A 144,179-nucleotide genomic window follows, 5' to 3' on the forward strand; every position below is an offset into this window, starting at 1 on the left:
AAGCCAAAAAGTAGGATTGCTACACTGGACTTCAAGAGAGCAAACTTTGATCTCTTCTGGGACCCAACAGGAGCTATCCCATGGGCTAGGCTGTTAGAAGGCATCCCTCCCCTCCTTCTTCCCTGGCCTTGGTGCCTGTACAGTTTCTTACCTCTTCTTGCTCCCTTCTCTGATGACAAAAAGTGGCTGCTTGCATTTTTTTTTCTCCTAAATGTGATTCCCAGAGGTTCTGTGACCATCAACGACTGGCTCGGCCTTGGTCAGCAACAACTCTAGCCTTGAGACAGCTGCTGGCCAAGAAGGCAAATGACATCCTGGCTTGTATCAAAAATAGTGTGGCCAGTAGGTCTAGGGGGGTGATTGTGCCCCTGTGCTCGGCATTGGTGAGGCCACACCTTGAGTGCTGTGTCCAGTTCTGGGCTCCTCACCATAAGAAGGACATTGAGGTCCTCGAGCGAGTCCAGAGAAGGGCAACCAGGGTGGTGAAGGGACTGGAGGGCAAATCCTATGAGGAGCAGCTGAGGGAGCTGGGGGTGTTTAACCTGGAGAAGAGGAGGCTGAGGGGAGACCTTATCACCACCTGAAGGGAGGCTGCAGAGAGGTGGGCGATGGTCTCTTCAGCCAGGTGCCAGGAGATAGGACAAGGGGAAATGGCACAAAGCTGCACCAGGGCAGGGTCAGATTAGGTGTTAGAAAAAAATGTTTTACTGAAAAGGTTGTCAGGCCCTGGAACAGGCTGCCCAGGGAGGTGGTTGAGTCACCATCCCTGGATGTGTTCAAAAAAAGGGTAGATGAGGTACTTAGGGATATGGTTTAGCTAAGGATGGGATTGGTTAGACTTGATGGTCTTCAAAGGTCTTTTCCAACCTTGTGATTCTGGGATTCTGTTTACTCTCTGGGGCCTGCAGAGAGCTTCTGGCTGCTTCTTGCATAAACCATCCCTACAGCCCCACCTTCTCCACCCGAACCCAGATACGCAAAACTATGACAGGTTTCATTCACTTCTGATCTGGTTCAGACTCTTTAAAGTCAGAATCTCGATCCATCACCTGGTAATCCTAAATCCAGAAACTAACTTGTTTGAATACAAAAATGTATTACAATTCAAATTAAAAGGATAATAGGAGCAAAAGCAGTACTTTTGTTCTCCAGCTCAATACTGGCAAAAGTTAAAATGGGAAGGCGTAACTGAAACAACCACAGAAAGCAGTCCTCAAATAAATCAGATCAGATACAGGACCAGTTGGATGTCAAACATTCCTGCAGGATGTATTTTTTTTCTAAAATATTCTTTAATACATTCTTGCTCCAGTTCTTAAATTAGGTTCTGGTAAGAAATGTTTCCTAAGGCTTACCCCAAAGCTGCCTTGACAAAGTTTAAACATTTTTGTTCCCTCCATGCTGAGTACAGAACAGTTCATTCCCTTCTTTGCAGTGTGACTGCCACTGGCTTTGAGTGTTAATATTATACGAAATACATATATTTTTAGGAATCTTACTACTTTATTTCAGCAATTTTACAAACAATATCCATTACATTAAGTTTTTCATTTTAGTAAAAGGATATCAGATTAACGGTGGAATTTAACAAATTCTGGTACTATACAGCATTATTTATCATTCACTAATATTTCTAAGTTTTGTCAGTGAAAAGAAATTACAAAAGAAGCAGCTGAAAGTACACTCTGGTACGAAACAAGGTCTCCTAACCCTGGATTACTAAACCCATTATGTCAGTGTTGTTAGGTCTACAAATTGTCTGACAAATGGAGTCCTTCAATCCCAAGGAGCAAGGATTTCTAAATAATGTGAAAGATTTCAAGAGATATGGACACAGATCTGCCCAACAATCCTTTTAATCCTCTTCAAAATTATTTGAGTATCTGCAATAGAAGGAAAAGTTTTTTAAAGGGATTACAGGCTGTGGAGTATGTCCATCTGGTTTGTGTTGATATGGCATAATGAAACATGACATTCCCACATACCCTTGTGTGGCCACCGGCCTGGGAGGGGCAGTTTAAGATGTATATAGTTGTTGTGTCTTGTGGGGGTCGCCTGGTGGGCACTCCAGCGTGTCAGTTTAAACCGGTGGACGGTGAAGCTAAGCCAAAACATCCACCAGATGGGGGAAGAGAGCATGCGTAGAAAGAAGATGTGCCTATCCCTGGAAGCCATGTAAGCCAGGGACTGGAACTGTACAGTGTGCGTCTTGGTGGAGCGGAGACTCCCGGCGCTGCCTGTGCACCCCAGCGGTGTTTGCTTGCCTTTACTCGTTTAATAAATTGTCCATTTTGATTATAATTCTGTTTGGGACCGAGTCATTTATCACACAGGCTTTCACTTCCAAGTGAACTCAAAGGAGATTTATACATGTCCTTCCATAAAGGTAAATTTTCTTCTCATGTTCCATCTTCATGAGGTAAACTGAAAGGCACAAAAGTGAAACATCTTCTGTCCAACAGAACTCCTCTGTCGTGGTGTCTTCATCTCTTTTTCCATTATTACACAACATCATTCCTAACAGAAGTTAATGTGTAGTCTCTGCTTTCAGTATTCAAAGCAAGAGTTGTGCCGACTGAAACTAAGCTAAAAACCCTTTGTTCTGCATAATCAAACCAATGCCTTAGAAAAAAATCACGGGTGATTTGTACCTGTGCAATTATGCTGAAATTGGTATTCCTGCTGAGGATCTTTGTTACTGAAAGGAATTTCAGACGGTTAACTACACCAGTACAAAAATACTTAATTCATTTCGCCTGCAAATGACCTGTGTCAACATGCCCTAACATTCAGTCAAGAGAAAAATACTACTGCTGTATTATGCTAATGGCTCCTTTCAACAGTTATAAGGTGTGAGACTGACTTAAACTTTAGTATTTAACACATCGGGCAGCAAACAAACAATGCCCCTGAAAACAATGATCCCTACTCATGCATGTGCGTCAGCACTTGTGCTTTGCGTGACCCTGGTATTTTTTTTTCCCCGAACAGAAGAGTTTTCAGACAGATGCATTATGTGGTCAGGGAACATACCCACATTTCTGGTTAGCATTATGGAAGCAGAAGATGAAAACTACAGTCTTTTCGCTGCAGAGGCCCAACAGGAGGGAAGACAGAATACCTGGGAGAACACGGGAAAGGGCGGGAAGCGGGGGGAGGCGGGGAGCAGAACCTGTGGAAGAAAGCGATGTTGCTCTCACCCTATCTGGCAACATTCGCACCAGGGTTACCTTGTATCACAGGGTAGCTACACCCAAGAAATACCACTGGACTCCGGGAAAGCAGAAAATTCAGTATTTACACACTGAAAAAGCCTGGTGCCTGAGGTAACATTCACTTCCTAGGCCCTGAGTACCCCTAAAAAGCCCTGGCGAGATGCTTATGTTGGACCGTGCTTTCGCTAGGCCGCTTTGCAGTTTCAGCGTGCCTGTGAGCTGAAACCCTGCCCACAGACCCCGCACAGCGCTGCACACGGCTGCGCCCGCGTTCGCCTTCCGTGTGCGTTCTGAGTAACCAGCAGGGGAAGCGCCTCAAACGCCACGGCCTTTCAAGGGCAGGGGAGCGCCCACCCACAAAACCTGCCGGGCCGCAGCCTGCGCAGCGCGGAACCGGCCCCCGGGCAGGGCGCCGGCTTGAGCCTGGAGCTGTGCGCAGGCGGCAGGGGGGCTCCCTCCCGCCGCCCGCCGCCCGCCGCCCGCCGCCCGCCGCCCGCCGCCCGCCACCAGCACTGCCCTACCCGCCCGCGGCCGCCAGCAGGCGCGCGGGGGCAGCCCGCGAGACCGGCAGCTCACCGCCCCACAGCAGCCTCAAGCTCGCTCCGCCCTCCCTCCCCCACCCCGCCCCCTCCCGCCCCCTCCCGCCCCCTCGTACAGCCTAGAAACTGCTAGAACCACCCGGTCCGGGCCACCACCAGCCCAATCCCCGCCCCGCTACGCCTTACGCCCGCCCCTCGCCAGCGTGACGTAACCAGCCCAGCCCAGCCCCGCCCCGCCCCTCCGCGCTTCCCAACCGTCACCACCCCCACCCCCTTGCGTAAGAGCCCCCTGCGGCTTTCGGGGATTGGCGAGTGGGCGAGCGTCCGAGTCACGCGGCGGCTGGGCGGGCGCGGCACGCTATTGGCTGCCCGTGGCGGCGGCCAGTAACGCTTCAGCTCTGAGATTTAAACCCAGCGGCGCGCAGCAGCCCAACCTGTGGCCGAGGAGAGCGGGTGACTGTTTCCTCTGCCGCCGCGCGTTGCCATGGCCTACAAGCAGATCTACTATTCCAACAAGTACTCTGACGAGCAGTACGAGTACCGGTACGAGGCTACAGGCGGGCCGGCCGGCTGGCGGGAGCTGCCGACCCTCGCGGAGGGGGTGGGGGGCGGCTTGGGCGGGCGCCTCTCCCGGGGCTTAGCGCGGCTCCGCCGCTGGCGGCAGTGAGCGTGGCTCCGGCTTCCGCGGGGTCGGAAGGTTTTAAAGGCGGGGGGAGGGCTGTGCCCTGCCCTGCCTCGCCTCTTTGCGGTGCGTTCCGCCAGCTGGGGGGCGAGCGATCGGGTTGCTGCTCGGGGCTGGCGCTTCCGAGGCGCTCGTTCGGCCAGCGCGCAACGCAGGCCCCGGCCAGCAGCGAAACGGCCGCGCCAGAGCCGCGCTCGGCCCCGCTGGCGCCGCCCGGCTGGTGGCCGCCGCGGGGCGCGAAAGGGCGCCCGGCCCCGCCCGCCCACTGGGTGGCGCTCGCGCGGGGCGGTGCCGCCCCAGGGACGGGGAGGGCGCTGGGGAGCCGGGGAGGGCGCTGGGGAGCCGGGCGTTCGTCCTGCTGCCCGCTTCAAAGCACTGCAGTGAATCAGGCTTTTTCTTTCCTCTGTGTGGAGATCCAAGTGTTCCTCTTACCAGCTGCCTTACGATCTCAAAACCAAGGTGAAATGCTTTGTGTTCTACTGATGGATAAAGAAACTTGCAGCTGTGGAGAGCAGGCTGTATGTGTCCCCCTCAGCTGACTGATTTGGGCTCTTCACTGATGTCAGTGTTCTGTCTCCCTAAATCGGCACGGTAGTCTCTAGGGAAAATGTATTCTGGGTTGCAAAATGCAGAAAACAAGCAAAAGTGATGTTAACAATCATCCCAAAAGTCCAAAGTCCTTGTTTTTAAAATGGCTGCTATGACAGCCGACTGCAAGGAACATAAGTAACACGATTAGGCAGAATTAGTCTTTTCTAGCAAGTAGGTTGACCATTTCCATATACAGTCGCATCTCAGATGGTAATGTGTGGTAGACAAAGTCAGTATAAGACTGGGCTATAGGACAAGAGTTTCATAATCAAACTAGTGGTATCAGTCAGCATGCTAGGCTTGTCTGGAATGCTAGTGCTCATAACTGAACTTCTTGGTGTATTTTGGTGTAGATGTAAATATTGACCTATGTAGTGTGTTTAATTATTGAACCTCCACAGACATGTGATGCTGCCAAAAGAACTTTCAAAACAAGTGCCAAAGTCTCACCTGATGACTGAAGAGGAGTGGAGACGACTAGGTGTTCAGCAGAGCCTCGGCTGGGTTCACTATATGATCCATGAGCCAGGTAAGCACACTAGGAAACAATTGCAGATTCACAGAATTTTAGGGGTTGGAAGGAACCTCAGGAAATTATTGCATCCAACCGCCCTCCCCTGCCAGAGCAGGTTCCCCAGGACATCTCACACAGGTAGATGACCAGACGGGTCTTGAATATCTCCAGAGAAGGAGACTCCACAACCCCCCTGGGCAGCCTGTCCCAGGGCTCTGTCACCCTCACTGGGAAAAAGTTCTTCTGCATGTTGGTGCGGAACTTCCTGTGCTCCAACTTGAGGCCATTGCCCCTTGTCCTGTCTCCACAGACCACTGAAAAGAGTCTGGCTATTTCCCCCTGTCCCACACTTAACATTTATAAAAATTAATAAGATTCCCTCTCAGTCTTCTTTTCTCAAGGCTGAACAGCCCCAGTTCATTCAGCCTTTCATCATAGGAGTGATGCTCCAGGCCCTTCATCATCTTTGTACCCATTTGCTGGACTCTCTCCAGGAGATCCCTGTATTTTTGTATACCAGGGAGCCCAGAACTGGACACAATACTCCAGGTGGGGCCTGAACAGGGTAGAGGGGGACCAAAAGAGTCTAAAATAGCAACCATCTGGTGCTCAGCTGGAGTATGCAGTGCATAATTGCTCCTACTATGGAATCTAGCAGAACGTTTAGACTCCTTATCTCCTTGCTGTTTTAGCCATCTGGCAACAAAGGCAACATAACAGCCTTTATTTTGAGTTTTCATATCTTACTCCCAGAATTGCAGAATGTAAGGTATGCCCTGTTCCTACCTCTGCCCACAGACAGACTTCTTGTGAGCTCTTGAATTATGTTAGTGTCTCAGTGACTGAACCAAATTTAAGGTAGCAGCGTATCTTCAAATCATAAAGGTGACATGCCTACTTAGGTACAAAGCTTGTTAGTCTTAAGTTACAGGAGCTTTTGAGATTCTCAGGCTCAAGAAATAACCTAAGGTAGAAAGACAGAATCAATACTAACTAAAAATAGGTTTTCCTCCCCAGTGCTTCCTTCCTGTTTGTGATGCTACCAATGTTTGGTATAAAACTTTCAAAAGCACTTTTCTGACTTGTAAGGTTGCCGCAGAGTTGGTCTATAAGTACTACACACTTGTAGGGGCCACATTTGTGAACTTGACATCTTAACTGGTTTATTATTTGATGGCAAGCTTCAACTATTGTTCAAGCCTTCCTAAAGAGAAGGCATCCCTGTAGTGACGACTTAGGAGACACTGATACTATTCAATTTTATTTCCACAGAACCACATATTCTTCTCTTCAGAAGGCCTCTTGGAAGGGGTGAACAGAAATGAACCACTGTCTACAAATCTGTCTCCTGGGTCTTCTGGAACTATGTATATGAGTGTATTTATGTTGGTAGTATTCAGTGAATACTTCTAATGTGTACAAAACATACATCCATATCTGTGCATGAGCTGTATTATTCACAGCAACAAAGCTCAGTCAAAATTCCAAGTAGGCTGCTACGGTGTTCAAGGAGTGAAGTTAACTGTTTCTCTGTTAATGTTAAGTGCCTATCTGATTGTTTTGTTCCACGGATTTTGGGTTTTTGGAAATTGATTGATCATTTGTTACTTACATTTAATTACTCTGTAGTCTGTTTTTCTCCTGCAGTGAAGCATGTTTGAATCCAGTGGCTCACCTCTTCATAGCAAGCACAAATAAGCATTTCATGTTGATGAAACCAAGAGTTTGGAGTTCCAATTCACCTGGCAGTCTTCACTGTCTTAACATGCTAAGTGTACGTACTGCAGGAAAGAAAATGAACTTAGCAAATGTATTTTATTTCTCTGTTAGAATTACTTTGCTGTACGGGCCAAAGCTCATTATGTTGATTTGAACTGGGAACAGCAGGCAACCTGAGAAGAAAACTGGCAGTAATGGGTAATACTTAAACTATCTTTTGACATGACACTCTGTAGTTGATCCAGGTTATAATGGGATTAATTAGTTTGTAATAACTAGTTGTCATACTTCTCATGAGGGTCTGGTGATAGAATGCAAGAGAATGGCTTAAAGCTGCATCAGGGCAAGTATAAATTGGGTATTAGTAAAAAGCAATTCACTGAGTGTAGTCTGTTGATGAGTGGAATGTATGTCACCCAAGGAATGTCCAGGGTTTGGCTAGGACAGAGAGAGAGGTTGTGGAACCTCCTCCTCTGGACATACTCAAAACCCGTGGGGACACAAGCCTGTGCACATGGATCATGGCCCAGGCCTCTCAGTGGCCAAGTATTTGGGCAATGCTCTTAGATACACAGTTTAATTGCTACATTGTGTCAAGTCAGGAGTTGGACTTCATCTCCTGAGTCTGGGTGTAAATTTAGGGTGCTGAGTATTTCAATTTTTTTTATGCTGCAAACCTCTAAAGTCTGGATTTTTAGCCTGCACTTCCTTTCTTGCACCCCGTTTTTTTCTGTGATGCTTACTCTGCCTTTGGTGTCTGTCAGGATGGCCAGTGGAACTCCAGTTAGTCTGTTTTTGGGAAGGGCTTTGCTTTGTGCGCCAGCAAACCTGAGCTACTGGATGGGCTGTATTGGAATAGTAATAAATTGCATCGAAACGGTCACTGTGGTTTCTGGGGGCCATATGCTGATCGCCACGCAACCGGATGGTTTTTCAAAGGGGCTCTGGTATGTTTGGGGTCTGTGTAGTGCCAGTGATTGTGCCTCGTGCACAACAGCACAAGAACATCTGCGTGTAGCGCACCAGCTGAACTACGCGGTCTCCGCGTGTAACGTCATCACTGCGGCGATGGGCAGAGGTGCGCAACCTGCCTCATCCCCTGAGGAAAGCGACCCTCGGCTTTCCTCTGCCCCTGCTGCAGCTCTCCCCCTCTGGGGCAGCCTGAGGGGTCAGCCGCAGGCTCTGGGTGCTCGAGTGCCAAGGCCTCGCGTTCTCACTCCTCGGGGTGGGTGCCGCCAGGGGGCAGCCGCCAGGGGCGCGGCTGCCCGGCTGTGGTTTGGCTGCGCTTTCTCCCCGGGCCTTGGCACCGGCGCCTGGGCGGCTGCAGCGCCGTGTCCCTGAGAAGACCTTCCGCCCCGCGCCGGGGGGCGGCCCGGCCCAGACCCCGCCGGGGCTGCTCTTCGCCGCCGCTTCCCCCCGCCCACCTCCCCCAGCTGCGCCGCTTTCCCGCGCGCGGTGACGCCGTTCTTGTGCGCCCTACGTCACCGGACGGGCCGCGGGGGCGGGGCCGGGATAGACGCGCTTCCGCTCAGCCCCCGCGGTGGCGTCATCGCGGCGCGCCGTGCGCCGAGCCCGAGGCGGCGGAGAAGCGGGCTGAGAGGGGGCTCGCGGCTCGTCAGCGCCATGTCCGCGGAGGGGCGGCCGGGCCGGGGCCGAAGCGGCGAGGTAAGGGCAGCGGCGGCTCTGCGCAGGACCCCGCTCCCTCCCCAGCGCTTCCCGGCCTGCTGCGCAGCGGGGGCGGGGAGCCGTCTGCCTCGCCCGGCGCGGGAGCCGCGGGCGGCCTGCCGCGGCCCGCAGCGACCCCCGGGCCCGTGCCCAGCGGCCTTTCTCTGGCGCGGCAGCCGGGCTGGCGGAGGCCGGTGTCTGGCCGCGGAGGGGCGGCTGCGTGCGGCCCCGCCGGGCCAAGCCTGAATCCCAGCCGCTGTGCGGGTGGGTGCGCAAGGGCTGGCCGGCAACAGCGGCGTGGCGTTCCGCGGGGTCTGACTTCCTGGTCAGGCTCGGGGGGTCCTTAAAGTTCGTGATTAGCCCGAAATCACGCTTTCTTCCCGTGATGCGGCGATCTCAGTAATTAGCCAATAATGCTTTGCTTTAACTACCTCCCACGCTCCCGTTTTTCATGCCTGTCGGTGTACTTCACTGCACATCCCACGTTTTATTTGTCATTTGTTTGTTACAGTGGATGTTCACTCTGTGTTTGCTTGCTAACGTTAGAAAGTGAAGAGACTGGAGTGACGGGTGATTTACTTTGAGCTGTCAGAACTCCTTAAATATTTGTGATACAAGTGACTGCTGAGCTACTAGAGAAGCAGAGACCAGTTTATATCCTCCAGTACTGAAATTACCGTTCAAAATGTTTTTAAGTCTGTTACTCTGTTACTCAGCTATTGAAACTCTGTTTGGCAGGTGAAAAAAATCCCAGGTTTTGTGTAGTGTGGCAGTTACCCTAAAGTACACCGTTAACTGTAGGGATGAGTTGTGATGCAGTTAGGGTACGTAAAGCTGCGTAACACTGAGGTGTCAAATCCTTGAGTCTCAGGTGAATGCCCTTCCATATGCACCTGCTGAGTTCTAAGTTGAAGGTAATTCAAGGCAAATGGAAAATTTGAGTGGATTTGTGTCAGAAATAAGGAGGATATGTGACAAAGCATTAGTTTCAGAGAGAATACCTTGAGATACAGATGTACACAAGGCCACTATTGTTGCCTGCTTCCCAGAATTTGGTTTTGCAGTAGAGCCAGTATATGTTACGAAGTTTGGCTGCTTTGTTCCAAGCTGAAGTAGGAGTTCCTGTATTAGCATTATTGCATCTTGTGTTTAAGCAAGGCTCTGTCGTTTCTGTAACTGACCTTTGTGAGTGTTTCATCATAAACATGGGGTTAAAGGAAGTAACTTCACAGGGCAGTCACACTTCTCTCAAAATTCCTTGGGTATGTTTCTCGTTCTTCCTCCATTTCCTTTCGGTGAGCTTTATTGGTCTGCATGTGTTGTTAGAAGAGAGCAAACTAACACTTTCTGATGACAGTTAAGCTCACAAGGATGAGTGTTTTTCACTTATTAATATCCAAATGCACGTAGCCAAAAAACATTTTGTTTCTCAGGGCATCAAGTTGTCAGCAGAGGTCAAACCATTTGTTCCAAAGCATGCGGCGGTAGCTGTGGCATGGTCAGAGCCCTCAGAAGCAGGTGTCTTTCCTAGGTACTTAACTACATGCTACCCATTTGTTCAGGAACCACCTTTGGATAAGTATGTATATTTTCTGAATGTTATTTCTTGGGGGATTTTAACCTTCCAGTTTTGGACACTTAAAACTCATACAAAATCAAAAGCTCTGATGCATTAACATTCTGAATGTGGAAACACTTGTACATTGTCTTCATGACAGGGATTTTTGCATACATCTAGTACCCTCTCTTGCTGTCAAGGGCTTGTATTGTTACAGAGCATTAAGGAGGATTTCCTGGTCTGTAATGATTGATCTGGCTCATTTGTGCTTTGGAAGGGGCTAAATCAAGCTATTGGGTTAGAGTGGTTGTTCTGTGACAAGGCTGGGGTCAACACATAAAGGATGAGGAAGATCCTCCAAGAAGACTTCTCGCGCTATAAAGTTGAAATAATGTACGGGGCTCCTGGGTGCCATCCACAGCCTGTGCATCCACAGAAAGGTGGTTTTAGTGAGAGTGCAACAGGCTTCTAAAAGTTGTGTTTCTAATGAGATCTGAAAAGGAAAAAAGGCGTTTATGACAGACTTACAAGAGTATTGTCAACCCCAGAGCAAGCTAGAAAAATGCTACTGTAGTAGAATAGGAAACAGTCGAGTCTTGTAAGAATCTTCTGGTGCTACATAGTTCTCTAGTTGCTTCTCAGAACTCCAGGCATTGGAATAATTCGGCAGTTACTGCAACGTTATCAGTGTGCCCTAACAATCTTAGAGCCATATCCAGTACATTCATTGTAGGCCTTCATTTTATTGTAGAGGGAATCTCAGTATTTTCAACCCATTTTGATTTGTAATAGAATTTTAATGTTGTGCTGAGTATGGCCTGATCTGTGCAATGAAAAAAACCCCACAGCATTAGCATCAAATGCATTAGCGTTAAGAAAAACCCAACCAGACAAACAGCAGCAGTATTACAGTTAATGTTTTGCCTTGTTGGGCCTGAGCCATAGTTAGGTTTTCTTTTTTATTCTCAGTGTGTCAGCTGTTCCTGGGAGAGTTGTTTTGACTACAGTCTATCAGAACTGTGACTGGCACTAGTTAAAATGTGTTGTCTGAACTCTCTTGTTCTGATGAGGTTATCTACTCAAGATTCAGAGGCTGGACACTTCATGGTGACCAGCTTGAAAAACTAAACGCAGCTTTGTTAAGCTGAGAAATTTCTTTTCTCCTTAATCGAATTTGGATCTTGGCATTTGGCTTCTGTACAGAGTGTAGGAGGAGAATGGAAGGGAACTTCAAGCATACGTTTGAAGGAGAAAGGGATGCTGTAGAAATGTTGCACTTTCATAAACTGTGACGGTTAAATGCAGATCAGTTAATGATTATGGTAGTATTCTGTGTTGTATTTTGTCATCTTTTACCATAGGATGCTATGCTGTAGTCCTACTTTGTTATTATGGCATTTTAAGACAGGCTTTACTCTTTAATGTTTGCATTTCTGCAGTCAAGTATGTAGTGCATGTCACATAGTTACACTCTGCTTTTTGTTTCACAAGAAAAAGCCTATCAAAACTAAGTACAAAGAATCTTAAACAGAGGACTTAGAACTGCAAAGCAGTATGGCTTTCAAACTTGGAAATAAATAACATCTGTGTTTTAAAATATTTGCTAATCTGCATGTTTTCTCAAAGCAATTTTTTTTTTTAAACAGTCTATAGCAGTGAATAAATGCTTAATGGAAATAACACAGAATAGTTTTCTTTTGAAACACAGCTTTCTTGTTAAACAAATTCTTCTTCCAAGGAAATACTTGTTTATTTGGCAACAAGTATCTGTTTAAGATATGCCCTGTGATAACTCCTGTTTCTTTCTCAATGTCCATCACATAGTGTTCTGGGAGATCCTGGCTTCTATGAATTCTCCAGCAGCTCTTACTCACCTGATGTCATTTCAAATGTCTATCCAGTAGCTGGCTCACAGTATCATTCTAACAACTCCACACATAATAATGGTTCAGGATTAGTCAGCAAATCTGCTGAGCGAACATATCCAATCAGACAAGAAAGTAAGAATCTTTCAAAGGTGAGAAAACACATGCTTTTAAAAAACTTAAATTCTTAACTTCTGATTCTAATATCAATCTTTCTAAATGTTTGGTTCCCTTTTTAAAGTGGTTCAGTTCTTGCAGTGATAGCGTATGGCATATAAAGAGGATGGTAGTGATGTGTACAATGTTAGATTTAAAAAAAAAAAAATTAAAAATAATTCTCCGGTTCAATACATTTTTTTTTTCAAAACATTTTTTTGAACGTGAGAGGAATTCCTTTTCCTCAAAAAGCAGCATCGCAGGAAAAAAAAAGTCTACAAAATTTATTTCTGAGCTTTCTATTCCTCTGTTCAGTATTTGGGCTTGGTGGAAAGGAGGAAGGGCTTATTTTGAGCCCAGTGGCAGCTTCCATGAACCTGAGGTAAGAGACCTGGTGACTGTAATCAGCTATGTGGCTAATACATGATGAGACCTTATCTGGTGTTGGAAGTATTTCTGAGACCTGCTACAGGTAAACACTAGGGAGTAGGAACTTGTGTTAACGAGGAGAGGGAAGAAGGTTCATATTAGAAGTGTTCTCTTTCAATCAAAACTAAAACATGCTTGGCAAATATCTTCTGTAAATTTTTTTTTGTGTCTGTTTGGGGATAAATTACCTGAAACTTGGGTAGTATTTTCAATCAAAAAAATAACACACTCCTCCAAATACAATATTCAGGAAAAAAATCACGTGTGTCATTAATCCACTCCCTCTGTGGTTAGGCATTGTGTCTCTTGGATTTGTAAGGCTGCTGTTGTTTCCAACATGGTCAGGTAATCTGTTCTCCTGTCACATCCTTCTGATGGACCTTACTCCCTAGGCAGAGACCTGGTAACTTCACTGTGGTCAAGCCTGTGTAGAGGAAGTTGTAAGATTAGGCCCTAGCATGCATTACATGAGATACAAAGGCTAGAGATCTAAAATTTGGCGTTTTCTTGCTGAGAGAAAAATTAAGCTACCTGAGAAGATCATTAGCTCAGCATTAGCACAGTGGATGTAATGTGAGGAAACTTGGTTTCCTAATGGTGGTTTGTGATCTTTGTAGGGGCTGAACTGTGTCCTGTTTAGCAGTCTTTGTTATTGTTCCCTTTTTTCTTCTTCTTTTTTTTTTTTTTCCTTTTTGATGAGCTTGGAAAAAAAAGATTGTTCTTTGCAGCTTTGTATTAATTTGTTCACATCTTCAAAAGCTTCAACAGTGTAGCTTTGGAGGTCAGGAAATGCCTTGTCCTCTCAGCCGAGTAAATAACGTTGCTGCCAGATGTACTTTGAATTTAGTCTAGTATCCTGTGGTTAGGAGTTAAGCTGACTGTTTAGGCTGATACAGTATCCTATGCATAGGTGCAAGCGCAGTGCTTGTTCTTTGCTTGTCACACTGATTCTTGAACCCAGCTCTCCCAAACTACATTTCTGTCAAGAATCACAAGGCTTTCTGGACTTTTCTGGACAGGCGAATGTTTCCTTCACAGGGAACATCCAGGTGTATCTTTTTGAAGTATTTTCTGCCTCTACCGAGTGGTTTGGATGTTGTGATGTTAGTCTTACCCAGTTTTGCCAGTAACATATATTAGCCTGAAGGTTGGAAAGCTTTTAGGATTTTGGCTCTGTTTTAGAAGAAACTCGGTTTTGGACACTGGATGATTTCAGACCAAACAATTTTAAACTATTGGAAGTGCTCAGGTAAATGAGATCTTAAAAGCACATTTGTCTAGATACATAAGGAATAATCCCTCTTGCTTGGCCTATAATATGTGCTAAAAATGGCATGGTTAACAAGGTTGATGAAATTAAATAACAACTCTGTTTCTGGTTTTATGGGTTATTTATGGTAATGGTATACTAACTGTTCACGTTGTATTAACTTGATGGTCAAGTTTAAGATGCAGAGGTAGTTAACTGTAACTCAAGGCAAAACTACTGACTTCTAAAAGTTCCAGTAAAATCAGCTGAGTAATGCATCACAAATCCTTGCAGCAGAGGAAGTCAAAAGAGGGTGAGGAAAAAATCAACAAGAAAAGGCATGATGGAGATGACTCTTCTGTCAGAATTGTGAACAGGACTTCATTCCAGACATCCATGTGCAGCAGGGATTCCATGAAGCCAGGTACAAACATGTTGTTTGGTTAGGAATGCATGGAATAGATGTGAAGTGGTTGGCTGTGCTATAGCCTCCTGTTTGTTACCACGTTTCTAAATCTAAAATAATTAAGGAACAGGATTTCTTTCCTCTGTGGCTTTATGAAAAGGGATGGTGAATTAGGTCTTTGTGCTGACTGAACAAATTCATGTAAACTAATAAGAAAAACACCTTAAGTGAGCACCTAAATTTACAGGTGCTTGTTGAGTCAATGTTGTGGATACACTTTGGTTAGAATTGCTACATTGTTGGCTTTTTTTGATCCAAGCTGTGTGTAGCTACAGCTCTTGTGACAATTACTGCCCTCAGTAAGCATGTTGTGCAACATACCTAGAAGTGATCACAAGCAGATTTGTTGACTTAGACGTGCTTTATTCAGACAGGTTCAGTAGAACTACAAGCAAGAAGTCAAACCCATCTCCACAGCCAGAGTCTGCTCCTGGACCTGCGTTGGAAGCTGCCGTTCGGGATTTCCACCAGGCGCAGAGCCTGGGGAGCAGCGGGGGGCTGGACGTGCGGCGCAGAAGGGGGCCCATGCGGTCAGCGGAGAGTCACGCCCGGTGCCTCAGTCAACTGCAGAGGTCTCGTTTGTTGAACACAGAGGTCAGCTGGTGCTTTCAGGTTGTAGAGCTCATAAAAATAAAACTGAAATTCAGACATTTCTGAATCAAATACTCTCATTCAGTGTGGCAATTTAAGACCTGTTTAGGAACCTTGGAAGCAAGGAGTTTCAGACCTAAAGGTTTTACAGTTCCTTCTTCTTTTTTTTGTGGTGTCAGTGCTTGCTGCCTCTTACCCTTCCTCACAGTTCTGTCCTTGTCTGTGCTACCAGTAGGTAGACAACAGCCTAAGAGCTGTTAGTGTTTAGATTGGTACTGCTGTGGTCTAGACTACTAGCTTGGCCTATACAGAGCATGTATGATCTTAGCTTCTTGTTTTCCCTCTTGCCTGGAAATAATAGGTAGGGAGTCACTTACCCTGTAGTTTTAAAAGATTTTTTTTTTAAAAAAAAAAAAAAGTCTGGATTATTGGATATAATTGCCATGTGCTAAAGGATCGAAACAAGAAACTGAATTCTAGAAGAAGGAAGAAATACTAAGACGTAAGCATTTAACTATATTCTTGATTTCCTTTGTTCCGTATTTGTTAGTGAATACAGTACTGCCACATTCAGCAGTATGTCACATTTTTGACAGTGTTTAAAGATAAATAATTTTAAACAGCATATTTCCAGAACCTCTGAGTGAAAAACTGCCTGTGATGGAGGAAAAAACAAAAAAAACCCCACCCCTTTGTGCTGCAACTTGACTTTCCTTTTTCATTTCTAGTGTGAGCCTGATGATGAACTTTGTTTTTAATGTTCTTGGAACATTAAAACAACTTCTTGTTTGTACTTTGAACCATTGAACCATGCTTGGATGCTTTTGTAAAACGTAAGATGGCATCATCTTGCTTGTACAGCAGTGGAGAAGCATCTGCTTATATTTTCTAATACTGTAGGGTCAAAATGATAGTTCTACTACTTAAAGCTACAAAATTCCCTATACATTTGTCTGTGCAAGGGTTCAGGACTTTTTATTTTTATGGGGTTTTATGCTTAGGTCTGTTTAAGTCAGTGATTTTAGTCCTACTTTTTTGATACTTGACTGTGTATTTTACAGGAAGATACTTCTATAGAAAGCAGAGCTTCATCAAGAACTTTAAATGAAGGAGTAACCAGCTTAATTCCCTCTTCATTTGATGGTAGAGGTAAGTACTCCAGACACAAATTCTTTCCCTCCATTTTAAGTACTTGCATCTTATATGTGGATATGTAAAGTAAAAAAGGAATGGAAAGCTCATGGCAAAAGAAAAACATAAATCTGCATTGCTTTCAAATGAGACGACCACTTGCAGCTGATTTCTTGCTTATAATTTCATCAGTAGATCAAAACTAGGACTGTTCCTTCTTTGTTGTTTCACTGGTGCTCCAGGTTGCTGTAGCTGTCTTCCAATTTATTTAAAAGGAGACAAGGTAATCCATATTCATTATTGGCAGTCTAAGTCATTTCAAGAATGAGAAGTGTATATTTTGTCAACAGATTTATTTTAAATAGCTGGTAGTCTAGAATCTGGTATGTACCTAAAAATTATCACGTTGCATATGTTATTTCTGCCAAGCCTCTTAAACAAAGGAGGAGAGCTGTGGAGAACTGTGGTGCACAAATATTACCTTTTTTGTTTTGTTTACTATTGCCATAAACTGTCAAGTAGCTAGTTTCATGTATTGAAATTTAACTGAAATGCTTAAATCCCGAATTTTGTGAAAAAGGGTTCTGCTCAGCAGGACTCTGTCTTGGAGGTCTCACATGCATTATGCCTGAATTGTCTAAGTGCCTCCCACTGTATTTCTGTGCATATACAGACAGACACTAGTCTGGGTGCTTCAATCCTTATCTCTGCACTGACTTTAGTAAGGATTCAGAAAGGACAAGTTAACCTGCTGAAGTGCATTGAAGGGCCCTCTAAAGATAAAATTATTCCACAAACTTTTGAAGTCACTTGAAAATGTCTTTTCCTGATCACCCCTCTCCCCCAGCATAAAGTAGCAGTCTGTGGCACCTTGGCCTTGGCTGGCAGCCAGTCTCCCACCCAGCTGCTCTCTCCTTCCTCGGTAGGACAAAATAAGATAAAGAAGCTTGTGGGTGAAGATAAGGACGGAGAGATTGTTTACCAGTTGCCCTTCATGAGCAAAGCAGATTCGCAACTCCTGCACAGTGTTTTTTTACTGTTTCTTAAATATTTTAATCACATCGGTGCCACCAGTGTCACTGATGTGTCTGGTAGTGGGTTTGTTTTGGAACTGTCTGCATCTGGCAGTGTCCCTGTTCTCAGCCTTGCAGCCTCCCCTGCTACCAAACCCTTGCCATGTAAACCCATTATGCCTCTTAATTATTCAAAGGCTCTGCAGAGACGGGATCAGGAAAGCCAAGGCACAGATGGAACTGAACTTGGTGAGGGATGTTACAAACAACAAGAAGGGATTTTACAGGTACATTGGCAGAAGAGACAGGCCAAAAAGAGCGTACCCCCCTTGGTAAATGAGAAAGGAGAATTGGCTGCAACTGATGAGGAGAAGGCTGAGGTACTGAATGAGTTCTTTGCCTCGGTCTTCTCTGGCAGCCAGGATTCTCATAATTCTCAGGTCCTAGAACCTTGCATCCCTGGACCTCTAGGTGGGAACTGGGGGAGTAAATTCCCCCCACTGTAAGGGCAGAGCAAGTCTGAGACCACCTCATGAGACTGAATGTCTACAAGTCTCTGGGGCTGGATGACATGCATCCCAGGGTCCTGAAGGAGCTGCTGATGTGGCTGCCGAGCCGCTCTCCATCATATTTGAAAAGTCATGGCTGTCAGGAGAGATCCCTGGGGATTGGAAAAAGGGTCATGTCACTCCCATTTATAAGAAAGGGAGCAAGGAAGACCCAGGGAATTACAGGCTGTTGAGCCTCACCTCTGTGCCTGGGAAGATCATGGAACAGATCCTCCTGGATGATATGTTGGAGCACATGAGGGATGCGCAGGTGATCCGGGACAGCCAGCACGGCTTCACCAAGGGAAGGTCGTGCCTCACCAATCTGGTGACCTTCTATGCTGGAGTGACAGCATCGGTAGATAAAGGGAAGGCGACCAATGTCATCTACCTGGACTTGTGCAAGGCCTTTGATACAGTCCCCCACCACATCCTTATCTCTAAATTGGAGAGATGTGGATTTGATGGGTGGAACATCCAGTGGATGAGAAACTGGTTAACAGAACGTAGCCAAAGGATGGTGGTCAGTGGGTCTATGTCCAGGTGGAGGCCGGTGACAAGCGGTGTCCCCCAGGGGTCTGTCTTGGGACCGGTGCTCTTTAACGTCTTTATCAATGACATCAATGATGGAATTGAGTGCACCCTCAGCAAGTCTGTGGATGACACCAAGCTGAGTGGTGTGGTTGACACAACAGAAGGAAAGGAAGCCATCCAGAGGGATCTTGACAGGCTGGAAAGGTGGGCCCAGGTGAACCTAATGAGGTTCAACACTGCCAAGTGTAAGGTGTTGCACTTGGGCTGGAAGAATCCCAGACACAGATACAGACTGGAAGAAGAGCTCCTTGAGAGTAGCTCTGCTGAAAAGGACTTGGGGATTCTGGCAGATGAGAAACTTAACCTGAGCCAGCAGTGTGCTCTTGCAGCTCGCAAGGCCAATGGTACCCTGGGCTCCGTCAGCAGAGGGGTGGCCAGCAGGGACAAGGAGGTGATTGTCCCTCTCTACTCTGCCCTCGTGAGTCCCCATCTGGAGTCCTGTGTCCAGGTCTGGGGCCTCCAATACAAGAAAGATGTGGAACTGTTGGAGAGGGTTCAGAGGAGGGCCACAAGAATGATTAGAGGGCTGGAGCACCTCCCCTACAAAGAGAGGCTGGGGGAGCTGGGCTTGTTCAGCCTGGAGAAGAGAAGGCTGCAGGGGGACCTCATTGCAGCCTTCCAGTACCTGAAGGGAACATACAAACAGGAGGGGAATCAACTTTTTAAAAGGGTAGATAATGGCAGGACAAGGGGGAATGGATTAAAACTAAAGGAAGGAATTTTTAGATTAGATATTAGAGGGAAGTTTTTTACACAGAGAGTGGTGAGGTGCTGGAACAGGCTGTCCAGAGGGGTGGTGGATGCCCCATCCCTGGAAGTGTTCAAGGCCAGGTTGGATGGAGCCCTGGGCAACCTTGTGTAGAACCTTGTGGGAAACTTCTAGAAACTATAAAATAGTGATGGGGCCCTGTATGTGAAAGCTTGTATTACTGAGATAATTATTAAGAGATTTATATATAAATGAAGTTCATTATCTTAAAGAAATACAGCTTAGAAAGTGAGCATGGAGTTAGTTGTATGTAGTTAATATACACAATACAGATTTCCAATTCTAACTTAATTGGGCTAGATGTTTGTATCTAGTGCTGGACAATATATGTAGTAGTTAAAATTCGAGAAAGCTTTTTGAGGAATTGAAATGTATGTGCATCTTATTTCAGTGCTTTCTCAGGAGGAGCATGGCACTCTGCTTTATTTCCTAGTCAATGGTTAATTTGCTGTTGGTCCTTCTTCTTTTGAATATTTGAGAAATATTTTGGAGACATCTTTGTGTATCACTTTTTCTTCCCCAATGGCATTTCTTGAAACACCTGCAGATGGCTCTGCTCAACCACCTATGTCTTGGGCCATGGTACTGGCACAGCCCCCAAAGAAAAATGTGTCATCACCAGCATCTGAAGGTCTTTCCAGAGGCAAAGGGAAACAGGATAATGAAGAAAAGGTATTTGAGAACTGTCTGCTTTAAACTAATTTCTGTCACTGTGTGGTTGTGTCTCTTAATGTGACACGTTGGCTTTTTCTTCCTAGGCTCCAAACAGCATCCACTTCTATTGTAGTTGCCTTTTCTTTACTAGATTTTTTTCTTATTTTATAGTAAAAAGAATAACGAGATGGTGCTGCTCCAGCAACACAAACTTTGAATACATTACTTTTAGGTTGTACCTCTTTCAGATTCTTGACCTTCAGAATGAGACTTGGACCTTATTAGTCTTACATTTTTTGCTGAAATCTGAGGAGTCCTGATATGTTCTTATAAACGTACAGTGTGCTCCAAATGAAAGGTTTTGCAGTGGTTCTGGATTTCTAAGAGATCTTAAATTTTCATTGTCCATTTAATGCCCTAGCCTGGATTGATGTAAGATACCCTTTAGTTACAAGTGTGGTCACTTGCATTTACTTTGGTGATAGATCAGCTTCTGTTGGTCATACCTCATGATTTATTTTTTCAGCAGTCAGAAACAAAAAATGATGCTAATGAAACTGAGCCTGAGGAAGCATCAGAAAGGAAGAAAAAGAAGAAGAAAAAGAAGAAGAAAACAAAGTCAGCCACTGATACAGAGAAACCTCAGAATGAATCTACTACAATACAGGAGCCACCAAGGATTGAGGTACAGTGAAAAGGTTGTTGTTGTTCTTCTAAAGTGTTCTGAGTGTATTGAAATATCAGATATTAACAGGGCTTTGTACAAATTTGAGTTCAGATCCTGTCTGTAGAGGATACTGGTTCAGGTCCATTTCAGTTGACGTGTTTGCCAGAAGTTACTTATAGGGAACAGCTGTGGCTTTTGACTTACCATGTATTAAGCAAGCACAGGGGAGTGCAGAAGAGACATAGGAGGAAATTTGGAAGGATGCATCTCTGATTCTGGATGTTAGTAGGTATAATAAAAGTTAAGTTTCCTAAATGAGAAGTATTTTGTATTAGCTTGCAGAAAGCGGAGTGCACCGGGGATGAGGAAAACAGTGGGTGCCACAGTGCGACACAGTTTTAAACAATGTGGTACGTGCATTACAGTTCTATCTATGTCACATCTGGAAGCAATTTCTGTGTAACACACTTATATTTGCTTATATTCCTGATTGGGATTCCAGGCTTTTTCAAATTCACATAGCCTGAAAGCATGAAGAAGCCTTCCTGGCTGGCTTCTGTTCTCATTTTAACATGGAGCAGAAATGTGGCTACACATTCTTTTCATTGTGTGGCTCACTGTCCCAGAACAGCACAAATTACTGTTTCTGGATCTTTTTGTTAGAGAATTGTGGGTAGAATCAAAGATCTGCAGGTTCTTTCCCTCAGGAGAACATTCCTATTCCTACAATATACTACCATACAGTGTCTGACCTGTGAGTGACTTCTCATCTGAGCAGAAAGAGAATGGCAGGACTAATGGAAAATAGTAGGAAGGTAATCAAAGACAGAAATGGAAAAAAACCCAGCATGAAATCATGGAACAAGACCTACACATTTCAGTGAAATTGGTGATGTGGTTGCAGCACCTGATGTGGCTGTAGGTGAAAGGTTTCAGACCCTCCTGGTTTGCTGGGAATGCTTGTTTGCTCATCAGTTTCACAAGCAGTTGGAGTGCATGTGTGGTGCTTTTGAAAGAGATGAGTGTGAAAGGATCACACATGGAACTTCTGGGCATCCAGGAGATTTAAGAAGGCTCTTTTGTGTGCAGCAGCTCACTGGAGCAGTATATGGATTGCTTATTAGTTCTATAAAAGTCATTCATTTACAGACATTGTTAATGAGCATAAATGGATCCATTCAGGGGGAAGTAATCATGTTTTTTCATGCACAGCTATAGGCCACGACCTAGGTATTTTCCCTCAGGAGAAAACAATGGAAGGTATTGCTATTGATAATCAGGCCACTGCTGGCAGTACCAGTCAAACATGCAAACAGTGCTGGGAATTATTAGGAAAATAGAAAATAAAATGGATTATGAGAATACATAAATCCAGGATGTATCCAATATAAGTACAGTGTGGGTTTTGTTTCCTTGTGTTTCTTCCATGCCTTAAAATAATATACATGCTTGAACTAAGAAAGATAGAGAAAAGGCTCCAAAGTAATCAAAAGTATGAAGCAATTTCTGTGAGAGAAATACTGAATAACTTGGGACTTACAGGTTAAGCGGGAATCAGAAATAAGAAAATAAAAAGGAAATTATTTGATCTTTCTCATAATATTGTTTGATTTCCAGTGTTTCTTACAGGTGACGAGTTATGGGCAAATATAAGGAGGTATAAAAATCACTCTGCTATATTTTATGTACTTATTCAGCTACTGGATATTGCAAATACCACGAATTTATTTGAATTCAAGAGGTGATTGGACAGTCTGAAATAAAATTTGTTTTAGTGTTGGCTATTTAAATGTAGAGGTGCTACTACCTTTGATTCGACCTGTCCCTGAATGGGAAGAGTGTGTTTCCTGGAACATTTCATCCCTTTCATGAAGTCCTATTTTGGCATACTTCCAATCTCTTAAAAATAGTTAATTGAGTGAGGTTTGTCTGTCCTTATGCTAGAACGTCCTAGTTTGGGCTGTTAAAGTCTTTCAGGCTGCAGAAGTGTCAGTGTGTCCAGCACTATTGTGCCACAGCTAAAAAGGCCTCTTGAAGTGGGAGGAGAAGCAGGTCAATGAAAACCAAGCTGATGGATCAGGACCATTATGACTGAGATAGTGGATAGAAGGTGAGCAGAGCAAGCATCAGCCTGTCTCTGCTTAATTTGGAATCTGGATAATGTATCCTCTGCTATTAAAATTTACTCTTCTGTGTAAGACTACATAATCACTTGAGTGATTTATCTGTTTATTTCCATACTGTAGCCAAGAGTTACTACCCTTTTTTGTGCCCTTTTTGTTCGTCACCATTGACATCTTTAAGGCAGAATTGCACAGCTGGAGACTGTACTGGAAGGAGAAGGAAGTTGTTCTCAAGGCTGTTAAATGATCTGAAAAACACTCCTTTAGGAACGATTTACCTCTAATTATTTGTATCAGCTGACAGCAATAACAAGTTGCTGTTGGAAACATTTCTCCTGTAAGCTCTTTCAGCCCTGAATTAACTGCTGCAGAGATGACTTAACCAGATTGTATAGTTGAGGATGCTGCCCTTTGCTTATGAATTTTTGTACAATGGGACAAATTGTGGTAAATGTTTGCTAAGCAGGGAGAAAATTGTTTGAATGTAGGAAAGTCAGTTTGGAGAATGTGGACTTCATAGTTCTTTATCTTCTAATACATTTGTTTAGGATGCTGAGGAGTTTCCAGATCTGGCAGCTGCTTCTGATAGGCAAAACAGACTAGGATCTCAGAAATCATCACTTGCTCCTGCTGTCAGAAAGAAGTCCGAAGTAAGTAATCTTAAGATACTATGTGAATGTTAAGAAAATAAGCAGGAAAAGACTGCAAGGTTTAAATTAGACTAAAGGTGAAATTCTTTGACTGTTTGGGCTTGGGTAGATACTCTGTGCATTGTGAAGAGCTGCTCAATGAATTCAGTAGGTTTGTGTCTTTCCAAAGGAGAGACCTTTCTGAACTGCTGCCTGGGCTACTAATTCTGATATATAGACACTTCTGTTGTGGACACTCACAGTTAGTTGAAATGAACTGTGTTTATGTAGGGTTTTTTTTTTTCCATACAGGTAGTGTTCTAGTTTAACTTTGCATTTAATAAAAATAATATTAAGAGTCTTTCAATTTCTGCCTTTGCTGTTTGTTCATATAATCAAAGTTCAAGGGCATCTGAGCAGTGCCCTGGTTTGTTGTCAAAGGTAAGAATTTGAGACCAATATCAATTATATATCCAAGCTTTGTGGGAAAAAACCAAAACACAAAAACCCTTGTTTGCTTTGAGGCAGTAAATTGCATTGACAGGAGGGAGCATTGATCAGCAGAAAGCACTGTAATTGCTCAAAGCAGATTTGTTATAAAGTGCTGTAGAGACACGCCCTGTAAATGAGACAAACCTGGTAGCTTTGTAATTCAGGGTGGGATATAACCTCTCGGAGCTTACGTAAGCTGTAGAGACGTGAGCATTAAGCCAGTCGTACTCCTGTCTAATACATATTTGAAGATGAAGCTGTCTTGCTTTTTTTTTTTATTCCAAATCTGCAAAAAATTAGAAAATTATGAGTCTGATTAAGCAGCCAACAGTTTATCATACAGAAGGCCACAGTAATGTCTCCCTGGAGCCTTCTGTTCTCCAGCCTAAACAACCCCAGCTCTTTCAGCCTGGCTTCACAGGAGAGGAGCTCCAGTGCTCTGATCATTTTTTTGTGGGCCTTCTCTGAACCTGCTGTGACAGGTCCATGTGTTGTGCTAGAGACCCCAGAGTTGGACACTGGACTCCAGGTTGGGGGAGGACACAAGAGTGGGGTAGAGGGGCAGAATCCCCTCCCTCAGTCTGACAGCCATGCTTCTTTCAATGCGGCCCAGGGTATGATGGGCTTTTTGGGCTGCAGTCACACGTTGCCAGCTCATGTCCAGTTTTTCATTCACCAGCACCCCAAGTCCTCTGAAGGGCTGCTCTCAATCCATTCATCCCCAAGACTGTATTGATATTGGGGGTTGCCCCAACCAGGTCCTGATGCTTGCATATGGCCTCGTTGGACTACATGAGTTTCACACTGACCCACTCCTTGAGCCTGTTGAGGTCCCTCTGGGTGTCAACACCAGTGTTTTCAACACTTCAACTATAGTACTCAGCTTGACGTCATTCAGAAACTTGTTGAGGGTGTACTCAATCCTACTATCTGTGTTCTATTTGAATTTCATATCTTCACTGAACCCTTTTCCATGTTCCCTTAAATATTTTATCATCCTCTTTGTCACCTTTTGTCTCTTATGTTTCAAAGATCCAACTCCCTGAAGAGCCTTGGGATGGTCGGTCTCCCACACTGGATGGAACTCCTAAGCTGGTGGATGGACTGTCAGGGAAGCAGGCTTCATATTCTGTAATAGAAAGAAAGAAAATGCAGGTAATTAATTCATGTTTGAAAAGAAGTTTGCAACTCAGACTCACAAAGGAGATTAACATATTCAAATCTGAGTGTTAAGTCCAAGCTCACCTGTGATTTTTATTCATACATTGTCATTCATACTTTGAGATAAGTGGCAAGATCCTCTTGATGAGAAGCACCCAGTGATGGTAATTGCTGGCTCTCAGTTTGTGATACAGTGTTTAGGGAGAAACAGTAATTTTTCACTTATTACTAGTTTCTAATATCAGGAACTTTTCTTTCACCTGTCTTACCTGATCATGGCATAAATCCGGTCAAGGTTGCTTGTCTTAAGGAGTTGGAGACCTCTCAAAAGTGGTCTGATGGATTATGACAAGTAGCCAGGGAGGTAAAATACAGAGCAACAGTGAGGCACAGCATAACTGTGATGCAAGATGAGATCCTAGGTTCAGAAGGAGGTCACATTCCTTAACGCTGTTGTAACAGAAGCTGTAAGGAATTGATCCTCCAGGGTAAGACTTCTAAAAGTACAAAATTCATGAGTCATTTCCATAGTGTATTTTGTCGTATTTTGCCCTTTCATGGTCTCTGCTAGACCAGTCAATTATGCATAATCTTTTTTCTGTACTTTTATCAAAGCTTGCAATTCTGGTAAGCCTTCTTTTTTGTTCAAAGATAGGTGTCAGTCTGACCAAAGTGGGAGCCTGGCATACAAAGCACCTCCTTTATTAAAGACTTTATATTTTATGCTTTATTCCAGTAGTTATTTGAGCTGTTTCTGACTTTTTTTATTTTTCACATTGAAGTTAATATGTATTTAAAAGATCATAGAATCATAGAATGCTTTGGGTTGGAAGGGGCCTCAAAGACCATCTAGTTCCAATCCCCTGCCACAGGCAGGGACACCCTCAGTAGAGCAGGTTGCCCAAAGCCTCATCCAACCTTTCCTTAATAACTTCCAGAGTTGGGGCTTCCACAGCCTCTCTGGGTAACCTGTGCCAGGGCCTCACCACCCTCACAGGGAAGAATTTCTTCCTGACATCTAACCTAAACCTACCCTCTCTCACCTTAAAGCCATTGTCCCGTCTCCTATTGTTACCTCCCTGATGAACACTCCCTCTCCCACTTTCCTGTAGGACCCCTTCAAGTATTGGTATAAGATCAAAATATTTTCATTAAGTCAAGTTAAAAATAAAAAGTATTGTGAATGAAGGCATTGAGAGTGTATTACACACCGTAGAGTTTATATTTGAAATGGAGACCATTGCTAATTGGTACTGAACTTGTTCAGGAAACAGCCAGGAGCAGTGGTAAGAAGAGTCAGATTCCTGTGCAGTTGGATTTGGGCGGTATGCTGGCAGTCTTGGAGCAGAAGCAGCAAACTGAGAAGTCGAAACAGTCTTCTAAACCGGTGGTGTTTTCAGGTATCAGTTAATATGGAATTTCCTTCCTTTCAACTTGAGTTCTTTTTAAGCACTCGGCAGTTAAATGCAGCTGTAACGATCTCTGAACGTGCAGGTAGGAGTACAGTTCACAAAATACAAGAGAAAATGAAGAAAAAACAAAAAAGCATTGCAGTCTGAATTGTTTGGAGGAAAAAACCTTCAGGACAATGCCTTGTGAAAGAATACCTTGCATAAATATGAGAGGTGATTGAAATTTCACGTTGTTGAAGATACTGATGTTTGTGGAGGTTTTTACTCTGCCTTAAATACGGATGTTATTGTTGTGATCTCAGCCTGCGGGAAGGGGCTACACAACAGTGATGGCTTTCCTAAGTTCCTCCAAGGCTAGAGATCTAGAGCCTTCTGTTTAGACACTGGGGTTATATGACAGTCAGCCCAAGTTGTGCCATGCCTGATAATTGTGAAGTGCCTGCTAACAAAGTGCTAAGTTTTGGTGATGGAGAGAATCTGTCAGACCTTGTGGATGTGTAACCAGGAAGCAGAAACGAACAGCTCTGTGTCTTTTTCATTGTAGGTCAAATTTTAGTCTTGGCTATGGTAATGCGCTGTATTTTGCAGAAAGAAGCATGATGGTTGCCAGAATTTAATGATGATAACATTTCTGTCCTTGATTCAGGAAAGAATTTAAAACCAAATAACATTTCAGAAAGATCCAGTCACAACAGAATTCGTCCCACAATGTTTAACATGATAGCTGAGCTTTTAAAGAAAAAGCTCAAAATACCAAGCATTGATGAGCTTCCTTCACTTACTGAGAGCATTTGTAACATGCTGCTTTAAATTGGTATTTCTTTTAATTTGAGCCAGTCAGCCTCAGTGCTGCAGAGGTGATAATAGCCAGTCTTGTTTCTGTAAAACTACACAGTGTGTGGAACGGCAGGGAAGGGGTGGAGCACGAAATCTCCTCAGGACACAGTACCTGTTTTCTAATATTAATTTGCCTGTGACTGAATGTGCTGCAGGAGAGAAGTTGTGATGTTCATATCTTGGAAGTATAAGGCAGGTATTACTCAGCTTTATAATACTTTTTAATGTTCGATGCACCCAATAAATTTGCATGTAACCAAAATGTAACATTAGTTTGGGAAGTAGCATTGTGCTGACCTCTGTAAACAGAGAGAAGCACAAATGAACAAGGGCAAGGTAGAGTTATTTTATTCCATGACTGCTTCATCTGCTAAATAACAGTTGGATGGAACAGCACAGTAAAGCAGTAATTATCCCCTGCTCTAGATGAACCTGCTTTACCAGGGGGTTGGACTAGATGATCTCCAGAGCTCCTTTTCAGCCACTCCCACTCTGTGATTTGAATTTAAATTACATTTTGGAAATGCACAAGTTGTGCTCTATGACACATACTGTTAAAGTCATCAAGTTCAGGAACATGGGATCTCTGAATTTGAGGTGAAGAGGTGATACACACAGGAAAGGAAAGAGGTGATACACACAGGAAAGGAAAACTGCAGCTGTCTACAGGATGTGTATTTGCGTATTGCTTCGAATCCAGTTTCAGTTCTTGAGGTGCCTATGCTGACATGCACAACATTGTTGGCAGTGTTCTCAGTTTGGCTTTGTTACACAGAGCCTAAAGAGAAGAACTGTGGTGTAGCAGCTTTGTGAAATAAACTCTTTATGCTATTACTACTGTATGTGGTGTTGGAGGATCAGCATATAAATGGTTTGGAAGGAGAAAATGAAGATGGCTTAAGACAAGCTGCCAGAAGTTCTGGGGTTTTTTTAGAGGAGAAATGTTGCATGAGGCACAAAGGTATCAAGCTTATTCCAGTGACACTTATGTCATCTTCTTCATTGACTTGCTAATGTAACCTGGTTTATATTGGAGATAAAAGAGGTTTGACAGGGTACAGCAATTCCTACCAATAGCAGCTGAAAAGGGAATGTAGTTCTTAGGGTGTGAAATCATGGTTTGGAAGGACCCAACTTCAGTGTCTTAGCCAGTCAATTAGAGCTTCTGTGCACTAAAACCTCTGAAAAATGCAAGTAAATGTGACATCTCCAGAGAGCTGTGCTGGTTAAGCTAAAGAGATTTAGCTGTAGCTTTGCATTACTCATTATCCATCTGCAAATGAGCTTTATCAAACATCACTAAAGTGTAACTAATGGTAGGAGTAAGTGCTCCAGATTATTTACAGCAGTTAAATCTCAGATCTGTAATACTGCAGCTCAGTATGTATCTTAGTGTGGTACAGAATCTCTGAGGGAGGAAATGCCATTACCATGAAACGGTGGAGACTCCTGAGGGTTTACCAGGCGGGCATGGCATGGTGTTGAAGGTAGCTTGGCGTGCGGTATTTTTTCCTAGATCCTGCTTTGGAGAGTTCAGGAGTGAGCTTGTGATTCTAGTTGTATAATAAAAGTAGAGGACACGAGTCTTCTGGGAGGAGTATCTTTATTAAATAACATTGTTTAATGACACAGGACTAGCAACACAAAACAAATTTAGTATGTGTATACTAGTGCTAATCTGGTCATTAAACTCGCCGTGGAATCTAGTTTAGGCGTGTTTTATAGTTGTCTGATGCAGACTTTTTTTTTATCTCAGTTGGTGGTGCCATACCATTGCTTTCTAAAGAACCTGCAGCAGCCACAAAAAGTCACCGGTTAAACCAAGGAAAGATGCCTCATAACCCTTTGGATTCCAGCGCTCCTTTGGTAAAGAAAGGGAAACAGAGAGAAGTCCCTAAGGCAAAGAGACCAACACCTCTTAAAAAGGTGCTTCTATGTTTACCTGAAATACTAAAATATAGGCTACTGTTCAGTATTATACTGTGAGTCTGTTAAACCCTCTGGATTGAAGATCTGCATCTCAGTGTCCACTCATCTAAATTCAATTTTAGCTTTCCTTGGTTTAAGAAAGAGGGAGGGGTGGGGGAAGAAGAGGGGATTCTTGCTAAAGAGCATATGCATGTTTCCCCAAAATACATTTTCTTAATGTATTGGGGAAACAATCATAAATCACTTGATAGCTGAAGAAGTGCCACTACAAAAGTGTCCACTTACCATTGGTGACAGGGGACATCCAAAGAAATCTTACTTGGTTTGGATAAGATTTTTTTTGCAGGACTAGGGAGAATGGATAAAACAAAAGTAGTATTTAATATTTCTGTGCTTTTCCCAGCCAGAACTTCAGCTGGTTCTGCAGTAGCTTGTGTTAGATGCACCTGGTGACTTCTCCAGTAGCCTGCCTCTCTGCCTTTTCTTATTCCTTCCTGTTGTGTCTTCTGTACAGACAATTTTGAGCTACTACTCCATCGCTAGGTCACTGTTTGGTCTAGAACAATTCTTATGGGGCTAGTGAAGGTTGTTTAGTGGTCATTCTGTGCTGCTTAACTGAATTTGAGAACTGTACAATATAAACAACGTGTAACAAACTCTGTGTGGTGATTCTGATTGCTGTGTCTTCTGGCTATTCTATCTTCATGTAACCTATTTTCCAAAGAAGGTTTGAGAAGACAAAGTTTGAGTTGTCTGTAAAATTAAGATCTGTGTTCTGAGTATGGTAGGAAGCTTATTTTTGCTCTTTGTTCATTTTTGACAAATGCAAATGGAGATACTTATCTTGCAATTAGATTCTGTGGTGTCATTGATTACAAATTTTGGGTAGATTAGCCGAGCTAGTGGTCAGATATACGGTAACTGCTTCTTAGCAGCTATGAAAGCAGAAAGGAGGGTGAGTTTCAGGAGACTGGTTATTGCTTTCACCTCTGGCAGCATGTTTGATCCAGCGTGTGTCAGACCTTCCTTCTGTGTACCATATGGCTTAGCTTCCCACGGTAACTTACCCTCTCTTTCTTCAGCTAACGAGTTCAGAGACTTGAGATGTATTAGACTGAGTCAAGATTTGTGACAGGGGAGTACGGGGAGGAAGAATCACACACACATGTGTATATAAATATATGTGTCTGTGTGGCTGAGTCTGTGTCTGGATTGCTACAAATTGACAGTCTGAAGAAGAAAAGTAGAGGCTTTTTCACCCGCTTTGCTTCTCTCTGTCGCTTGAACTTCAGTTCTGTCCTTGTAGTTGATCCCTAGTAATTATTTTCTCCACCCAGAAGCTGGTAATCAAGGAAAAACTCCTTCTTTAGTTAGATTGAGGTCATACCTTTCCTTATTTTTATGTGCAAATTTAAAAAAAAAATCTTACAAACTTTGAGTGATGATGCCAGATTTCTTTATGAATGATTTGTATGCAAACACTGGGTGAGAGAAACTGCTGTGTTATTTGTGTGACACTGATTTGGATTTTTTACATATATATATACATTTATTGTCTTTTTTTTTAGATTATTCTGAAAGAAAGAGAACAACGAAAACAGCAACGTCTCCTAGAACAGACAGCAGGAGCAAAAGATGAAGATAATATTTGTCAGTCTGCAGAAAATACTACTGAAGATGAAATACTTCAACAAGATAGTCAAGCAGGTATCTTTCAAGAGAAGGCTACCATGCATCATGTAGATGGAGATTAGAGATTAAGCATGCATACTACTTTCAAAAATGTGTATTAAATACTGTCAAATGAAAATGGTAGCTTCAGAATTTTCTGGGATTTAGCTTGGGCTTAAGTGTGCCAGAGCTGATGAATGGTTAGATTGTTCTGGTGTTCAGCTGGAAAGAGTGAATCTTCACTGGAAGCTCGGAGGGGATGCAGCCAGGGCAGGAGACCCAAACTAGCCCAATGGGGTATTCCATACCATATGTCATTGTGGTAGATATATAACTGGGGTGAGCTGGCTGGGCCAGTGAGAGGAGGTTCACTGCTTGGGGGCAGGTTGGGCATGGAGTTCTGGGCACTCCACTATGTATAACCTGCTTTGTATATTCTGGTGGTGGTGGTGTTTTCCTCCCTCTTTGCTATCCTATTTAAACTGTTCTTCTCCCAGCCTACAAGTTGCACCTTTTTCTTCCAATTCTCTTCCCCATCCCACCAGCAGAGATCTATATATCCTCGTGGCTTTTTGGTCTGTTTTTTTATCAAAATATCTTTGTTTACATGATAGCTGTTCCTGTAACACAACTTGCTGAAGGGGTTCTGGAGGACACAGGGATCAAGGAGTCCACAGAAGGTTCTGTGATACCAAAGCAGCTAACCTCCAGCCTTCCAAAAATTCATAGCAGGAAGTTTAGAGAGTAAGTATTGATTGTGTTGATGTCTGTTTTACCATGGTACCACAATTACAGCAAATCTTTTAAGCTTAGACTGAAGGTTCTGAAGTTTTCCTTTATTTAAGCTCACACACAAAGTAATTCTATCCAGAGACATAGTCTGTATATTGTTGTAATTCTCACTTCAAAAGACATATTCCTTGAAGGAAAAAACAAGATCAGGTATTCAGTAGTAGTCGTTAGTTAAAGTCTAAGTACTTTATTTTAAATAAATGGTGTACCGGCTTAGTATTTAAGAAAGTCTAGTACACCATAGTTATTTTTTTGTGTATTCTTTGGATTTCTAGTGCCACACCAAGGAACAAAAATGTAAAAAGTGTGTATAGCCAGATGATACTTTCATCTTGTGGCTGGGCAAAGACATAAAAGTGAGATTTATGGGTGGTTATGTGCAAACACTTATAGTTTTGTTTATAAAGATAGGTACACATTTCCTTATAAAAGAAGAAATAGCCATTACTGCATGTGAGGAGGTCAGAGATACAGTCATCACAGTTTAAAATAGCTAATTCAGTTAAACAGGGTTTAAACTTCCATTTTTTCCTTCCATAAAAGCACCACTGGCTTTTGTGCAATTCATGAACTAGTTTAATATTGATACAACCATTCTTTATCTTCCTGATGCCATGTGTTGGCTTTCACTTAACTTCTGATAGCATTAAAAATTACTTAACTTGTGTCTGTGCAATGCAGTTTTACTGAAAGCACCGTTTGGGTTGCATATGTACAGTCCATCTTGTTCTAGGATGCAAAATTCAGCAAAGCTCAAAAATATTCTGTTGTCTACTAAAACACTGAAAATCTGGTCTAGACTTGCCTTTGAGACTTAGAGAAATCAGCGGGAAATAGTAAATAAAAACTTTTATAACTTAACTTCAGCATAATTGTATCTCTAAGATCCAGCGTAGATCTTGTGATCTCGTATTATTTTGTGAATCTGCCACTTGGCATATTTCTGTTGGCTGTGCAGTTGAGATATCTTTAGGTTTTCTTTTTGAGATCTTTCTTTACTGGATGACTCTTTGTGTAAAGATGTGCAAAAAATGAGCTTGGAACCCTGATACTTCCCAGGGAATACTGGAAGGATGACGTACATCCGTTTTTATCCTTCCTTTACAAACACCACAAGACAATCTGATAAGTGAAATAGGATGACAGATTCTAACAACTGTGATCCTGGGGAGGAGGAATTTGATCCAGATTTTTGAATTTGCTTTAAATACCCTTTTATGTATAGGACTAAATTAAAATTTTATACTTTGAACTTTAATTTGTATTGGTCAAAATAAATGCCCTCAGAAAAATGTCTCACTAGAAAAACATGGATATATAGTTATTGGTATAAAATTTATGTATGTTTATTGTGCATGTATATATCTATTTTTAGTATAGTTTGATATGGGAGCCAGAAACCACAAATAACAAAATTTCTCTGAGTTCTCAGCCACTGAAAAAATCTGAAGTAAATTTTTGTTTTCATGTATAAAACGAGTGTGATTGGAGTGGACAAAAAAAGACAAAGACATAGAATGGAAGGCAAACTAGACTTTATGTATTTTACGTATTTATGTATTAATATTTGTCATTTTAGTGTTTCTAAAATGTATTTGTTTTTTTTCTTCCAGATACTGCAGCCAGGTACTTAGTAAGGAAGTTGACAGCTGTGTGACAGACCTCCTAAAGGAACTGGTTCGTTTCCAGGATCGCTTGTATCAGAAAGACCCAGTGAAGGCCAAGATAAAGCGCAGGCTTGTTATGGGTCTTAGAGAAGTTTTGAAACATCTGAAGCTGAAAAAACTTAAGTGTGTCATCATCTCTCCTAACTGTGAAAAGATTCAGTCAAAGGGTAAATAATATATGTCTTCTTAAATGCTTTTTTTAAACAAAAGATGTGTAAAAAACCCAGACTTGCTATACTGGCAGCAGTACTATTATTAAAGGAGTAACCTTTGCAATCCAGTCATATAAAGGTGCCTGCCTTCCTTCAGACTGTGTGCTCCTGTGCAGCTGAACTGTGAGATGAGCCAAGGCTCTCCAGGGCAAGGGAAGTTTCCTGAGAGCAGGGTCAGTTCAGTTACTGATTTGCAGTGCAGCTGTGCAAAAGACTGCGCTGCTGCAGCTGAGAACAGGCAGAGGTTGCTGATGCCAGCTGCACCTGTTACCACAAGAAGTCCTGCTCTGTCAGTCCTTTTTAGGACACAGATTGACAGTTACTTCTCAGTGAGTTTGTGTAAGGTTTTTTGTAATTACCATTGTTGTTTGAGTTGTTTCTTAGCAGCTGGCTCTTGTTTCAGTACTCGATCCTACACTGTAACAAACCTCAGAACAGTGGCAGCCTGAGGACAACAATAACTAAGAATTAAGCTGGGGGGGTGGGGGTGGGGAGGAAGTAAAATTCTCATTTAAAATTGAGATCTCACACTGTTATTGAGATCCATGTATTTTTTTTGTATAAACTCTTGTCATTTCAAAATGCACCCATAATTTCAAGGGTATTTTTTGTTGTCTTTACCAGTACAGTTGCAGTCAGCCTTGAATAGTGTCATTCTTGATTCTGTTGTCTGCTGCAGGTGGGCTGGATGATACTCTGCACAACATTATCGACTGCGCCTGTGAACAGAACATCCCCTTTGTTTTTGCCCTGAACCGCAAGGCCCTGGGGCACTGTGTGAACAAAGCAGTGCCTGTGAGTGTGGTGGGAATTTTCAGCTATGATGGGGCTCAGGTGAGCTGAAATATTTAACATTACTCTTTACCTGTGAGTGGGGGAAAAAAATATTCTGACTTCAAGGTTTTGCTTGTTTCTTTTGCTTCTGCACACTTGGACTCTTTAATCCTGGGTCAGTGGCTTACAGATAGAACTAATTTTAGAAGCATAGACACTCAGCACTGTTCAGAAAAGCAGTTTGGCCATCTCTTTCTGACATCCTCTCCATCTAGATCTCTTACCAAAAATATTTTCCTGAGACAACTGGTGTGTTTATCATTGCTTCTGTATCATTTCTTTTTCATGTCTTTATACATACTTAACTACTGGGCTTTTACATATAAACACAGATGTTCTGAATAAGGAATACTCATTACAGCTTTTCGTGGAGATGTTAAAACTTAACTGTATGATTTAAGCTTTACTGATGTTTTGTATTTCCATAGGACCATTTTCATAGAATGGTACAACTGACAACAGAGGCCAGGAAGGCCTACAAAGATCTGGTAGCAGCTTTAGAGGAAGAAGCTGGAGGAGGAGGAAGAGAAATCCAACCTGGCATCTTAACCACTGAAGATGGAAAGAACAGCTTATCAGAAACTGGTAAAACATCTTCCAAGGACTCTGATGAGGATGTACCAAATTACAGTGAGTATTTACTGACTTGGCTTTGTTCAGTTTTCATTCAGAGTGCTCTTCAGTTCTACCATTTTCACTGAAACACATGACACCTGACCCCGTAGTGGTTAGTAACTGGGGAAACCCTGCTTTTCTGTGATTTCTCTCTGCCCCTCTGATTTTAAAAACTTGAGGTCAGCTCTTGCTGAAAAAGCCCTCTCTTAGGTCCACTGATGGCAGGCAGTATTCCTCGCTTTCTCCAAGGAGTTTTAACAGAGCTCCTTATTTCTGTTTGTTAAAAAATACTTGTAAGTTGCTGGGAATCAGCATGACTTCTCATTTTAACTTTTTCCTCAAGTATTAGAGAATAACCTGTTTGTTGTGTTTGTGTTCTGTTCTTTCTTTATTCTAATATTCTCTAGTTAAAATCTGGAGGAGAAAACTTGAAGAAGAGTATAACCCATATGCACTGGAACTGGAAAAGAGTGCAGCTGCTGACATGGTGATAGTGAATTCAGAAGAACGTCAGTAAATGCAGATCCACTTCTGTCGGGCTCTTAATTCTTCAATTATTTTTTTTAGACCCCTAGGAAGAGGGTAGCAAAGTAAAATAACGGAAGGCATATCCTAGGTCAGCTAAGTACAAAACACATTGGAGCACATGAGGCACTGGTTAATGCTTTTATGTTCCCTGTATTTGGTTGATTAGTGACAAGAGCATATTGTCTTAAACTCAGACCTCTTGAACTGGCTGGGCATTCTTTAATGGTCTGATGGACTAGCACTGATTTGTTAGTATTCCAAGAGAACTTTGCTAGGAAGATAATTTTCTTGGGGAAGAGATTCTAAAAGCCAGGAGGTTGTTCTTCTGGCATCACACAACATGTGTAGAGGAAAGAGCTGAGAAGTCTGAAATTCCCTGAGAATGCTCTGGTTAGAAATTTTATGAAGTTACGTGTACAATGATGATGCTTCTTCTGCTACTCGTTTATCATAGATCCTGCATTGAAGTTTGGGGATACTGAAGGACAGCAAATGTGCCAGCTTGCTATCCTCTTTGTAACTTCTCCATGCTGACTTGTTGATGCAGTTTGGGGTTGTGTTGGTGTATATATAGAATCACAGAATCATAGGGGTTGGAAGGGACCACAAGAGATCATTGGGTCCAACCCCCCTGCCAAAGCAGCTCCCTAGGACATATCACTCAGATAGGTGTCCAGATGGATCTTGAGTATCTCCAGAGAAGGAGACTCCACCACCTCCCTGGGCAGCCTGTCCCAGGGCTCTGTCACCCTCACTGGGAAAAAAGTTCTTCTGCATGTTGGTGCGGAACTTCCTGTGCTCCAACTTGCAGCCATTGCCCCTTGTCCTGTCCCCACAGAGTACTGAAAAGGGGCTGGCTGATTCCCCCTGCATCCCATCCTTAAGATATTTATAAACATTATTAAGGTCCCCCCTCAGTCGTCTTTTCTCAAGGCTGAACAGTCCCAGCTCGCTCAGCCTTTCCACATAGGGGAGAAGCTCCAGACCCTTAATCATCTTTGTAGCCCTTCTCTGGACTCTCTCCAGGAGATCCCTGTCTGTTTTCTAGCAGGGAGCCCAGAACTGGACACAATACCCCAGGTGGGGCCTGACCAGTGCAGAGTAGAGGGGGAGGATCACCTCCTTCGATCTGCTGGCCACACTCCTCCTGATGCACCCCAGGATCCCATTGGCTCTCTTAGCCACCAGGGCACACTGCTGGCTCATGGCCAACCTGTCATCAATCAGGACCCCCAGGTCCTTCTCCACTGAGCTCTTCTCTAGCAGGTGATCCCCCAGCCTGTACTGATACAAGCAGTTATTCCTTCCCAGGTGCAAGACCAATGGGCTGAAGTTTAACATGGCCAAGTGTAGAGTGCTGCACAAGGGACATAACAACCCCCTGCAGCACTACAGGCTTGGGGGAGACTGGATGGAGAGCTGTCAGGCAGAGAAGGACCTGGGGGTGTTGGTTGACTGCAGACTGAATATGATCCAGCAGTGTGCCTGGGCAGCCAGGAAGGCCAATGGCATCCTGGCTTGTATCAAAAATAGTGTGGCCAGTAGGTCTAGGGAGGTGATTGTGCCCCTGGACTCAGCGTTGGTGAGGCCACACCTCGAGTACTGTGTCCAGTTCTGGGCTTCTCACCATAAAAAGGACATTGAGGTCCTTGAACGAGTCCACAGAAGGGCAACCAAGCTGGTGAAGGGGCTGGAGGGCAAATCCTATGAGGAACAGCTGAAGGAGCTGGGGATGTTTAGCCTGGAGAAGAGGAGGCTGAGGGGAGACCTTATCACCACTTACAACTACCTGAAAGGAGGTTGTAGAGAAGTGGGCGATGGTCTCTTCACCAGAGTAACAGGAGACAGGACAAGGGGAAATGGCACAAAGCTGTGCCAGGGTCAGATTGGATATTAGAAAAAAATTTTTTACAGAAGGAGTTGTCAGTGCCTGGAACAGGCTGCCCAGGGTGGGGGTTGAGTCACCTTCCCTGGACGTGTTCAAAAAAAGGGTAGATGAGGTACTTAGGGATATGGTTTAGCATAGGATGGGGTTGGTTAGACTTGATGATCTTCAAAGGTCTCTTCCAACTTTGTGATTCTGTAATTTGGGGATGTCTGATGATTAAAAAACTTAACATGAGCCAGCACTGTGCACTTGTAGCCCAAAAGGCAAGCTCTGTCATAGGTTACATCAAAAGTAGTGTGGCAAACAGGTCAAGGGAGGTGATTCTGCCACTCTGCTCTGCTCTCATGAGAAGCCAACCTGGAGCACTGCATCCAGCTCCAGGACCCCAAGATAAGAAAGGACATTGAGCTGTTGGAGCAGCTCTAGACAGGGAACACAAAGATGACCAGGGGCAGGAGCACTTCCCCTACATGGACAGATTGAAAGAGTTGGGGTTGTTCTGCCTAAAGGAGAAGGCTTCAGGGGGACATTTTAGCTGCCTTCCAGTACCTAAAGGGGGCCTGTAGAAAAGCTGGGGAGGGGCTGTTTGCAAGGATGGAGGATGAGGGGTGATGGCTATAAACTGGAAGAGGGTAAATTTTGACTAGACATGAGGAAGAGATTTTTTACTGTGATGGCAGTGAGGCAGTAGAATAGGTTTCCCAGGGAAGCTGTGGCAGTGTTCAAGGCTAGGTTGGATGGAGCTTTGGGCAGCCTGGTTTAGGGAAGGATGTCCATGCCCATGGCAGGGGGATAACTACATCATCTTTAAGGTCCCTTCCAACTCAAACCAGTCAGTTGTTCCATGAATCTACCATTATTTACAAGCTGCAGATGTAAGAGGAGAAGCCTAAAGACAGTAATTGGGGAATGCACATGCAACTTGTCAGCTGTTCTGGAAGGTGATATAGATGCCATGTGCTGCTGCCAGCATTACAAGTGTTTCTGTGAGTGTTACACCACACTGAACATCTGTAGTGCAATACTTTGGAACAGAGCTGCCTTGTGAAGTTAGAAATTATAAAAAAAACTTTAAATAATTTTGCAATTCAAACAATTTTGTAGAATGTAAATTGTATAACATCTGTTACAATACATTGATTCTATAAAGTATGGTTGTGACTTAAGTAAAAACTTCTTGTGGGCTCTTTCTACTTGAAATGTCAGGTCTGAGCAGAAATTTTGGTAAGGGAAGCCAGTCGGTCACTCGTGATGATGATGATGACTCTGTTATTTTCTTACCTTAAATGGAAATGGAAGGTGAAAGATCCCAGTGATGAAAGATGGTTTTTGGCCAGCAGATGTCTTTGATCCAGAGGTGAGTTGTGGTTTATTTGTACTTGTGCCACTTTGATACACATCTGCAGCTCAATCTGCTGAATGCAGTCACTGCATAGAATAGGACCATGTGGGGAGGATCACATTAAGACCTTTGGGGGTTTGGGGGGGCTATATTTTCTTTGTCTTACTGTGAAAGAGTGTGATAAGTTACTTTGGAAGCATTGTAGGTTGTTGAAAATCCCAAGTAATTTGCTGGTCATAGAATGTAGAAAAAAAACTTCACTGTAAGGGGCTCAGTAATTTTGTTACACAAGTGTTTTTTCACAAAATTGAGCTAAACAGAAGATTGGCAATATTTTCTTACCGCTTGTAGAACTTTTCTGCAAAGACAAGGTAGAGTTCAGCTATGCTAATTTAAAAGTGACTTCAAGCTTAGAAAGCCTTGGCTTCCTGAATTCGGCACCACAGAACTGAAGTCTGCTCCAAATCCTTTGAACAAATAGAGGAGGGACAGCTGAAGAAGAGTGTTTTGATAGCTGTGCTTTGACATAGTTTACAGCTAAGGGAAAAACAATGGGGAAGAACCCCTGAACCTTGGCAGCAGAACCCTGCAACTGCATTAATTTGGGATTGCCAGTTTAAAAAAACATAAGTGGTTTGTGTATAAGAGTTTTCACCCTGTTTGTGTAACCACAAGGTGGCTGGATATTGGGAGAAGAAAAAAAAACAAGAAAGTTCATTCAGGTAAGTCTTAGAGTGAGGAGAATGCTTCTCACACTGAGGAAAACAACCTTCTCCCCTAACTGATAAGGTTTAAACACCTTACCGGTAAGTATGAAGCTTTGTGCTGCTGCTCAGAGCCACCGTCCCCAGGGGCTTAAGCCACAGTGATTCTTAGGTGACACCTTACTTGCTTTCAGATTGTTGAAAACAGCTGAGAAGACAAGACAGGAAAACTGAATTATGCCTCAGTCTTTTGTTTATTAGATACAGAGGGACAAAACTCTGAAAGACAGTACAGTAAAGCAGTTTCAGCCAGGGTTAAGTAGCTCCTCGCATCTTCAGTCTGCAGTTTTTCACCAGGAATAATTTTGGAATCAGTTCATCATATAATTTTTTTTTAAGCTGCCACAGTTCTCTTAAGTATAGAAGAATAATTTGCAAAAGAGTCGGCTTCAACTGGGGTGCTTTGTAATCTGTCTATTTTGAGCATTAGTCAGAAATCCTTTATTTGGTACAGAAACTTTATTACCAAAGGAAATGTGTTTGAACAAATGAACTTGCTGACACCTGAAAGGAATGCTCTTCAAAACACTGAGAACAGAGCATAAGGGTAAACACATGAAGAGAAAATAAATTGGTGAGTTGAAGTGCCTTTAAACAAAGGTGATGATTCACAGCTTACTAACAATCTCTACATCACATGCCAAGATCCTAAAGCCAAAATTAACTGGTCTGCTTAATGAACTCAAAACAGAAGCCATACATCCTATTCTATTATTTGAGCAGCCCAAGTCTTGGTGTGACTGCTTGTCTTCTTCATTAACTTGAAATAACTGGCATCAGAAAAGCAGAGATGGGGTTCTAGCATGGGATGGGGTGATGTCGCTCGTAACTTGGTTATTCTTCAGTGCAGTAAGGCTCTTCCACCTCAAGCTTCAAGTGGTTTTCCTGAACATGATTTTTAACACCAGTATTTGAAAATCGCTCTCTGAAGGCTGTGCTACTCAGAGTACTAGGTACTCTAACTTGCATGTTTTTCTCCTTGTAGTCTGTCCATTCCTTTGTCTGTTAGAGGCTGTTTCTCTTGTTGCAACTCTCCTGGAGAAGAAGTTCAGAATGATGCATTAGCATTGCCTTAAAAATTGCTGGGCCTTAAAGGTTGCCTGTACTAACTAACTGTTCCACATAAAGCAAGCTTATGTTGTATCCAAAAGGTATCAGAAGATGGCACTATTTTTTTTAAAGCTTTGGTGGGCAGCAGCATTAAGTCCAGTAGTCTCTGCGATCCAATTAGTTGACAGATATGATGAAACTGGTCTACTGTATTAATTATAAACAGACTTAAATTCTGGGCAGGATGAGAACTACCGAGTGGTTAGCACCAGGTTAGTGGGCTGAAGGAGAAGCTGACATAGCCACAGTGCATGTCACAGGTTGAGGAGATTTTACTGCTGAGAGATCAAGAATGACAAGATATACAGGAGCGTTAATCACTTTGTTATATAAATACATTTGGTTGCAGAAGCATCATAGGCTGTTTATAAAATCAGGACTGTAGTGCATCATGCAAAAAGAGAGATAATTCTTACCCATGTTTTCCTCCAGCTTTGCATCATCTTGTCATGTTCACTGATGGCACTTCTCCAAGTATCAAATTCTTTGGTCCATCCATCCTGACCAGGACTATCTGAGAATTGTACATGGGATGAGTAAGAAACGGTGTAATGATGAAGTAAGGTGGTATCTGTTCAGGTGCAGTACTTACTGCAGAAGATTGAGCTAGAAGGAACAAAAGCCACCATCTCATCCTTCATTTTGCTGTACTGTACCTCCTCTCTATGCTGCCTGGAAGTAAGTTCTATGTTTCTTGCCCTCTGCATCAAACTTTATAGCCTGCAGCATAAACAGCCAGTGCCTTTATCTGTCATTCAAACCCAATCCTGGAGCACAGGAATGCTCCATTCAGCTCATACCAAGCCTGGGGAATAGAATGATATGATACAGCTGACTATGCCCAGGTTATTATTTCCCTACTTTTTGCTAAAGTTATGTAGCTGTTAGTTGTTCATTCTTCTGAGAACACGAGACAGGCTCACTACACCCCATCCTGGTAAAATTCTAGTAATTCTGCCTGCCAGTTCTTGCACAGTATAACACTGGTGATGACATGCCCAGATGTAATATTTTCTGTTTATCCTTTAGCCACTAGCAAGAGTATATAAAATGCTTTTGGACCACAGTGGAAGCCTCCCTCTGTTTTAGTTGCAGTTACAGTAGTTTCACTGAAATGCTCTTCAGTCTGCTTCCAAGACTGAAGAGTAGCTGGAGTGATGGCAAGGCAGCTTGTGTAACTCCTACTGCTTTTCTCTGCCACTGAAGAAAGAAGGGTTGAGGTGTTCTCAGCAAATTCATCTTTGTTACTATTAACAAGCTAATGAATTTTTCCTTCACCCTGCCAAGAAAATCCATATTATATGATGATCATTGCTCCTGCTGTCCTTTTAAAGACTATTCAGACCTGCAGACCTGAGTAAGTTTTGGAAAGCTAGCTGCACACGATGCTCAGGCTGCATCCAAGGATTCTGCACAGCTGCTGAAGTCATCTAACTGACCTCCTGTACAGTTAGTGTCCAGATGAAGAGGTAAGAGCTGATTTCCACTTCCAGATCATAACAACTGATTTGCAGCTTTTTCCTTCATGGGAAGAGGTGGAAGAAGGCATTTTTATGGCTTCAAAACCTTCTGATAAACAGCTGAAGCAGGTACTAATACAGGAAGCAAGAGTTGCCATCCTCAGAAACACATGTGCTCATCAGGGTTAGGCCAATCACGGCATACATTCAACACCAGCCTACCTTTCTCTTCCACAGTGATGAGGACTCCTGATGTTGTGTTCCCAAGTTTTGAGATCAGTGAACATTTATATTCTGTATTTTCTGATACTGAATCTTTCACCCAACTCAGGATGTGCAGTCTGCCATCAAACAGCATATGAGATTGCTCTGTGATGCATGCCTTCATCTTCTGACCATTCTTCTTCCAGACAAAATGGGAGTCAACTGGACCTGTAAAAATGTCAGTCAGCTTATTTTGTTAGGAAATAACAAGATCAGTCTTTTGAAATCAGAAGCCTAAGACCTTAAGATGAGGTTCAAAAGCATAAATGACTGATTATAATGTTTCTTCAGTTTCTTTAGCTGAAGTTCTGGGTACCAAAAACCTGAGATAAAGGAGCTACCACTGCTCATTTAAGTTCAAGCCAAAGTTGTAAATGAGCTCATACATGGCAGGGAATTCTGACGGGATTCTCACAAGGGGGAACTCACCTGCAAACAGGGTGGAGCAGAGGAACATCAGCACTATCTGCCTGTTACCTACTGCTGACCTGCTAAGCTTCTGGCACAGAGCTGAAGCCATCTGAGACATGACTTGCAAAGTTTGAACTACAGGCTGGGAGGAGAGAAGGTTCAAGAACTCAGTTGTGTTAAAGATGCTGGAACTAATAATGGGAGAAGCAGAGTAGGAAAAAGCACAGAACCATTAGTCACGGCAGGCAATTAGGCAAGACAGGACTTGGAAGAAGCTGGATCAACAACAAAGCACAATCTCATCTTGCTGCTGCTATTATTAACCTGTGAGGACAGAACGTGAATCAGTCAGAGACTGCCAGTAGCCCAGAGGACAGAACAGCTGTTCCCAGAAAATTAGCAAGGTTGGCTGAAGTGTTCTTGGCAGTGTCAGAGCCTTCCCGTTTAACATACAGACATCGGGCCAACCTAACAACTTTGCAGTAATCCTGATGTTGGAAGTGTTTCTCCCTCAGGGCCTAGAATCCAGACTAGTCTCAGTGAGAGAAGGCACAGAGAGAAGCTGGGGGTAAAAAGAGAAGTGCTGCTTTTGCAAGGATGTCTTGTAGAGAATAGGTAACCTGCTCCAGCAGTCAGCTTCTAACCGTGAGCATTTCAGATTCTAGGTCAGTGTCCAGAAAACTAATCAGGTGTTTAGAAATCATGCAGGCAGACAAAAAATAATGTGGCCTCTACATCTGTCTACTTCCTCAGTGTTAAATTGTGTTATTCTTAACTCATTTGGAAATAATACATACTACGAATAGGGAGATATAAATTAGTAGTAAGTGTAAGGGTCAACGAGAGTAAACATGATTTACTTTAAACCTGGGGGGTTTCTCTCTAGGGGAGAGATTGTGCTACTTCCCTCAAGCCCCGAACTCCCCCAGCCTCTGTGCAGTCAGCAGCACTGGAAATCCCCACGCTGGCACACTCAGCCCCACTCACACCAGTGAACTGCAAAATCTAGGTTCAAGCATTAGTCAGGGTTTTTCCTCATCTTGGTGTTTCACGGCAGGTTATCCTGATTTCCAGGCACCGTGCTGTTACTTTACCGGCTGTGATTTCCTTCTCAGGGTTGAGCAATAGAGAGAAAAAAGACCAAACACCGTGAACCAGTTCCACCCACAAAACTCTGACCTGTGTTTGCTAAATGCAAATTTTCTACAATTCTAGAGCAGTAAAAACGTAGAACTTGAAGGAAATTAATGAGAACACGTGCTCTGCATTTGCTGCATTAACACAAAGTGCATTTCTAGTGCAGACTTTAGCATATGAATTTCTAACACAGTTGATCTACTTACTTTGCAGTCCGTTTTAAGAATGCTTGAAGGATTTAAAAACATCTCATTAAAACACAGCTTTCAAGTTGGAAACTAACGAGGACATCAGTCTAGATGCATAGCAGCGGTGTTTTAAGCGGCACCTGAAGATGCCCTTTGAAAACACTGCTTCAGTCTCGGCAAATGCATTGTCAATAATCAACTTCACCACTGTAACGCTGCCAGCCAGGGCAAGGTTACGAGTTACCCAACAACAAGCAGCAGCAAGCCTGGCCCTGCCACCCGAGCTGCCCTTTTCTCTGCTGAAGCCCTTCATTTCCTGCTTGCTTACACGGTTTTTGTTTTCCATACCTCTGCTTTCAGCCCCGCCCTGAGTGAGATGGCAGCAACCCCCCGGTGCTGCCCAGGTCTCTGCTGCTGCCAAAACGGGGTACCTGACCTGCGTTGTGTCACAGGCAGGTTTGCACAAGCCGTGTACTCAACAGCCAGGTGACCTTGCCACAGGATTTTTCCACCAGGGAAAACTGCACCAGCCACAGCATTAAAAACAAACCCACCGCGGCTGCTCGTAAACCCCTGCCCCCCATCCCCGGGTTACTGGTGTGTATGTGCTGGGTTTGAATCCATCCTGAGGTGAAGGACGGCCGCAGGCTCAGAGCAGCGTCTGCCCCTGGGCTCTGCGGAACTCCCACCACGGCCGCAGGCTCAGAGCAGCGTCTGCCCCTGGGCTCTGCGGAACTCCCACCACGTTAAGCGCTGGCCACATGCGCATCGAATCCCAACAGACACGCGGCTTTCAAGAGAGCCAGGAGCCGCCGGTTTGCAAAGGAGTACGGATTAAGCCGAGCTCGCCAGCGGAAGGCTGGGGTGGGGGAGCGAGAGGGGAGCATGGGCCAACCTATCTCCTCTTGCCCAAAGGAAGCGATGCGGAAGCCACGCAGTGAAGCTCTTTAACAGCGAAGCCCCATTGCCGCTGGGGTAGCACGCTGTTTCCTCCTGATTTTCAACGTGGTTCTTGAAGGGTGACATTAAGACAAGGCTTCCCTATGAATTATTCAGAGCAACGCTTCCAGATAGCGGGGAGGTGAGTTGGGTAAAACAAAGGACGGGCCATCAGCACCTCTTAAAAGCTTTCCTAATTCTCTGAAAGTTGAGAGTAAATTGAAATCCGCTGAAGATAACTGACAGGTATCCCACAGAGAAATAGCAGCACGGTTAACAAAGGCCTCTTCACAAATTCAGGCAGAGCTGCTTACCAGTTGCTGTGCTCAATGATGGGAATTTCGGGGTTGAGAAAAAAGCAACCAACCCAGTATTCCCCAATAAACACCAAAACCTCTTCAAAAACTCACAGCAGGCAGCAGATTAACAAAACCAAGCCAAACAAACCCAAAAAGCCAAGCCTGCTCCCTCCCATCCCCACCTCAAAAACCCATGGCATCTGGATTTAGTAAATCCTTGCTCTCCAGCTTCTAGTTTGGCTTGTTCTGAATGCTGCTGAACTAAACAACCCAGATTTCAGAAAACCAAGATAGACCACGCAAGGAAGCTCTCATCCACGGCAGGGATTTAGTTTTAAGAAGACACTATAATCTGGGTGCAGAAAGGTTATTTTAAATTAGAGGTAACGGCACAGGGAAGGTTAGACAGTCCTTCATATGGAAAACAGCTGCCAGCACTGCCCGGGGTGCAGCTGAAAGCTGGACCAAAGGCCGGCCGGAGCTGCAGGAGCCTCAGCCACCGGCTGAAAGCTGGACTGAGGGCCAGCCGGAGCTGCAGGAGCCTCAGCCACTGGCTGAAAGCTGGACTGAGGGCCAGCCGGAGCTGCAGGAGCCTCAGCCACTGGCTGAAAGCTGGACTGAGGGCTGGCAGGAGCTGCAGGAGCCTCAGCCACCGGCTGAAAGCTGGACCAAAGGCCGGCAGGAGCTGCAGGAGCCTCAGCCACCGGCTGAAAGCTGGACCGAGGGCTGGCAGGAGCTGCAGGAGCCTCAGCCACCGGCTGAAAGCTGGACCAAAGGCCGGCAGGAGCTGCAGGAGCCTCAGCCACCGGCTGAAAGCTGGACCGAAGGCCGGCAGGAGCTGCAGGAGCTGCAGGAGCCTCAGCACTGCTGCTAACAAGCTAGGAAAACAACAAATAGCAAAGCGAAGCAATTGGGAGGATGACAGATGAGGGTAAGAGGTGAGGGAATAGAGACTCTAAACTGAGTCAAGCATCTCTGCAGTTTTCTGGGGAAAAAATGAGTTGTAGCTTTGGTGGTTCTTTGCAGTGGGTTTTGTGGTTTGTTTTTTTTTTTTTTAAAGTAGGGGCAATACATCCTAGAAAACAAACTGGAAATAGCCGGAGTGCAATTACAAACCCCAAACACCTGAAAAGCCAAGGAAAAGAAGTGCCAACGCACAGTATGACTCCAAACAGCAGGTAATTCATGTGGAGGAACCTTCAGAAACCTGGTGCCTTCGTTAAGTGAGCAGCCCGCTGGTGCAGCCGTGATAGGGCAGGAGAAGAGCCGCAAGCGCTGCCCCTGAGCCAGGTGAGAGCTGAAGGCAGCAGCCGGCCATGGCCGCGGCAGGCGGCGATGACGCGCCGCGCGCGCGGAGGGGCGCGGGGCAGGGCCCCCGCCCCCTCAGGGCGGCATTGGGGAGGAAATGGCTGACCCGCCAACGAGAGGAAAGTGCCGTTGCCCCCCAGCGCCGACAGCGTTTGTCCAGGCGTGACCCGAGCGGGTCCAAAACAAAATCCCTGCCACTGGAAGGCAGGTAACCGCCTCTGAAGAGCAACCGAGTGGGACACCGGCAAACCAGAACTGCCCAGCGCCAGTCCGCTGGCTTACGTCTGGCCCTCCCGCCAGCCAACGAGGCTGCTGTGTCTTCAAATCCTAAGTGCTGGAGAACTTACTTTAGGGAGCAACCTGCTCTCCAGAAATCACTCCTGCTCTCCAGCGAGCACAAGCTACTGCTTCTGCTCCATTTGTTTGTCAGGAAGATGGTGCACAAAAGGTGGCTGGAGGAGCTGGAAATGAGAGTTTCATCCCCACTGAGGGGACAAGGCACAGGACACGCTGAAGCAGCTCTGGTAAGCAGTTGCTGCTGAAATAGGAAACAGCGAGCACTGTTCCAAGCCGGTACCCTGTTAATCAGCCACCATGCTAAGGGATTAATTATTACAAGACTACAGGTTGTAGTTCTCATGGGGAAGACAAGAAAAAAGAGCGTACAGATAGGCAGCTTGTCAAACCAGCCTGGTGGGGGAAATGAGATGTTCTGAAGAAAAGAGCATGGCTATGCTCCTGAGACTCCAAAGCCCAAACCCATCACTTCCCACTACACAGGACTGGGAAATGGGGCTGCTCAATCACAGCCGGGGTTTAGGAGCTACTACCAGTGTCCTGCTCCAAGCTGAGACATCACTGGATCAAGAGTTGCACATCAGCAAGGAGAAACACAGCATAAATATGTTGAATTGCAAAGGAAGAAAAGAAAGGCTAAGCTAGGTCACGTAAAGCCTTGCAAGCAAGCGGTACACAGAAGCCAATGTACGGCAAAGTGAATCTCTCTCCTGAGAGAAGACAAAAGTAGTGTGCCATAAGTAACTTAGACCTGGATCTCAAAGAACCCAACATGAGGCAAACTTCTCCTTTTACCTGTAGCTGGTCACAGTATAAAAGCTGCCGTGCATCCTGCAGTACCTCTTTCCTGCACTCTTGCAGTCCCTCCCTGTCACGTGTGTATTAAATTGAGGTGGTGAACACTGCCTGTTCTGTGACCAGATGGGTTTGTCTCCACAAACACCCGCTTCCAGAAGCGAGCAAAACTAACAACCCAGCAGCAAAGCTGCTGCTTCAGAGGTCCTCCTGCTGCAGGTGCCACTGCTTTCCTTGGTCTCAAGATGCTCTCACAAACTATTTCCTTGAAAGGATGGTTTCTTCAAACTGTGATGGTCTTGAGTTACACAAGCTGCTGACAGAGGATGCAGCTCATCAAATTTAGCATTTAATGACCGTACCAGAACTTACTGGAACACAAAGGATACACTACAACATGTGTTGTAACAGTAATAATTACATGCAGGCTAGAACTACTCTTTATTTAAACTCTTGGTTCTAACTCCTCATTCCTTTCCCTGGTTTTATTGCTCAATAAATTCTCTCCTAGCTGAATCCAGAAAAAAATGATGTGCCTTTCCCTTCAATTATGTTTACACTGATCTTATTCTAGACTCACAAGGAGGTCCCCCCTTAAAAAAGGGGGGGGAAAGTACTCTTCCTGCACACCTTTTCACATGTTTCTTAGCTTGACAATAGCCTTTACATACAAGTTTTTTTCAAAACCAATGCCAGAATTTAAAGAACATAGCACCTGCATCATAGTCCTTACACAAATTATTTCCAACTGCCTTACAGAATTTACTGTGGATGAGGCCATCAAAGCCAGGGCAACCCCAACACTTACAGAGGTGTTCAAGTCACAAGTCTTGCTTGAACAAGTAAATCTCCACGTAAATCTCGTAACACATGGCATTTTAAAATAAATAAATAGATAAATGAATAACCCCCCTCCAACAAAAACACCCCACAAAATCAAACCCCAAAGTTTACAAAATTTTAAAGTAGTCATGCTGGGGATTGCATCGTCCTGGAGATGCAGCACACTTCCTTTTCAGGCTACCAGGGGAACCATCTTCAGGTTCCAAAACACTTGACTATGCCTCTGTCCTGAGGATCATGTACTGAGAAACACAAGGGCAGGAAGAGATGTTCTGGGAACTGTTTTATACAACAGTTGGCAACAATAAAAGAGGCTAGAAGACTGCAGCTGGTTACAAAATACAAATGTAGACCCCTGGAAAACTGTGATTTGGTGTTTGTGTGACAGCAGCAGCCAAAGCAAGCTCAATTTTTAAGATACTGACAGGCCATCGTTTCAATGCTGCGATGTGAAGTGCTCGGCAGACAGGTCATCACCTGGCTCACAGAACTTTCTTTCCTACGAAGGCTCCTGCTTGGGGTGCGGCGACCTCCACACCACATCCAGCTCCTAATGCACTGGGCACCAACCAACCACCCAGAGCAGCACAGCTGCAGTGGTGCAACTTCTTCACAAGACCTCACACAGGAACACCTTGGGAAGCCACTTCCGGACAGAAACCCGTCTCACTTCTGTGCACAACTCCATCTTGGACAAATCGGGGCAAATTGGGCAGAACCTCGGGGTGCAGGGACTTCTGGCCCCTATTGCCACCACCAGTGTTAACAGAAGTGCCTGGTGACAGCCAGCCCTCAGACACACAGACAGAAGTGGGAAAGGTCTGTGCCGGACTCGCCCTGCCAAGTGCTTTGTGCAAAGAGGAGTTTTTACTCAGCCTGCAGCTTCACTCAGAGAAGCACAGCACGTTGTTGCATCTTGCCCACCTCCCCTTCTGACCCCCTTCCAGCACAAATTCAGGGCTCACCAGAGGGAGAAAACTGTTGTCAATCACTCCTGATCCTGAGCCTTGTGAGGTAGGGATCTCTTCCCATGCAGATATGGGACGGTTTCCTGCATTCCCTTGAAAAACCCATACCCAGAGGGAGCGGGCGTTGTACGTGGGTGATACCAGGCACCCATCTCTGTACTCCCATGGGATGACAGCTCTGTTAAAGCACGCTGCAGAGTCAATGGAGCTTTTATGTTCAGAGTCCCAGGGTAAGACTGAGAAGCTGAATGTTACAGGAACACTCCAGCTTCAGCCGAACCAAGGGAGGAGGTAAGGCTTCGGACACCAAGAGAGTCTTAATCTGCAGGCCACAGCATCTGCACTGTTTCAGATTATAAATTCATTTAAAGTGTGGCTCAGCAGGCTCAGGATACTCAGCACACCACTCATCTGTGATGTTACTACTACTCTATACCTGGGGGGGTAGGAGTCAGTAAAGCATCTTTTAAGCAGAACCAAAACTGCTAGAAAAAGCCTGCTTCCACTACACCAGAATTCCAACTCGCACACCCAAGAAACTCTAAGGCAGGCGCATCCATCACCAACTCGCTGCCTCTCCCCTGCACCAGATGGTGCAGTGTTTTGCTCAGTTTATCTCAGAAAGTCTGTAATGGGAGAAAAATGCTCTGATAGAGAAAGTATACTGGAAACCTAATGTTTGCTAGTGCTCATCGAGCAGACAGGTCTTTGGAGAAATGTGAAGAAGTGAGACTTTTCAGGGGAGCAGAGAGAAACTGAGAGGCAACTCGTGAAGGGAGGTGTGCTCCTGCCTTTTTTGGGACAAGCAGGAGTACTGCATCCTTGGAAAATTCATTCCAGACAAAAAAAACCCCCACCAAAACAACCCCCCAAACCCACCACACAACAACAAAACAAACAAACCCAACCAACCAAAAAACCCCAGTATGACACAAGTGTCTGTTTGTGCTGCATCCACTTTAAGGTTGTTGAAATGAGCCCGCTGCAATGCTGTATAGTAGTTATCCTTAGGCCAGCTTTCAGGTTAAAACACGTGGGATGAGTAAGAGATGAGTAAGAGAACTCACCAACTCCTGCTGAGTTTCCAGGCAGCCTGAAGCACATTTACAATTAAAAAAAGGAAGAGATTCAGTAATTCTCATAAAAATAACATTATAAATTTAATCAAGAATAAGCTTCAGGTTTCTGAGTGGATCATGTGGCATCCTACATCTTTGCATCACACATTTCCCAATACCACACCCCGTGTTCAGACTTGACATTTAAACTCTCTGCCGGTCTCATGTTACCCTCTCTGCTCCTCGTGAGCACTTTTTACCCCACAATCATACCTGAGGGCAACACTGGTATGATGTAACGATTTATCAACAGGCACTGAGGGAATGTGAACAAATCCAGGCAGAACTTCACATGCAGGTCCCAGAACAGCGCAGAAGTTCTACATCAGCCTGGTACGGGGATCTGGTTTGTGGGAGGGTTTTAACTCAGGGTAAGGAAGCTGCAGTGCTCTAAAGAGAAGGGCCTGATGCGTCAGCCAAACCTATTGTTTTGCAAAGGGAGTACCCTGCTCCCCCAACACCAAGTCTAGTCCATCACCATTTGGGAGAGAAGCCGGGAATGCTCCCACACCTGTCTCATCTTGCCCCTGCCTGTGCCACCACCGCACCGCTGGGGTGTCTGAGTCTCGGGACGGACTCCTCCTCCACCACCCGTCCTTACGTCCATCCCCAGCAGTGAGTGCCACAGGCTGACACTAGGTCACTCCTTGATCCTCCTTCCTCAGATTCGCTGCCTAGGCCGTTACATGAGTGACTTTTAAGCAAGCAGCACGCCAGTGTGCTAAAAGAGATGTTGCCAGATTACTGTTTTTTTAAGGAAATTTGGAAATCAATTCCAGATCTGCAGCACGGCCACTGGAACTGTTTACATCCCTGGTGCTATTTGTGCTGTTCTCTTTTGGTTTTTTTTCCCCCATATTTCTGAATTGTCTATAGCAGCAGTGAGCAAGTGATGACTGAAAGCACACAGGTCCCACTGCTGGGGTTCTTCTTTGCCATGGAAATACAAGTCATGAGTTTGTTAGTATCTACCCTAATAAAAACTTACACACTTTGATCTGACTGTCTGTAACACTAACACACACCAACCCACAGATTGATGCAAAGCAGAACTACTTCTTTAAACGTAAGTCTGTATCCACCTTCTTTCAAAGCATAAAGTTCTCTTTTAAGACCTGTTTAGATCCACTAAACCTCACTTTGCTTAAACAGGCAGCTACTGTCCAAACAGAAGCTGAAAGGCAAACACTGAATTTCTTCTATGGAAAACAGCTTTGTCCTTCTGTACACCTCAAATAATGTACTTTCCATAAAATGGAAATCGCTATTATGTTAAGTACTTTGCCATTTTAAGACTTGAAAGAGGAAGGTCTGACCGGACCCAGAAAGGCACCAACAGGTTTCTGAGCAGCCCCCACACTGACAGTGACAGCGTTCAGCAGCTCAGCACGGCGCGGCACCGCCGGGGCCGCCCTCAGCCCTGAAGGCAGACGGCTCCTTACACGCTGCGGCAGCGCCGGAGCCTGTGGTGTGCGGCGCTGCGCCGGATGCCTGGCGACAGCACCTTCACAGCACAGCCTGAAAACGCTGCTGGATGGGGTTATTCCCCACCCCCACCCCCCCCAACATCAAAAAAAAGTCCAACACAAACAGCCCGTGGCAACACACCCAAACCTTCAGTGCAGGAAACGCTGGTTTATACAGGGTCCATCCAACTTACCTGTGGCTTGGCAGAAGAGGCGAAAGGGTCCACGGGCACTGACATGCTGTGCCTGGTCACTTAGGAAAGGTGGCAACAACATGACCTTTACAGGGTCTGTGCTAGACCAAACATCAGGCTGGGTACTGGTGGGTGAAGGAGGTGAATCACTTCCCACACAGGACAAAAAGGAGGTACCAGTAGGAGGGAAAGGTATAGGAGATGAGGCTGTGTGACAGAAGAGGACAGAAAAGAAAAAAAAAAATAAGAGGGTACTAAGGAAAAAAGTTGCAAGAAGTACATCACACACTGAAGAAATAATGCAAAGAGACAAATGAATTTTAAAAGGGTAATAAGAGGAAGGGTCTGTAGGTCCCTAGAGGAGAGGTCTTTCCTCCTTCACCCATGTTTCTTTCTCCACCCTCCCCCCCCACCCCCACCGCCCTGGGTATTTACAACCCACTCAGAGCTGAGAAGAGAATCTGCTTCAAATCAATTACAACGGTTTTCACTTTCCCCCCCTTAAAGGAAACCACAAGGAACATTAGTACTTGCAACATGGAAAGCAGTTTCATTGTGTCAAGTTTCATAAAGGCCAAGATATAATACAATTTATTTTAATATTTATTCTGTTATATGTACATAATCAAAAATAGAAAAATAAAACCAAACTGAATCTTACAAAATATAAACTGTTTACACTAAGATGGTCTAAGTTATGTTCGCATGAAGGTTCAACATAGAAAAGCAGCCCAGGCACACTGCTATTTACTGTTAAAGTGTACTCTACTTCTACCAATATTTACAGAAAGATGCAGTGAGAGGAACAATTCTTCAGGACTGTACCGCACAGAATGCTTTTACAGACAAACAGTGCTGCTGTGAACCAGGCTGAGAACAAATGCACACTGTCACGCTTGCAGGCATGATTCACACCAACAGTTCAAACGACTGATTGTTTGAGCAGCTCCAGTTTCAGTCTCCAGTTGCATAGGAGATTGGAAGGTGTCATCCAGAAAGGGTGACGCTGCAAAAAGAAGCTGAGTTATTTCTGAATCTGAAGGGGAGGGAAAAAAAAAAAAAAGTCGGCAACGTTTCCTCCTCAGGCTGTATCACAAGTCCTTCCAGCAAGTCACTAGATGAATTGTTGTAGTTGATTCTTCTTGATTCCTGTGTTTGCTTCCACAGTGCAAAAACTTCTCTCATGTCACTGACAGCTGCTTGCCTGTACTGTTTCATTTTTAAAAAAAGAAGTATCTAGGGTTTTTTTTATAGAAAATAAAATGTGATTGTGTCCAGCTTGCTGGTTGGGGGTGGGGAGGTGGGTGAGGGGTGTTGTCAAGAGGAAAAAAAAAACACAAAAAACAAAAGGGAAAAAAGCATCCTTACATCTATTACTTACTTCATCCCCCTTTCTTACTCCATATTTTTTTACTGATACTGTCGTACCTAATTTCTAGAAAGCAGCAAAGAAAAAAGCCTTTAAACAAGATTATCCCTGAGTCTTACACAAATCAGGCCAATGTTATCCCCATGAGACCTTAAAAACTAAGATACTTTAAAGCAGTCAAAAAAATTAACCAACTAGAGAGGCCTAATGTGCCAAAACACAAAGCATAAAACTAAAAATAATCACTAAAAGCAAAGAAAAAAAAATGTCCCAATCTGGACAAAAATCTATAATTTACCAATCTGATAAACTAAACTTAATTTCCAATTTGGAATTAAAATGAAACTAGGTCTTTTTTTTTTTTTAATGGCAGCTAAAAATATGTGTAGACTGAAGAACTTTTTAAAGCCAGCTGAATTAGAAAGTTACTTTTATGCTATGGAAGAACAGGGCTGAAGAACAAGCAAGTAACTGTTCACCAGAGTGAAGCACTTGGCGGGGTCAAAATCGGGAAAGAACAAATGGTGATCTGAAACTGGCCTTTAAATGAAAGATAAAAGACAGTACAACACAAGATCTTATGGTCTGTGGACAAGGACACCGCTTCTCTAATCTGGCAAGATCTGAACACAAATGGGCTTGCTGTACAGCTGAAGCACGTCAACCCCGCCACGGCCCAGCTCTGCGCGCCCAAACAGCCAGCCGCAGGACCACCGCTCACTTCCGCCACCCGGACGGGACGGCCAGGCTCCTCAGTCCCCCTCCGCATCCGAGTCAGCATACTTGAGCTCACACTTGACATCGAAGGGCTTGCCCTTGGCCTCTCTGGATGCCTGTGAATCCCCAGGCTGCAGCTGGCCGTTCCCACAGTCAGGCTCGGTCTCGTAGCCGGTGTCGTGCGCCGGTTTGGGCTGCTCGCCGCTCTGGTGGCTGACGCTGCCCTGCTCCACCAGCGTCTCCTTCACGCTTTGCTCGCAGTCAGAGAAGTCTGACTTGGTCTTCTTCTTCCCCAGCAGCATGACAGAGCGGAATTTCAAGCACTGCCCTGGCAAGTACCCCTTGTAACAGTTGTAGGAGAGCAGGCACAAGAACAGAATAAAGAAGAAGAGGAAGAGGAACATCAACAGGAAGTTATCATTTGACTTGAGGAACATAGTCTTTTCCGGGACTGCATCGGGAATGGAATTGAAGAGCTCTGTGTTGGAGGCTGCACTTGCTAGGACAGAGCCAATGGGCTTTGTTACTATCCTTGCTGTCGTTACTGGTACCATCTGAGTGGTCGAGGTGTGAGCAGCAGACCCCTCGGTTGATAGAGGTGACACTTTTGGCACATCACTGTTACCTTCTGTTGGCGCAGCTGCCACAGTGGGGCCCACCGTGGTGTGCTGAATCTTTTTCAGTTCCAGAACATGCTTAGCCAGCACTTGAGAAAATTTCTTATTCTTCACTTTTTCTTCGGATAAACACTGGTAAACACCACTGTCCCCTTCTGATAAATTGAAGATGAGCAGTGCCTTTTCCAGCAGACGATACTTGGGGCTCTCCACTCTGAGCACATCATCTTTGAACTTCCAAACTACCTGTGCCAAATTGGACTTTTGAGAACACTTGAGTTCTGCTGTGCTCCCATGCTTGAATGTATGCTGTAGGGAATTCTCTCTTACTTTATCTGGAACATCAAAATAAACGTGCAGAGTATCAGCAACGATCCCCATGCGCTCTAATCCGTACAGTTTCACAAGACTCTGCACTATAGTCTTAACGGAAACGTAAAGATTATGGCATTCAGGCTACCTCAACAAGACCAAGATGACAGCATGCAAGCAGCTCAGTGAAACACTCAGCCTCAGCTGCGTGCCAGACATCAAGACAGACTAAGAGATAGGACACCTCAAACTTTAAGACAGACTCCACTTCTAGATAAAGATGAGACCTCGCTGATCCGCAGCAGAGCGTGCATCTGAGATGAACCATTGTTTGAGACAAGGTGCTGAACTTGGTATCACTTTATATGCAACTAGTGCATTTTAGGAAAATCAGCAACTACAAAATATCAAGAAGAAACTACAAAATATCAAGAAGAGACAACGTGCTGTTACTCAAACTCTCCTCTGAAAAAAAATACCAGCACTTGTGGCACACGCACAATGTAACACCATAAATTAACAAAAAACTAACGAGCAAAACCATCTCATGGTGGTCCGTGCTTTGCTTGGGTAGAAATAAAAATGAAGCAAATTAAACTCCCAAGAGCTTAGTTTACTGCTGTACAAATCTCCTGTAACACACACTGCTCCCCCTTAGGCTGATCTGGTGGCAGCAGCACACGCTGTAAAGGAGGGGCCTGTGGTTACTTGCCTTAGAGTGCCACAGAAGGCACTTCAGCTGCTCTCCATCCCACTCCAAGCCCCCCCTCCCCTCTCGCCGTAAAACCCGCTGTTTTCGGGATCATTTCATCTGATCCAGGAGCAATAATCAAGGCTCACAGCAGAACGTCAAGCGCTGTACCACAGAGACAGGCGCCTCTGGACTAGCAGTACTTAAGGCAAACGCTGCTTTCACTCCCCAATCGCTGTGGAGGTGCCCCTGTTCATTTCAGAGGTTTGTGCACTGCACACTGAAACGTACACAGACATTTTGAGACAACATGCAGGCTATACAGACATTCTAATATTCAAAAGCAGAATCTCATACCTATTAAATATAAACAAATGTCCAGATAATCACAAAAGACAAGCCAAACTAAAACACAACTTGTTCACTACTCCACCTACACATGTGAAATAACTCTTCAAGGATTAACTCACCAGAACAAGACGATGCATCTCCACCTATGTTCTGAATCCAATTCCTGTGAAAGGAAGTCCAAAGCATTACAACTTCAAATCTTGTTTCCCACAGCCCACCCATCGTCCCCTATCCAGCAAGATTCATCTTAACTAAAAAGCACCAGCAGACACAGATGGCATAGGAAAAGTTGGTGTTTGAAAACATTCAGTTAAAAAAGTACAGGTTATGGGTAAGGGGCAGATGGATGCCACACTGACTACAAGGTAACTGAAGGCCACTTTTACCTTTCAATTGCACTTTCTTTAAAAATATCAATGCAGGAAGCTTCAAGGGGTTTCCAAGCACAGTAAGGATCCCTTGCCAGAACACAGTCAACACAAGTGGTGTACTTGTCACAGAACGCCACTGGAGACTGAACCACACCAGAATTTGAACCAGCGTAGAGGTATCTTCTGCCCTAAAAAAACACAACAGAAAACAAACACGGCCAATCATTGTCTCAAAGCAGAACAACCCAATTCATTAAAAAGTTTTTAAAATATTAGAAGTAAACACTTGCATACATACAGCCTGGTCAGTAAAACATGGAGCATAGGCATTATTGGTTAGCTTTTGTTTCTAGAAAGGAAAGGAAACTTGCTGTGAAAATGTTCAGCAAGCTGGAAGTACAGACAGAGGAACAAAAACCTGAGACAGGTAACAGTTTCTAAGGATGGAAAGCAACCCTGTCGAGTCATGGCTTTATCCAGGAACACAAAGGTGCTGCCAGTCCCTGCCTGAGGCAAGGCAAGCCTGTCCTGATGACAAGGCTGCAGCAGGCACACACAGGGCTCTCTGTAGGTAGGACCTGCTCCTCTCAGCCCCAAGCAGCACCCCTGCCTTCAGCTCCTCTGTCAGTCAGGTGTCCGCAGCCACATCAGGCTGTACACCAGTAGGATGCAGCTGCCTTCTGGCTGTTCAAGAGGGAACACTGGACAGTATTCAGAGCAAGCAGCAACTGCATGACCTCCAGGAAAAGGGAGATGTAAACAGGATGGCTGTTTGACCCACTGCTGCTGGGGATCCCCAAAAAACCTCACTGAGCACAGCAGAAAGAGGCCATGCTCGCCACGAACATCCTTCCCACAAGGGGCAGGCAGCTGCCTTACTGCACTCACTTGTTCCACAGCTCAGGGAAAACGAGGGCTAAAGGTGCAGTGGGAATTTACACACCCATTATGCAAAGCCTCGGGGCAGGGGCCTGCACTGCAACCCAAAAGCACCGGTGACCAACCCTCTAGTCCTTTCAAGAGTCCGTGCATAGAAAGCCAAACCACACAACCCACCTTGGCAGTGGGCTGGCTTCATCCTGAGCAGAATACTGAGCAGATTTATCAGCACCCCACCGCAGTTGTCATGGCAAATGAGCTGGATCCAAGCACAGAGTTGCTTTTCACGTACTGCAGCCATACAGATCTCAGCACAGTGAAATCCACTCCAGGGTTGTGTTTGCACTGAGACTGCTTGACTCCAGCAGGATGAATATGCTCACAAAATGATGGGCAAATATCCAAGAAAGATTTCTACTGAAGAAATAGCCCTCAAAAACGTCACTTTTTGATGAAGACTTTTTGTCTTGGCAGCAGAAACAGCCTCTAGAAAATAACTAACAGGGCACCTTAAGGCTCTTTCATCAAGTACATGAGGAGGTTTTCCCATAAAAGCTTGGAACAGGTTAGTCTCTTTAATGCAGTCATCATGAGGAAGTCTGTCTTAAAACTAAACTAAGGAACAATCGATTCTGAATAGCAGTAGTCTCTAGAGAAAGCTCTTGATGAAGCAGCAGCACAAACCAGTTTGGATCTGTCTTATGTATCAAGCATGTAGACAGCTTTCAAAGAAACCCTTGACACTGGAAGATGAAAGACAAAACTAGATTAAAAAGAATCTGTTGGCACTGCTGAAGATGGACTTTGAAGGAGAATCAAACTTCTGAGACATACATTCAAAGGCAGTCTTTCATCCTGAAATTTAACTTAGGTTGATGGTAGACTATGCTGGAGAACCCACAGAAGGAAGTCTGCAGTGGTAGAGAAACAAGACTTCCTAGGAAAAGCTTCCTGCTCTGCCAGAAAGCCCCCCCCAGGCGCTGGGTGCTGCTCCTCTCTCTAGCACATCCAGGCCGAGAGCGTAACACTGCGCAGGGACTGCAGTGTCTCTGCACAGGACGTTCCTGAGCTCAGAGAACAGGGGGAAAGCAGAGAGAACCATTTCACAAACATCCAGACAGCTTTCTGCCAAGTGGGAGTGAAGAGGATCTATTGATTGTAGGCTCATCTGAGACTGCCCACCACCCTCCAGACAAGGTGAAGGACAGGAAAGTGCCTGTAGACTACTGCAGTAATGTGTTCAGAAAGAACTCTGACTCAAGAAAGGTCCACCCACCATCAGGGTAATAACTATTACCCTCTTGCAGTTACCTAATCCATTGCTACAAGAGACCACTATACGTACCACACTATGAATTCTGTGAGGGATATGACCTCGGTAGCAACTGATTGTGCTTGCCACTGTGATGGCCAAGGAAGTACAAACTTGTGCTTTCACACTGGGGAACAGAAGCAATCCCTGCTTCAGTGGTACCACAACTATACTGCTTTCATGACACTGGCACCTGACCCAACCCACAACTTCTCACCACTGGAAAGGACTGCTGTTTTTATAGGAATGGACCAGACAGCACTGCTTCAGTTTTCACTGTTCATTTTAGAAGCCGAAAGTTGTTATAGCAACACAAAAATTTTACCTTGCAGAAGACAGCTGTTACTCCCCACAGTACCATAACAGAAGCAGTGCTTTGTTCCAATCCTAAACTCTGAGAGAAGCTTCTTTGTGAAAGGGTAGTGTGTTCCTTACATAGTCCCTATGCCATGTCTCACACTACCCCCTTTTGGGATATTCCTGAGGAACGGAGAGCATGGCCCTGGATTCAAACCAAATAAATTCCACACCATCGTTTCTACACTAGCCTTGACTACCAAGTGCATATTGAAATGGTGACATCACGTGTCTTTGGTATCAGGATGTAATGCCTATCCCTTCCTTTTCACTCCCCAGAAGTGAGGGAGCCCTAATTAAGCCAGTAATTACTATTAAGGCAGTAGGAGGTATGAATGACCCCATGATGTACCTGTAATTAGGAGAACGGGGATTAGCATCTGTATTAGAAGAGTTATATATCGTTATCTTCTGTCACAGGGCAAATGCTGAAACCTCCTATGAAAGGAAGGCACTTTGGGCTTTCTTTGCAGATAGAGCCGAAGCAGCCAGTGAACGTTTTCATGTATGCACACATGTAGCACATGTGCACACACACGTATATGTGCACACACACGTATATGTGCACACACACACACATGTAGTATATGCACATACATGTAGTATATGCACATACATGTAGTATATGCACATATACGTATACATGCATATGTATACTTACACATACATATGTGTAAGTTGTGGGTGTGATGCACTGTACAAAAATCTACTAATATCTTTACTAAAATCTATGAGCACACATAGTTTTTAATCCCCAGCTCTGATTTATGAGAAGTATTGTGTGTCCTCAAGACGTCTTTCTATTATAAGCAGGAAAGGACAAATAGGTGTACCAGATAAGCCTGAAAGAATTATGGCATAATGGTCTCTTCCACTGACTTGATCATATTCTGTTGACATCTAAAGTATTGTTAAATACCACACAAAATAAAAGCTGTTTCTAAGATATCTTGGCAGTATTCCCAAATCCCTGGTTGCAGAGCATTCAGCAATCACTAGGTAGCTACTGAATGACAGTATTACTACCAGACACTTCAAAGGAGTGATTTTCCTGAAGAAACCCTGAATTTCACCAGTTGAGGGATCTGAGGCTACAAGCCTCTACTTAGGGTAGTAATTTCACAGACACGGATCTGCAGGTTGGCATAACTAGGGACAGAAGCCTAGAACGTGCACAGAAGTGCACACAGGCATTATCCTCCCACTGGCACAAAACCATACCAGGATTAAACCCAGAGACTGATTAATAGCACAGAACAACCACCATGCTTGGTGGGCCTGCAGCAAGGCTTTTGTTCCCCAGCTGGAACTGCAGCTGGTGCCCTAGGGGACAGATGGAACATGACCAGAGGTCCTCACCCTCAGCTGCACCAGTGTGACTGCTATCAGGATACATCTTGCCTGTGAGGTTTGGGACAGCAAAAAACAATGTTACACAATGATGAGTGTCTCTGCTAGACCTAAGAAGAGACAGTCCTGTCTATTGTGTCAGATACACCGCTCCTCTGCAGCAGCTTTTCCTAGGGTTAGTCCCAGGATTTTCCCTAGTGGATTTACAATGGCCACACGGGGTCAGGATTTTTACACTGGTACCTTAAAACAAGTCAACAGCTTTTGGGATTCGGAATCCAAGTGCAGGAAGACCTGCACACCCCTGATGCCTCCTGACACACCTTCCCCATACCCACGTACCTCCAGCAGCTTGCCACCTGCCAGCCCCGCTGAAATGCAGCGGGCAATCCGCAGCCCTCAGCTCTGAGCACAGCCATGGGCTTCTTCCCACACAACAGGGGTAGGAGTTGTCACCAAAAGGTTTTGTGGAAGAGAGCAAAGTGGGATGAATGCTGCAGTGCTTATGTTATGGCACTTACTTTTTTGGATGAAAGCAAAAGAGTTTGGACTGGCTCAAAGTTTGGGAAAAGCTGTGTTTCTTCAATAATGTGCATTCCATTTTCATAGCTGATAGCTTTGTGCAGGGCTCCTCGGTCTGAAATAACAGAGCAAGGTATGTAAGTACGAGCCTTAAAATGGAAAGGCAGTAAAAAAAAGTTACACAATTGCTATAATCCACTTGCTGTTTGTCTTAAAACTTCACACACCTCCGTGCCAAGGACAGACATTAAACCTGACGTTATAAGGAGCTCTGTGCAAGAAATAACTTTTTGGGACAAAGAATGATGACTTAAGGATTACCTTGTGTGTGGTTTTGCACTTCTACAACACTTATTCAAAGCACATCAGGTCACACTTACTCACCATGGCTGTTTACTTTTTAATGCAAACACCAGCTAGTGTAAAAGCAGTGTAACACACCAAGCACACTTCAGCCTAACAAATCAGTGCATCTTTCTGGAAAAAAGTGTTTTGCAGAACTCACCTGTACTAATAAACATGACATCATATATGCTGCCATTCAGTGCTTGGACTCTGTCCACCACAATCTGGGTATACTTCACATCTCGTTTTACCAGTCGAGGTCTGTCTCCCATTGGAGTCACAGAGTCATCCATTAGAGGATGATCTTTAACAAACTGCAATGTTTTGTCTGGTAAATTCAGAGAACTCAGGTAGTTTGATGCTCTGGCTTCATTGTTTATACACTAGTGAGGGGTAGGGGCAGGGAACAAACCAAGTAAAAGAAAAAAAAAAGAAAAAGAAAAAGAGAGAGACAACCAAATTATATCATTTACTTGTGCAAACTTAAGACAACTAACAGCAGGATATGCATTTTCTTGTCTGCATTATTTCAGCAAGTAAGCACACCTTTACATGAAACTCATTCTACCAAGGAAGGTCCTCTAGTCTCACAGCACTTGGACCTCTGTGATGTACTAATCCCTCAGCTCCAGACTCAATACCTTTTAGGAAAATAGTCTTTCTGAAATCTCATGCTTCTTAACTACTTTTAACAGCCACCTTGTCCAGCAGAAGCCGCAAGATGACTGCAGGGAACATAAGAAAGTAATAGAAGTGTGAAAGAGACCCAGCAGTATGAAGATGTTAGCTTACAGGGCAATGTTTAGTTGCAGAGCACTGGATAAACCTGCTGAACCTACTGAAACAGCGCAACAGTTGCTATACTTCGGTCCATGAGAGCTAAAAAGTACTTGATGTTGTTGCCTAGTGTATATTGGCACCTATCTCACTATTAGAAAATTAGTAACAGAACAGTGAAAACACAAAAGCAGCAAGTAATTACTACATATGTTTTAAAACCCACTTTGATTCCCAGACACTTAGTTCAGAACAAATCACTGGAGTGCTTTTGTGTAGAGTCTTTACAACAAGAAGTATTTTGATGATTAGAGCGAACTAAAATTACCCTTTATCAGGTTCTCTCATATTTTCCAGTTACTTTACACCTGAGCATTAAAAAAAAAGAGCAGCCATCAGACACAAGGTCACAGAAACTTACCGCACCAGGCCGAGGATTGGGAATTTCCCCATTGTATCGTACCCACTTCGTGTGAGACTGTTCCACTGTAGCACTCTGCATGTATTTTCCCTTGGAGAAAACCTCTTCTACAGTGGACAGATTGTATGCACACACTGCTGACAGCCCCACATTATTCCTGAAAGTTTGGGAAAGTAAAAGAAAAAAAAATTAAAAAAAAAAATCAGAGGAGTAATTGTCACTTCCTGTAGTAACCAACTGAGATTAAAAATATTGGTGCAGGAAAAGCCTGCACCACACTTACAGTTGTGGAGTGAAGACCCCATATATCACTGGTTCCTTCAAAGTTGGAGATTTGAGAATAAAAACATCATTGATAATATTGAAAATTAAATTCTTATCGGGGATGGTACAAATCAATCTGGCCTTGAGAAAGGAAGTCCATTTTTTCTGCAAAGTTCTTAATCCTCCTTGGTCCCTCTTTAGGTATTTAAAAAAAAAGAAAAAGAAAGAAAAAAAAGTTAGGAGAATTAATACCATTTTTGCATTCAACACTGCTATACAGCACAAAATTACTGAGCCATATTATTTTCTAACACATCATCTATAGTAGCATCAATAGAAGTTAATGAGTTCACAAACAGAAAAGCAAGGAAGCCACAGGACAAAATTAGTAGATTCAATAAAATAATGCAGAACGGATTCTATCAATACACAGAGGTAAGAGGAGATAAAATTTATTTTAAAAAACCCAGCATACTTCAGCAACACTTGAAAAATTGAGACAAGGAATGTACCCTTAGGAAAACAACTGCATATCAAAACACATGAAGTGACTATGGAAGTACCATGCTGCCCCTTAAGGGTAAGTAACATTGCATTTGCTTTATGTTATCTGAAGAACTACTTAAACTCTAATATTGCAATATGCACATAAACTTGCCTGACATGAGTAATTCCACTAGCAGAAATGCAGGAATATCTTAATCCTGCAAGCAGTTGCCACGTTTATTAAGGATTTGCAGAACCAAGGCATGAAGAAAGAAAGACACATTGACTAGAAATGCTTGAAAATATTTGATACCCAAGCTGTACACCTCTTCAAAAAAGCATGCTTTAAACATTATTAGTATTTCCCATTCATTACCCAACGCTGTTACGCAAAGTATTAAAAGAAATCTGCAAAATTTATGAAAACATTTAAATTTAAATGCTTACAGATTTGCAGCCTGGCACTGACTCCTATTTCAGCAAATAGCAGCAATAAAGCTCTCCTATTCCATGACACTCCCTTTTTTTTAAAGTGTGCACAAGCTGTCAGTGGGCAGAGGGCCATAATAATAAGCCCCATGTAAATCTGCCTCCAGCTGCTTGTTTAATAGAAATCTCAAGGGCACAAACTTGTTATTGATGTTTTTACTTCTGTGTTTAAATATAAAACAGTAAGTCAAAATGCAACATTTCTGCCTCGTCAAAATGAAACAGGTAGATAAATTTCCTGTTGGAGGCAAAATACTAAGGAAATTGATACATTCCACCACAAAGGTTTCTGTTAAATTAACGTTTTCTCTAGAAAAAAACCCATCTTTCATCAGCAAGACTTTTAACCAGCACTCACAGGTACGTACTTGAACCAGCCGAACACACGGAGGTTTAAACACAACAAGCGTGACAGAATTAGGCTGCTGGTGACCGTTTTCCTTGGGGCTCTGACAGCTCTAACAGCTTCAAGGAAGCCCCATCTGCTACAGCACAGCAAAGAGCTACTCTGCTGTGGACAAAGCTAGAGTTTTGTTTGTATTCTGCTACGTGGAAGTGGCTTGACAAGCATCCTATCCGCTGAGCTCCAGCACCAGTTTTTTCCCAGGGCGCTGTACTTCAACTCAGATGTTTAAAAAAGCTGTTTAAAAAAGACACTTTTCCTGTTTCTGGGTTTTATGGTGGTTTTTTTTTTTTTTTTGGGGGGGGGGGGGGGGTGTGTTGCTGTTGTGGGGTTTTGTGGTTGCTGTCGTTTCTTGCTCCACTCCCTCTCCCCCCAGGGTGGGCAGAACCCTCAGATGTACAGCAGTTCACCACTGTGCAAAATTAAATTAAGTATTTGTTCCCAAAGTAACAATATGAACATATCCGTTCTGAAGAAGCTGATTCAGTTTCTGAATCAGCTGAGCTCTGATTGAAATTGCTGATTCATCAAGATGCGCTGTTTGACCATTTCCATTAAATTGGCAGTAAGTCCACACAATTAAATGCTTTTTTAACACATACACACACAAAATTCTAGTTGAATTCATAAAAGTGAATTGAACTGTGTCCCCACCTTGCACACTCTAGCTATTCTTGGAATCATCAGTTTTCCAACAAATTCATACTCCACAGACACCTCAGTGAAAAAGAAGTATATCTTGTCATCTTCTCCATCTGTGATGTTTTGATCTGCTCTTATCACATCAGCAAAAACAAAATTGGGCTCTACATACACAAAGAGAAGAAATTTTTATTAGATACGAGATGACTAATTTGATCCCCTCAAAGACATTCTAGGAGTCCTCTTTTGCCCCAATCTCCTACTACGTTTAATGGCCCTCCAGTCACTGACCTGCCTGCAGTTTGCTGTTGATAATATGAATAGCATTTCTAAAAAAATTAAATTAAAAAAAAACCATAAAAAACCAAACTGCAAACTCTCTGTGAAAGCACTAAGATACCTGAGAAATCTTTGTGGTATCATAACGGTATCATTACCTCAGCATTCCTCAGTCCACACTCAAATGCGGTTTTCTAATGGGCCTGGAGAAGAACCCTCCCTTGACATGGATGACAAAACTCATTATCCTGTACTTTTTGGACATAATACACCTTTCACAATACACTAAATATCATGAGTTTGTTCCTTTTTGGCAGAAAGCCAGTAATCTCTAAGCATTCACAAAACTTAAGTGAATTCTGAAATTCTGGAACTGAAATCATCAGGGACCATGATCAGCTCAATCTGAAAACTCATTATAAAACCAAACCCATTCTCTGCCTTTCTGTATCATAACTATGCTGCATTATTACAAGGGTGAACAAGTAGATACAAAATAAACTTTAGTCTTTTCATGTCAGCTTGAAGCCTGTATATCCTGAAGTTGTTTTCATTGTTGGTGCTGGTAAAACTCCTGAAGCTTCAAAACAGAATCTCAAGACGGCATGTATGAGCTCACATGTTGAGCTGGCACATACTGACAAAATCCATCCTCTCTGAGATACTACAGAATTGCCCCTTCACCCAGGTAAGACACCTAAACTCTCTGCCTGCAAATGCATGACACTGCAGAAGGAAAAACAATGTGGTTGATCCAGTTCTCATGCCCACTTACCATTAAGCCAAGGTATTGCATACTCTGTTCTCAGAGGGCTCTGATGAGAGTGCCGTGAAATGATAGGTTCACTTCCCAAGAAATTGTAAGAAGTCCCAGAATAAAGCTCCTCATCTTTAACACAAAAAGAAGTGTTCCTGACTTTCTTACGCATTGGATACCAAAAAGGGTACATAAATATTTCAGGAGATTAGACAAGTTTAAACTTCCCACAAGAAAAGATAAACACGGATTTCCTTTGAATTGTCCCAGATGTATCTTCTATATTTACATTTCTGCTGACCATTCTCAAGGCTAACACTCCACACTTGGGCTTATTATTGCTCTAGCAGAAGCAGCCAGTGGAAGTCAGCTGTGGTTTTGCAGTCCTTTAACACGTAATGTGTAAACCTAAAGCTCATGTACAAACATTTAAATTTACATAAGAATCACTTTTTTTCTATACCACCATTATTCAAACTCAACTGCTAATAATTTAGCCAACAATGCAAAAGAGGGTGTTATTTTCTTTCTCGTTTCCTGTTTCCTTGATCATCTATTTTATGATCTTCAGAAACCAGGGTACAGCCATGAACTCCTCTGGTTTCACCGAATCAAGATTCAGAGGTGTCTAACCAGGTAGTAACATACTCGCTGTACAGAGTTCGCTTCCCAATTCCATCTCATGGATATGTCTTCAGGACAGCTAAAAAGTTCTACTTTATTGAAATGACAGCAATTGATACTACAGGGGCAGTCAGAATACATTTAGACTACCTAGAATGAAAATATAGTTAAGAAATCTGTATGCCAGAAGTTGCTTCAAAAGGAAGCTACAGTTTTAAGTTCTCCTTTTAAGAAGCATGCTGAGGTTGGCTACGTAAGTAATTCAATGTCTATATAGATACAGAACAAAGATGTAGAAATAGGGACACAATCTACCATTTTGACACTGAGAGACTGCACAACTGTCATGCTGCAGAAAAGAACAAACATTTTAATACCTAAGTCTGGACTTACCAACCATAACAGATGTGTAGCTTTGAGCAGGATCAAATGGACATCTGCCCTTACCATCTTCGTTTTTACTTCCAAGTTCAAATGAAATTATATTCTGCAAAAAAATAAGTTGGAAACCACAAAACAACTGTTAGCACTTTTTTTTTTTTTTAAAGCCACCTGACTCACACAAATTACTGAAAAATTACCACTAAGTAAAGGACTATATCATCCACTTCCAGCATTCAAAGGTATTTTTGGTAAGACTACAAAAAGGCATATGTGTTTTCAGAAAAATCTTATCAGGTCCAACAGACCAAGAGGAACTGTGATCCTATGACTTATGAAAGCAGGAGCACGAAAGAACAGAAGACAAAAAGTTAAATCCAGACAGACCTCAAGAAAGAACACCCAAAAAAAACTGACAGCAGAAAAGGCAGTGAAGTTAATTGATATACAGTAAGAGCTGGTATTACTGAATTAGTCTGCACAAAAATGGAGAGCTTTAAAAATTAAGAAGGCTTTCTTAAATGGGTTTAGGAATTTTTGAGATTGTTAAATTTGTGAGATGGGGCATAATCAAACTAAATTTTAAAAAGCAACCGAGTATTTTTGACTACTGCTTTATAAAAATCTCTTAAAAATGAGGGAACGGGGATCAAGAATGTAACAGAATTGTGGGTATAGCACTGGCAAAGTGATCAGTTGCATAACGGAAGCTGAGGGCAATGACTTCTGGAAAGGTTACAGAGGTGATGGCTTGCAGACTTGCAGACAGCTGAGACAAAACAAACAATTACAAGATTTCCAATTTCAGAATTGTTAAGAGCCACAGTGAGGAGAATGATGCAAGAGTCACAGTGAGACCAGGGAGTTTTGAGTTGGTGCCAAGGCTTCACTGCGAAGCATTCAGCACTATGAAGCCGTGACACTGCCAGGAGCAGAGATGAGGCAAGCAGAGACAGGAATCTTACTAATTTCAGGGAGATTCGGTAATGAAGTCACAAAGAATGTAATTTCAGTTTTAGAAGTTGTTTTTATGCGCTTTGAGTTTGCATGGCGAGAGGGAGGGGGTGGGGGGCTGCAGGTCTGGCTTCTAGAAGCTTACTCTGGGTCCAGCAGAACCGCTACCAGCTGGCTCCAAGACTGGCCTGCCACTGCCCAACGCCAAGCACAAAACCAGCAGAAGTTTTTGCCACCAGAGAAGGGCCTGAGAAGATGTAAGAAACTGTGCAAGCATCAAGGTCAGGGAAGAAGGAGAGGTCAGGGGCAGGGGGGGGTGGTGAGGTGCTCTGATGCCGGAGAGATTCCCCTGCAGCCCGTGGAGAAAGGCATGGTGGAACAGGTTGTCCCCCTGCAGCCCATAGAAGATGATGGGGAGCAGAGATCCCACCCACAGCCCGTGGAGGACTCCACAGTGGAGCAGGTGGCAGCACCTCAAGAGGACTGTTACCCAGTGGGAAGCCCTTGTTGGATCAAGCTCCTGGCAGGACCTAAAGCCCATGGACAGAGGAGCCCACACCCAAGCAGGTTTGCTTGCAGCACTGGTGACTCTACGGGACACCACGTTGGAGCAGTCTGGTCCTGAACATCTGCATCCTGAGGAGGAATCTGCACTGGGGCAGCGTGTGATGAACTGAAGCCCCCGTGGGAAAGGGCTCACACTGGAGTTCATGGAAGACTGTCCTCTGTTAGAGGGACCCCCACACTGGAGCACGGGAAGACTGTGAGGATTCCTCCCCCTGAAGAGGAAGGAGCAGCCAAGACAACTCATGATGAACTGACTAAAACCCCTATTCCTGTCTCTGTGCTGCTCAGGGCGAGGAGGCAGAGAAATCTGGAATAAAGTTGAGCTGGGAAGAATGGAAGGGTGAGGGGGAAGTGTTTTAGGATTTGGGGTTTATTTATCCTACTGTTTCATTGGGTAATACATTAGATTTTTTTTCTGCCATGTTGAGTCTGTTTTGCCCACGATATTAATTGCTAAATGATCTTTCCCTGTCTCTGTTTTAACCTGTCAGCTTCTCATTATATATTATTTAACCTGTCCAGCTCAGGAGGGGAGTGGCAGAGTGGCTCTGGTGGGCATCTGGCCTCCGGCTAGGGTCGAGCCATCACATTATGCAAACACACAGCACAAAAAGAATTAAGAAATCTCAGAGAAAGTACATCCACAGTTAAACAAGATGCATCAGTAATTCAGTAAGCATGTGGAAGAATGAATGGTATGGTTTATTTCTGTGGCCTATCCGTGGGACAGTGCAATAAATGCTCCAGACTTTACAACTGAAATGGCTGCAGTCTGAGAACGGAGATCAACTCGTTGTTTAAACACAGTGTAAGTCACCCGAGGTATGGGCCATGCCCATTCTTACCAAGTAATCGCAGGTTGGCTGAAATGCGTTAGTTCCACACACGTAGAGGAAAGTATCATTCAGCTGCTGCAGGACACGGACATAATTACGACACTCTGTCTGCAACAAAGGAGAAGAAAAGGAGCGGTCTGGTAAGCAAGGGTTTCCAGGTTTCAACATACACAGACAACTACTGTGTGCTGTCAGCTCAGCTGCTGCCACTACTTATGCCACACCACACCAGTCAAGATGGGTGGCAGAGTCATGGCACCACTGGGATGCCTTCTCCCTGCAATCTCCAGGTGCTTTGTCCTGCAACATCTGATTTCCTAAGGCCAGTAATGCACCACTACCTCAGGGCAACATCACCAGGGTACCGTACGCAGGGTGCATCTCAAGTTGTTCTGTGAAAGACCCATGCAAGAGGAAAGAGCAAATCCAGATCAGGTCCTTGAACAGCTGCATCAATGCTTTTTGCTCACACTGAACATCACAGTGGGACTACCCATTTTAATGTTAAGAAACAGCAGTAGTGGCTTAATACCTTGACCCTTCTGAAACTACTGTGCTATGCAAAACATCATTGCTACAACATTAATGTGCCTAGAAAAGGCTGTGAGTATAGTGATGAAAAAGCATGGCTGGGAACGTGTGGCTTGCCAAACTGGGAAGCTGGCAAAAAAAGAGGTTGGAGCTCTGACAAAGCACCTATTTAAGGGGTCTAACCTCCCTTCTAACTAACCAGTAATGTCTGCAGAGGGATGGTGGAGATGCACACACTGCCCACTGAACTGTATGAACATGCAAAAAACCCGCACCTCACATTCATTGAGGCTGCAGTAACTATCATTACTAGTAACCCCAACTGAACCTGCAGAACACAAACAACAACACTGAGTACAATCCTGAAGAGGGACACAAGGAGGAAATGGCCATTAAATACCTTCTACACCTCCTGTTAGGATAATGTATAGATGGCTGTCAATCAAGGAAAGGTAGTAAACTGAGCCAAAGGAGAGCTGCCCACTCCCACCTCAAGGAGCCCCATGAATGCAGGATGTCCATCAGCCCTGGATGCAGCACCTGGGGTTTCATAACAGTCAAAACTAAAGAAGTGGCAGGTTCAGTGGTATCAAATCCCTTCAAGTGTTCAGTGGGACTGCTTTCTGCACTCACAGGGCTTTCAGAATTCCACTTTCACACCTAGGCTAAAAGCCCAACCATCAGTCTTGCCCAGTAAACCCTCACTTTACAGAATCACTAAACAAAGTGGCACTACACAAGGGGAAAGGTACATCCACACACAGCCAACCACATCAAGTAAACCAAGTTCACAGAAAGGCAAAATGAGTGAGCCAGCCTGTGCTTAGGCAGCTGCACAGTTCCCAAAAAACACTGGAGGATCCCAGGGGCTGAGCCACCTGCAATGTCGAGCTGGCAGGAGATCAGACTGCCCAGGTGCTGGGGAGCTCCCTGAGCACCAGCAGCACATCCCACTGAGCAGCACAGTAAGGATATGAGTAGCTAGTGAGAAACACACTGGTGAGAACAGCACTGCCCAAAATAAGTAAGCCCTGTGCCCTAAAGCAAAGCAAACCAAATCATCAGTTTTGTAAAACCAAATGCTGGGGAGGAATCATTGCAATAATAAACAATAGTTGCTACCCATTACCTCAATGAAAATAAAATTGGTTTGACTTTTCAGTGGAAGAACTTGTGATGTTAAGCACACATCAGGACGTGTTCAGATTTTCAAACATTCAAATACTATGCACCACCAAGAAATGAACTAAGAATTTGAAAAACATACTAAGCATGCTGCAGTTTCCGAAGCTCAAGTTAATTATAAGAATTTAGGTGATTATTTGAAAATTTTAATTTCAAACATTTGGAGTCTTTCTTCTTTTAACATCACTCCTCTTGATGTGCAACATTTCTCAAAGTTCAATAAAAGTACATACCTGTTCTGATTTGCCCTTGACTGCACACTTCATCCTTTTATCTTCAGTGACCTTCCAGTGTAGCTAAGTGAAAGAACAAGCAACAGAAAGGCACATACAAAGCACTTTAATTCAATGCAAGGTTTTGAAATCTTGCAGTAACACACACATAAAAAATAAGGGGCAATCCTAAAACTACCTGCAGGAAAGGTGCAAGCAGCTTTCAAAGGTTCAAAGCCATTGGTTCCTGCCGAAATAACACTTCCAAATGCATGTGCCTTAAGTGGGGATAAATCACCACTATTGATCTTCTGGGATCAACTGTGGTGCTTCCTCTCTAAATGCTAATGAATTTTGCATTACCATATGCATCAGGCAATCCCAACTCTCAACAGTTTTAAGTACATCTCAATTTTACCTACTTCTCAGCTGCATTCACACTTGAATGAAGCACAGTCGGGAGGGTTAGCTGTCAAAGGAAACTTGCCTGGACCCATTTACGCTATCCAGAGATGTATAATTTTGGCAGTTACACGGGCTCATAAAACTAGCATTACAAGTTGATGTAACTGACCACCACTACCCCTGAACGTTTAGTCCAGATCAAAAGTTTCCTAAGCATCTTCCTAAAAAAGCCTCAGTAGGAGGTTCGGAGGTTGCACTTGGCTCTAAGTGTCAGACTGTGCTGCTGATGGGATAAGAAGCAGGAGCCTGGGAAGGACTGCAAGAAATAGAACATTAGCAGTCTTCTGCAGGGCTAATCTGCTCTGAGAAGCCAGCATCAGCAGGGACATCCGGACTACTTCTCTGAGCCAGATGGACCAGACCTGTCTGCACCAGCACTTCCTGTGCAGACACTCCTACAGACACAAAGCAGAAGCTGAAATGAGGGGCCTCGTCTCATTCAAGGCACATCCACAGCCTGCCACTCCTGAGCAAGCACCTATCTTGCTTTCATTTTGATCAGACTACCTTCCAATTCAGATTAATAGGCGATGGCTCACTCAATAAAAATTAGGAGAGCCACCATTACACAGGACACTCAAGGTCCCTCCAGTCCAGCAAGAAAACACCTTAGGAAATCTCTAATTACTTGTTTATATCCAACTTCTCATTTCTTCCTCTGATAGCACGTTTTACTCTGTGGTACATTCCAGAAATAACAGGGGAGTAGCCTGCACAGTAGTTTCAGGTACTTATCCATAAGGTACAGTGCTACTGATATCACAAAATGAAGTCAAATTTGGAGCAGGATTTTTACATGGAGGATAAGATTACAATGCATACCTCATGCTGCTTTTCAGCAATATTCACTGCGTTTAATGCAAAGATCACTTCTCTGGCTCCTACATAGAGAACATCTTTGTCTTCACTTAACAGCAAGGTTGAATAGTTTGACACTTCTGATTCATGAAAATGTATTAGCTGGACCTCTGTTGAAATGAAAACAATAGCACCATATTAAGAAAGACCATCACTCAGGGTAAGGTTTATGGGTCATTTTTCTGAGTTGTCTAACCGCGGTTGCAGACCTTGCAAACAACAAAGGTCAGTTCAGGCAACCCATGTCACAGCAGAGGCACCCCCCAGAAGAAGCTTGGTTCAGCAGAAACAGCAGCTCCTGTCACCCTCAACATCAAAAGCACTTTTCTCCTTAAACTTCAAATGACTGGGTATTTCCTCTTGCAGTGATCCCCCACACCCGTGTCATTTCCATTTTCTTTTACTACCTGTTCAGTCATTGTTTTCTAACCTTCCATTTTACACATCCACTGTCAGGTCCTCTCTCACCTTTTCCGCTCCACGTATCCACCTCCTGTGGAAACAGTGGTCAATCACCACATCCCTTGCAACTGCGCCATACAAGTCTCACACAATACCCTGCACCTCAAGAGACAAGACTTCAGCGTCTTACGAGGGCAGGAAGAGGTGAGGACACAGAAGGTAAACAGAAACCATCCACAGAGGGTCAATAAGCTGGTTCTGAAGTGAAGACCATGGTAGAAAGAAATAACAGGGAAAAAAAAAATCAACATGAAAATGAAGAGGAGAGAAAGAAGGAGGCACAGGGGAAAAGCCAATGGAATAAGGAACCATGCAGACTGGAACAGAACTGCCTGGAGAAAGATGACACAAAATGACTAATATACTGGGATATTTTTTTCTGCATGTACAACCATAATGGAAAAATGACTGAAAGCTTGGGAGACTGTATCCTGTGCAACACTACCAAAAGATTAACTAAGCATGGCTTTTTAAGACACAAGCAGAAAACAAAGTATTGTTGCTCCCAATTCTAACGTTAGGAATTGTGTATTTTCAACTACAATATTCCAGAAACTTTCATCTTAAAAAGACAGAGAGGAGAGGGAGGGAAAAACAGGGTATTTGTAAGCAGCAGCAAATAACTACTTTATAGCTCTTGCTCTATAGTGGTCTTCACACCCAGGCTAAATCATTAAACTAAAAGCCAAAGGATCCTCTGTTCCTCGTTACTTCTCTGTACCACATTTGCTGACTCCTACTAATAGTATGGTAATGACTATTTGCTGCACTTTCAAATACAGGGAAAAAGACTTTTTCAACTCTATACATCATATAATGCTGTCAGAAGAGGACTAAATGCTTATCTTTCATTCACCTGGTGATTTTATTTTGTGCACAGGGTGGCTTAGTGTCAAAATACATCTCAGCCTGAAAAAACCCAAATTATTAGCTGGATCAGACCACTTTGCTAAAATTATTCAAAGTAATTTGATTAAAACAAAATACAGCTATTGGATTTTTCTCTTGAAACAAGCTTCAGCAGCAAGATCCTTCAACTGAGAAAGACAAAGTCAAAACTCCTTTAAAAAGCTATATTTTCACAACTGCTTGAGGGATCTGAAATCTGTTATCCCAGTGCCTGTGTTGCTTTCCATTGCTCTGGACCTAAGCACAAGCTGAGCAAAGCTGGCAACACTTGGCCAAACTCACAGCTAACAGGCTGGAAGAATGTACAGACTCAAGGAGCCTCAGATCCCACAGAAACCCTGAAGTTGTGGCAGTGTCTATTACATCTCTGAAATTTCTCTTCTTACCTCTGTGTTCCCATGTGATCCTCGGTACTGGACCAAATGCTATTGCCACTTCCAATAGCAAACCCCAAACTGCACAAAAAGCACTCAGAGCCATCTTCAGTGTCCTTGCTCCTCAGGGCTCCCTGGATAACTGTGGCAGGTAGCTTTCTTCAGCAGAGGAAACGCAAGTCCCAGGGAGTATTAGAGACCAGGCATTTCAGACCTTGAGAGCAATGCAACAAGGCAGGCTGGAACAACTGTACAAGTAGGAGCTCCTCAGCAGATCACTTCTTGAAGGGAACGCACATTTTCCAGGATGCTGCACACAGAGACTGCCCACACTCTCCACAGGCTGCAGAGCTGCTGAGAAGCGCGACTGAGCACATTCTTCTGTTCCACTGCAGAAATAAATGATGCTGTGGAGAGAGGAAGGGAGTAAGAAGAGAAAGCAAACCAAGTGCTGCCAAAAATAACACATTGTATGCACTGATCTCGCAATGCTTCTACAGCTGTCTGTATATCTTAATTTGGAAAAAGAGTACAGTTGGTGAAAGCACAACTCTTAAAAACGAAACAAGGCACACATTTCAAAGCAAAGAGGCAATAATTGAAAACAATTGTTTCAATCTAGAAGGACAAGTATAAGTATCTTGAACTTTCACTTGTGTTTACTGTACTAAGTTCAGGTTTTGTTTACGTATTTTCTTACTTTTGATAGTGATTTGAGGGAAACCCCACCTCTCTAAGATAAATCAAGAATGCAAGATTGCTACGACCATCTTCAGAACAAAGGACATGAGAAGAGCAGCATTAATCCTAAGCATTGGTTATACAAACCTGCCATCCTTGAGATCTTACTAACGTAAGTATCATGTTTAGCAAAGCCTTCTCACGCTATTAATGTGCCCAAGGTGTGCAGGGGTAGAAAGAAATACAGCTGTGGAAACAAAGAACTAATGCATTGCATACAAAACAATGTGAGAAAATGCTTGCATACTAAAACTGCTAGACAGGCCTATGAAAGTCCATGAGCTACCCACTACAGACCCAGAAAGGCCTCTGACCTTAGCAGTCCACAAAATAATTCATTCTTTTCTACACCATCTTCCATGAGTCTCCACTGCTACCATCTTCTTACAACCACTTCTAGGTCAAGGCTCTTACAAGTATTAACCAGGAGAAACAAGTGCATCCATCAATGACTTTATTATTGCATATGGATAAATTTGGAAGGCGGTACACTTTGGGGGGGGGAAGGTGTGTGCATGAGAAAAGCACATTCTCCTGTGCTGCAGAACAGAGAGGGTGCTAAATTTGCACTCTACCATAGGCTGCGACATCAGTGTGATACTACTAAGAGACACACACCACAATCCAAGGGAACTGTAATACCCAGGCATTATCCAGCATGAAGGCAAGGGAGGGTTCCAAAACCCTTAGCAGCATTCAAGAGGAAAGGTAGAAGTAGAAAACTAAGGTCAAGCTGCAGCAAGAACAACTCTAAGGACAAGCACGACGCTGACAGCCTGAGAGGGAGAGGCCCCAGGTGTAAGCAGGCAAAGGCAAGGAATCTTTGGCAAGTGCAACCAGAGGATCTACTACAAACATGTAAGTAACATGACTGGTTAGAGGATGGACAAATGCATTTTTTGTAAGGGGCTTTGTTCTGTTTAACTTTCCGTAAACACTCTGGATCCGATCCAGCTGTTTGCAATAGACCACATAAATCATTCTGGGTGTTAAGTCATCATATTTTCAGATAAGCTTACCAGGCTTGTTTACTACCCTTATTATATAATAATATTACCCTGTTTATTATCATATATAAACAATTCCACATTTTGCAAATACGTCAAGGAGAGCGCAAAGTTGCAAGGTACCACACAAATACGTTCTGGGGCAAATAGCTTTACAGTTAAGTATTAGGAGAGCGAACTGTACTCCAACCATTAACTTCAGGGCAGTTTGGCAATTCTGTAAGGGGACAAACATCAGATCTTTCAGACATTATTTCTACACACTGGTAATTCTTTTTCATACCTTTTGTTACTGAAAAGACACTGCATAATCATCAATTCCCCATTATCTCCTTATTTTCATTTTTTTTAAGAGAGTCAGTCAGGGCATGCTTATTCTGTACCAGTCCCAATGATAAGCAACTGTTTACGTACAGTACCGTAAGGTACAGTCATCCCCAGAGAAGACTTATGAAGTCCTGTATATTTTCTAGACCTTAAAATAGAATTACAGCAAACCTACACTTCATAAAGGAAAATCCTGAGTCTCCCTACAGCCATGATTACACTTCTACCCTATCTCACATCAGAAAATGTAAAAATGACACTAAAATCTGCAACAGGTTACATTACTTTCTGAAGAAGACACAAGGTCTGTTTGGGTCAGCCAGTGCCTAATGTTGCTGTGTGACTGGAGAACCGCCTTAGCCACACCAGCAGAAACTTTGTATTTTCCCACTGCACAGGTTTCCAAGACAGGCCCTTTTTCACATTATTAAGTTTGACTTGTGAGTCATTATTTGTCAATATAAAATAAAATTTTGCATCATTAAAAAAGGGAGTGAGACAGACTGCAGCAAACATTATGCGCCCAGTCGTGCACGATCCACTTTGTTCTCATTCCTATTAGTTTAAATAGAGATGAAAACGTACTCAGGACCCTGTCCTTTAATTTAGCCTTCAATTTAATTACTCTCTCCCTGCCCTCCCTTCCCTGGGTTGAAAATTATCTGGAATAACTCCTTTATTGACATCCACTGGGAAGTCACCCATAATCTAATATGAACCTGTTTTTATACAACACAAGGGGTAGAAGCGGGGGGTGGGGGAAATGTAAAAAGAGGCCCAGGCAGTGGCCTAGTTTCTGAAGTAGCTCAGCTCCACCAGTGTTCACAGGCTTTCACTAGATTGGAGTGCTCCGCGTTTCTGGAAAGTTTGGACTCATAATGCTTTTGGTTTTACTCCTAAAAATAAGCCGCAATTTGTTTGAAAATGAGAACATTTAAGAAGTAAAGCAGAAAGAAACATGAAATACTTACTTACATAACTAAACTCTAATTAAAAGTGACCACAGGCCTACTTTCATGTAGAACTGCTGAAAATTTTCCTGAGGAAAATTTAAACCATGAACTTTAACTTGGGCATTCTGAAGCTGATGATTTAAAATCAATTCATAATGATGAACTGGAGGAACTGCTTGCATGAGTTGTCCATTGTGCTTGTATTCATGGTGACTAAAACCAGAGTAACTACAGCAGAAGAAATGACCGACAGAGCTCCTGTCGGTTCGGCAGAGCATAGCTGGAAATCCAGAGCTGTGAACATTCCCACTGATATGCACAGCTTTAGTCCACAGGCAGGGAAACAGGGAGAGATGAGTGTCTGCTCTCTCACAGGGTAGAAAACAAAAACTGCTAGAAAGAAGAGTCTCAGGCTGCCCAAGTGCTAATAGGAAATACTAGCATGAATTATGAAAGCAGGAAGTTGCAATGGCATATTCTATTACCAAGACTGAAAGACATCTGGCTCTCACATTGCCCCCGTCAGTGGGCAAAGAAACAGTGCCCCAGCCCACCTCCTGGAAAATACAAAATGCTGGCCCTGCAGTGGGAGAAGCTGAGAAACCACCAGCAGGAAGGAGTCTGTCATCTTTGCCATCCTCCAGGAAAGAGGCAAAGTAAGCACAAAATGGTATTTGGAAACACAAAATGTTATTTTTCACAACGTCAATTCAGCAACCCTTATCAGTACCAAATACATTTTTGATGAGTAATAAAATGCAATATCAAATACCCAGGGATCAGCGTTTTCTCCCACATTCAGCATGGTAAGGCTAGATTCAAGTGTGTATCCTGTATGTGAGACACTTGCACAAGCTATCTAAATTTGGGAATTTCGAAGTTAGGAAATGCCCAATTTTGCAACCCCGGTTTTGAAATATTCTTTTTCTTTCAATAGGTACTTATTTGCATTGTGCAACTTCTGAATTCCGCTTAGTGTTACACAAATGGGTAAATGGATCTATCTTTATCTTCCCTATGAAAGTTAAAACCATACAAGAATCTACTGACACACCTACAGCAGTCATCATCAAGGCTGGGATCCTTGTGATTTCCCAGAAATGCTCGTTAGAATCAGAGTATCCAGCCTCCCACTGCAGAAAGCGACAAGGGCACTGCTCTCCTGGCTGAATCCTGCCCCTCTTTTCATGACTCCCCAGGCACACCAAGTGTCCAGGTTTCCCTCCTATTTTGTACTGTATTCTCCTTCTCAGCACTACCTTTTCTTGCAATCCCCTGTCTACTCTGTGTTTATGCTCCCATACGTGCTACTGCCACCACTGGCATCTCAACACATGCAGTGCACAACTCCACAACCACAGGTGATGACGCTGCAGTGCAGCTGTCAGACAAAAGACAACCTGTATTTGGGCTAGAAGGAAGACCTTAGAACATAGGTAATTCCTTACCTCTCAAAAAAAATCACTTTTACACCACATAGGCACAGCAAACAATGGCCTCATAGCAAGCAAAAACCAACCCCAAGGCACCCTCCCTTCCCACTGCCAGAGTGAAAAAAAAACCCAAGGCAGGTTTCTGAGGCAGCCTATGCTACTATTACTAGATTTAAAAAAATAATAATTAAAAAATAATCATGCATTTGTAAAACTTGTAAGTTACTATGATGAAAAATATGAAGCTCAGTATGCAGCAACAGACAAATTTACAAGCAAATTGCTTCCTCCAGCAGAAAAGGCGGGGGCTAAAGGATTCATCTGTCAGAGGGCATAAATCCCAAGTTCTCCCAAAATAACTTTCTTCAAAGGCTTTTGAAAGCTTTAACAGAACACAGACCTGCTTCAGTGTTTATTTATGCCTATTTGATAACAATAATTTTAAGGCTTCATACATGAAACAAGCCAACCATGGAACTCCCACACTTTAAGACTTCACTTAAACCTGATTTTTTCAATTTGCCCAAAGTTTTGTTTCCAAAAATAGAAGAAAAAGTTAGCAATGCTCGTATTTTAAGAAATCAAAATTACACGTAAGAACTGTGCAATTTACCTTTGACAGCTGAGTTTTTATTTATGTAGTTCATTTCAGACCAGTAAGTCTAAATATGGATATAGTCTTTGCTCACCCTTCAAAAACTCAACCCTAGTGCCATTTTTTATACTGTCTTCTGAAAAACACACTTTTTACACTTTTTCTTATTATACAATACAAACGGACTCCTTTTCTGCTAAGTTCAAACCTCAAACAAACAGACCAGTAGGGTTTTCTGAGTAACACATGACAAACATACGGGATTATTCACATTTCAAACTGTAACAAAAACTACTCTGTAGCTGATGTGCTAACAAATTCAACTAAGTTTTTTAAGATAATTGGATGTGGTCTTGACCACCACCACAAAGCTTGCTGGAGGATGTGCACTAGTGCTCAAAGAACCCAATTTATGAGGAAACTGAAAGTCTCAGTTTTAGCCTGAAACCCTTTGTGAAGACAAAAATTTAATATTGTCTTGATTCTGCATTATAACTATACTGTCAAGTAGTACTCAGGAAACTCAGGCTTCAGTTTAAAGCAGTAAATAGAATACTAACTACTACTATGTGTTTTTTTGGGGGAAAGATATCAAAGCATTACAAAAAAATCCCACCAAAGAAAGATTACAAGACAACAAATAGGAAGTTAAAATCCTTATTTTTCAGATTATTATGGGTGCACTGTTAGCTTTCAATATAGAAGGACAACCGCAAAGGACAAAAGCCAACTCTAGCCTTGGACAAGTCAACCTCTGAGCTATCAGGGATTGGGCAGTGTCCTGGGTTCTCAGCCTGGCTGCATACAAGCTAACAAAACAGAAATTATTCATGGAAAACTGCAAGGACAATCAGTGGAATCCAACCACAGCTGCAGTGCCAGCACTTTCTAACTTGGACAGAGTCACCCCAAATCCAGAATTCAAGAGCTGCCCAGGCAACAGATGTGTTTTAAGATCCAGCCTTGCTGGATTCTCCCAGATATTGAACCTGAGCTATGACGGTTGTCAGTGCTGCAGTGAGAACTGTTCAAATGACCAGAACACTGTCCCTGAAATTTCCTCTCCTTTCACGTATATATACTCTCACAATACAAAATATTGCTCAGCTTCCTCATTTCTACTTGGGGTACAGGACAGTCATTCATTCAAAGTTACCTGAAGATGCCTACTGGCAGCCAACAGCACTCACAAAAGTACCTGTGTGTTTAAATCAACAGACAGCTAATACTTCAGACACACACCCCTGTACCACAGGTGTTCTCTAATGCTTTCAGAGACACAGATGCTTCTGCAAAGCAAGCCTAGTACCCCACCACACACATAAAATGCCTAACACAGGAGGGCTGCAATCCTGAACAGGACCTATCAGTGGTGACTAAAGCACAGGTAAACATACAGCATGTTCCCTGAGTGAAAAAAGTTTCTTTCCTGATAAGTTTCTTGAGAGGTATTCTGGTCTTGAAACAAGAAAAAACAATAAGCTTATAATTAAATTCTTATTTATGTTTCCCCGTATGAACTAAGTCCCTAGTGTTCTTACAGTGTATTTACTTGTTTTACTATGGAAGACACCTGCAACACATCCACCAGGAATCCACCACAGCCCCTTGCTATGGGGGATTACCTCTAGTTTCACTGTAGCTACCTGCCACTGCTTGCAGTGTCCTGTGCAGCCCTGAAGCTGGGGAGCTGTCAGAAACACGTCCTTTCTGTAAGGAGATACAAAACGGGTTTGACATCATTACCACATAAACCCAAAAGGCAATTTTGTTATGGTAATTAAAATTAATCCTCATGCAGAAGTTTGGCTTTTGTTTCCCAGACTACCAGGACAGACCATTTCTGACAGAAACCTGAACCGATACATTTGCATCCTGATGCTCCACTCAACACAAAAAACTATTAAGTAGTCCTGATAAAAAGCACAGACACCAGCCCTTTTTAAACTCAGTTTGTTTCCTCTATCCCAAGCTGTCTGATAGCTACTCAGTACAAAATTACTCAACATTTGCATTGCCATAGCAATTACTGATCCTGGTAAGAGTCCTGGACCCCTCTTACACACATATGGGACACAGAAAGAAAGCTCTAAAAGGGTAGACACCAGCCAGCCCCACTAACAATTTCCCTAATTAAATCCATATAAAGCAGTTCTAACACTCCTGCATGAATGACTGCATTAGGCACATGCTCTGAACAAGATTATCTGGATATTTACGAGGAAAGCTTGTGCGTTCAAATTTGTTTTGCTGTAAAGCAAAGGAAAGCAGTGGGCCAATCCAAAGCAATCACAACGGGGTATATGGTGTATTTACTCTAGGTATCATAAATACAGTCTTAAAATACTGTTATATAGCTTGTATTTAGCATATACTTCCTACTCTTCACCCAACTGCTTTTAGAAGGGTGTAGGCTACCTGAAGGAACAGTGTTTAAATGCAAGTCACCATGTGTCTCATTTGGATTTCACCAATGTCAACACTAAGAGGGTTAGCATAGATCTGAGTGCAAAGAAAATTCATCTGCACTGCCCATCTGAAGGCTTCATTCTTATTATAATGAAAACCAGAAGGCCACAAAAAAACAAGCCACAAAGAATTACAAGAAACAGCTCAACATCACAGGTCTCTAAGCAAAAGGAGAAGCTGTACACAGCCTTTTCAAACACACTGAGTCTGCCCTGTCCTTCACCAGGGTACATCAAACTCACTGTTGCTTACCAAAAACACTTTTCAAAAGTCTTTTATCTTTTGCATTAGAGATGGTAATCTAGTCTTGACTTTCCCCACTATATTTTTTCAAGACAACACCCCATAGAAATCTGTTGCCCATTGCCACTACTACCCACTGGATATTTTCCATAAGTGTAACTGACCTGTTTCTGCTTTAAAAAACATCAACCTTTCATTCAGTCAAGGAAAACAGAACAGGCAAACTGTGAATCATCCGACCAGTTACGAAGCCCTACACGAACCAGCTTACACCAGAACATTTCTGTGGCTCTGGCTACTCAATATGTAAGCGGAGTTAGAATTTACAAAAACTTCTTCTAGCCACAAAAGGCAATCAATTGCCACAAGTCACTAACACTAATCAGATTTTTCAGATCCAAGCATGCTTCCTTACGGCTTACTGCTTACAGAGCAAAGGTATAATCATCCATTTTATGTACCTTACAGGGAAAAAAAAGTCTCTTTTACCTCTGCTGAGAAATGACGACTTCTAGCAGCCTGTGGCTTGTACAAACGCTTTCATTATAACAAAGCACTTGCACTTAAAATAAACAGCAACAGTAGGTGTATAACAAAGCACTTGCACTTAAACAGCAACAGTAGGTGTGAAACTGCTCACAAAAAAACCTTGCAGCAAGTCAGCTGACCTGCAGACTTCACTGGCTCTCAAAATGGCTTGCCATGCAGACCTCCCTCCACATCTCCACTAACAGCTCCGGGTTTCGGCACCACTGAGGCCTCCAGGGTCTGCGGCCTGAAAGCCAGGTGGGCAGGTGGCTGGAGACCAGGCTAGCTCTCAGCCAGCCTCTGAGTCTTCACAGAGGTGGGGGAGGGAGACAGAAGAGCCACAAGGACTTCAAAGTGGAGACACCTCTCTCTGGTCAAGCACTCGGCTCCCGAGAGCAGCGCATCCTTCCTGGGCCTGCCCCGCTCCGTGTTTCTGGCAGAGAAGCCCATGGATGCAGGGTGGGGTGACAGTGGTGAACTGGGGTGAAGGGTGGTTTGCAGGCATGGGCCGATTCTTCTCCTTTGATCGTGCCACTGCTGGCTGCTTGTCTGGACAACACGGGTAGTCATGCTACGCACATGAGTAACGACTCACAGCTTGCCAAGAGCTACGACATAATTAAACCCTTTAATCCAACCAGGACTTTGAGGATGAAATTAACATCCATGTAAGCACTGCAGGTTTGCAGGCACCCTTCGGGTCCCAGTTTGGCCCAAGCCTCGAAGGTAATCCTTTAAAGCAGGCACTGCAGGAGCTCCCTTACAGACCTTAAATACTGCTGGGGTTTAAGAGTGAAAAACATATTTCATTGTAAACGCAAGGGGGGAAAGCCCTGATTCTTCTGGTAACAATTACTTAAGCTTGGGGGGAGGGTACAGAGATGACAAAAAATTACACCACAAAAAGCTCATTATTTTGACAACTGTGACTAAATCGTCCAAGATTAAAGAAAACACCTACTGGATTATAAATGAAAGACAGCCTGGAATATATATGTAAAATAACTTGATAGTTACCTTAAGGGATTTTTTTTTTTTCCATAGAAGAACCACAATCCTCCACGTACGTGTGTTTGCGTATATCTATTTGAGGACCTTCTTCTAGTCTGTCAAATTCCAAAGCACACTGATCTATACAACAAGGCTGTCACAGACTACTTGCATATTTTGATAAAAGCCAAACAAACCCACCATAGCTAACTTGTACTACTTCCTTCTGCATATCAATTACAATCCAGATCAGAAGCATTTCTTTAATATATTCAAGCATACATCTGCTGTAACCAAGTCCTATGGAGGAAGAGAAAGAAATACAGAAGAAAACTAGCTTATAAGTGAATTTTAATTATCCAGAGAACTCTTGGAGAGATGATGGAGACAGATTTTAAGTTTGGGAATGTTTGCATTACAGCAGTATTAACTGACCTTAACAAAATACAATTTCCAGACCAATACCTTGATGATTATAAATAGAAGTGCTACCCATACCTTAAGTCAACCAAACATACATGTATGCTAGGTTTCTTAGTAAAACTATTTTGAAAGCTTGTACGGAAGCCACAGGTAAAGCCAACACACGGCTATGAATAACTAAGGCTGCTGCGTACACTGCCCACAGAAAGCACGCTTAAAACCGTCCTGTGAAGCTATGTGTGGTTTTAGTGTCTTAAAATAAAGCAATTACATGAAAAGTAAGGTAGACTACAAAATTCGAGAACTGTGCTTATCACCAGCACTTTATTTTAACAATTTTAACACCCAAACACAGCATTCCATCCGCTGCTACAAAAGAAGTTAACTCCATCCTGACAGAAACCAGGACACAAGGATGTTAAAGAGAAACTGCAATTAGTTAACCTGACTTCCACAAAACTGGGCAGGAGCTTTTATGGTATTATCCATGCATCCTTACCCTTCTTCAGGAAAGGATTTGAGTGTATTTCACAATACCATCTTTCCTACAGTTACAATTATACCAACATTTGTATTATTATACAAACCATGAAATTTTAACCAAAAACACGGTAGAATTTCTGAATCAAGTTCTAATAAAGAGAACAGAGGGCACCAGCAATGCAATTGTGAGACAAAGAGCCACAGAGCACTAAAGGGGTACACACAACTGCACAAAAGATCCAAGAAATACCAGCACTTTGGCTTCAGATGGAACTTTTTAAGCAACCACTATGGGGTCACGTAATATTTGTACGTACTCCCAACAGGGTGTATTTGCTTTAGGAAGCAAATGGTCTTTTAGAGGCTGCATTAGAATATTTAATGTGGCCAGTAAACTGCACAGTCTTTGAGGAGCAGAGGTCATGGGGAGCATCCCCCACGCTCAACGGTTTTGCTTCAACAAGGCCAGTATGCAGGAGACCATCACCTCTCCTCTCACTATACAAGCATCACCCCGTACTATCCTTCAAGGTTTCCTCCTTCCATCAGGAAAGGAGTAGACCAGAGAGCTATTTGCTGGTGCTAAAACCTCAACAAGATGAAACAGCAAGTGAGCTTCCAAATCTTACTGTAACTATTCAATGAAAAATAATAGAAAACAAGAGTTTAAATTCTGTCTGTATTTCTGGTTCATGTTCTTTAGCAGAAGGAAACACACTACGAGAAAATCAGGGGTTAAAGAACACAACCCAACAACCAAGAAGTCTCTACTAAAGTCTTTCTTCAGAAAGATGTCTTACCAGAAAGACTATCAGCCGCCAATTATGTGGAAATGCCTCTCAATATTAGAAAGTGAATGAATGTCAAGTAATTCAGTATTCATAGTAACAATACAGCAACCCAGAAAAAAAGCTAAAGCTAAAATCAGCATGCTGTATTACACCACCTAACTTCCCAAGAGCTTATATCACATCTTTTGTCACTTTCAACTAACACCTTTTTGGTTTTTTCACATATTTTTACTCCAGGATTTCTTTTTTTTTTTTTTTTTTTTTTACTTTCTCTGATTCATTACAGAAAGTGCACTTACCACTCTTCACAGGTGCAGTCTAGAATACATGAAGAGAGTTATCTGAACAGTACTGAGATCACAAAACACCCAATTGTTACTTCCCAGTGTTCCATATACAGTCTTTTTCGATGTCGTCTAAGCTTTCTTTTCTCTCTCTTGCCCTGAGAAATGTGTGCCCTCTTCCAAAAAAACAAACAATTGAGAAGCCATGGAAATAAGTTTTTGATGCATAAAGAACAGAGTATCTTACAATGATGATAGTGTAGGAAAACCCTGTTATTCAGTAACAGATCCAGGCTCTTCAGGCTTTCAAGACAGTTTAACAAATTATGCCAGTTACTGACAGGTGCCAGACCCTGAAGTTTCCTGACTCTCAGAGAAGGCAAATACAAAAGCCACCTTGTCCACACAGCAGTTTCCAGTACCAAAACATCCTCAGCCAGTTCGCCCACTGAAAACACCCAACTAATTAAGCTGCACATACCCTACGCACTGTGCTCTGCTCAGGAGCGCCTACAGCAAGGAGGCAAAAATGCAAAGGCTTTTAAATTCACCCTGAAAGCAAATCCAAATCACTGCCTGCCTTTTTCTTTTTTCTTTCCTTCCCCCTGAAATGAATTAGCATTAGGAGGAGAAGGAAGAGTAATTTTCACCTCAGCACACAGCACTAAGAACCAGCCCTCCTCCAACCTGCACTGCAAAATATTTTCCAACTTAAGGAGAAGCCTTGGTAGAGGTTACCTGTCCTGCCTGAGCTAAAGCTTCTGTCCTGAGAAAGCCAGTGACTTGAGCTGGAAAAGCCAGAGCCCCAGTCCCCTGGTTGTGTAAGTCACAGCACAGCCTCCTGGGGGGAGTTGTGCAAGGTTGCTCAAGTAGGGGATTTGAACCAAAGTTATTCAAAAGAGTGGAGGAATAACAAAAACAAACCTTTATTGTGTTTGGCTATATGAAATTCAGAAGTTGAACCTTGCAGCAATATTTACTTTAAAAAAAAAAAACAATTAAAATTCACAGGTGGAATTTACCTATTTTTTGTAAAAACAAAGAAAAACTGCTCGCGTCCAAAAAAAACCCAGAAAGCTATAAAAAGGGATTTCCTCAAGCTTTACAAGTTATGTAAGGACATCTCTGGCTTATGAACAGAGGTAAAATTTGTTCTGCTCCTGAATATCTTTATCTTACTGATCACGCATTACAACTCCCTTATCTCACACACACCCCTTCAAAACTATCTTTCTCTCTTATGTCCAATTGCACAAAGTGATAACAAACGAGAATGTCATTAAACTGGTTAGGGTGATACTTCCTATCATGTTAAAAACATGCCCACTCAGTAGCAAAACAACTATAATGGACCACAGGAAATCCACAGGTTCCAGAATCCTCCTGGATCACGTTCCCAGTTTCATTTGGGACAAAGACCGACAACATCAGGCAATTGGATCTCTGGTAAGAATTGTGAGTTTTCATTACTGGATGAGATGGCAGTGCCACTGCTCCCAGAGCTGCACAAAGCTGTTCCTGCTGCCCACCACCAAACAGCCAGCTCTGCATCTGACACGAATCGTGCTGGCTGAAGAGTAAAAGCTGCTTGTTTCTCCCTACACTGAGCATGGACATCGGTTGAAGGTGGTGTGGGGTAAAGTCCTCTTTTGAAGTGCCTTTTTCCCCCCTCCATTAAGTAAAATATATAGTTTGTGTTTGTATGGCAGCTACTTGAAACATCACCACCAAGTACGGTGGATTCTTTCCTGAGCACCAAGCTGAAGCCTCAATGCATGTACTATGGGCATAGGTCATGGGATGGAAGTTGCACAGGGACCCCTCTCAAACTGAGACCAGTCACATTTCCAAAATTTCCTCCCAATGAGAATTTGCTACGGGTTAAAGATAAACAAAAAACCAAAACCCTAAGAGAACAACCAACCCAAAAATCCCCAACCAAACAACGGAACAATCCCTCCTCAAAAAAGAAAAAAAACAAATAAAACCCCCCAAACAATAAAACTGATAATTTTACTCAGGTCTGCTTGGCCCATATTAATAGACAGAAAGGAGAAACATCTGATTTTTAACTTCCATTTCTATTAATTAATATCTGGCCTTTAGACACTGAATGTCAAATTTTATTTTCAGGTACAGCCAAGCAGCAATGCAGTTTTTCCCTGCACTGACATGAGCAGAGTTTGACATGCTCAACTCTCACACCTGTCACCACTGCTGTTCTTCTTTCCCCTGCAGTATTCCATTCCTAGTATGTAGTAACCCATTCTTCTACCCATACTTTTATTTAGTTTCAGCATACTCAGGCTTTACAGGTTCCTAGAAAGCAACTATGTGCAGATAACAAAAATGTGTGAACATCTTAGTTTTACAACACACATTAGAAATTTAGCAATGTGCCAGGGTGAGCCACTTGAAAATCTTGCCCTGGAATCTCAAAACAGGGCTGGAGGAAACAAGCTCATCCCCTGTATAGTTAGGAAGGTTCCAGCCTTCTTCAATTGTCATGCCTACCTGCTACCCCTGGCCACTTTTGCCTGCCTTTGTCTTCCTCCATCCCCACCTCAAACGAGCTACTGTGCAAAGCAGTTAGGGAAGTTAACTGATCAGCTTCCACAGGTTATAACCTACTTTGGTGAGGGGAAGGGTCAGGGTAGTTTAAACCCCTCCACAAAGCCCCTTTCAGTAGCAGAGCTAGTTTGTGTCAGGTGAAGTGTATGTGCAACACCACTGGAGACATTACGTCTGAGTTTTCCCTGGGAAAAAGGAAAATGGAGTGGGAAGGCCAGGAAGTGGTACACTCACTGTGAGTCCTCCCAGACTCACCTCGGGGCCAAAATAAATTAAAAAAGTAAAGGAAGAGTTGAGGGATTATGGAGCAAAGAAAAACCTGAAGGACTGAGGGCTGCCTGGGTTTAGTGATGGGCACGGTGCAGCCCCTCCCTCTGATGCTTACCTACACAGCACCCACCAGGGATATGAGCACTCTGCAGGACTGCTTGCTGGAAGAGATCTTGAAGAGACAGGAGTCAGAACCACCCAAGGGTAGGGCTACATCCCTGATGGTAAACCTTGCTCCCTTACTCCTGCAGCATCATTATGAAAACAATTTACTTTGCTCTGCCAGTGGTGAGTAACAGGCTACAGTTCCTTCTGTCAGCTAAACCTGGGCCACAAGGGTGTTACCCCCACATTTACATGCATATTCAGGATGATGCCTCTGAAGGACTGGCAGACAGCACGTACCATGGGACAGCTGCATGTCCCAGCCTATCCCACCCAAATCAGGATACAGCAGGTTTAGGTTCAAAATCCAGAACTCACACCACACTGCAAACGTCATTTTAAATACCCGAGATGATCTTGACAAGCGATTAACCTCCAACAGCAGACTGCAACTCATGTTTTCTGGGCAAGCACTGTGGAAATGCAGTAAAGTAGCTTTAAAATTGAAGCAAACATCATTTCACCATGACAAACACACCTAATGCAAGTAACTTCAGTGGCAAGCATTTTAAAAGGTTTGGGTTTTGCTGTGTTTCAGTTATGATAACTCAGAAGAGTTCCCATCTTTTTCCACGTTGGAATTTCTACAGCAACCCTAGCATTTTTTATGCTGAAAAATAACACCAATCACACTTCTGAAAAAAGTTGGTGGTTTTTCACAAATAAAACAGGCATGGATTTTACTAATCCTCCTTAGATTCTTACACTGCCATTCACCAACCATTGCTGGTTTGTAAACTGTGCACAGGGGTTCTGTACGCTTCTGTGAGATGTACAAAGAAATTACATGTACCAGCAACTACAAAATGTTTGTGCAGAACTGAACTTCAGTTAAACACAGGCATTTCAAAGCAGAACTTCGTTAGCAACAGCTCAGTGATGATTAACTCAGGAGTTTGAAAAAGAACTCTAACTTTGGAAGAACTTACACAAATGCAGTGATTTATCACATCCTGCTACATCAGCTCTATGAGGTTACAGAGAATCAATCACACCTGCTTCTGCCTCAGTATAGCCCTTGTGTTGATTTTAACAATGCAAAGGTAATTTTGACCTTTAGCCAGTAACTGCATATCAGTTTGTGCCTGCAATACTGCTTTCTGTATATTCAAACACACAAGTGCAGATCTTGCAGTATAAATGCTCCAGATTTCACACCAAATTAAATGTGAGCATGTCAGGAACGGGATTAACAGCAGCTTTGCTAGCAGAACATTCTCATGAGCATTACTGGGATTTTAACTCCTGCCAAGCCTAAAATGAGCTTTTTCTTATGCCAAATGAAATGTAGCAGAAAGAGTTATTATTACACTTGATGATTAACTTTTAAGAATCCTGTTTGCACTATCATTAAGGACATTATGAAAGGGAGAGATCTCAGAGCTGCATACTACAGTGCTTCTGCCTCAAAGTTTCTTGACAGAACAGGTAATTGCTGCAAGCTTCCAGCCCTTGAACACTAAATTTGAGGTTTATAATATTACAGAAAAACAGAACTGTAAAATTGTATGAAAGCATTAGAGGCAAAGCAAGGGCTTCTTTCAGAGTTTATGGCTCAATGGTGAAACACAACGAATTCTTCAGCAAAGTGGACTCCATACACAAAAGCATCCATCCACATCCACGTCTCAAGCAAGACTTCTCCACACCAGGCCACTCAATTTTTACTTTTTAAATGCAACAATGAAAAAAATAGGTTAAACTCAGTCATATGCAAAAATTAATCCCAGCCTAGAGAGATGTGTCAGAGAATATGACTGCAATTAATGTAACTTGTGAATCAGGTTCTGCAGAGGTACTCAAGCTGCTAGCTGCTGCCCTGTTGGGCAAGGTTGGCAGCTACATGTATCACATCACCCAAAGATACACAAAGGAGAACATCCTTGAGACAGTTATATCCTTTTTCCTGCTGCATAACCCAGAACAGGCAGAGACAGGACTCAAAAAGATACTGTCATTGTCTGTACTCCAATGTCATTCTGCATCACAAAATACCCTTCTCTTCCAAAGCGTGCTTAATAGAGCAAGAAACAAATCAAAGTCCCCATGCAGCCTGTAGAATAAATGAGCCATTTCTATTTTTTTAAAAAATCATCATTCCATATTAATTCAAATCAACTCAACTTTTAAATTTAACAAGGGAATGTGGAACTTAAGTTGTAATGCAGTTCGTTTGCCAAGTTTGCTGTTTTGCTTTATGTTGTGTTTTATTTTAATAAGGGCAGAAAAAAAAATAATGGTTCTTACTAAGCATTAGTCTTTCTCACTCTCCCTTGATGCTTCCCCCAATTTTGTGTAATTGGAATATTAGCTTTAAACTACTGCAAGAGTATGTAACAGCAGAGCAAGAAAATGAGGCACCATTAAAATGTGAACTTAGCTAGGCAGCATTATTTATGAACAGAGGAACTTCTCACATACAGTCTTCTTTCTAGCAAGCTACTATTTAGACTTAAGTCTAGACAATTTTTTCTTAAAAACTGAAAGACACTGATCTTCAAACTTCCTACAGAATGTCCAGGCCTGCATTAACAATGTAATTCTACTAGCAACCAGCTTGCTTTTCTTAAGTAGCTTTTGCAGATCACTTGGAAGTCATCCATGGTACCCAGGAGTATATAAACTACAAGCTGAATATCAGTACTCCAGATTAATGATCACTTACTAGCTGTTCTGCTACGGCTCTTCTACAATTAAAGACTGAATGACAGTTTTCACTATTTTTGTTGCTAAGAAACCTGTCTCCTGTTGGACTGTTTACTAATGCTCCTCACTAATTTAAATAGCAAGCTTCATTTAAGCCTCTTTGTTATTACAGGCTGCAGACGTAAATCTCCTTGCAAAAACGCTTACCATCCTGAACAACAGATTCGCTGTTCCGTGACACACAAGAAACTGTGCTACAGTTTCCATGCAACGGTCTGAGACCTCTACTGTCAAGGTCAGACAACTGCACACCTCAAGGCGCAACACAAGCTACTCCTCACTGACACCAAAACTTCCATGATTCCCCTCTGACAAAGTCCAAAACGAAAAGTCAGTCTGCAAGGAAAAAAAAAGATGTAAGTGCTTGAGTAGCTATGGTCAAGCAGGCAGCTGCTTTACCTTTCTAACAAGGTGGGTATCGTGCACTTACCATTTTGAGCCATGGCACTTTAAAAATACCTGAATAGGTTAAAAGTTTCTAAATCCTAACACGCTTTGATAGACTGGTGGCACATCCAATGCCTCAGTGACAGCCAACGGTTATGCAACTTCACTACAGCTGACCTTACCCCTCCCTCAAGACTTCTACAGCAAAACACTGTCACACTGCTGGTTGTCTCAGACGATAGGAACTGACATCACTTCAGCAGGAAAAAAACCCACACCTTCCTTACTTGTCTTTGTTGGCATGAAATGAGGGATTCAAATGCTCACATTTTGAAGTGGTGCTGGAAATTAACCTTCCACAACATGACAGCTGAGTCAACAGCTACAACACTGGGTTTGTTTGTACCACTGCTGTAACACAGGAGGTGCTTCGTCTCATTGACACGCACCTAGGTTCACGACACCACCCCTGATGCAGAGGTCTTTACTTTCCTGTCTCCTGCTGCTTCTCAGGGTATGAAAATGAGCTTTGGAGCCCTCAACACAAGGAGGACACAGGCTTGTTGGAGCGCGACCAGAGGAGGCCACAAAAATGACCAAAGGGCTGGAGCACCTCTCCAATGAAGACAGGCTGAGAGAGCTGGGCTTGTTCAGCCTGGAGAAGAGAAGGCTCTGGGGGGACCTTACAGCAGCCTTCCAGTACCTGAAAGGTCCCTGTAAGAAAGCTGGGGAAGAACTGTTCATGAGGGTGTGTAACAACAGGATGAGGAGTAACAGGTTTCAACTAGAAAAAGGGGGATATTAGGAAAAAAAAAAATCTTCCACATGAGGGTGGTAGATCACTGAACAGGTTGTCCAGGGAGGTAGTGGAGATACTAAAAGTCAGGTTTGATGGGGCTCTGAGTGACCTGATCTAGTAAAGATGGGTTGGACTAGATGACCTTTTACAGGTCCCTTCCAACCTAAGGCATTCTGTGATTCTATGATCCTCCCTACTACAGGACTTACTTGCCGTTGTTACATAGGAACAACAGTTCAATACATGAAAAGTTTTACTTACCAACAAGATCTGAACAGCCTTCAGTAACTTCAGGCAAGGACTGCCTACTGAGGTCCACAGCACTCTAACAAGGATTTTCGTGTCACTTCTAAAGACTAAAATTACCTTTCAGTGCTTTCCCATTTTCTACTTAAACACCTTAATGCTTATGTCACTCAAAAAATAGTTTTCTCCTACATTTAGTTCATTAGTTTTCACAAGTTTGATAAACCTTTTTTCTGTCTATTTAAAGGGCTGAGAAGTCAGTGGCACAGCTCATGAGGATCTCCCACCGCTCAGCATCCTCTGTGTCTCCCCACTGTTCACAGTCCTTCTTCCAGGGCCATGTCATCCTACCAGCTGCTCCGTTCCTACCACAGGCTCCCTCAACTGTGCCCAACAACCCACACCTGCCACGGGCCTGTGCCACTGAACTTTCAGTATTTACAAGCAAGGTTAGGAAACACCATCAGCAGAGACAGTACAGTTCTAGTCTTATGAGTATGAACACAGGCAGGTTTGAAAATGTGCCTGTTCTCACAGTATCACCCTGTCCAGTCTTCAACAGCTTGCACACACAAATCAAGCAGACTAACACTGCACTGCATATAAAAATATCACAGCAGCAGCAATGACAAATTCTGCCACCACCTCACAAGAGTGGGTACCATCAATGTTCTTCTCAACTCATCAGTGTAACACACGAAGAGGAGCAGCTGAAGTGTCAGGGTATCTGCCTCCCAAGGTGCTGCAGCTAAAATGGTATCCTCAGGCTTCTCCTGTGCCCTAAACAATCCCATCTCCACACACTTTTGGTAAATGAGAGGTGCAGGTGCAGGCAAGGGGCCCTCCCCAGCCCCTTCAATGCCTCCCATACTGCCCTAAGAGCCAACAGCCAGGTGGGCAACTCTGTCCCACTGCTATGCAGTGGGTCCTGTTTCATCATTTTGACTCCTGGATCAGTGATAAACTTTACAACCAACAAGCAACAAGATGGGCTGTCTCCCAGAAAGCAGAGTGCATGGCCTATTCTCAAACGCCTGGTGTCATCAGCCAGCAGATACACAATTCCAAGAAATAAATGCATGATCATTTGGATCACTTCACTTCCCTAGGTGGCACTACAAAATCCAGAGCTAGATGACATTTATCATGTGAAAGGCTCATAAAATAAAGATCCTGTAGTCCTCTACTTCTTGCCCTCAATAGCTGTGAAACAGAGATAATTAAGATTACAAGATCTTAAAGTGATCTATCACAGCAGAAGCAAACACTTCAATGTGTTACTGCATCAAGCTAATGTGACCAAAACCCAAATCCTGCTCCTTGAACAAACAGATCTTCAGAGTAGCACAGAACAGTATGGGATTGTTTCTACTGTTTGTTTGCCAAACTTAAATGGAAACTAGCAAATAAAAACTCTTGAGAATGTATACCCCACTTGAATCATGTCAATCGTTCATAGCCAAAGAGATTCAGCTCTACAGGGCGAGCCAGGGTGAGTCATCACTATTCAGAAAGCCTGAGGATGACAAATAATGGCCACAAAACTGCATAAGGCTGATCACCAGCAGAGGGACAGCACAGCAAGTCTGCAGGCCGGAAAGCCAAGTACTAGTCAAGACTAAAAGGGTTTAGACAGTTTTCAGGACAGGGAGCAGAGGCCTCTGTTCAGACTCTCAAGCTACACAGTGGACGCTGCCCATCAGCCAGGACTTTGGGGAAGCCAGTGTAGAACTGCCTTGTTTGGTTTAGGAGGGTTTGCATTCAGTGCTGAAGAGGATACTGCAATACAAAACCAGAGTGAGCACAGCTTGCTTGGACAAGGAACCCACCACACAGCAGTCGACACGAAGTACGGTGGGAATAAAAAAAAAAACCCCAAAAATCTAAAACCAAAACAAAGCAAACATCAAGCTGCTTCAGTGGAAACAAGGCAAACAGTGCCATCACCATTAAGATCTCATCAGCACAGGAGATGATGGAAGAGAGGAGTAAGACAAGGAAGAGGCAATTGCCATTACTGAATTCGGTGTAACATGAAGCCGCGACTTCAGGCTGTGTCCTTGAAGGAAGGGCTGGCCTTCCCGCTGCCCCCATCTTGGGCTGCTTTCTGTGGCAGCGTGGAGCAGCGTGAAGCTGCTCCCACCTATGAGCCCCAGCACAGGCAACCAGCTCCAAGCTGAAGGAATGAGTATCAGAATGACAGTTCATTTTCCTTTCCTGCAGGTTAGGAAAGCTCTACAAACTATGCAAGACTGATTTTCACCTGAATTAATCTCCAGTCTGGGTGGACATCTTGCCTTTTATGACACAGGCCCCTAACGTAGCTCAGTTTTCAAGGCAGCTGGTAATTTACTGCACCAGCACGGACAACACCACCAGCACCAAAAAATGTTTTCAGGTGTTGGGTATAATACAGTCCAAACCAAGGCTGACTGGACATGAGACGCCTGATTTGTAATACATCTGCAGACAGTCTTTTCTTCCACCTATAAAGGTTCTACATCTGGCAAAATCTAAACAGTAAGTACAAAAGTAGAGCATTTTCACAGGTCTGAAAAACAACAACTAAAAAACCCCAAACTAGACTGCAAAATGCCAATCATTTCTGCCTTCATGGGAAAAAGCTAGGGTCAGAATAAGCTGCGTGAATTAAGTTAATCACAACCACATTAAGCCATTCATCTCTGTGGCAGAACATCCCAGGCTTTGCAGCTAACTTTTCACTATGTGAATAGGGAGAAACATTTGCTCACATAAGCTGGTTAAACGTGATTCAGCCCAGATGTCAGAATGGTTTAGTAGTCTTTGTTGTGAAATGTTTGCAAAACATCAAAAAAGAATGACAGACACAAATACATGAACAAACAGTTTCCTGTCCAGTGGACGTGCAAGGTCCCAAGTTTAATAAGACTATTTTTGGTAGCACACACTGCTAAAAGTCACTGACTGTAGTTATACAATATTCAGTTCTTGTTCAAAGGAAAGATGAAGATGGGATACAATCTTGGCTGTGAAAGACCTTCCCATTAGGGTCCCCTTAGTCCTGTGCAGAGCTCCCACACCTGTCAGTAACAAGGAGGCGGAGCAGAGAAACAATATGAAAAATGCTGTTTGGAAAAATATGTGAGACACCACAGGCTGGGGGAGAAGTGTTCCATTCACACCCTTGATATGGGCCGTCAACTTTGATAAAAACATAAATTCAGTGTAAATTCAAAATAAGTTTGTCTTACAGACTGTGACAGGTAGGAGATAACTACGGACAGAGTGGGTCTGCTCACATAAATCTATCAAAATAATGGTACTGTCCAGCTGCTCTTAATAACACATGGTTCTGGAGAACATAAACAAAAGACAGTGTTTTTAAAGTAGATATGGTAGGCATACAAAATTTAACAGAACTCAGAGTGAGAATAATCCAGGGAAAACCTCTGTACAGGCCAGTATATCATGCCAGTAATTCATCCTTCCAAATACAAGGTCACTTTCTTCTCTCATTGTGGAACATATTGATTCTAATTAAGCACAAATTTTCCTGAAGCAATAGTGATTAATATGATGTCTGGTTCAGACAGTATCTGCAACACATGTCCACACTACAAATTAAGGGTAAAAGTGCAACTTGGGGAAGGAACACGGGCTGTTCTATTATGCAAATGTGTGTAAACACATATGTACAAAGTTCTGCACAAGTATTACACAGAAGTATTTGCTTCAGTGTAGTCAAACAAACTGATCTACAAGCACTTTCATAAATACAGGCATTCCCCTCACTCAACAAATCTCAACAAATGCATCTCAATGTCACTGTCCCAGATCACCTTCTGGAGGTATTTTAACAGACTACAGAGCTGAAATCAGCGGAGCAGCTAGGTTAGAATCCAAGTCTTCCCCAGGATATGTATACATACCATACACACACCATAAACATCAACAGACAAGCCTCAACACAGAATTAAGACCTACCAGCAGCAGACTGACTAGTTCTCATCTCTTTATGTGTAATAAAGAGTCGTTTCACAGTGAAAAGAATGAATATGCAAAAGTAAATACCAATAAGATCTATTATTACAGCAGGACACTGTCTTCCCTGCTACCAAGTCTACTGCCTTCAAATTTCATTTTAAACACACCAAATTAAAGGAAACACAGAACTCTGAAAAAGGCTCATCAGGTACAATGTTCTTTCACATTTCTGATTTCTCATCTAAAAGAACGAAGGCCAGCTTCAAATTCTCCTTCTTAAATTCACCCCCATCTTTAGAACCCAGGTATTTTTTTGCTTTTAGCAGGCTATTATTCCCCCTCAATGCCAGTAACAGAACTTTATGAGTACTTGCCTTGACCAAAACCTCCAAGTCCGGTTTCAACTTCAGCAATGGAAGGGCAGGGAAGAAGTAGAGCCTGAAGTACCTAAATAAACAGATTAAGTCTAGGCATCAAAACTTTGCTCACACTGTCCACGATTAACTTAGATGCACACAAGAACGTTGAAACCCTGAGCAACCAGACTCTTAATACACTTCTGCCAAAAGTCTTTGTATTCTACAGGAGGAAAACGACCTTTTGTATGCCACGCTCCTTCACAAGTCATTTATAAATGCAGTTTTTCTCAGTGTTCTCCAGAAAAGGAAGAAAAAAACCAAAATGAACCAGAAGATTTTGTGGCAAAGAACTGAACAATATGAAGTGCTTGGGGTGAGGAGCAAAAAGGAAGGCAATTAGCAGAGCTTCCCCTGCCCAAGGTTTAAAACACATGCAGGAAATTTAATGATGAGATATTCAGTCTTTTGTTCTACTTAGTGCCTGTCTGCTTACAAAATAAAGGCACCGCTGTCCTGCACCTATTTCTTTAAGGTACAGGGACCAATTGCTTTACATGAAATTGTTGTACAAATATTCCTGCTACCGAACACACACTTGGGACATCAGTGTAAAAGCAGTTGCTCCAGCCAATTTTCTTCCAAAAGCAGCAACTGCTCTCCTTGCTCCTAAAGAGAATTTAATGAAGCCATCTGCTCACGCCTGAGACTATTCTAAAAACATCCTGCATTCTTAATGGTTCCTTTTACAGTTCAAAGCCTGGCTAGCATCCCAGGGCTACAACCTTTGCAAAAAGCAAAGCAAGAAACAGAAAGAAACATTACTGAAAACATTTTGCTCATATCTACATTATGAATACTTCAGTATCTGCATATGATATATGCAGCCATTATACTACTGACAACATTTTTGGCAATATTTGTATTTCAATGAAAGCTGACAGAATAGTTATTTCTACCGTGCAGTACACTGTACAGCTCACACCACTTGTTTTTAAATACCTGAATATGTTACTTCGTAATCAAATGTCAAACCAGGGAAGCTACCCAACATCCTCAGTTTTAAAATACCTGAGTGCTATAGCCTCATATAACCATAACCAAGACATTAAGAACTTAACATAAAAAACCCCTATGTGGAAAGGCTGAGTGAGCTGGGACTGTTCAGCCTTGAGAAAAGAAGACTAAGTGGGGACGGACCTTATTAATGTTTATAAATATCTTAAGTATGAGATGCAGGGGGGAAATCAGCCAGCCCCTTTTCAGTGGTCTGTGGAGACAGGACCAGGGGCAATGGCTGCAAGTTGGAGCACAGGAAGTTCCGCACCAACATACAGAAGAACTTTTTCCCAGTGAGGGTGACAGAGCCCTGGGACAGGCTGCCCAGGGAGGTGGTGGAGTCTCCATCTCTGGAGATATTCAAGACCTGTCTGGATGCCTCTCTGTGCGATATGAGCTGGGGAGCCGCTTTGGCAGGGGGGTTGGACCCGATGATCTCTCAAGGTCCCTTCCAACCCCTATGATTCTATGACAGACTATGGAAATAGCACTCATACAGCTTATCTGCCACACACTCCAGCAGCCAGTTTCAGCTGTCAGGATACTGCTCATCCTTCAGGGACGTACAGACTGCGAGTACTGGAAGAGGCATGCCCAGGCAAGAACAAACACCAAGCACAGGTAGGTTTCCTATGTTAAATTACTGCTTTTGCACAGAGATATGCAACATATACTTTTAACACTTCCATACTACGAGGTACATTCCTCCAATTTCCCATCTGTTAGCACCCTTCTAACAGCAGACTTAAAACAACTTTTCAAGGAGATATACTGCAGCACAGGATTAACTCCTGCTGCACCTGGTGGTATAAATAAGCATAAGCATCTTTTTCCAACTGAAAAATACACCCTTCACTCACAATGTAAGTTCTAAAAGTTAAAAACCTGTTTCACTGTGTTTCCAAGACAACCCTGAAACCAACAGTGCTCCAAATCATCTAGGAACAGAAAATACATTCATTGCAGTACCAAGCACAGTGGAGCTTTTAATTTTGCCTGGTGCCTCTAGATCACTTTCCAACACAATTAACTGTTGTATGCAGTTACAAACAAAACATCATCGTCTATAAAAACACCAAAAGACTACAAGTGACATAATCACTCATCTTGATTTGTAGGGGACCAGAGGCTACAGACACCAATCAAGAGCAAAAGTCAGAATATACAGTTTGGGTTTCAGTTTCCACAGCAAGAAAAAAAAACAGAAAATAATCTCCCTTCCAAACATTTTTTTATGGTAGTTTGCAAAAGACTTCTCAGTGGAATTCCCATGTAACTTCCTAAGTTTGCATATTCAAAATTTCAGTAATCATGTGGTGCCAGTAGTTATAGCCACAGCATAGGACAGGCAAAAATCAGAGTAAAGCTGCTATAAAAAATTCAACAAAATTCCACACCAGACTGTGAGTGCGAACAGTTGCTCTGCTCCTGCAGCACTGAGTGACAAAATCCAAGTTCAGCACTCACACTTCAGAACATTTTGTCAAATAGCTGCTTCTTCACACAGCCAAGCCTCTTGTAGCAGGAAGAGCACCAAAGATGTTATCGATTTACTTTTTTTCTCCCAGATTTCTCTCATTAAAAAAACAGTTCTTGACTTGCATTCATTAAAGAAAAAGCATTTTCCAAATATGCCCTTTTCCCATTCATAAAGTAACAAAATCAAGGCTGTCAATTTTTGGATTTCACAGCAGGGAGAAACAGAAGTGGAAATAGTAGCAACTAAGACATCCTATTTTTTCCAGTGCTGGGATTCTCCAAAAGCAAGCACGCTCCTACTGTCACAGGCATAGATAACTCATCTGAAATAACATGTGGCTGACAGAGAGAGCTCACAAACTAGGTCAAAGCTACCAAAGGGACTTTCTAAGCCCAAAACTCAACTAGAACAAGAAGCCAGCTTTCCTGTTGCAAATGGTGCCTTTTCCTTGTTCTGCACATTAGTGCATGAAACACAAATGTTCATGAAAACCAAAGCAAATAGCCCCAAAACGGTGCCAGAGGTATTGAAAGCACACAGTGCCTCCTGTTTTGAGAAGCAAAGCCACCTTGTAAATCAGAGGGAAACGGTCTAAGTAGGGTGGTTGCCACATTCACTGATTTAAAACGTGGGCACACACCTCTCCTGCTCTGGCCTGAGATACTGTGCCTGATGGCAAAAGCTTTACTAGCTGACCCACTTCAGCCTGACCCACTTCAGCTTCACTGTCTGCACAGCAAAGGCGTATCTCGCAGATCACTGGCCAGGGTGGTCCTTGCTGCAGATCACCTGGACACTAGCACTGTGAATGCATTCAGCATGTTGTGCCCTCCATTTCCTTTAAAGGTCTCTAAACTTGTCAGATTTCAGGCCACAAAACAGGCAGCCAAAAACTGATGTCTTTCATCACTGTGCGAAAGAGAATCAAAAGATCTTCCCAGTGAAGGTAGAATGGGAGTTTGTGCTTGGAAGTCAGTTGCTACTCAGCAAATTACTGCTTGAATAGCACCATCATCCAACTCCTTTTCCTCTTCTCACACACATGAGAAATTCCCAGCATTGTCTCCCACCACATATGCTACCTGCCTAGTGGGAGAAAGCTAGTTTTCTCTACCAATCCAACAAAACCAGAAACAAACAGTGCTCCATTTTTTACCAGAGATCCTAGCTAAAAAGATTAAGGCAGGAACCCATACTGCTACTAGTTTTAACACTTTTCAGGCCTGACATGTTCTGGAGAACATCCTTCAGGCATATACCAAGTTAAGCAAAACCCTATTTTTCAGGCTAGTGCTAATATGACATCCGCATATGCAATTTCCTCCCCGCTCCTGTTATCTGGTTTTATTGCTCCAAATACCATTTTGCTGGAACGGGGGTGAGCAGTTTGTCTCAAGCAATCTGTCTTGCAAGGTAACAGAAGCTGCAGAAGCAGGGTAACATGTTGTGGACTGGCTTTCACCTCACCAAGGGGCTTGATCCTGCAAGCATCTGCAAGGTATTGGACTAGGGTGTCTCTGTCCTCCAAAGACTACAAGGGCCTGTAGAGTCTTGATCTCCAAGCAGCCACTCTGACAAACCAGACATTAAGCTCAGGTGGGGTCCTCATTTTCTAAACTATCTGGACAGTGTCCCTGCAAGGGCAGCCCCTCAGCCAGTAGCCACCCTGATAAACAGGATCCTGTCCTTATCCGATAAGGAACAGTGACAGGCAAGCAGAGCCCTTCGTGCTGAAATCCTGTGTGAAGCCACTGAAAATGGTCATTGCTCCATCAGCCCAGTTTGGGGTGGGTCAAACGACCACTTGGGACCCCCATTCCCCACTGTCTCTTTTCTAGAAGACTCTGCAACTGAGTCTAAGCAAGATATGCTAGGCCTCCCCAGAAAGGTGGGGTGGGAAACAGGGCAGGGGGCATACAGGGTGCATAAAAAATGCCAATTCGGGACAGCTGGCACACACCCGCCATCCAAGGACTACAACTTTATGATGATCTACACTGGATCCCTGGGTGGTGGTATCTTCTCATTTTTTCTCTTTTACTCTCATTCTCACTGTCTCTCAACAGATTCTCTTTAATGTTATTGTTGGGACATAATAGTAACAGTGTTTCCAGTTTTGCTAAATTCTACTAATTGTAATCCATTGCTCCAAGTATATAGCGTGGAGTGGGGTTCTGTTTGCAAGCTTTATAATCACACCCACCCTTAAGTAAAGTTGTGCTTTGCTTGGACCTCCTGGGTAATTGTTGTTACTCCTGAGTACTGTGCAGAGGGTAACAGCAGCTAATCTTGCCAGTGTGGCTATTAAAAGAGGTTTGCTAAGAGAGGGTTAACCTGGCCCATGGGGCTGGCTGGCAGAATCACCAGGTTGGAAAAGACCTTTGAGATCCTTGAGTCCAACCATACCTGTCCTCTGCTAAACCATATCCTTAAGCACCTGGTCCACCCATCCTTTAAATACATCTGGGGATAGTGACTCAACCACCTCCCTGGGCACCCTGTTTGAATGCTCAATAACCCTTTTGGTGAAGAACTTTTTCCTGATGTCTAATCTGAACCAGCCCTGGCGCAGCTTGAGGCCATTCCCCTTGTCCTATCACCTGTCACTTGGGTGAAGAGACCAACACCCACCATTCTACAACCTCCTTTCAGGTAATTGTAGGCAGGTATAATCAGTTCCCTCAGCCTCTCCTTATAAGATTTGCTCTCCAACCCCTCCACCAGCCTGGCTGCCCTTCTCTGGACATGCTCCAGGACCAAAGACAGAAAAGGTTAACTCTATGCAAATCCATTTGCTTCGGATGGGACAGACAGGTCTGAATCCTTCTGTTTTGGCTGCCTGATGGGATGTGACACTGGTATCCAATCAGTGTTATTTATCAAGGATTAAAATGGTTATAAACCACCAACTGCTTGAAGTTGGCTCAGCTGGAAAAGCCCCAAGGCTCACTTGTTTGAAGTGTGTCAGGCAGGAGAGGGAAGAGAATTTGAGCAAATATTAGCAGAGCACTAATGCAGATGCAGAGACTTGCCAGCAGCAGACACTATTTCCCTTCCACCTCCCAGAACCAGGAACAGAACATCACCACCCAAGGGTCCAAAAGAACAGGATCAGGCATGCAAGCAGAAAAATTCACAAGAGACTTCATACAACCACCAGGCTAACAGCACCTGGAATGGCACTTCGACAGCATAACTTGTATGATAGTGCGAGCTGCAGAAAGCTGCATGTGCTCAGGGAGGGTGCTTTCCCCTTCTTCTTACAGACAAATGAAAACACTATATTTAGAGTTTATGTTGATTCAGTAATCATATACAGCTGAAAAACTATGCCTTTGATGTTTTTTATGAGGAGAAAGAGAGATTGGGGCATGCTACTTTTCAGCCAGGCTCACTAGAGCCACACTAGAGCCAGACAAATTTTGATACTAATGCAGGGAAACAAGTGAGGGCTCATTTAACTATTGATTTTCAAGAAAAATATGCTCAGTCTCTTACTGTGAAGAGCTGCAGTTCTGGAAAGTGTTACAGTTTTGACTGAAATTCTGCCAACCAAAGAAAACAGATTGGAAGCTACCAGACCAGTTGCTGCCATGGAACAAAGGATCTTTAATGCGTTCTTCACAAGTTGGGGTTTCCACTGATCCACCCGTCTCCTTGATTTGTACTTGCATGAGGGTAATCTTTTGAGTCTCCTGAATATCATTTTCCTTCTGCACTTGCACTAGAGACTTAACATGACTGCCTCTTCAGCTCACAGCACACACAGAGTTAATTGGCTCCTAGGGCACTCTTGCAAACCAAGTGAGAAAGTGCTGCCAAACACCAAACTATTTTATTTGAACTCTGTGTAGACTTGTGTTTGAGCTCCAGTGAAGATGAGAAGCATACAGAAAGGCTGGACCATGCAGGCTCTGAAAGCTCCGTGTGGATGCCAGAGAACTGAATAAACACAAGTGCAAATGCACAAGCTTTGCTTCTGTCACACATGAGTAGGGATGCACTTCAAAAAACACCACCCTGAGCATCACTGAAACACACTCACCACCCACAGCTAAGGGCTTCTGAACTACACCAGTATCGACAATATGTCAAAGCCTGTAACAACAGATGTAATGAAAAGCAGAAGATCTGGAGTTCTGAACAGCAGGACTTAATGCAGATCACACCACCTTTGCTCTCCCCCTACCCCAGCCTGTCTCTGCAGCAGTGCACAGGGGATGCCCAGCTTGTGTCACTCCATTCCCATCCCCAGCCTCAGGGTGAGCTGCTCACAGAAGATTACAGAAATCACAGACCAGCAGCCCTCCCTCAGCCCTCTTCAGTTCCCCTGCTCCTGAAAGCCAGCAGCCTGTGGCAGGAACACAATGCTTCAAGATGGACAGCAACAAAACCCGAAAAGCACCACTGAGGAGGAGGAGACACAAAGTGTTAAAGCCTATTTATCCTTTTGCCTTCCAAGCCCGCTTTCTTCAGAATGCCAAAAGCCGTTGAGTGCTGCACAACAGAGCAGATGCACTTCTGACCCCCAAGTTTAACAAGTACCATTTCTACCACAAGTCTTTTTCACTGCTTTTAATACCACCAGAAAGTATGAACAAGCACTGTCTGCAGCTTTATACTTTACCTGCTGCATGGTGAAGACTGAAAATGTACCATAAAGGTTCATTTAAAAAAACAAGGCAGTTAATATGGCAAACATGCAAACTATCTGCATTATAGTCACACAAGTCTCACATCCCTCTCCTTGATGTGACTTGAAGGAGCAAGCGAAGAGTGCAAGAACAAAACCAACAACAAAACAACCAAACTGGAAGACACAGTTCTTTGAAGAAACAATTTGAAATAAGCTCATTTGAAATAAACTAATGTTCAATCAAATATTTCCATCTCCCTCTATCAAAGTTAGACTGGTATGCTCATCAGAAGCTCCTAAATGCAAAACTGCTGGAGAAACAGGTAGTGAAATGAAGAATTAATGGCTGCCCTCTCCAGATCAATGAACAGCAACAGACTGACCAAGACACATGGCATAGCTACAACTGCTGCAGCAGACAGTGTTGCCTTCTGTCAAATCTACCCAAGTGGGGAAAGTTCAGAGCTGCCAAAGACGAAGTTAACATGTAACTCAGGCCTTAACACATGAGCATTTTATTAACCTTTGCGATTTCCAGGCTACGCACCCCCACGCAATGGGCCTTTGTTACTTTGTTGTAATGCCTGTCTCACTGTACCCCACCCAGGGTTCCCAAGGAGAAAGCCCTGCAGTCACAAAACCGCTTGCGCTCCGCCATCTTGGCGGGAGCAGGAAGTCTGCGGTCACAGGCCCGTCCGAGGGCGGATGGCACCCATGCACTTCCCCACCAGTCAGAAGGGGAGCCGCAGAGCAGCAGATCAATCACAATCCACGGCTACTGGCGCTGAGTCTCGCTGTTCTGCCTATCAGTGGATTTCTGGTGCTGCAATCCATACGCTGGCCGGAAAGGTTTCCGAGGCAGAGGACTGAGTCCTCCTGTAGGTCAGTGTATCGCTGAGCGGTGGCCCTGCCAGCACCGTTCAAACGAACACACTGTACTAACAGACTGTCCATTAATTAAAGCTGACGCTTCTTACCCATCGGGCAACAGCACATTCAGGAACCATCACACAATGGAACCCTTGTTAGTCTTTGCTTCACATATTCAACTGTAGAACAAAAGGCAATGATTGTACAGTGAACCAGGGCCTGGAGTTCTGCAGGTAGCACTGCTGCTCAGTGCCAAACTCGACAGCAAAAAAAGATGTTGCACTGAAAGAGGTAAAAGTAAAAAGGTAAGCTAGAACCTTTCTATTATAACTTTTCACTGAACAACACTGTTTCAAAAGCATTGTCAGCTGTTTTGTTGGGTTTTTTATTAAGTTCTACATCATTCTACTTATCCATTATCACTAGTTGCAAAAGAGCACAAAATGCCATCCATGCAAGGGCAGATTACTCTTTCCCTCCTTCCAAATCATCACATTTAGTGCTCACTTGAAAGTTTTCAAACATATTAATCGAACCTTTTGGCATCTGAATATAAGAAGTGTCTACAATAAGATCCCCATTTCTTTCAAAATATCTGTGATATGACAAAGTTATTCTTTAAAAAAAAAAAGGCATAACAACAAGTTGCAAACACTTAGCAGAAGGAGAAGATTCCATGCATAAAGGAATGCACAGAAGATTCAGAACTTCACAGAACCATAGAATGTACTGTGTTGCAAGGGACCCATAAGAAGCAAACTTGTGGTAGTAGTCCATGACTTTGTGCAACATATTTGAGAACAAAAATCAATTCCTATTTGACCCTGGGTTTGGCCTGGATAGAGTTTATTTCCTATTGCGGTGCCAAGTTTTAGAATTAGGGTGAGAATAATGTTGACAATAGAATGATGTGTTAGTTGTTGCCAAGCAGTCAAGAACTTTTTAGCTTCTCACATCACCCTACCAGCAAGTAAACTGGGGTGTACAAGAAGCTGGAAGGGCACCTGGCTGACACCTGACCCAGACTGGTCAAACAGATATTCCATACCATAGAATGTCATACTTAGCACATGAACTTGGGGGAAGCTGGCTGGAGGGATTGCCACTGCTCTGGGACAGGCTGGGAATCAGTTGGTTGGTGCTGACCTGTTGTTTTTAATTTGCATACTTGTTTTTCTTGGGGTTTAATTCCACCTTTTTTATTATCTTTTTTTAAAAAATATCATTATTATTATAGTTCATTTAAATTTTCAAACTGTGAGCAAGTGGTTGTGTGGTGCTTAGTGGCCAGCTAGGGTTAAACCACTACAATATTCATATCAACGATTCTAAACTATAATGGTTTATCAGCTGCACCAACTACAAACAGCAATCACAGGTGCCACAGCGTGAGGACCAACTCAAACGAGCAAAATAAATATTTTCATCCCAATTCTCCTGAGAAGAACAGATGAAAAAATGTCTGAAGCTTCAAAAATGAGCCAAGACACCCCTGAACAAAAAGAAACAACAGGGTAAGACAAGTGATGGGCTTCTAATGGTAGTGATTTATTCTATCACAGCCTGTTAGTGTCAGGTTATGTAATGAGTGCACATGATTTAGGAATTCATGTGGGGAGAAAATGTTTTTCAATTAGCAATATGAATTTGGGTTGGCTGATGTCAAGTGCCTCTAAGTGACAAAAGTGACAGATGGAGATTTTAAACAATGGCTTAAAATTCATTACTCTCTATGACCCTTCATTTATGAAAGCATGCCTCAATGCTGTCTTTGAAATAAACCAAAAGATATCAGTAGAGTAAATGCAAGCTGTAATTCTCCCCAAGTACCAGCATTTCTCTTTTTTTCAAAGATCTCTGCTACTAAATTAAGAGTACAGGTGAAAAGGATGAAGTTGAAACACAGAAGTAGGTAACACAACAGCTATGAATGAAAGGGAGAGAAACCTGTAACGAATGAAACAAAACCACAAAGAACAATTAACACATACTAAGCATTTGCAGGAAGGAAAATACAGATGGGAAAGTCATGCAGCTACAGAGACATATGCTGTCACTGAAAATCAGTTTACCCTCCTGGGTAACCGAGGCTGCTAAATTGCTCCACAAGTCAGTTGAAGTGAAAATCTGCTCTTAGGAAAAGAGACAATCCCCAACAAACCGTCTCTTGCACAGTAGAATCCATCAAATTTTTATTACATGGCTGTGCTTTATAACTGGTCTGAAAAGCCTGTTCTCAACTTTCAAGTAACAGAGTCACACATACCTCACCCTGAGAAGTCAAATGCAAAGGGCAGGGAGGAAAAATTTAGTTATCACCTTATTACCCATTACCATTTGGTAAAATACACAGGTAGTGTGCTTCTTGAATTTGTCCTACTATAAACACATTTTCTAGCACATATGAATCCTCTGGTAATAGCCTGTTACTTGTCCACAGGCAAAAGAGACAATGAAAGGAGACTAAACCCATTTTTTGTGACCTTAGCTAAACTGACATACAATTCAAACACCACATATTAAAAATATAGCATCAGTTTACAATGGCTACCCTCAAACTTTCAAATGTGTCCTTGGCAGTGTCTTTTAAATGGGGGGGGGCGTGTGTTTGTTGTTGTTTGGGTTTGACATTTAGACAGTGGCTGTTCCAAGACCTTATCTTTGCAAAGCAACCAGGTTCAGAGCCAAAAGCCAGGACCCAGACAAGCAGCCTCCAGGGACTGTCAGCACTGGGCTCTTCTGGTGTCAAATCAATTTTAGGAACTCTAGAGTTACTGAAAGGATGAAGCCTCTAGCAAGCACTTACTCCCTGAACTCTAGTAAAACAGAGATACTCTTGCTCTACAACATAAAGCAAATACATAAGGCCATCTCTTGTAAGATTTTTTGGATGGTTTGGTTTGTGTTAGAAGAGACTGTGCATTTTTTGTGCATTTTTTGTGAGGGGGTTTGTTGTTGGCTTTGTTCTATTAATTAGCTGTTATTTTGGTACACCAAGTTCTTTCATTAAGTGACACAGTTTCAGCCAGATCAGCAGAGAAGCAGCAAGCTTTAGAGCACTTCTGCACTTTTTTTTTTACTTTAGGTACCCCACTTCACATGGGTAAAGCAGCTAAGTCAAGAAGTTGAAATCCTTCCGCCTAAGTACAGAAATGGGATAAGCTAAGACAGTTACAACACATTCTTCTCATGACACAACTTCAACCATACTGTAAATACACATACTTCAGCTTGAGTTCAATTCTCACAAAAAAACCCCTTCATCATCTTATTCCCAAACATCAAAATTTCTAAGAGAAAGGGAAGCAAAGGGGATTATGAAAAACAGAATTAAGTCTTCTGACTCATTTCCTTCTTCCCCTTTCATCTAGTACAAGCCAGCAAACCTCTTGCCTTCATCACCTGACAGAAATCGCTTGGATTAATTACCATCTGCAGTTACCATCTTCAAGCGGAGAATCCCAATGCCTTCCCCTCAGACGAGGTCCAAAACCTTACATGGACATTACACTAAAATTTTGGTCTAACAGGCAAGCAGGTGAGGGGAGAGCAACCCAGGAACAATATTGAAGGGACCAGAGTCCTCCCAAGGCTGCATGTGCCTCCTGACACAGGCTCACGCCCCCAGTCCCGCAGCCAGGCTGACCACTGCTATGTCCAGCCCCAGTCCTCCCAGACACACGCACTGTTTTACAGCAGGGAGGAAAATATTGCAAAGATAACAGGTAAGAGAAAGAGCATTCATTGTGTTTTCCACTAGCTGGCTTTCTGGTTTGGAGGCCCATTTTTGTTTAGAATTTGACTTACTTGAATAGTAGCTGATGTCATCTTAATTCCGTACTCCAGTGCAACAGGAAAGCAGAGGCCACTGGGATTTAAGGTAGTGGCTACCATGTCTGCTTCAGAAGGCTCCTCAATAATGCAGGTCCAGATAATGTAAATTTTGAAAACCAAGCCGGTTTGAATAAAAAAAATACTCCCACATTACACAGAAGAAAACCTTACTAGTGGCACCACTACCCAAAAAGCAACAGAAGCTTTTACAAGAGGCCCTGCCATCACTTGGTACCAATAACAATTCCTCCAAGAACGCATCTTACTTGTTAGCCTGCTTTTTGAGGAATTCTATCTCTACAAAGAGGTGCTCCGCAGCTCTTCACTGCCAGAAGAAGGGGGGACAAGATGCTGAAGCTGTTGTGAGGAACACTGTCCCACCTCCCTGGGCTAGAGGGAGCAAGAAAATTTAGTTTGCAGAGATTTGATTTGCTCTCCCCTCCTCTGTGCTGGATTGAAGGCCAGTCTGGACCCGTATGCTCAACTGCCATTTCAGCTGTTAGCCATGGAAGTCAAAGCACACCATGCAACACTGTTCCCCCCCCCAAAAAAAAAAAACACATGGAGTGTAAAAGGTGGAGCTCACACTTGCCAGACACTCAGGGCCCACTCCCTCTAGTAGGCATAAGGAGCCTGGGAGGGAGCTGACAGGCACACAGGGATGCTGCAGGGCAGGAAACACAGCAAGACGGTGCTCATGATGGAAAACACAGCATCAAGTAAAAATCAGGTAAGAGGTATAAATTACTAGAAATTGAGGCCACTTCTGTAGTAGTGCTGAAAGGAGCTATGGCAGTGCTGCACCTCTCAATCAATAACCAAGGGGGTAGAAAAACAACACGCTTGCCACCCATCAGAGCAGGTTCATCCAGGCCCTGCTGAGTTCCACCAGCCCTTCACCAAGGCCAGCAATTTCAGGGAGACTGCACCACAGGGGCACTGCTCTCCAGTCACCCTACCTGCAAGTGGGGAAGAGACAGCAGCAGTTCCTCCCCACCCCTCCATGCCTGGGAGAAGGGCATTACAGCCACAGAGGCCAGCCCTACTGCCACTGCCATGTCAGGCTCCACATGCTTATGAGGGCAGACAAAAAATTAGCATCAAGGTATTAAAAAGAGGAGCCTCTGTCAAACACAAGAAGGGTAAATAACTCCACACCTAATTTAGAAAGAAAATGAAATCCATTCTCTTCAAAAAAATCCTCAGATGATACAAACTTGAAGAGCCTGCCAATGCAACAGTAATTAGTCCCGTCTTAGTGGATGCCCTGCAACGTTTGGTGAGGAGTTTGGGTTAAGGTCTCCCTGGATCCTCACTACATCTCACATCCCCCACCAGCCTCTGCATGGCCCAGAGAGCTCTGGCAAACCAAGGCACCAGCTGCAGGCCAACACTGCTGCAACAGCCAGGGTCTCAACAGACATTAAAAAACCTTGCGAAGGAAGATCTACAGGTATCATCTGCCATTAATAATTTGAGGCATAATTTTTAAAGAAGGGCTTTTTTCATTGTTAATACACAGAACTGATTTAATAGACTTTACAAGTCATCTTATCTATGCCAAATACATGAACTGATCGGTTTCATATCCCTCTTTTCCTACGTTACACAGACAGCTTTCACCAGTTGACATTTTATACCTCGAAACTCCTGCCTAAGTTTTTCACCAAAAACCTGAGTGGCAATCAGTTTTTCTTTTCCCAAGAATTAAGAAACAAATGAAAAAAACCCCACAACACAAAAAAAAAAAAACCCCACAGAAACACAGCAATACAAAAAAACCCCACCCCAAACGCCACATAACTAATAAGGCCTAAACTGTTACCCAGGTCTAGCTTTGAAGAAACTCAGGTGGATCGCTTTTCTTACCTATGAATACAAAAAAAACCACTGTATCCCTTGTAAAAGGAGGAGGTACATTCCCCATTCTCAAACCCTGTTCCACAGAGAAACACATTACTTGGAATAAAACCAATATAAAGAATACAAACACAGCAAATTAGAACTTTTAAATTGTTAGATAAACACACTCAGGTCAATTAAGTACATTTTGTTCTCCAGGCGCTCTTCAACAAATAGATTTGAGACTTGTCATGCCTATACCACACCTTCCTTTAGGCACACCACTCTGCCCCCATGATGTAAGGTTTGATAGATAAAAGTTTTTCTATACCCAAGAAAATCCCCCTCAAATCAAGGACCTCATCATTAAACAGCTGCCAACCATGCTCCCCACCAAGACCACCCATATGCTATATTTATATGATTCTATGGGAAGTACATAAACCCACAGAAGGTTAACAATTTTCAAACTAAAGCAAAAATTTCTGCTTTCAGACCTCTTACCTAGTAAGTAGTCTGGTGTTAATTCAACTGGACCAAGAAGCTTCACTGCAACTGTAAGTGTTTAGGTTGAGCTAAAGCAAGGTAGTTTCGTAGCAAACCACCGCCTACTGCTTGCACAGGTATTACAGAATGACTATTCCCTATTAAAATCAGCAACTTGCTCAGCATAATTAAAAAATATAGGTTGGAAGCAGCATATTAAATCCTGGGGAAACTATTTAAGCAGAAGAATACAAGTTGTGAAAAAGCACCACCCACCAGCAAAACCATAGAAAATGTCTCCCAAGTCATCAGTAATGAAGCAGTTAATAGCAGCAAGTTGGTCCTTGTTGGAAAGCATACCCAAAAGCCTATGGACCAGATCAGATCATCTTTGCTCACCTTATGGATAGCCCTCCTATGAGGAGGATCCATTTTTAGACCAATACAGCCTGAATAACAAAATGCCACCTCCTGAGAGCAAACTAGAGGGTGAAAATTCGTGCCTGAAGAAACAAGGTCAATTGCTAACCAGAAATTAAAATCAGAGATAAAGCAAAATACACATCCTACTCTAAGAAACTGTCAGCAGGAGACATTAGGGTGCCAGACGCTTTTATTAAACCAAGCTGTAACAGAAGCTGAGGAGCAGATGAGATCCCTTGAGACGTGAGGTAAAGACATTGGCATCAGAAGTAGGAGGACATTGTGCAACATGTCTCCTACACCTTGTCCTCTGCAATTCCATCTTAAAACTTGGGGGGGAAGAGAAGAAATAACCTGATAACCTGTCATCACAGAGATCATAATCTCTTGCTTCAGGGAGAGGCGTGGAATTAAAATAATTTTCTCCATTGGTGGCTGGCAAGGAACAGGACCTACAATTCCACACTAGATAACAACTGAGAGAAAGCTAGTATTTATGAAATATTTTTATCAGCTGAGAGAAACTGTCACTTTAGTAAGTCAGATTTCCTCCTAACTTGTTGATACCCATTTTCATGCTCCAACTCACAACAGCGTGGATCGTGCAGTGGTTTCACCAACACTCCCCTTGCTGGCAAAACCAGCTAAAGCAGCTCCTTCCCCCGCAAGCAGTGCTGCTTTGTCGCTGCTGCTGCTTTGGGGCTGTACCACCAGCAAGCAGCACTGATGTGGCGCAGTGTCAGGCCTGCAAGCAGCTGCACCACCACTTCTGAAGAGCCTGCATGGGAACAACGAGAGGGAGTGGGAACTGGCACAATAGGTTTAGGTTGACTTTTCTGGCCCGTGCAATGGCAGTGATGCACCAACACTGAGAATCACAAGCCTCCATAAAGCAATGGCCACCTGATACCGGTAGAACACCAGCGCCACGGCTCTCGAGTTAGTCTACAAGTATCCCTGAGTATCTGAATGTATCCACAGCAACAGAGATCTCAACCTTGAGGTCTGATGTATCCACAGCAACACAGTTTCATTGTACAATTTTCAAGTTATGTACAAACTATACATGCAATCATGGTGGAGACAAAGACAACCCTGGTTTTGCCCGTGGTAAAGATGAGCCCACAGGTGAGCATGTGTTGGGAACAAACACACTGTCCTTCGTGCCAGTGAGTGTTTGCACTCATGCTTCACATGCCTCAAGCCAAGCTTACATCTGTTTTAGGCTGGAGAAGGAGAATGTGGACACCAGCACATCCCCAGTGACACGGACAGGCCATGTGCCCAAGCCATCGCACCACCGTGCTCTCCATATGCTGGCAGCGTGTTGTGGTTTTACCCCGGCTGAGAGCCGAGATCCACGCAGCTGCCTGCTCCTGAAAGGAAAAGAGGAGGGGGAGATGGGGGGGGGGGGGGGGGGGCGGTGAGGCAAGGGAAGGGGAAAGGAAGGGGCAAATAACAACCCCAAAACCAAGAAACCAAAAGCCTGTGGGTTGGGATAAGGATAGTTTACTAGAATAGCAGAAAGATACAATATAACAATGCCAACAGGACTTCAGAGCAAAAAATACATGAAACTGTTGATGCACAATGCAGTTTCTCACCGAACCCACCAGAGCCGTCCTGGAACCCGACCGTCCCCCAAAAACCGCGTGTCCTGGAGCCACCCCCTCCTCCCATCAGCCCCCCTTTATACTGAGCATGACGTAATTGGCATGGAATACTCTTTGGCCCGTTTGGGTCACCTGTCCTGGCTTCGCCCCTCCTTTCTCATGGAGAAATATGACGAGCTGAGAAAGTCCTTGACTGTCTGACAGCAACTAGAAACATCAGGGTGTTATCAGCACTGCTTCCATTTTAACACCCAAACACAGCATTCCATCCGCTGCTACAAAAGAAGTTAACTCCATCCTGACCGAAACCAGGACACAGTGCCACCATGCCACCCTGCCTGACCTTAGGTTAGCTCCTCACAAAGTCCTTCCTGGGAAGGCACAACACTTCACAGGCCCCAAAAGCCACCAAGACACATGGGTATCTCAAAGTTTAGGGTCCTTTGTTACATGACAGTCACCCCACCCCAAGCTGCAGGTATTCCTATAAGTCCCAATGTACAGAGGAGGTACAAACTACACCAGGTTTGTATTTGCCATACTGGTCTCAATTATTAATACATGGACATCACTGTAAACCTGCAGTACTTTTTCTCATACTCTTCCATGCCTGTGTAACTAGAACGTATGAATAATTATCCCAAGGGAAAAGGCAGGCACACTTCTTGCTATACTTAAAATGTCTGAATATTACTGGTAGTCAAAAAACCACCACCATACTCGAGTAAACGTTGTAAACACAATAAGCCTTTCTAAGCAGACTGTCTGGGTACACACTGCTTGTGAAGATGAGGGACAAGCAAAGGTCACAAAGCTAAGAGCTTTAATACCTGCTTTGGAACCAAACCTCAGCGCAACATACAGATTGCAAATAAGGAACTTTTTTTAAAGTACCATGAGATCTTGTGAGATCCTATAACTCTACCTCCATTTGTAATTAGGACTCTCAGTAACATGTGCACAAGATTATAGAATTACTCCCCACCCCCCACCCTTAAAATCAAGTTTCAAGTTTGTGGGCCAGATCCAAGGAGCTGGTTTCTATGCATTCCTGAGGGAGAAAGGGCTATAGAAAAGCCTTTTATTTCTGCATGTATTTCCCAGAAGGCCTAACTAATGCAAAAGGAAATGTATCAGGCTTCTTCAATGGGGGAGGGCGGGAGGGGATTAACGCGTTTCATGGGCAGAGTGTGTGCAAGTGGGGAGGGGTGAACACTTCAGTGTGAGCAATTAAACGCAATTCTTTTGTAAATCTTAAGATAAGATAGCTAAAATACCCTTTTCAACAGAAAACCCTACTCAAGTAAACGTCAAGGTAAATCGTGCTGAAAAACAGACTGCATGTCACAAAAAGCTACTGCTAAGAAGGACACTTGAGACTGCATACTTGCATCTCATGAGAATCACCACTTAAGCACATCAGCATGATAAAGTTAAGGGTATAAATAGAGGAATGCATGTTTTCATTGGAAGTCAATGGTTTCCTCTCCTAAATTTATTTTACATCTACTTGCCTACAAAGCTTTTCAGGAACAAACCAAGGTTGGTTCCAGGCTCAGAAACACACTTCAAGATAAGATCAATGGAAAAGGAAAGAGAAAGAAAGAAAAAAGACACAATCAGTAACAGAACACACGTTCCTTCTAGTAAAAGATTACAGAAGAAATTAATAAAAGATTATTGCTCCAGGAGTAGGACTTAACATGCTGCATCTACTTCACTGCCAAAGGGTACCTATAGGCAGTGCACCAAGCAGCTTCTACCCAACCTCGCCTCTCTGGGGCCCGAATGCTGACTATACCACCTCATATGTGTCAAGCTGCTGCCTCCAGCCTCTGATGCCCATCACAGGTCAACTGCTGCTCCCCTTGGGCTTGTTTTTTTCTTTAGAACACCCCCCTTCTAGCAGAAGTAAGACTTAGGTCAGACATGGGCAGTTTGCTAAAGGACACCTTGCTTTTGTTGTTACCAGCAGGAGAGGCAGCAGACCACACGGCTCCAGCTCACAGGTTCATATTCACTTAACATACAATTAATTGAACAAGAAGCTTAATTCAAGTTTTGCTGCACTTGCTGGTTCAGAAATTCCTACTCCACCTGTTTTCATGTTTAATCTAGCATGCAATGACTATTGCTCTATATACACTCCAAGTAAAAACAAATTCATTCCCAGAGTTATTTGGCATTAATATTAGTTACACTGTAAAGAGCGATGGTTAGTTAACTAGTCCACTCAATAATATGATCATCCATTCTTCCCTCCAGCCCTCTCACAGACTGGCTAAAGCAGCAAAATTAATTATTTACTTAAAACCAAATAATCAGGTTGATTGTTCTGGGACTGTGCTTTTATATGGTGAGCCACTTAACACTGTATTTAAAACATTTAATAAGCCATAACGAAAAAAACCCCAAGATTTGTTACTGATTTTGCTCAGTCATGTGTTCTTTCCTATAGTCTCATTTTACAATATTTGAAGACTTCCAGATTTGTAACACTTTATTCTGGAATTTTAACACTACGAACAATTTATACACCTCTGAACAGAGATCAATTTCAACAATAACCCATTTGCTTAGGACAAAAACCCCCACAGTCTAAGCCATATGCAAGTAATTTAGCACTTATGCTTACAGGCAAAGGTGATATTAAATAGCACAGACTTTGATTTAATAAAAGTATGAGAAGATCTAGCAGCCAAAAACTGAAGATCAACAATAAAATGTGCAGATCCTCAAGACAGAGAGTAATTAACCATTGGAAGTAAGATGACATGGGGGATTTGCAATCATTAGTAACAAAATCAGGAGAGATCCATTCTTTGGATGGGGAAAACGAGAGTGGTGGACAAACTCCTGGGCTCGGTACAGAATTTGACCCAGTTATTCCAGAAGACCAGCTAACTCTGCGGCTAAGGGAACACCTTTAATTTGCTTTCCTTCAGAGAACTACTGGTTACTTCAGTTATCAGGTTATCTTTTCACTTCTGACAAGCTACCCCGCCTCACCACCCCCTCCCTCTCTGTCTCAGGCCAGAGGAGGGGCACTGAAGATGCAGCCAGGATATGAGCTGCTTTAATTCTAATACAAGACAGATGTTTTCCTAAGATGTTTCCCTGGCTGTAACAAGACTCTTCCTAACTTCCACATTTTGCTGAGTGCAGTGCAACTGCTGCTCCAAGCTCCAAGAGCAATGGAAGCAGCAGTAGCATGCGTGACTCTGCAGCGCAGCCCCATTTCAGAGCAGCGCTACACTCAATTATCGCCTGCTGCTCCAAGTGCTACTCCCTTCGGAAAACACAGTCTCACAAAAATCAGGAAAGCTTCGTGTCTATACTTCAGAGACACAAAGATCAAGGCAGCCATCAGTCTTCTGGTTGCTTTGGATACATTTCTCTTATTTTTCCACAAAAAACATGATTACAGCACAGATTTTTCTCATTATGATTCTGCCCAACCCATTACACCTATTTGGAAGCTAAACCCAAGCCTGAATACATGCGTGCCTTGCAAATATAATGTCTGGTCATCACACAGCAAAGCTCTACTCAGTCACCAATCTGAGAGCAATTTTGAAAAAACAATTTCTTAATTTCTCTTTGACTGCATACAGAGCTTTGAAAAATCCCACCTAGATTTCTAAATGTCTCCTTCACAAAATGACACTCCTCTGTCTGTTCTGATTTGCCACTAATATGGAAAACTTGCCTTGAAATTATTAACTCCTTCAGCCTTGCATGGCATAATTAAAAGCGTTCTCTCTGCATATTTTTGCATAATTAACTGTCAGACATTTTATGCTAATGCAAAGGAAATGTCCCAGTACACATGAATTTCGTATGTTAGGTTTACATTGTGCTATGCCATTTACTTCTCCATTTCTAGATAACCTTTAGTATAGTGCAGGTGTAATTCACAAACAGCAATTATAACACAATATAAATTACAACCTAAGTACAGTGACAGAACATCAGCTAAAGGTAATGCAAAGGGAACTCCCCAAACTGCACATCATAATTAAGCACCTTCATGAGAAATCCCATGTGGAGAAAAACCTCATCACAGGCCAGGAAAGTGATAGACTGTAAAATCAAATTAATGGGAAGGCAAATTTCAACCTCAAGACACTGTGTGTTCTGCATGCAGGCCAGACCTCAAAAAAAGTTTCTCTTAAAACATGGCTTGGGATCTGAAGCTGTCTGGGACTGTATGAAGCAAAAGCAGAGCAGCAGTATGTGGTGTTTCCTATGATAGCAACGTGCTTTGGACTAACTCATCCCTCTTGACACCTGATATCTCTTGCAAATTATGATTCAACCAAAGCATTTGTGCTCCCACTGTTAATACCCCTGAAGACAACACATGGGCTGAAGGGTTACCAAAAATACAAGAGCAGAACCCATTGCTCTGGAGATCATCCACCAGACTGAAGCCAACAGCATGTACCAGCACCACCAAACAATCTTTCTTTCCCTGCCAGTATCTCTCTCCACAGTACAGCAAACTGCCAAACAGAGCAGGCAGGACCACCGATCTAGTGCCCGGTGTGGAAGCACTACTCAATGTACAGTTAAACATACTGCCCAGGAGCCCTGCATGTCTAAAGGCTGGTGGAGACCATCACTGGACCGTCTACAAAGGTGGTCCCTTCAGGAAATAATCAACCCTCATAACCTAGAAAGATGGCCAAAACCTCATCAGTTGACACTGAGCTCAAACAGCCTCCCTTCTCCATTCTTGACTACTACCCTAAAATATTTCATCTCCATCACCCACAAATCCAAAGCAAGAAGGCAGATCCTATAATAAGAGCTGTAGAATTCCTGTGCATTTACCTAGCAGCTTCTCAAATCAAAGAAACAGGTATAACTTGTTATTTCTTCTCTCAATTCTTCAGGCATCCTCAGAATAACATCTGAGCTTCACGCAAATACAGCCCTTCAGGATCTTGTCCTCCACTAGATTTCCGAACAGGAAAATTTGTATTTACATAATTAATAATGTAATTCCTATAATAACTTATAATAATATAGCTTTGTATGTATTATTAATATATATTATAGTACCTAGCAGGTAAAGTAGTATAATTACTTATATTTATTAAAAACTTTTTAGAAGGGTACAGACTTTAAGTGACTCACGCCTTTAAAGTTTAAAGCAACATTTAATATTAGAGGAGAAAATGTTAACAGGCATGAAGTCACGTTACACACTCATTTTACTTTGGTCTTTATTGAAAATTCTCCTCCTGGTTTCAAGATGCAGACAGCAGATTTATGTTGTCCACATAACTATTTCACCATCACGAGGTTATCACCCGAAGTCCCATAAAACTTAAACCAAACTTCTTTTTCTATTTGATCATGTGGCAGCTTTCCCAGAGGCCAAACAAACCGCAGCACTTCAGCCATTGCAGCCCTCCCCAAGCCTCTTGATTGTTTGCATCTCTGAAAGCTTAATGCAATGGGGAGAGTTGTCAGCATTATTTTTACAAGCCATTTTAACTGGGAAAGCCAGCATGCTCCATCGGCTCCTGCTCTGGCAGGCTGTGCTGCGCACCCCCATCTGGTCCTTGTTCACACTGCTGAAGCAATGCCAGACTAATCCCAAACATTTGTGATTCTTTCAAAAGAGATTGCTAGTTTCACAGCAGTTCTTCTGGACCTTATTTTACACTGATTAAGTCAAACAGCAACAACCAGAAGAACAATAGCTACTTCGCTCACTCAGTGAACGAACGTGAAACTGCCAGGACCCTTATGAAATTGCTGACTTTCACTGCACTGTGTTAATTAAATATCTGGTCTACAAAACAAAGTCATAAAACACATCTTTGATATTTCCCTTTCCCATTCACCCTCTCTTGTAGCAGATACCAACTACCTGGTTAGCTGCATTTCATTAATAAGAAAAACATGCAATTGACAGAGTAACCAGAAACAACTTTTTTTAAACCATTTAATTACTGACAGAATGAAAAGGTAAATCTGAACACTGTACACTCCAAATCCGCAGCTACACTTCTTCAGCTTACACTACCAGCACAACTTTGCCACTAAAAAGCATTAATTCTCCATACACAAACAAGAAAATACAAGGGTTAATGGGTTTAAAAAAAAACAAAAACAAACAACAAAATGTGCTTTGTTTAAAAAGAGCAGCAGTAGGAAGGGTCAGAACAGTCAGGTGCTCCATGCTATATCTCCTTGCGACCTACTCCATGCTGCATCACGCAGTGGATCCCTTTGGGAAACCTCCCCAACAGTCCATCTGGGTGTTGGTATTCACTGGATGGGCTGTCTGTGAGAAGGCTGGGAGAAGACTGGAGAAGACTGCAGGCTGACAGGAGCCCCAGTGAGGCTCCCTCAGCAGCAGCCACTGCCACCAGGTCCACAGAAGACCTGCTGAGCCACTCTGCAGCACTGGCACCTGTGCTCCTGGCTTCCAGCCTTCAGAACTCAGGGGAAAACTAATTAAAACGTAAGGGCGAGCCACAAAGGCAAAGGCAGAACAGTCCCTACTGAAGTGCATTAATAAACCAGGCCCTCTTACACCAGACACCAGTCACATGGCATCTGATAAGCTTATAAAGAAAAAAAAAAAAAAGAAAAAGCAGACAGCACTACATACCCAGACATAAGATGGGGAAAGCAGTCCCAGCCACAGAGAACAGACACCAAGACAGCTACTCTGGATCACAAATATCAGCTTACTGTTCCCCAAAATTAGACCATGTGTCAGTTTTCGGTTATTCAGGAGAAAAGCAGGTCTGAATCATGCACATCTCCCACTGACAGACAGAACCATGCTCTCAAATTGCTCAGGTTGAGCACAGAGAAAAAGCCACCTGCACCCACAAAAATAAACCTTATCTCCCAGCAGCCCCAAAAGTCAAACCAAAAGTCAAACCAAAACCAAGTGTGATGGAGGCAAGATGCCCACCCAAGTCAGTCTATCATCCCCCTTTTCAGCTGGACAAGGGAGAAAATATATATTGAGAGGCTTAGGAGTTGAGATAGGGACAGTGAGAGATCATTCTGCAAATAGCATCATGGGCAAAACAGACTCAACACAGAATGAAGGAAAGAAAACTTCATTACACTACTAACACACACAGAGAAACCAGAGTTGGTTCTGCCAGGGGTCTGCTCCAACACAGGTCACAGCACCTTACACCTGTTCCAGCGTGGGACTTCTCCACGGGCTGTAGCTGGGGTCTCTGCTCCCTGTCATCTTTCTTCCATGGGCTGCAGGGGGACACCCACTCCACCATGATCTTCTCCACAGGCTGCAGGTGAATCTCTCTGGAACCTGCAGCACAACCTTCCTCCCTTCGTCACTGACCCTGGTGTCTGCACAGCTCCTTACATCTCACTCCCTTCTCTTGGGGCAGAAAGCATCCACTTGCGGGGTTTTTTTCTCCTAGCTGTGATTCCCAGAGGCGCTGTGACCATCACTGATTGACTCGGCCTTGGTCAACAGTGAGTCTGGCCTTGAATCGACTGGTGTTCACTCTCTGGGGCCTGCAGAGAGCTTCTAGCTGCTTCTTGCACAAGACACCGCCCTCTACAGCACCCTCCTCAACCTTCAGCAGAACCATGCAAAATCACATCACCAAGGAAAGCCTGCTGCGATGAACTCTTTCTGAAGTACCTACCACCTCCAAGCCAAATGCTGCTCTCTTGCCAGCACCCATACTGTGCTCGTGACACCCTGACCCATGGCACCACTGACTCAGTCACAGCATTTTTCAGTAGAAAAACCATAAAAGTCCCTTCTCAAAGCTGGCTTCCTCAAGGGAGATACCCCATTTCTTGTCTGCACCACAGATCCCCTTTGCTAAAAACCATTAAGCACTCTCCCTCCTCAGCTCTTATTTTGTCTGTTATCTGCTCATATCCCTGGATATAACTATAAACACACCTGTATTCTTTCTATAGTAGAAGGTCATTTCAACACATCAAGCCCAAGACATACTACATGCCTAACCACCACAAAGCAACCCAAAGTGACAAAAGTTCATTTCTCTTCATCCTCCTCTTTTCTTAGTGTGACAGTTCTCCCTTTTTCTGACCAAACGCAACAAAAAATCTGATTAAGAACAGGTGCCCCTTAGACCTCAACCACAGTAATGAAACATTCCAACAGATTTTTAAAAAGTCTGCTAATTGACCATAAGGAAAAGTTTCTACTTAAAGCCTTAGCTTCTCAACATGCTCAATAATTCCCCTCCTGTTTTCTCAGTTTCTTATGAAACAAAGCATCAACATTATTACAACATAACAGCAACCTTTGCTATTTAATAAATTCTGTTTATTAAGCAAAACAAAAATTTTAGAGGCATAAAAGATTATTCTTGTGTCTCCAAAAAGGCAGGTTTTATTCTTGGTTTGCTTTTGGGTTTGCACCTATTGGTAACCACCACCCTAGCACTTTTGATTTCCGTGGAGTTTAATACATTTATTCAAATGAGTGCTTCATTCAGAGATGCTGATAATCAAGGTACACTTAAATTTAAAAATAGTAAAACCAGAAAAGGCATGCACTAGCTATACAACACATATACAAAGTTGGTTTGTTTGGGGTTTTTTTAATAAAAACCAAAGCCATCAGCATGATTTAACAACAACCAGAAAACCTAGTGATACCTTCCAGGGCACAACCACAACTGAGGCTGTCCCTGTCCCATACCCCCTCCTTTATTCATCTAATTTCAGCATGGCTGTTCCTTCGGAGAAAAATATTGACATTCCACTGCCAGTTACTTATGTAAACATATATTGTTCTGTATACACTAACACAGATCACTTCAAAGTCTGATGTCTTCAAAATAAATCTCAAGATTCAAACTATAGTTTTGCACACTAACAATGTAAACAAAGCTGCCACCTGTTAGCTACAATTTACACAATATACCCAAAGGTTGGGGTTTTTTTTATTAATTCTTCATATTTCAGCTAGATGGCAATAGAAAACACACAACATTTATCTACAAACAAAAGCACAGCATCCTAATGTTTGGTATCATAACACCACCTGGAACTTGCTTGGGCACCTCAAAACATCTACCTACACATTACTGAGCACTCTCAAACTTGGACCAAGACAGAAAAAAGATCAGAGAAACACATCCCTCTTCAATGTACACATAAGATCATTTACAGTTAATCTCCACGTTGGTATTACGACTCACAGTTGAAGAAATCTCAATCTGCTGAGTAATTCAAACAGCTCCATTGTTAGTTATAATGTAATGAAATCAGTCAACAGTGACAACACTATATAACCCTCTCTCATTTGGAGCCTAAGCCCAGCTTGCAAAATACTGTCATGTAAGAATTATTTTCTGCTGCTACTAAATTATTCCCTATTGTGCCAACTAATTTACTTGATAAAGAACTGTTAATGAGCTTTTAACTTACGCTGCCTTACAAAATACCTTAAAAATTAACTTCTTACCTGCAAACCAAGCTGCATGGCTGTTCCCACAGCTCTTACACAGACCGTAGCAAATGGTTGCCTTAAGCAGTATGCATTGGCCTGAATTTTGTCATCAAGTAATGAGCCTGCCACAAAAATAATGACTGCGTGGCAGCAGCCTGCTGGATAGAAATCCCTTCGCTGCTCAGAACTAGATTTCAGATCAATATTAAAACAAAACCAAAACAAACCCCTCCAACACTATCTGAAAAGAGAGGAGTAAAAATTAAAAGAACCCGTGCTGTTTATACAGCAGAATGAAAATTAGCACTAAACTGTTTTACATTTAAGCAAGTGTAAGAATAACAATTTGAAACAGTGAACACTGAACTCTGCACAGTTAGCTGCAAGCACAAAATGCCTCATCATGCAAACAGTGGAAGCTTTCTAAAGAGACCCCAAACAGAAGTAGCAAAATAAACCCTACGTGTTTAAACCCGGCCTCCTCTCCAGCCCCGCTCACCCTTTCTTCCCCCCCTAAGGCTTCAGTTCTTGGTTAACATCTCTTCAGCTGAAAATAATTGCCAGCCTCTGAAAGGCATCTCGGACAGTGTCACTCCTTAATCAGCAGGAGGACAGCTGAATGATGTGAGGCATTTCCAACTTCTCCCTGGAGTAATCGCACAGTCTCCACAGGGCAGTGGTGCAACATCAAGAACTAAATGTGGTACTCTCCCCTAATGAGAACAGTATGACAATAAGGTCCACCCACCTCCACACTCTTACACCAGCTGCCTGTTAGGACTTGGCTTATCAATACAGCTATAGTCAAGCATTAATCAGTGCAGCCTGAGTAGATACCTCCGGGAAAAATCCATTTGTAGAAACGAACTGCCAGAGCTTTTGGTATACCTGGATACGTATATGCAAGCAATAATCGTGGTATCTTAATTCTTTTAACCACAGTGTGCACATGGTAGCAAGCAGCAGCAGATTTGCAAGTTCTCATGCCCTGTCAGATGAAGGGTATCAATAAATTTACACTAGATTTACAAAGCAGGATTAATTTACCTGTCTGCAGAAATACCCTCGAAAATAAAACAAGCTATCAGTGGCTCAATAAATTGAGGAGATTGACAGAAAAAACATGTTCATGGGTCTTGCTAATACACTTGCAGTGGGTAGACCAACCAGTGTGGTGGTTTGACCCTGGCTGGAGGCCAGATGCCCACCAAAGTCACTCTATCACTCCCCTTTTCAGCTGCATCAAGCTGCTTCTTGCAGAAGCTACCCCTGCAGCCACCACCACTACCAAAACTTTGCCAAGCAAACCCAAAACAACCAGGAAGCATGTAAATCTGAATACTAAAAATTACATCTTTAATCAGATCATTAAAGCATGCTGTATTTTCACTCCAGAACAAAATATAAGCATCTAGAAACTGCATGATTTTTCTTTTTCAAAACAAGTCAACTTCTCTTCCCCACATCATGCATTTACTTGAAAATCTACATGTGATCCTCACCCTCTTCAAAGTGCCACCAAAATCATCTTTTCTGTAAGGACACAAATCCCATTATTGTTTCTTTTCATCCATTCTTTTTATCCAGCTTTCCATCCTTCGTAACTCTTTCTCCTTTCAAGTTATCTGCTCCTGAAGTTGGACACTGTTGTGGTTTTGCATGGCCAGGTTCTGACGAAGAAGGGGGGTCTGCAGGGGTGGCTTCTGCAAGAAGCAGCCAGAAGCTGCAGGCCCCACAGAGCAAACACCAGCCGGCTCAACGCCAGAGTCATTGTTGACTAACGCTGAGCCCATCAGGGACAGTCACAGCGCCTCTGGGAATCACAGTTAGGAGGGAAAAAATGCAAATGGATGCTTTTTGCCACCAGAGAAGGGAGTGAGATGATGTAAGAAACTGTGCAGACACCAAGGCCAGGGAACAGGAGGGAGGAGGCACACCAGGTGCCAGAGAGAAAGATGCCCCTGCGGCCCATGGAGAAACCCATGGTGGAGCGGGTGTCCCCCCGCAGCCCGTGGAAAAGGCTGAGACCCCACCTGCAGCCTGTGGAGAGGCCCCACACTGGAGCAGGTGAAGACAGGAGATGCTGTGACACACACTGGAACAAGCCCCTACCAGCACTTGCAGCCAGTGGGGGGTGGGGGGGGAGAGCATCTTTGGTGGGTGTCTTGGCCTCCAGCCAAGGTCAAACCAGCAGACACAGAGCCTCAGCATGGACCTGTGGTAGATTCACTTATTGTCTGCCCTTCCCGCATTTCATTTTGCAGCTTATTCAACACACTTAACAGCTACTGCTCCCTTTTTCTTTCCCCTGCATTTAAGATCCACAAATGCAGCATCATGTACAAGAGGAATTAATTTTTCTAACAGCCAAAGGCACAGCTCAACAACTGGATGTAGCAGGACAGCACAAGACTAACTCACTCTCCCAAACTTTGCTGCTTCTCCTTCCACAAGGTTCAATTTTTTCTTGTTTGAAACCATGCTTTAAACTTCCCAAGGAAGGGGACTGTCTCTCACATTTGTACCACAAATGCTTATTGCACCAAATCTCTGCTTGAGACCCTTGAATGTCACCAGACTACAACAGCCCTGCTAGGACCATAAAACTGTAAATTACACTTCAGTTTAGCAGCTTCAGATTTTTGCAAGAAATGGAAATGCTTGGAAAAGTGACCAATGCTGTCCTTTTTTACCAACTCACAAGTCCTTCCTCTCCACACAAACGGAACTACCTAATTTGGTTATATTAGAGAGTGTCTCATTGGGATTAAAGTTTCACGAGCTTTCATACCCTCCTCCACAAGGATACAGCCACAAAGATTTAGTTAAATTTCAGCTTGTTTTCTTCTCTGCTCCCCAAGCATTTTTAAAAGCTCATGTTTTTATCTGCTATAGAAGATTTAACACTTTGGTCCATCCCACTTCAGTCACACAGGAACCTTTAAACTTCTTCACACAAGCTTTCAAAAGCAACTGAAAATGGAGAAAGCAACCCTTGCTTTGGGTGATCTGAAGTAAATCCTTTATATCCTTAAATTACCATAGGCATGTTAAGAAATTGCATAAGTGGGAAAATACGACAGCAGTGTGTGCAGATGCGAAAAGCTTGATTACAATTAAGTTTTGCCAAGTCCTTGTAACTTGAGAAGAAAAACTTAATTTAGTACACAGAGCTGAGACAGAGTAAGGGTACTGAAAAGCCCACCTTTTTATCACTTTACCATTCACACTAGGGCACTTCCTTGATTAATCAATGCATTGCTTAATGACGCATGTTTGCATGACCCCCCTGTACAAAGATAGCTGTTAACAGGCTCACAAACATGCTTGTGACTCCGCAGATGCTCATAATGAGAAGCGTAGAGCTTCACTACTGAGCTTCGCTGCTGTCAGTTTCTTCCCCTGTACCAGTTTCAAAGCTGGGCTGTTCCACACAAGTCTCAGATGTAAAAGCCCGAGTAGCTGACCTCAGGCTCTGGACCAGACTGCTCTGTCCTCCTGCCAGAAAGCTAAACAGGGGGTTACAACCAAAGTCCAGAAGCATTCTACAACCAGTGCAGCAGTCAGCTGTTTCTACAAACTCCAATCTCCACCTGCCTCAAATCCCAACCCTGAAACAAGCACTTACTCCTGTGAGTAGTCCACTGGCTGACAGCTGGGCTAAGGAGGCAGAGCTTCTGCTGAATTTCGCATTCTGTCACGTGTTTTATGAAAGTGAACAGCTTTCAGCCTCCCACTCCCTCCCCTCTACCATAAACCCAAGCTCTGAAAGTAATACAAATACAAGGTTTTGAAGGGCTGTTGCACAAACTCTACCAATCATAATAAAGTCCCCAAAAATACAATCACTACCCTGCTGGCAGAACTGCTGGTGCTGTGCTGGGTTCTCACGTGGCCTGCCCCTCAGCCGACAAACTTCATTAACCCTCTGGCATACATCTCACTGTTGGTTCAGTGCAGTGAGTCTGGAAAAGTCTGTGCCAGAGTGGCTGGCTGTAGCACGTAAGTCACAAAAGGAACAGCCAGCCGCTACCTGTATGTTGTTGTACACCACAGCGTTAGGAATTTTAGGCAGCCAGAAAGTGGGCTTCATGTATGACTTTGTCCTAGGCATTGGAAAACGTACACATATGATATAACCCACATGGAACAGTCACAAAATATTAACTAAAATGTCGACTTTGCTCTACCCACATAAGTATCTGAACAGTTCGATGTTAAAATTTAGATTGAAACAATTTCTAAGCATTTTGATATTAATTTTAAACTGAAGTGGTTTTAATTGTAATGAAGCCTGAATTCCAAGTCCTATGGAATATACTTGACTTTAAAAGCAAAGTATCAATTATACTTTCACCACAAACTTCTTACTTCTAAGTAAAGGAAGTGAAACATTAAGAATTAAAATTCAATTGAGTATTAGCTACACCTTTTCTCTTCGAGTGAAAAAAAAAAAAGAAAACAAAGCAGTTTTAGCCTTCACATTCTTATACTCGGGGTGATTCAGTAAACAATAAAGTTGCTTGTTCCAGTACAAGCAGTACCCACCTGACAGTGTTACAGCTCACAACAGCATTATAAATAGTTCTTCTATCAACACATTTTCAAAAAATGTCTTGCTGAATAAACACAGCGGCTCAAAATTCTGTATTTTTCCTCTGTGAATGCTTGAGATCAATAGGCATCATCATCATCAGTACCTCAACAATAAAACTTTTTTGTTTTTCTTGCTTCCCATGAGAATATTAATGGATAGTATGCCCTATAAAATGTCCATGGCTTTACTGTAAGTATTTGATTAATTTTAACACTAACCCAGGTTTTCCTCTGTGTGTGGGGAAAAAAAGGAACAGACAGCAACGCATAATGTAAGAAAGAAGTCACAACATGTCCCTGGATAATTGTATGTAATGTCTTGACTGGATAGTTAAATAGGACATCTCAGTAATAATACAATTACAATTTTGAAGTGTATAAAGTCTTAAGACTCAACTTGAACTCATGTAATCACAAATGACTTTCAGCACTGTAAGATACGTCTCAGAAAAGCCTACTGAAGCAATCCGATCACATCTGAAAGTCTTCTGAAGTCACTGCAGCAATTGCAACCCTACATGGACATCTAAGCATTTTCATGATGCTACTGGCTGTAATGAAAATACTAAATTAAAGATCCACACTGCTTCTTTTAGTGAAACCAATAAAACACTTTTCAGAAGCCAACATAAAAACATGGAAGTTCTGAAAAAAGGCTATGGTGTTATCTCCTGCATACATATCTACTGCAGCTGAGGTTTATCCAGACAGACACTTCAGGATCTGGAAGAACAGACCACTGAGATGTCCCAAACATCATGATCTGAACGTACACATTCAGAGATGCTGCAGCACCTTTCCAGCTGAAGGAGCATGTTCAGATCATTAGCATCTCCCCCACGTTTTATGTATCTATTTTTTGACAACTTGGTTCCCCACCCCTACCTTTTACAAACTTTCTAAAATAACACTGTTTATGTGGACCTTGTTTGTAGCTATTCTCTCAGCGATGAAACAAGACAAACCCTCACAAAGCTCATAAGCAATTTTTCAAACAATTTTTCAAGACTGTGAAATAGCAGTTAAAATATTGGTTGTAAACAATACAGAAGCAAGCTACCCTTGAGCACTGTTCCAGTCCACTCTCCCCACCATACGACCGGGATGAGACCGCTCTCCTTCCCCACTGCAGGAGCTGATGAAGAACTCATGGCGCCTTTCCTCTGGTCAGTAACCACTAGTATGAAAACACCTTAGCAAGGGGGTTTGTGATTTTTTCATTTGAAGAGAAGTGACAGTCCCTTCATGGGTGTAACTGAATACGCTCACATGATGTCTTGTGTTCAGGTGATATGGCAACTTGATCCAGTAGTTGCTTCAGCCTTAAAATACAGTTGTTCAGCTTTGGTGAAACCCTAAAAGCTGCCAAAAGACCTTACACCTCAGCAATCCAAGAGGAGCTCAGCCACATTTAAGTATCTGAAAGTATATTAATTCAGAGACCTTTCTCTGGATCAGACCCCTGACTAGGGTCAGGGTCTTCTCTCAGGGACACACTCTCAGCAGGCTGCAGACACACACCTTTGGTTTGGCAGAATGCCAGCACTACAAACTCCAGACATCTAATTCTTAGGTCTTTATTTGTGTCCACAGTCATATTCCAGTGCATAACTCCAAGTAAACTTTTAGAGCTTTCTTCACAGCTTGCCAGTGGGTTAACTTGAGTTATTATATCCTCCCTTCCTCTTCCCCCCCAACAAGTCACAGTTCTTTTTCAAAACACCAATGAGCTTGCTTCCAAACCAGACTTCTACTGGCAGGTAAGATCAGCTTCAACAATGATCAGCACAGGCTCTAAGATGAGCTCACAAATGCCTTCTGAGGGTTTGTCATCCACCCAGCTACATAGTTCTTCCCCAAACCAAGCCCTTTGGGGATGCTGGCATTCAAGGGACCGGCATTACCCAGAAAGTGCCCTGATGCCTGTACAACTCTTCCAACCCATTCTCCTCACAACATGTGAGTAGTAACCACACTCCTGTTTACAAAGGCTCTCCACCTATGTGTTTCCAGAATGGAAACAGCAAGGCTTAATCAAGAACTTTTACAAAAAGCCGCTTGAGCTGTAGGATGGCTGGTGGTGTGTAAAGGAACTAAGAATGGGTAGTTGTTTTAAAGGTAGGAATAGAAAAGCAGAGTAAGAATGTCAGACAAGATGAGAAGAAGAAAGAAAGAAAAAAAAACCACTCTGACATAGTTTGTAGAACATAAGCCAGCTCCGAAGGTCTGTTTAACACTCCTAACATCTGTGCATAGACAATCCTCATAAAATGAGCCCATTACATGATGACACCACTGTCAAACTTGCACTGCATGACAAACATTACAATATACTAAAAGGAAGTATACAAAATGCAACACAAGAAAATGCAGTATCAACCTGTCCAATCTAGTACATGTACATTTCGACACAAAAGGCACCTTGGGCCATTTCCTGAGACTCAGCTCTAGCATTTTCATACTCAACTATTCAAAAAAGGGTGATAAAAAGATTAATCTCCAACCCCACCTTTCTAATTCATGAAAACAGGGGGAAATGCTGTACCTATGCCAAGAAGTCCATTTGATACACAATCCTGACACCAGGACAACCCCTGTGTGCTGCTATTTTTCAAAAATCCTATTACATCTCAAGCAGGCAACATGTCACCAGAATAGTTATTTCTCTAATATCACACAGCAGCCAGAAGTACTTTCTCATATCACAACAGCTACTGAAAATCATTCCCAGCCCAAAACTGCACGGATTAGTAACAGCATCAAAATCCATAGCTAGTCTGGATGAAAAGAGTATTTCACAATGCCTTTTCATTTTTTCCTCAAAGTTTTCTTTTCCTTTCTGCTGCTTCTATAATCAGACATCCTTATAAATATCCTGCCATCATGAACTTTCCAGACTTGTTTGCATAACCATTATGAACTTTCCACAGTAACCAACCAGGTCTTTCAACACTAAAAGCTTTCTTGAGGGATATGAAGATTTGCAGCAGAGCAGCACAAAGGCTCCTCTGCGATTCCAGCAGCACATGAGGCTTCTAACCACCACACAGTGTGCTCGGCCCTAGAAATTCAGATGGAACAATACATCTGTAGCAATAAACACCCTGTTTTGGCAACGGTAGCCAGCCCTGTCCTATTAAACTACCCACCACCAGCTATTAGCCTTAGCAGTATCTATACACCTCTTCCTTCAGAAAGATAAGAGGTGATGATGAAATGCTGGAGCATGGAGTTCTACCAAAACAGCCCTTTACACGCCACGTTCTCTTACCAAGCTAGTCCACTGCTCTACCCTCTCCTACATTCAGTACTGCTTAGTACAAAGCAAAACCAAACTTCAGCTGCCCAAAGTAATGGCGAAGTAACCTACATTTATTTCATCCCTCTGCAGAGCTCCCACTGTGCTAGTCCTGAAATTACAGCTCAACTTTCACTAGCATAGCCGTGAAAACCACTATTGCATTCAGTAGTCCATCTCCCCAAGGATAATTCAAAAAGAGTGGCAGGTGGCAAGAAAAAAAAAAGAAAAAAATCCCAAGATTAAAAAGAAAGCAGAAAAATATTATGGAAAATTATTCAATTTTCTTCCAATGTCTGACTGCTTCCCAGCAGCGAGAAGCTCCCACAAAGCCTTAACATGCTGCATCTGAGCTTCAGATGTTAGAACATCTGACCTGAGCAGAGCACGTGTTTCCTTCACAGCACTGCTACCTGGCCACCACAGCATGAAGTAAAATACTTTACATAACAGGCACATGGGGGAAAGGAAGGAGGGATGGGAAGATGCAGCAAACACAAAAAAATGCCCTTCCACACAGTTCGCAAGCCAACAGTAAGATTCAGTTTCTTTTACAGGAACAGTTTGCTTTCCCCACTGGCACAAGGCTCTGGTGTACCAGCCATTATACCACTGAAGAGACTGATTATTTAAGATATATCTCATGTTTCTTCTCTTTAAAAATGAGGGGGGAGGGGGGGTGTTAAAATTATTTTGCTCAAACCCTTTTATCTCTGTGTGTAATGGACTTCAAGGATAATTTTGGTATAAAATTCACTAATGTAAATAAATAGCAACTAAATTTGTGGAGTCATGTCAGTGCAGCTATGATCAAAGCCTGATAGCTATCTCCAGAACATCACATTTACCCTGAAATGTCATCTCAAAGTCTACCAAAGGGGAAGGGACAGCTGTGTTCCTTATAAAACCCACACTCCAAGGAATGTAAATAAGGGATATCATTAAAGTGAAAGACCTACTTAAAGCTTTACATTTGTAACGTTTAAAAGGTTTTCCCCTCCTTTTGGTATCTTTAATCAAAGGTTATAAATGTTTAAGTGATGGCAGTTGCCATGGAAATATGCAGGCCAAAAATCTCTCAGTGGGAACCTCAAAGCTCCCTTCACTGCCGACCACAGTGTATAATGACAGGGTCATGTTAACACCTTTGACTCCCAAAGCCCGTTTATGGCATAGAAATTAGCACAGCTGACTCCATCCACCTTCCACAGACAAACATTAACTATTCCTGCTCTACCGATTTTCTGCTGCGCTCGCCCCTTCCCCTGGACACACTCCCAGGCCCATATCCACACGATCCTTCACCCAGCAGCAAGCTGATCCTCAGCATGCACAACCTCCCCAGCCAACGCTGAGCGGAAACCAGAGAGCACAAAGGTCATCAGATGTTCCAAGTGATGGAAAGCATCATTTCATAATGTTGAGAAATTTATTTTTTCCAAAGCCACTGACATAAATCCACATCCCACTCCAGATGATGAGGGCATAGCTATGAAGAAAAACAGAGGCAAGACATGCAGCGACAGGAACTGAACTCTCATAAAAGCCAACAATTAAATTAGACAACAGAAGACAGGCTCTGAATAATAAGTCACTTTTTGCCCCACTGGCTGTCAATATTAAAGCAGAAAAAAAGTTCTTAAAAAACCTCAGTGGAATTCCTGAATATCAGCATATACCATTTGATGCGCAATCAATTTATGCACATAGGAAACCCATTTCAGAGCAGAGGCAAGCAGAGACTTTTATTTTTAATCAATTCCAAACAGGCATATACAATTACCACGGAACATCTCTGTATAAAAATCTTAGTTCCGTGACAAACTACTGATTTCACCTTTAAAATACATACATGTAATTTACACAGCCCTATACAAGTCTGTAAGAAATAGCTTTATGTCACACACCCTCTGCCACTGCAGCAACAAATCCTTTCGGCACATGAAATAAGAGATTCAAAATACACTCAAGAGTTAAGGAAGGACATAATTATTATGAGGACAACACTATTTCAGTCACTGAAAATATCTAGTCAAAGATTTTAAACAATTAGTATGTTGTGAACGTATACATATGGGTTGGGGTTATTTATCTATTTAATTAATTCTTTGGGGAGATAGAATTGCACAGAGACTAAAGCTCTTAAGCCTATGAAAAGGTCTGTCTTAGATACTTATCGTACAGTCCATCACAACTAAATCCTGTGCAGAAGTGAAATGAAAACACCATTGTATGTCTCACTCACCTAGGTGGTGATCAGGATGATCTTTCAAGGCTGTTTTCCTAACACCTGAAATAAAAACCTAGTCAAATTCAACCAGATAGTAAACTTGCTTCAATTGGACCAAGCGTCTAAACACATAACTGCAGATTTTTAACAACCTCAATTTCAAGATGAGATTCTCTCATCTAAATAAGACTAGATCTGAACAGGGCTTTGGTTTTTTGTCTTGGTTTATTTGGGGGTTTTTAATGCAATTCTTACTTCTGGGCAAAAGACAGATACTTTTTTTAGCAGCTTTGCAGATTTTTTTTGTTTGGGGTGCAAATATTAGTTCTATCAAAGGTTGGGTTTGTTTGGTTTTTTTTGCAGCTAGTTCTGATGGACAAGTAATTCCCTGACAAATGGACCGTTCAGGTAGGGTACATTTGCAGCCAAAGGGAGAAGGGTCTGGCTGCGCATACATTTGTGTCTCTAGCAGATCCTTAATAATCACACAACCCCGGAATGGATACAGGCATGCATAATTTCTTGCCTTTTATTTAAAGAGAACACCGAGATGTGGGAGAAATAAAAAGCTTAGAGCAAAACGTTGCTCCAGCAAACTTCTATATGCTGAAGCAGACTTCCATATGCAGGATGACAAATTGAAGCACTACTGCCCTGTTACTACAGCAACTTTTTTTAATAGTTCTGACAATGCCAGGACAGCAGGACCCCTGTGCCACAGGTAAAACCCTGCAGGCACATCCCCAACCCCAGCCACACAAACCTGCTGTCAGGGTCAAGGCCCTGACTACTAACCCCTGTGTGCACAACACTCCTCTTTTGTAAATGCTTTGCAGACCATTCTTACAATACTCAAATTAACTACAGATTTACACACAGAAATACTCAGGGCCCACACCGCAGAGTCTGGCAAGTATTACAGAGCCTAACAAGAATATCCAAGATGGGACTTACAGGGAAGGGTGATAAATATTTTATTGGATTAGGCTGAGAACAGACTGGTTGTCCAAAAGCTTGTCTATCTTCCCATCACTTTACATCAGTTTGTGCAATACAAGACATAGCCTCTTTCAACAAGCTTTTGTCTCCCTCACATCCACCGGTGAGTGAAAAAGAATCTCATCTGGTGTCACTGAACAACAAATGTTCTGCTTGCATTAGCAACTGGGATTTTATTTCTAGAACATCATTTAATAAATGGCTTCAGAATAAATTCAAGCATTATTGGACAAGGTAAAAGCATCTGTAAAAATAATGTAACAATACTCAAAAGTTACCATAGCTCCAGCCAGTGTCACCCACATGCGTATAACAGTCCAAACATGACAAGACATAGGTTTATTTTTCCCTACTGTCACAAGAGACAGCTGGCAAACTGGGAGGTTACAATAATGCATTTTACAGAGATAACTTAGCACTTTCAGTGTGTCCTCACACAAACTCTGATCAACCTATTTTATGCTAAACAATGTAAGAGACAGCCAGCTTCTTAGGAAGTATCCTAAAGTTAGGAGTTTTAACTACAACAGTCCTAAGCAAAGCCAAGCAACCTGATTTAAAACATAAATTCATCCTGCACTTTGTTTTAAAACAAAAAAAAAAAATCCAAGAAGTTTCAGGTGTCTAGGTCTCATCCCTACAATCTGCGTTGTTTCTCCAGTAACAAAGGTAGAACATTGTCTTTTTCAGTGGAAATGAGAACAAAGGCTTGGTTTGGGGTTTTTTTTTTTAAAAAAAAAAAGCCTCCACTTTTCTATACATCTCATTGTATAGGCAATGACAAAGCTCAGACTATCATTTGTTTATGAAAAAGGGGGGGGGGGGGGGGGGAGCCACACACACACAACCAAGCAGAACTCCATATGCACATAAGAACTGATCATTTGAGGCAAGGAGAATGCCTGCTTTATATTGGGGAATGGAGGAAAAACCCTGCAGAAGCAGAGCTAAAACCTGCCCTTGAAAACCAGTCTTGAACAAAGCAAGAACTATAATCACATTTCATGCATTTTTCCCCTTTTTTCTCCCTCCCTGGCACTTGCAATGCATGCAAATCTGCCCAGACCTGGCAGGCCACTTCCCAGCGCAGAACACCAGCCTTCCCACTCTGTCTCACCTTGCTGCAGTCGTGCTAGACCTGCTTTAGCTTCCAGAGACCAGTCGGTCTCTCTTGCATACCACCACCAAAGAGCTAATAAAGTTTGCATAAGTTCCTACTCTCCCGCCTGCTTTCCCAGCAGAAAAGCCTGTCTCTGTGAACTTTCCCCTGCTTTGCATATCCTCTTCTGTCTCCCAGCTCAGTTGAGTAATCAGATGCATTAAGGACGTCACCATTTCCCAGTTTGCTAATTCCATACATTTCATGTAAGTGCTCAATCACGTACACATCTGCTTGGCATGCACAGTCGTGCAGGGGAACACACAAGTCAAGATCCTCACAACAGCACCATCACCTGCTCTCCTCTCACGCCCCTGCTGCATCACGGTGCCGAACGCATGCTTCAGAGAGGGAAGAGGTGAAATGGAGCCTTCCTGTCCTTGCAATGAGGCCAAACAGGTAGTAATTTTGCAGCACAGTGTTCAATCCTCTTTGGTCTGCTTCATATATAGGCTAATGCTAATTTTTTAAGAGGATCAATGCAGAAAATGCCTGCTGGATTATGAGTTCCCTGCTGTACATGGACAGAGAGGAAAAGAAATAGGTGGAAGAGGAGGGAAAGAGGCAGGAAAAGGGGTATTATACCTAGATTACTTGTTCTAAACTTGATACAAGGGCTTAACTTTGTTTACTGTCCTTAGCAAAGTTCCTTATCCGCTCACATCTGGAGTCCCAACCTTCTTTTATTAATTTGCCAACTCTTATGTTTCCCCCTCAGGCACCGTAAGCGCACACTCTTGAAGAAAAGCCTGCCATTTGGTGCTTTAAAACACGTCAAAAATTTGAGCTGCAGCACGACAAAAAAACCCATGCATGCCCTCGCACTGAAAAGCCTTTCCTTTCTTCTCCCTCCATCCCACCATAATAAAGTGCTAACAGTACCATAAATAAGTTTACGGTTATTTACTTCTGTCACTTTCAGAAACACGTTCACATACCCAGAAGCCTACTGCAGCACAAGATAGCAAGGAGGGGAGCAGGAGGGACACAAGCAGCTCCTGGACTCCCACGGTTAGAAGAAGCAGAGGCACAACATCCTTCTTACTACAGGCACTAACCTCCCTCTCAGCGAAGGCAGTCTGCAGCAAAGGCTGAGCAGCCCTTTGCACTCCTGGAGCTTCACAGGTAGATGAAAGACAGAACATGAAAGCCTTCTGCCCAGAACACAATTAAATGCAAGACCTTTTAATCCAGTTTTGGACACTTCTGCGACTTCCCCATCCAAATGATGGTGCACATGAGCCTGGAATACGAGGCGGTACTTTTGGTTTGAACCAAACAGTTGTAAGAACACAGTATCATTTTGGTTTTGTGAACTCATAGAAGAAACTAAAACAAAACCAGAGAGAAAACAGTTAAAATAGCTTCCACTCAGCCAGTTACAGCTATGTCAGTGCAGTTTTAACACTCCAAATGGCAGTGCAGCAGCATCCTTTCAGCACTCACAGGCTCCTCTTCCTACACAACCAGTTGTGTGCTACATTGAATAAGCTCCTCCGCAGCCACTTCGTCTTCCCAAAACACCAGTAAAACAAGTGGGACCTTCCCTAAGCTTTGCAGTATACTTCCAACTATCTGACTACACGCTCAAGCACAAGACTATGCAAAGCCAGATGAAGAAGCCTTACAGAACCCAGCTTTATCACCCAAGAAATGCCAGTTAGACAGGAGGAGGGGAAAAGCTTCAGGGAAAGAAAAATTAAAGAAGAGAGACAAAAGCACTTCCCAGTTCTACTTACTGTACAATCTCCCAGCTGAACACATCTTTCTTCAGCTAACTAACCACAGCACACAACAGTATGAGGCAGAACACAGAAGACCCCCAACTGCGCAATACTACCACAGTGACCAAAGTCTGAACCCTCATTTTGAACTTTCAACAGAGTAATTTACAAATATAAGGTGTAAAAAGAAAAAAGGAACCTTTAAAGGGTAAGTCAGGGAAGTTTATGACTTGCTTTGCTGCTGCTTCTTGTCACCTCTATGTCTCTCATCTTTATGGTCACATGCTACCTGGAATATATTACTGCTTCAAGCATTTTTTCTAAAATTAAAACATTGTGAAAAATTCTCTCATTCATGTCTACAAGTGATTAAACCTCAGTTTAGTGGAAGACACAGTAGATCATCCATCAATGATTAACACTTGCACGGGTCGTGCATTTTCAGAAACTACTTTTCACCTAATTTAAATCATATTTACAAGATCTAACACTTAGAAGCCCTGAAAGCTTAGAAGAAATCTTATTTAACCTTGGCAATAAAATTCTTTGCTTCACTGTCACTGTTTAAGTTATCTTTGCACAGCAAAAACTGGGACAAAGAGACTCACAGCTGAGCACTCAGGGGAAGTACTTTATTTTCTTAACAATCTCTAGAATTGCATGACTATGGCTTGAGACTTAATTTTTTTTCCCAGCGAAAACAAAAAGCACAAACAGAACCTTCACGGAGTTTAGAGATAAACTAAAACCTTGGGGCACTTATATTTATTTCCACTTCCTTAAATAGGAGTCCCACTTAGAATCAGAGTAAGGCAGAACCATTTATCAATTTATGCAACGAAATCAGGTGGCGTGTGCAAGCATTAGATCAAGTGATAGCAGCTCATATCAAAAAAACATTTTGGCATAACTGAAAGAGACCCCCAGTTAACTTCACTGCAAGAAAATACCTAGGAGAAGGTATACTGGGTAGGACTCGATCTCTTGAGGTCCTTCCAACCCCTACAATTCTGTGATTTTGACAGCATAATGTCCTTTCAACATGCAATCCCTTAAAACAGCTGGGAGAGAGTGCAAAAGCATGCACAGAGCAAGCACAGTGCAAGCTCCAACTCTAGCCAAGTTGCCCTGCCCTAATTACAGAACCTTTCTGGAGGTCTCCAGCCCCTCACCAGTAAGAGGCTGTACAGGAGCAGGTAACTGAAGGCTCAGACAGGCCAGCCAAGTGTGGTGGTTTTTTTACCCTGTCTGGAGGCCAGACGCTCACCAAGGTTGCTCTATCACTCTCCTTTTCAGCTGGATAGGGGAGAAAATAGATATTGAGAGGCTTAAGGACAGGGAGAGCTCATTCCACAATCAGCATCACGAGCAAAACAGACTCAACACTGAAAAAAAACCCCTGCATCCAATTTATTGCTCCCACCCCCGAGAAAGTACTCCATGAAACCAGAGCAGGATCATGAGAAATAAAACTAAATCTTAAAGCACCTCCCCCCACCCCTCCCTTCTTCCTGGGCTCAACTTTATTCATGATTTCTCCCCTTTCCTCCCTGCCCCCAGGTGGCACAGGGGGAGACAGGGATGGTTATCTCTGCTCGTCCTTCTGCTTTAGAGGGAGGACTCCTCACACTCTTCCCCTGCTCCAGCGTGGGGTCCCACCCATGGGAGGCAGTTCTCCATGAACTTCTCCAACCTGAATCCTTTCCCACGGGACTTGAGCTCCTCCCCAGCTGCCCCAGCGTGGGTCACTTCTATGAAGTGCAGACCTTCAGGCCCAGCCTGCCACAGCAGAGTCGCCCACAGAGCCACAAATTCCCTCAGAAAATCTACTCCAGCATGGGCCCCTCTCCCCTCAGGCTGCAGGGCGCCTCCTCCCCACCCCCCTTCACTACCCTCGGTGTCTGCAGAGTTTCTTACACCTTCTCACCACCTCTTCTGGGGGCAAAAAGTGGACACTTCTGGGTTTTTTTTTCCTTCTTAACTATGTTATCCCAGAGGTGCTACTGCTGTCACTTATGGGCTCAGCTTTGGTCAGCGGCGCATCTGTCCTTGAGCCCAGCTGGTATTGACTCTGCTGGGCCTGGGGGAAGCTTCTAGCTTCTTGCAGAAGCCACCTCTGCAGCCTCCCTCCTTCTCTAGCAAGAACCCCACCATGAAAAACCACAACACAAGGGAAGCACCAGGGCAACCAGTCCATCTCTTTTTCTTGTAGGACCTCGAAGTGGTATAAAAGCCACGGGGTTCTGCATTTTTTTTGGCAGGGCACAGCTGCATCCATGCAGGCAGGTTAACAAAAGGTTATCAAGTGTTTAATGTAATAGCTGTTTATACTGGGGGAGGACAGAGGACTGAATCATAATACCAACAACAAAGAGAAGGCAAGACAGCGCATTAAACTAAGTCTCTAGGCATGTACACCCATACTTACAATGCCCTGACAATTCTATGAATCAGTCTTACAGCTTTGAATAAATCCACTAACATGAAACACTGACATCAAATACTTCACTTGCTGTGGAAGGAGCTACTGCCCTCCCCACCAGCTACAGTGCTCTTTTGTTTCTTAAAATAACCCCTAAAAACTCAAAACACACACCCCAAAAAAAAACCTCAACAACAAAACAGCAGCTATAGACCTACTTTGGTATGGAGGCGTGCAAGCAGCTTTTGTCATGAGGCTCTGTTGCAAGCCCTGACCGCCACGAAGTGTACACAGAAGAATTGGGTTTTGGGGGTGGGGGGCAAATTATTTCCTCTCTAAGCCAACAAATCCCAGCAGAGTCAGACTTAATCTGTCAATACAACTCCACGTTTTCAAACCTTTCTTTTTTTTCTCCCTTGGACATACATGTAGAAACCCTATTCCCGTGCAAACTCCTTCCACGGAAGAAGAGCTGCCCGCACCTCGCCTCTGCCACCTGGGAGAATGATGAGTGCCCACCCAAAGCCTGCTCATCTGACACCTCACCGTGCTCGTACACTCCCCCCACGCAGCGGGAAGCACGGCACGCACAGGGCTGCTTCGCCCCGCACCAGCCTCTCGGTTCTCCTCCTCGCAGTGCCCCTTCCTAACCCAGTTTGTAAACGATACTCCCGCTCCCTCACGGCCTGCGCCAGCCGCACAGGCAGCTGGGCTGGCTGTAGGTGCACTTGCGTAACTGCCAAAGCTCACACTCCTTCTAATAAAAGAAGTCATTAAACAGGTCTCTTAACAAAACCTCCGTGTAGGTATCCAGAAGGGAGCATGAGATCAGTAGCTATTTCGGAGCCTGACGGCCATAAAACAGTCAACAGCCTGTAGGAATTTTAGGGTTTTTTTGTTTGTTTGTTTTTAGAAAAAAAGGGCACCTCACAACTACACTGATTTAGAGAGTCTGTTAGACACTCGGGTATTGTAAGACTTAAACATAGCGTTCCACATTTTCACGGAATCTGAGAGCAGCACTGGAAAAGCCCTTGAGCCTGCAGATCCATCAGGTTCCCTCCCACACCAGGGCAGGAACAAGCTCCTGTTCCCCTCCCTGCTCGTGGCAGCCGCATAATAGAAGCGAGCTGCAACAATAAAGTTACTCACTGCACTCATCCACTCGCCCCTTCTGCCCTCAACACCGATGCTGCGCGGTTCTGTGCGTCCCGAAACCACCGCCGAACAGCCCGCACCTCTAGGAAGCCGTGGGGAAAACAACCCCTTACAATTAGCTGGAGGGCAGGTAGGAACAGCCGGGAAACTCGTGTCGCTTTCCCCATCCCTTACAAACTCAGCCCCTCCGTGCGGGCCCGATTTAAGCTCTCCTGACAGCCGAGAAATGTCACGGCGGGTAACAGCTCTTTAAAACGCACGCAGCCGGTTTCCCAGCAGCAGGCACCCAGTGCGGCGCCCCGGCCGCCCGTCGAGCAGGGGACCGCGGTTCCCAGCAGCCTTCCCGAAGTGCGCAAACACGTCAGTGGCAACCTGGGGGGGGGGGGGGGGGCACCTGGAAACGACCGGGCCACCTCCCGGCTGGGGGGAAACGCCTCGCACCCGTATTCATCGTCTCCGGGAAGCGGCCCCCGGCCGCCGCCCGGCCCCGCCGCCACAGCAGGTGCAAGCAGGACCGGCAGCAGGGCCCCCGCCGCCAGCCCGCCGCCCCGAGACGCGCCGGGGAGCCCCGCCGCGGGCAGCGGGTGAAGAGAGCGGCCCCCGGCGCCAGCGGGGCTCGGCTGGAGAAAAAGCACATTTATAAACCTGCCAGCCCTCGCTCATTTGCTGCGGGAGGCTCCTCCTCCCCGCTCCGCTCCAGACACGCCGCCGGCGGGGTCTGCCCGCCTCGGCTCCCACCTCGCCGCCGCTGCCGCCCGCGCCCCCCTCCCCAGAGCCAGCGGGCGGACTCGGCCCCGCCGGGCGGGAGACCCCGCTCCGCAGGTGCGCGACTACCGCCCGCCCGCCGCGGCGCAGCCCCGGCTCCGGCAGCCCCCTCACCCACCTCGGCGGGAGGCGGCACGGCCAGACGCTCTCCCGTGCGGCGGCCGCTGCTCTGCCTCCACCGCAAGTGCTGCTGCCTCGCCTCCTTCTCCTCCCCCTACTGTAGGCAGCCACCGCCTCCTGCTCCCCCTCCCCCGGCGCCCCGCTGGGCGTTCCTACCTGAGAGGGGCTGCCGGCGCACGCTTCGCCAGGGCTCCGCCCGCCTCGTTGCCTTCCCCTCGGCGAGCTGGGCCGGCGAGCCCCCTCCTCCCCGCGCCGGCGGGGGCAGGGCGGTGTGTGCCTGTGCCTAACAAGTTTGGGTTGCCAGTATGGCGGCTGAGGGCCGGCGGGGGGAGGGCGTGCAGGGCCGTGCTGCCCGCCCGGAGCTGGGCTGCAGCGCCGGGAAGGGGGGGGTGGAGGAGGCGAAGGGGGAGACAGAGGGCGGGTTCGTTCGCAGCTTTCCGAAGTGGCTGCCCCCGCTCTGGCAGAGCTCGGCTGGGGGCGAGGAGGGGCTGCTCCGCCCTCCTTTATCCTCCCCCCCCCCCCCCGCCGTTAACAGCAGCATCCCTGCAGGGTCCGGCCGGGGGCGAGCAACAGTCCGATGACGCCCACCGGGTGACACCCCCATTAGCAGCACCGGCAAATCGGCTCCTCCCTAACGATTTCGGGCTGCGTGGCTTGAAAAAAGGTTTTGAGGCACCCAAATGCCGAAGCAGAGGCGGTGCCCCCGCGATCCTCCAGCCTCCTCGCACCCAGCGCTGCTCGTCTCTTCCCCCTTCTCCCGCTCCCAGTCCTCTCGGGACGGATGGATCCGCTCGCTGCGGACCGCAGCGCAGATCGCAGTCGGGATGCAGCCTCCTGGCACCATGGAAATATGAATGATTTATACTGAAACGTTACTGGAATTGCTGCTGTACCTTAATGCATAGGCCCGCGTAGGTAGCTGGTAACATTGAAAGAGGAGCAGCTTGGCATGGAAAAGGGCTTGCGGTGGAAATCCACTTCCCCTCATTACGCTTTAAAAACGGTGCTTTAACTTGGGCTGGTTTAAGCGTCGGGCCACCAGCATCCGTCACGCCGTCGGCATCATACAGCGGATCCGAGGCGCGGGGAAGCGAGACCCCCGCCCAGCGCCGGGAGGCAACAGCAGCGGGCAGGGGGCAGCTGCGGGGCCGGGCTCGGGTGGGAGTGGGGAGAAGCGCTGATGATGATGATGATGATACCTGCGTCTGCCAGGAGCTTGAGAAAGGATCAAACGCTGAACCCATGCCAGAAAATCCCTCGTGCAAATATAGTTGGAGGATAAAAAAAATCCTTACTGTGTTTTATTTGGGGAATTGCTTTAATTTACGCTAGCAGAAGAATAAGCTGTGTCTCCCCTGGGACTGGCTGCTGGCATTAATATACCAGCAAAAACCTTCCTAGCGTAGACAAGACTTTAAGCATCTCCTGAGGGATACAGCTATGAAATGATCTTCCAAGGGAAGAAACAAAGGTGCTTTCTTAATCTCATTTGCATTGTACAAATTCTAGGCTAGGGCAGTTCTTCGGCATAGAGCAGGAAGAATCACAGGAGGTTTTGTCAGGTTTCCCCAGGGACCCTTCCGAAAACCCAGAGCAGCACAAAGGAACCAGAGCAAATGCTAGCACCAAGGCAAAATTTCCATTGCTTCTGCTGTCTCTACCCAGCCTAGATTTCGTGACATTTGAGAATTATGTTGTTCATTTGTATAGTGTAGTTTTCAATCTCCGGTCTCAATAAAGCCTGTGGAGTATCACAGGCTGAAAGGTCAGAGGTAAAACAAGGAACTGATATTTGGACCTTATCAAATACCAGATTCTCTGTGGCATTCACGATCTTCTTTTAAGTAAAATGTGTTGCCAACAAGGATTTGTTGAGAAAAAGGGAATGCACTAGTAATAATAGTAATAATAGTGTCGGGAACAGAAGGCAAGTAACGTAACTCACACCACCGAAAATCCCTATTAGCTCACATTAGAAGTAACATCTTCCGCAGGATTTGGAAAATAATGGCGTCTGAGATGTGAGAGACACAAATCAGAGAGGTTTTCCTCTGTGACATTACCCTGGGCTGTATGTGCACTTGTGGGGTGGGGCTAAGTGCACTAGTCCTTGCAGTAATTATAACTGAATTTGTTTTGCTAAAAATTATGATCATCTTTCAAATACTACATGCTGTGGCAGTGAGATCATGTTAATGCACAACTATTAATACATGTCCACAGCAGCTCCATAATGGGCATTCCAATGATACGCATGAAGCATACTTTTAAAAACCTCCATTATAAGCATAATGAAATATAACCTTCAAGAGTAGACATAATGCATGCTGCAAAGTAATAACATGCAAAGATTGCCTCAGTCATAATACACCAGTTCAGAAATCATGTTGAAGGGGGGATGTACACATGGGTATTTTAAGCCCAGGCAAGCTTTATCAGATCTGTGCCAGGGGAAAAAAAAAAAAAACAAAGGAAACGAAAAAGCAATTAAGAAAGGAAAAGTTAAAGAAAGTTCTAACAACTGGCTGTGCTCTTAAACCTGAGGTCCTTAATTAAACTCGGGAAGAAATAAGCTGCAGGGCGGAAGATACCAGAAGAGAGAAGGGAATGAGAGGGAGACCAGAGCTGGCCCAGCAGCCAGGTCTGAGGCTGAGGGCAGATCAGTCCGAGAGTGAGTGAGTGAACAGGTGGTAGGTATTTAGTAAGTCGGTGAAAAGGGCAGTGAGCGTGCCCGGAGGTTTGCAGACCAATATGTAACGCAGTGAACAGGTCAGTAGCAGAGTACGTGAGAGAATGAATGGACGAGAAAATGAAAAAATAAACAGTTGTGTAGAGTGGATGTGCTTGCAGGAACAGTTCTAAACAAAGTCAAGAGTCTCAAGCAATCCTGTTTTACTGCTAGATTGCTGT

At 43.6% G+C, this 144,179-nt stretch overlaps 3 protein-coding genes across 4 annotated transcripts; 2 read left to right on the top strand and 1 right to left on the bottom strand.

The window, feature by feature from the left end:
* Positions 1-4,238: 4,238 nt before the first annotated feature.
* Positions 4,239-6,866, top strand: CKS2 (CDC28 protein kinase regulatory subunit 2; the record flags this gene model as incomplete). The annotated part of the gene is made up of 3 exons (XM_084278582.1): positions 4,239-4,297; positions 5,429-5,556; positions 6,814-6,866. The coding sequence occupies 3 exons, from the start codon at positions 4,239-4,241 to the stop codon at positions 6,864-6,866; spliced, it is 240 nt and encodes a 79-aa protein (XP_084134708.1).
* A 1,159-nt stretch (positions 6,867-8,025) lies between these two features.
* SECISBP2 (SECIS binding protein 2) lies at positions 8,026-36,809 on the top strand (the record flags this gene model as incomplete). The annotated part of the gene is made up of 19 exons (XM_084278414.1): positions 8,026-8,207; positions 8,402-9,189; positions 10,336-10,456; positions 12,308-12,500; positions 14,477-14,606; positions 15,019-15,242; positions 16,301-16,388; positions 19,842-19,966; positions 20,475-20,633; positions 23,287-23,388; positions 24,892-25,014; positions 26,288-26,420; positions 29,026-29,195; positions 30,767-30,905; positions 31,484-31,613; positions 33,275-33,495; positions 34,220-34,374; positions 34,803-35,004; positions 35,397-36,809. 19 exons carry the CDS (start codon positions 8,026-8,028, stop codon positions 35,504-35,506), a joined length of 3,495 nt encoding a protein of 1,164 aa, XP_084134540.1. The 3' UTR covers positions 35,507-36,809.
* Positions 36,810-39,698: 2,889 nt separating this feature from the next.
* On the bottom strand, positions 39,699-74,489 carry SEMA4D (semaphorin 4D; the record flags this gene model as incomplete). Of its 2 annotated transcripts, XM_084278659.1 has the most annotated exons (17): positions 74,390-74,489; positions 72,597-72,742; positions 71,331-71,393; positions 69,391-69,489; positions 67,037-67,130; positions 66,038-66,151; positions 64,996-65,147; positions 62,983-63,158; positions 62,700-62,856; positions 61,662-61,884; positions 61,156-61,271; positions 56,752-56,924; positions 56,485-56,528; positions 55,020-55,346; positions 42,304-42,513; positions 41,038-41,135; positions 39,699-40,546 (listed from the first exon to the last, which is right to left on the bottom strand). In XM_084278659.1, exons 1-17 carry the CDS (start codon positions 74,481-74,483, stop codon positions 40,517-40,519), a joined length of 2,316 nt encoding a protein of 771 aa, XP_084134785.1. In that variant the 5' UTR covers positions 74,484-74,489. The 2 variants fall into 2 exon arrangements, with proteins under 2 accessions (XP_084134785.1, XP_084134784.1); XM_084278658.1 differs by lacking the exons at positions 39,699-40,546; positions 41,038-41,135; positions 42,304-42,513 and having other exon boundaries at positions 54,430-55,346.
* Between the last annotated feature and the right edge of the window lie 69,690 nt (positions 74,490-144,179).

The sequence above is a fragment of the Gallinula chloropus genome (genome assembly GCF_964237585.1).
Source record: "Gallinula chloropus genome assembly, chromosome: Z".
Lineage (NCBI taxonomy): Eukaryota > Metazoa > Chordata > Aves > Gruiformes > Rallidae > Gallinula > Gallinula chloropus.